At 32.1% G+C, this 139,837-nt stretch overlaps 6 protein-coding genes, 1 long non-coding RNA gene and 3 pseudogenes across 8 annotated transcripts; 5 read left to right on the top strand and 5 right to left on the bottom strand.

The window, feature by feature from the left end:
- The first annotated feature begins 15,067 nt into the window (after positions 1 to 15,067).
- On the top strand, positions 15,068 to 17,219 carry LOC116116633 (annotated as a pseudogene).
- Positions 17,220 to 17,291: 72 nt separating this feature from the next.
- LOC116116612 (TMV resistance protein N-like) lies at positions 17,292 to 23,936 on the bottom strand. The gene is made up of 7 exons (XM_031402675.1): positions 23,160 to 23,936; positions 22,365 to 22,637; positions 21,301 to 22,209; positions 21,157 to 21,186; positions 21,008 to 21,076; positions 17,588 to 17,746; positions 17,292 to 17,513 (listed from the first exon to the last, which is right to left on the bottom strand). Exons 1-7 carry the CDS (start codon positions 23,934 to 23,936, stop codon positions 17,292 to 17,294), a joined length of 2,439 nt encoding a protein of 812 aa, XP_031258535.1.
- A 12,986-nt stretch (positions 23,937 to 36,922) lies between these two features.
- Positions 36,923 to 37,642, top strand: LOC116116559. Its single transcript, XR_004125831.1, has 3 exons — positions 36,923 to 36,982; positions 37,269 to 37,319; positions 37,571 to 37,642. It is a non-coding gene; the product is annotated as an uncharacterized LOC116116559 (long non-coding RNA).
- Positions 37,643 to 46,049: 8,407 nt separating this feature from the next.
- On the top strand, positions 46,050 to 49,357 carry LOC116116613 (annotated as a pseudogene).
- A 7,423-nt stretch (positions 49,358 to 56,780) lies between these two features.
- Positions 56,781 to 59,013, bottom strand: LOC116116614 (disease resistance protein TAO1-like). The gene is made up of 3 exons (XM_031402676.1): positions 58,819 to 59,013; positions 57,474 to 58,670; positions 56,781 to 57,392 (listed from the first exon to the last, which is right to left on the bottom strand). Exons 1-3 carry the CDS (start codon positions 59,011 to 59,013, stop codon positions 56,781 to 56,783), a joined length of 2,004 nt encoding a protein of 667 aa, XP_031258536.1.
- Positions 59,014 to 59,825: 812 nt separating this feature from the next.
- On the bottom strand, positions 59,826 to 108,134 carry LOC116116557 (TMV resistance protein N-like). Its single transcript, XM_031402619.1, has 3 exons — positions 107,993 to 108,134; positions 61,684 to 62,192; positions 59,826 to 61,056 (listed from the first exon to the last, which is right to left on the bottom strand). Exons 2-3 carry the CDS (start codon positions 62,160 to 62,162, stop codon positions 59,931 to 59,933), a joined length of 1,605 nt encoding a protein of 534 aa, XP_031258479.1. The 5' UTR covers positions 62,163 to 62,192; positions 107,993 to 108,134; the 3' UTR covers positions 59,826 to 59,930.
- On the top strand, positions 98,158 to 99,640 carry LOC116116558 (zinc finger CCCH domain-containing protein 44-like). Of its 2 annotated transcripts, none has more exons than XM_031402620.1 (4): positions 98,158 to 98,565; positions 99,079 to 99,158; positions 99,216 to 99,422; positions 99,577 to 99,640. In XM_031402620.1, the coding sequence occupies exons 1-3, from the start codon at positions 98,471 to 98,473 to the stop codon at positions 99,356 to 99,358; spliced, it is 318 nt and encodes a 105-aa protein (XP_031258480.1). In that variant the 5' UTR covers positions 98,158 to 98,470; the 3' UTR covers positions 99,359 to 99,422; positions 99,577 to 99,640. The 2 variants fall into 2 exon arrangements, with proteins under 2 accessions (XP_031258480.1, XP_031258481.1); XM_031402621.1 differs by having other exon boundaries at positions 99,536 to 99,625.
- LOC116116615 (TMV resistance protein N-like) lies at positions 101,767 to 103,847 on the bottom strand. Its single transcript, XM_031402677.1, has 3 exons — positions 103,662 to 103,847; positions 102,463 to 103,515; positions 101,767 to 102,381 (listed from the first exon to the last, which is right to left on the bottom strand). The coding sequence occupies exons 1-3, from the start codon at positions 103,845 to 103,847 to the stop codon at positions 101,767 to 101,769; spliced, it is 1,854 nt and encodes a 617-aa protein (XP_031258537.1).
- A 9,631-nt stretch (positions 108,135 to 117,765) lies between the features above and the next one.
- Positions 117,766 to 119,532, top strand: LOC116116616 (annotated as a pseudogene).
- Positions 119,533 to 124,434: 4,902 nt separating this feature from the next.
- Positions 124,435 to 127,174, bottom strand: LOC116116618 (TMV resistance protein N-like). The gene is made up of 4 exons (XM_031402678.1): positions 127,096 to 127,174; positions 126,352 to 126,889; positions 124,624 to 125,722; positions 124,435 to 124,443 (listed from the first exon to the last, which is right to left on the bottom strand). The coding sequence occupies exons 2-4, from the start codon at positions 126,828 to 126,830 to the stop codon at positions 124,435 to 124,437; spliced, it is 1,587 nt and encodes a 528-aa protein (XP_031258538.1). The 5' UTR covers positions 126,831 to 126,889; positions 127,096 to 127,174.
- Positions 127,175 to 139,837: the final 12,663 nt, after the last annotated feature.

Genomic DNA, 139,837 nt, shown 5'->3' on the forward strand with positions numbered 1-139,837 from the left:
ATTAAGAATAGAAAAACAGTCTGTCGAGGCACAAAAGTATTTTAATAATCTTGGTCTTGTTATTTGTTAAAATCTCTCAATGAATATTAAAATATAAAAATATGGACACCCGTGGTTTGAGAATTCTCGTAAGAAAACATAGGTCATTATTGATTAATATAATGATGTAGATTAATCAACCAAATTTTCCAAGTATAAGTCAATCCCGTAAAGTATAAGCTAGTAGTCCATATCTTTTGTTTATAATGAATTACATATTTTAGATTTAGACTAATCATTAAAATAACAAGTAATATAGGTTTCGTTTGGTTAGTTTTTGGGAATACTATTATTAGCATTCTAAAAAAAGTTAAACAGTAAAATGTCTAAAACCTCACAATATTATCCAATATTATTCAATTTTTTTTAAACCCCCTAAATTTGTTAATTTAATTAAATACCCCTAATTTTTTTTTGAAATTGTAAAAACACCCCTAAACCCATATTATACCAGATTCCGGCCACCACTGTCGGAAGTTAGCCAGAATCTGATATAATGGCACACTACCGGCTAAATCTAGCCGATAGTGCGCCGATCTAGCCTTTTCCGGCCAGATTCACGGTGGATCTGGCCGAAAAAGGCCAGATCTAAGACAACGGCCAGATCTTTGGCCGTAACCAGACGTCAATGACGGCCGTATCTTTGGTCGTCGTTGACGAGAAAATGCAGCCAGATCTGGCCGTCAAAGGCCAAATCTAGCCGTAGATCTAGCCTTTGTCAGCCAGATCCACCTCAGATCTGGCCGATAAAGGCTATATCGGCGCATGACCGACAAGATCCAGTTGGTCATACGCCGATACGGCGACTCCGACCACCCTCTAGCGGTGGTGGCCGGCTGTGATTATTCAATGGGTGGGTTGGGGGTGTTTTTGTTAACTTTTAAAGTTTTCTTATAGGGGTGTTTAGTAAATAAATAAACATAAGAGGTATTTTTATTAATTTTCAAATCCTACATCGTAATACCTGCCCAATTCAACTTTTTTTAACTTTTTTCCAAAAAAAAAAAAAAAAATTTTAAAAAATGCAAAAAGGTGAACCAAACATAACCATAGTATCATTCAATATAATTAAATAATAGACCATGAAGGCAAAAGAGAGTACTTAAAATGAAATAGTATAGTGTTAATAATATAATCCCTTATTGCCAATATTTAATGTATACACCATGGAGGCACAAAAGCGTTTTAAGTTTTGATATACTTCATTATTTAACATCCTAAGGTGATAAAAATGATATTTCTTTTGATATAATTAACCATCTAAGTATATAGAAAAGGTGCAAAAAAATCCTATTCTNACAAAATAAAAAGCCTATTCATTGCTTTTAATTTTTGTTTTTGTTTGCTTTTGAAAAGCATTTACGCAGCATTTGTTTCCATGTTTTTGTTTTTGTTTCGAAATGATGTGAATGTGCTGGCAACCTCTCAATCTCATAATCAAATTAGCTGGTAGGTTGAATATCTTTTCATTGCTTTAATTGCTTTATGAATTATCAAGTATTTTGAATATCTTGATATTAATTTACCTTTATTGATATTATCCAGTTTGATTAGAATCTCAGATAGGGTAAAGGTTCACTCTTTTATTTTCTAAAATAAAATTAAAAATTTGTGAAGAAATAATTGGGATTACAAGAGAGGCTTAATATCATGAACTTTTACAATTTATTGATTTTATTTAACTATAAAATGGTCCCCAATAATTTAGATAATTTGAGGTATATGAAATTTAATTACCCAATACTTTTATCAAACTACTGTCAGTAATTACTATTATTATTATTTTTTTTTTTAAAAGACAAAATCTATAAATTGATAGAGATTTCATTAATTAGAGAAAAATTAATCATATGTTGTAAATTTTAATTTATACCTTAATATATAAAATTAATTTTCGAATCTTAAGTCCCTACAAGGTTCTCCTTGCTATACATAATTGCATTGCCTGAATAATTTGTGAAAATATCTTTGAAAACTAATTATGGCTGAACGGCATGCACCCACCCGTAGTTTGTCATAAAGAAATTTGGTATCCAAATAGTTTAAAAATGATAATTATCCATTTTCTGTCTAAATCAGTTAATAAAATCTGTTTAAATAAAGACAATATGGTAATTTTATATCCATTAATTTTAAATTAACCCATAAATCCCTAATTTTTTTAATCCTATTTTTTTTGTTCCATTTTTCTCTTCCCTCTCCTATCTTCTTCTTCATCTTTCCCTTCTCTTTCTTTTTCTCCGTCTTTTCCCTCCTCCCCTTCTCTTTTTTATCTTTTCTTCTCCGTCTTTTCCCTTCTCTTTCTTTCCTTTCTTCTCCAGTTCTCCGTCTATTCCCTCCTCCCCTTCTCTTTTTTCCTTTTCTTCTCCCTCTTTTCCCTTCTCTTTCTTTCCTTTCTTCTCCGTCTTTTCCCTCCTCCCCTGCTTTTTTTTCCCTTTCTTCTCCCTGTTTTCCCTTTGGTCGCTAGGCAAGTACGTAAGAGCTCAAGTCCTAGCTGCTAAGTTTGTATTAAAAGCCAAGTCTCCACATTCAGGCTTATGGGAGCAATTCATTTGTTCCTGCCACAACCCACAATAGCACCGTAAAGAAGACCCTTAAAGGTTTGCTCTGGTTTATGCCTTGGAACAATCTTCAAGCGAGGAAGCAATTGCTTCTTTTATCCCTATTGTGTACTCCAATTATTTAAAAGTTGCAAATGTCACTCTCTAATGTGCCAATGGAATTGTTCAATCTTATAATTTAATGGGTCTGGATCGTTCACAAGCGGACTATATTTTGGGTAAAATCCAAATGGACATGAGCTTCATGGTTGGGTTTTGGTCAAAGTCTTCAACTCAACCCCATCATAGAGGAGTATCAATGTATCGTTAAGAAAGATAGACTCTAGTAACCGCCAAGGTGAGTGTGGATTTGTGTGTTCAATAGAGTAAGCATTACCTCGTTGGAGTTCCAGATTCAAAATGACCCTGATGGGTACGGTTTGCACCTTTTTTTTTTCTTGGGGTTGTATGCTAGCCCTGCTGAGATCTTTAATTCACCTTACTAAAGTTTGATGCAAGTGAATTACAAGGAGAAGAAAGGAAAAAACGAGAAGGGGAGGAGGGAAAAGAGCGAGAACTGAGGAAGAAAGAAGAGAAGAGCAGGAAAAGACGGAGAAAAAGGAAAAAGAAAAGGGGGGAGGAAAAGATGAGGAAACGAAAAGAAAAGAGAAGGATGAGAGATGAAAAGAAATAAAGGAGAGAAGAGAAAATGAAGTTGATCAAAATAGGATAAAAAATTAGGATTTATGGTTAATTTAAAATACTGAACATAAATTACCATATTGTCCTTACTTAACAGATTTATTAACAGATTTGACACATAAAAGTAATTGTTTATTGTCAAATTTTGAAGTATCCCAATGGTCTTTATGATAAGATATGGTGTGATGCTATGTCGGTAAATTAACTATTGGATATATGGATGAGGGCGACGCTTGGTACATACCCAAGTTTACTGTAATGACGTTGATACCATAAGGTTGTGAACGACTAAATAGTACTTCCGTCATGATTCTGTTAGGAGTTGTTGTTATTAATAGTGAAAAGCTAAATGCCCTTCAAAGTTTAATTTTTTTTTTTATAAAGTTACAATTTCTAAAAAACCCCAGGTTTGATAACTTAATTAAACTCCCCATTATAAAAAGTTTGTTAACATGACAAAACACACCCCACCACCCCACTGGCCAGATTCCGGCCACTATCGCCGGATCCGCCGGAAACTGCATACTAACAGATCCCATCGATCTGGTGTAAAGTGCCGATGTGCCTTTTTCAGGCCAGACCGCCGACGGTCCGTCGAAGCAGCAGCCAGACTGGCTTTTCCGGCCAGATCGTGCTGATCTGGCCGGAAAAAGAGCAGATCTACTGCCAGATGTGCCGTCGACGCGCGATGGAGTTTTGCGGCGTCGACGGCCAGATCTAGCCGTAGATCTTGGCTTTTCCTTTCGTCAGATCAACGCCACGGATCGTGGACCGGAAAAGGCCAGATCTGACGCGTTAGACACAATCAGACGGGTCCTGTGTCATGACGCAACTTTCAGGCCAGATTCCGCGCGGTGGTGTCCGAATCTGGCACTTGACCGGTGGGGGGTGTTTGGTTATTTTATAAAACTTGATATATTGGGTATTTAGTGAAATTGTAACTTAGGGGGTTTTTTGAAGTTTTTTAAATTTATTAAAAACTAAATCTCAACTGTTTAAGGGTATTGAGTCTTTCACGGTTAATAAACAGTAATAAACGAAATCACTAAAGAACATGGGAAAGTAAACGAAACTACCATTGTCATTTCAAAAACCTTTTGCTACCACTTGTCGTACGATAAAGTTTTGGGATGTACTAAGTCGTTCTCCCTAAAATGGATGAAAATTTGGATAAGATTTAGGGCATAAATACAGGGAAAGGTACATAATGGAATAGGATGGTTCATGATCTTTTCATAAACTTATTGGACATTAATCATTGTATGGAGCACTATCAGTAAATTTAATATAACTAATTGTCAAATCTACAAATCTCTCAATAATGTTCAATTTCTTTTTCTCAGTCCATAGTTTATTTAGTTAAAGGAAGATAATATAATATAGTCGAGCATTCTCAAACTAAAATGCTTGGTCATGAGATGCATTAATAAATACGAACAGAGAAAGTTTCATCGATTTTTACTTTCTAGGTTTCAGTAACACCAAAAAAACTAGTTTATGACACAATTTAACGAGTTGTATTTTTTTTTAAATGCCATATTTGGGCATAAACTGATTTTTTGATATAATGTTCAACTATTAAGGAGAGATTGAACAAGTCTACCCCTTGTTTAGTCAAAGTCTCTTAGGGTAAAGCTAATAGCATTTTAATAAAACTACATGGAAAACAAACCAAAATCAACTCTAGCAATTACATGGAATTATACAGAAATGTGCAAAACATTTGCAGTTAAGCCGTGGAATCACTTCATTGGAGAATTTCTTACTCAAAAAAATTTGTTTCTTGTTGGAAATTTATGTATCACAAAAATGCAGTCAATTTTATTAAAATTATTAATTTAACAATTAAAAAATTGTATCAAATTTAATGTAGAAAAAAATTGAGACGCTTTAAACCTTAATATATTTTTTATTTTAGGTAACTGAGGTATCCAAGTTCACATTGGAGCCTACATAATCCTTAAAGTCCAGAACACACCCTATAAATCCAATGGACAAGGTAATTGTACAAATGTGTAGGTATCTTCTTGTTCTCAAACACAAGACTCTCTGGATATAACTACCCGAAGACTAATGATTATCATTCGACTATACAGGAGAGTAACCTTACTTTATAGTTTATATATTCATTCCTTGTCAAAATACAATACTATAATTTTCACTAGTGTAATGTGTCGCTAAATCCTGAAAACTTAGAAAAACTCACTAATGTGTGGATCCTAAATTTGTGTATTTCTATCTTTTTTCCTATTCTTTTAATATGCCCACAAGCACACAGGACACAAAAATAATTATAATAAAACGCAGAAAACACAAAACCAGCCACAAACCCACTTCGAATGAGAGTCAAATTTGAAGCTCCCCCTTTCACTTTGCCCTGGTTTCGAGGCTCTCCGCAAAGTTCTGTGTTGTTGAGACTAGTTTTCTTCGGGAACGGAAATTAGGCACAGGGACCTGACAACTAATTGTTTGAAACATTAAAACACTTTGATCCTTCCAAGCTGGCCCGTTGCTGAGGATTTGACCCGTTAACTGTATGTCAAGTTCAAGCATATCCATATAAGCTCAGTTGGCTAAGTTGATGGGATTTCACCAAGAATGAGTTTGGCGAGGTTTAGTGATATAAGATTCGGAAATTTTGGGAGATTTTTCAAGTGGGATTGTTCCATAAAGAATGGTTACCTGAAAGGTCGAGTGACGGCAAAGCTTTTGCAATGTTCCAAGCCCCTGAGGAAACTTTCCCTTGAGCGCCAGTTTTGAGAGTCTTAAGATTGATATTTTGATTTCTTGAGCGTTCCAGCATTCACCCCAAAAAAAAATTAACAGAAGAGACCTGCTGTGTGTTTTCAAAGTCCACGTTAAGTGATTGAATGGATCTTCCAAGGCATCTTTAAGTGATTTTATGCACGACACGCTATATCATCAGTACTACGCGCTGAAGAGGCGTGATGCAAGAAGATTCAGACGAATGTGTAGAAAAAGAAGATGAAAGCTCGTAAAATTAAAACCCTTTACATTGGAGCGAGAAGCAAATTGTATATGATATGAGTATTTATATCAAATTAGAAAACGCGTAAGTAAAAGGTCAATGAGTCACTTTCAGTAACCCTTGTAAGTACACTGCTAGATTCCATTATTCCAAGTGTAAGAAAGTCTCAATGATACATTAAGAATGAGTAGAACAAGATAACGTTCTTAATATTAATATGCACAACCTTTAAATCACAAAATAAACCTATTCATTGCTTTTAATTTTTGTTTTTGTTTGCTTTTGAAAAGCATTTACGCAGCATTTGTTTCCATGTTTTTTGTTTTTGTTTCGAAATGATGTGAATGTGCTGGCAACCTCTCAATCTCATAATTAAATATACTGGTACGGTTGTATGTCTTTTCATTGCTTTAATTGCTTATATGAATATCAATTATGTTGATATATCTTGATATAATTTACCTTTATTGATATTATCCAGTTTGATTAGAATCTCAAATAGGCAAAGGTTCTCTCTTTTATTTCTAAAATAAATTAAAAATTTGTAAAGAAATAATTGGGATTACAATTATTTGATTTATTATTTAATATAAAATGGTCCCCTATAATTTAGATAAATTGAGGTAAATCAAATTTACCCAATACTTTTTATCAAATTACTGTCAGTAATTATTTATTATTATTAAAAAAAAAAAATGATCTTTAAAAGGAAATCGATTGAGATTCGTTAATTAGTAAAATTTAATTTTAGATTAAAATTATTATAGTTTGCAATTCAAATTATTGTGATTAATCATGTGTAATTTTAATTATACTTAATTATAAATTTATTTCCCATCTTAAGTCCCTACAAGGTTCTCCTTACTATTATACGTACAATATTCTGAATAATTTGTGAAAATACTTTAGAAATTGATTATTTGGATAATGGATGAACAATTTGGATTGATTTATGGGCATAAATACTGGGAAAGGACCATATGGTAGAGATGTTCATATCTTTTATAACATATTTGTGACATTATAAATTTATGGATAATTCATAAATTTATATAACTAATGGTGCAAATCTAGCACATCTTCTTTAGTCATGTTCAATTCTTTCTAAATCCGTAGTTCATTATGTTAAAGAAGATAAATACAATAAATCAAGTCATGCTGAATAGATGTTCAGATCATTAGATTAGTGACATCATAAATACCGAAAAGAGAAAGTTTATCAAATTTTACTTTCTAGGGTTCAATAACACCAAAAAAAACTATTTATTGACACAATTTACGAGTTTGTATTTTTAAAATGCCAATATTTGTAGAATAACTTTTTTGATATAAATGTTCAACTAATTAGGACGAGATGAGCAATACCTCTGTGTTAGTCAAATTCTCTAAGTATATTAAAATCACATGGAAAACAAAACCAAAATCAACTCTACAGTTGCAGGAAATTATCCAGAAATGTGGCAAAACATTTCAGTCAAGCCAATGAATCACTTCGTTAGATGTTCTAAAAAAAAACATTTGTTTCTTGGTTGGAAAATTTTTAATCACAAAATAATGTCAATTTTTATTAAAATATTAATTTAACAATTAAGAAATGTATCATTATGTAGAAAAAGAAAATGGAGTCTCTTTAACCTTAATATTCAGATAGATGTTTGCGCAGGCCATGACGCCAGATCTAGCGTAGACTGGTCTTTCCGGCCAGATCGACACGCTCGAACACAGATCCGAAGGGTCTATGCGTTACGCAATTTTTCACAATTCCAACGATGTGTGGCTGTAAGTGGCATGTGGCTGGTATGGGGGGTTTTTGGTCATGTTACAAACTTTTATATGTGTGGGGTGTTTAGCGGTAAATAGCAAAACCTGGGGGTTTTTTGAACATTTTTAAATTTATAAAAAAACTACAACTATCAACTTTTAAGGGCATTTTATCTTTTCACTAGAACAAACAGAATCACTAACAGCACATACGGAACGGTACCTTTTTCGTGTTCAAAATCTTTTAGTACAACTTATGTTCGACAAACCTTGGGTATGCGTAAGTCGTTCGGTTTATTTAAAGAAGATAAATACAATATATCAAACATTCTAAATAGAGATGTTCAGCATCATTGATGACATCAATAATACGAAAAGAGAAGTTTCATCGAATTTTACTTTCAGTGGTTCAATAACACCAAAAAAAACTATTTATTGACACAATTTAACGAGGTTTGTATTTTTTAATGCCAATATTTGTAGAAAAACTGATTTTTGATAAATGTTCAACTAATTAAGGAAGAGATTGAGCAATTACTCTTTTTTACGTCAAAGTCTCTTAAGGTATATGCAATAGCATTTTAAAATCACATGGAAACAAACCAAAAATCACTCTAGCAATTGCAGGGAAGATTATACAGAAATGTGCAAAACATTTTCAGTCAAGCCATGGAATCACTTCATTGAGAATTTCTTACCAAAAACATTTGTTTTCTTGGTTGGAAAATTTATATATCACCAAATACTATATCAATTTTATTAAAATTATTAATTTAACAATTAAAAATTGTATCAAAATTTATGTAGAAAAAGAAAATGAGTCTCTTTCACTTATATATATATATATATAATTATTGAGGTATCCAGGTTCACATTGGAGCCTATGAATCTCAAAGTCACGGAACACCCTATAAATCCAATAGACCGAGATAATTGCACAAAGGTGTACTGTATTCTCTCTTGCTCTCGAATGCAGACCCTTTGAATAAGTAACCCGAATGACTAAAGAGTTTACATTCGATTACAAGGGAGAGTAACCTTACTTCATATATTCATTCCTTGTCAAAATACAATACTATAATGTTCACTACTTAAATTTGTCGCTAATCTCTGAAACTTAGAAAAACTCAATAATGTGTGATCCTAAATTTGTGTATTTCTATCTTTTTCCTATTCTTTAGATATGCCCAAAGCACACACAGGACCAAAACTATTATAAATGAAACTGCAGAAAACACAAAACCAGCCACAAGTCCACTTTCGAAATGAGAGTCAATTTGGAAGCTTCCCCTTTCCCTTCGCTGGTTCAGAGGCTCTCCGCAAAGTCCTTTGTTGTTGGCCATAGCTTCTTCGGGGACTGGAAATTAGGCACAGGACCTGACAACATATTGTTGAAACATAAACACCGATCCTTCAAGCTGACCAAGTTCTGAGGGATGTGACCCGTTAACTGATTATGGTCAAGTTCAAGCATAGTCAGATAATACAGTTGGCTAAAGTTGATGGATTTCACCAGAGAATGAGTTGTTGGCGAGGTTAGTGATATAAGGTTTGGAAGATTTGGGAGTTTCAAGTGGGATTGTCCATAAAGATGGTTCCCTGAAAGGTCGAGAAACTGCAAGCTTTTGCAATGTTTCCAAACCCTGAGGAAACTTCCCTTGAGCGCCATGTTAGAGAGACTAAGATTGAGTATTTTGATTCTTGATCGTGCCAGCATTCAACCCCAACAAAATTACAGAAGGAACTGCTGTGAGGTGTTCAAAAGGTCATGTTAAGTGATTGAATGGATCTTCCAAGGAATCTTTAATGGATTTTAGGCACTGGAATCATCGCTATTCATCAGTAACTACTGCTGAAGAGAGGCGTGATGCAAGAAAGATTCAGACGAATGTGTAGAAAAAAAGAATATGAAAGCTCGTAAATAAAAGCCATTACATTGGAGCGAGGAGCAAAGTGTATATGATATGAAGTATTATATCAAATTAAAAACGCGTGAAGTAAACAGGTCAATGAGTCAACTTTCTAAATCAACCCTTGTAAATTACACTGCTAGTGCAGAGAAAGTCTCATGATCAGTAAGAATGAGTAGAACAATAAAACATTCATTATATTAGATGTAAGTTTTTACTAATTATTTTATACAATTTATGTGTCAGAAAGAATAAATTAATGAATGCTTGCAAAAAGTTAATTTATTTAAATAATATTCATAAATACAGATAATGACGTGTAGTAGAAGAGTATTACCGCATTATTTTGTATGTATTAGTTTATATATTAGTTTGGCATAAGCACCATACATTAAAGAGAGAAACAGTCTGTCGAGGCACAAAGTTGTTTTAATAATCTTGTCTTGTATTGTTAACATCTCTCAATGAATATTAAAATATAAAAATATGGACACCGTGGTTTGAGAATTCTCGTACGAAAAACATAGGTCATTATTGATATATATATGGTAGATTAATCAACCAAATTTTCCAAGTATAAGTCAATCCGTAAAGTATAAGCTAGTAGTCCATATCTTTGTTTATAATGAATTACAATTTTAGATTTAGACTAATCATTAAAATAACAAGTAATATAGGTTTCGTTTGGTTAGTTTTTGGGATATATTATTAGCATTCTCAAAAAAGGTTAAACAGTAAAATGTCTCAAAACTCACAAATATTATCATTATTCAACTTTTTTTAAACCTCCCTAAATTTGTTATTAATTAATACTCTCCTACATTTTTTTTAAATACAAAAACACCCCTAAACCCACTATATCACAGATTCCGGCCACCTGTCGGAAGTTAGCCAAATTGATATAATGGCACAGCTACTGGCTAATTGGCCGATAGTGGCCGATCTAGCCTTTTCCGGCCAGATTCACGGTGATTGGCCGGAAAATGCAGATCTAAGACAACGGCAATCTTTGGCCGTAACCAACGTCAATGATGGTCGTATCTTTGGTCGTCGTTGACGAGCAATGCAGCCAGATCTGGCCGTCAAAGCAATCTAGCCATAGATCTAGCCTTGTCGGCCAGATCCCTCAGATCTGGCCGATAAAGCCATATCGGCCTGGATACGACAAGATCCAGTCGTCATACGCCGATACAGCAACTCACGACCACCTCTAGCGGTGGTGGTCGGTTGGATTATTCAATGGGTAGGTTGGGGTGTTTTTGTAACTTTCAAGTTTTCTTTGGGGGTGTTTAGTAAATAAACAAAATAAGGGGTATTTTATTATTTTCAAATCCTATCGTAATACCTGCCCAATTCAACTTTTTTTAACCTTTTAAAAAAAAATTCTAAAAAATGCAAAAAGGTGAACCAACAGAACATAGTATCATTCAATATAATTAAATAATAGACCATGAAGCAAAAGAATAGTACTTAAAAGGAATAGAATAGTGTTAATAATATAATCCTTATTGCCAATATTTAATGTATACACCATGGAGGCACAAAAGCGTTTTAAGTTTTGATATAACTCATTATTAACAGCCTAAGTGATAAAAAATATTTCTTTGATAATTAACCATCTAAGTATAGAAAAGGTGCAAAAAAATCTATTCTCTTGTCGTTGGGTGTCAAACCTTTAGTTCATTGAGATTAACTATACTTTAGGGGGTCTTGTGTTTGAGTCGCATGAGAGAGATTACCACATTTGTAACCTATCTGTATTCATTGGCGGCGCGAATTCTATGCATACCCAAGGTTGTCGACACGATAGTTGGTGCCAAAACAAAAATAAAAAGGTTTTGAAACGACAAACAGGTACCTTCCGTTATGTGCTGTTAGTGATTTCTGTTTGTTCATAGTGAAAAGACTAAAATGCCCTTAAAAGTTTGATACTTTAGTTTTTTATAAATTTAAAAATTTCTAAAAAACCCCCTAGGTTTTCTAATTTAACTAAACACCCCCATATATAAAAAGTTTGTTAAATGACAAAAACACCCCCACACCCGCAGTGCCAGATTCCGGCCACCACCATCGGAATCTGGCCGAAAAATTGCGTTACGACACAGACCCGTTAGATCTGTGTCGTAACGTGTCGATCTAGCCTTTTCCGGCCAGATCCGCCACAGGTCTGGCCGTCGAGGCAGCAGATGGAGTTTTGTGGCCTCGACGGCCAGATCTGGCATTTTCTGGCTAGATCCGTGCTGATCTGGCTGAAAAAGGCCAAATCTACGGCTAAATCTAGCCGTCGTGGCCGCAAAACTCCATCTACGGCGTCAACGGCCAGATCTGGCCTTTTCTGACCAGATCAACCACGGATCTGGCTGGAAAAGGCCAGATCGACGCGTTACGACACAGATCCGATGGGGTCTATGTCGTAACGCAATTTACTGCCAGATTCTGGTAGTGGTGGCCGGAATCTGGCACTGCAGGTGTGGGGGTATTTTTATCATTTAACAAAATTTTTATATGTAGGGGTGTTTAGTTAAATTAGCAAACCTAGGGAGTTTTTTAGAAATTTATAAAAAACTAAAATACCAAGCTTTTAAGGGCATTTTAATCTTTTCACTATGAACAAATAGAAATCACTAACAGTACATGACGGAAGGTAACTGTTTGTTGTTTCAAAACCTTTTGGGTACTAGCTTGTCATTTTAGTAAACCTTGGGTATGCGTAAGTCATTTGGCCTTCATTGGGCTTGTAGGGTGTTCTATAGCCTTGGCCAAATTCATTCTACCCACTTCAATTGCAAGCACCATTTACGCCCTCTAACTCATCCTTACCTTACCTTCATTCATTTTATCTCTTCTTACTAACCCTTACACTATAAATAGTGCTTAATTACATCTTCAAAATTGGGATATAAATTCAACCAAAGTTAAAGAGGTAACATTTGTAGGGCGATAAGGAAGAAAAGCAAAGAGGGGGTTTTCATGCATTCCTTAAAGCATGGCACTGTTCAACTGTTTGTTTTATACTCGGTATGGACTACCTATTGTCCCTACCACGTGTAAAATAGACAGTTTAGGGATCTTATGCAGCGAAAGAAAGCGTATATATATAAAAGTAATAGGAGGATTGCTTTTCATAAAGTGATTAAAACGACATATTTTGATATATATTGCTTTAAAACTGGGATCTCAATACGACTAAGATATAAAAGCTTGGTGGATTCGGATAAATGGATGAGCTATAAGCCTGTATGTGGTAACCACGCTATAGTTTTATGATTATGCTATTCTTCATGTTCCTTCAAATATCAATGGCAGTTTTATCAGCTCTCGGAGGCATGAAGGAACCATTATATATTGATCGGTTGATTTACTAGGTGCACTTTTTAATTAATAGGTCATACTGGTCCTGAAATCATAGCTTGACTTACTATTGTTGCAGCCAATATGAGTACCATATACGTATATTAATAGGATATACTGATAAAAGAATGCTAAAAAAATTATGAATGAGAAGAATTTTATTTCAAACAAGTTCTTATATTTTAAATAAATCCTAGGTTGTACGTAGCATACATTTTATGAACAATGCCGATGTAACATGAACACATTTTTATGAACTATATATATATATATATAAGAAAATTTCTTTTAAGATCAGCAATCTATAAATTTTCTCTCAACTTTCTTTTGTACCAAACAACATATTTTTACTCTCTAGAAAACCTTTGAGGATCCCATATCATACCATGAAGAGTGCTAAAGAGGACGAATTTCCAAGGCTTTCAAATCTCTATTCCACCTTGCTTCTTCATTTAGCAGGGTGTATACTAATATCAACGTGTAAATTGAAAAAAAGAGGATATTAACAATAATGTTTTGCTTACAATTGAGTCATACAACCAGACAAAAATTATGTAAAATTTATATAAAATGACTACTCTATCATTTATTTTTTGCTTGATTGTACATCTTAGTTGTAAACATAAAATTGCTCGGATATTAAATAATCGTCCATCATCCGACCCACAAGCCTGCTTTGTTGGTATCCGACCCATAAGCCTGTTCATTTGCGTCAACTTGCCCAAAAATTTTCCATTACCTTTAGCAGCTCCAGCTTGGCCCAAAAATTCTCCATTCATGTGAGGCCCATCCCCCAGGTGTTGATCTAGTCCACAACCCAACTCCTGAATCCGGGTCGTTCCTGCCACGAATCCAACTCGATCCCCCTCGACCCGAGTCCATCAATCCAGCCCCTTTTCTCATTTCCAAATTTTCCGCCCAAACCAATTCCGCCACCGGCCCTCCCTGTTCTTGTCCCGCCGCCGGCTTAGCTATTACAACCCCTGTGGCTCGATTGCTTTGCGCCATTGGACTCCTTGAGCGATCCTGGCTATCTTCATCTTCGCTCACGGAGTTTGAGTGATTGTCCTTACTCCTCCATTGCTGTCTCGTTGAGATGCCTCTGCACGCGCCTCCCTTCTCCAAATTAGTCGACTCAGCAACAATGCGTGGCTGTCTCCTAATTACCTCAAGAGTTTTAGCACTGGTATTCTTCCCATTCCCGTCCAGCCTCTCGACTGGATTTCCCTCCAAAGGAGTTTCTTCCATTCCCTTCTCAGCCACACTCATGGGGGCTTCTCCCCCATCTTCACTTCCTAACAACCCAGCATATCGGAGGACGCCGGTAGATGGATTTACGATGTCTTCTAATTCCTGCATACGCCGGAGTAAATCCTTTGTGCTACCATTTTTCTTCTTCTATTTCATAGAGTGACGATTCCCAGTGAACCTACGCCGTCACCAAAACAAACCCTTACACAAACACACTTAAAGCCGCCTGAGGCGGCGACGGCTAAGGCTGAAATTGAGAGTTATTTTTTGAAATTTCCATCATTTTGAGTTTTGACGAACACTTAGTCTAAATTGACTGGAAGAGGATATTTAAAAATCGTCAGTGATGATCTCATATCAATCAAACCCACTCTTTACAGGCAAATCATTCACTTGATTATATTATTTTAAATAGAATTCAAATCGAAAACGATGAAAGAAAACAACTATCAGGCAACCATATATAAATACAACTCATGCAGCAAAAGAAATTATGCTTAAAGAAACCATAAAATCAACCAAAAATGGCGAGTGGTGGTGAAGTTATAAGCAATAAGCAAGTCATATTCAAGCAGTTCGTTGAAGGGTTTCCACGAGAATCAGACATGGCGGTGAAAAACTAGTTCTATATCATTGAAAGTAGAAGAAGGTTCAAATGCAGTTGTTGTTAAGAATCTTTTACTTGTCTTGGATCCTCGCATGAGATTCCGCATGAACATAGTAAAGATCCTGGTTTCGTTTCTTTCCAACCAAGTTCTGTAAGCATTTTATTTAAAACAAATACTCCATATATATATATATTCTGCAAGCTTTCTGATGCATTTAAGTGGAATGCATGCAGCCACTGGAGGGTTTGGTGTAGCTAAGTTGTGATTCAGGGCATCCAGAGTTTAAGAAAGGGGACTTGGTTGGGGAACTGTTGGATGGGAAGATACAGCGTCATTAAGAACCTGAAAGCATCTTCAAAATCCATCACACGGTTCCCTTATCATTATACTGGAATTCTTGGTGAGCTCTTCTGTTTCCTCTCTAGATGATTTCAAGGTTATAAGTACCTTCATGTATTTCAATAAATAATTGATTATGTTTAGATATTAATATTCCCAAATTGTAGAATATTTTTTTGGTCCAGGAGATTTAGATTTTTTTTTTTTTTTTTTTTTCGGATAAAAACTAGTAATTGCCTTCCCTGTGATTGACACAAGACTCTTAGGTATAGTTAATCTTAGTGGCTAAAAGGTTTGTCATCCGATCGCAAAGGGAGAGGAGATCTAGGAATAACTAACTTGATTTGATTTTTAAAACTAGGATTCAACATGAGAGATTGACTTTTTTTTTTTTTTTTTTTTTTTTTTGGTGATGTTTAGTGAATATAAACTCTTGTATTCTCTGTGTTTTTATTTGTTTATAGGTATGCCTGGCCTTGCTTGGGCTGGCTTCTATGAAGTTGTGCTCCAAAGAAAGGAGAATATGTGTACATTTCAGCGGCATCAGGTGCAGTTGGTCAGCTTGTGGGCAATTTGCAAAATTAATGGGTTGCTATGTGTTGAAGTGCTGGAAGAGAAAGAAAAGTGAGCCAAATATCACAGACACAATACTTTCTTTTCGATATATGTTTCTGGAGTGTGTTTTGCCCTTTTGACAAGTCAATAATAAAACTTAAGTTCTGGTCATGCTTGTCTTCTCATTGAAATCTGTCAGGGTTTTCGAAATGATGAGGTTTGTTAGGTAGAGAGTTGGTAAGTTTGATTCTCAAATATTTCTTCTGGAACATGTCATCAGGTTGAAATTCTGAAGACAAGTTGGGATTTGATGATGCTTTCAATTACAAGGAGGAGCATGACTGGAGCGGCTTTGAGAAGGTAAGTTTCATTGCATATATAAAGTTTCAGGACCAGGGAAATGGAAGCAGGGGCATGCCCCCCATCAAACTCAAAATCATTTATTTTCTTTTCCAGGTGCTTTCCTAAAGGAATTGACATTTACTTCGACAACGTAGGAGGAAGAATGCTAGATGCAGTGCTTCTAAACATGAGAGTTCAAGGTCGAATTGCGGTGTGTGGAATGATCTCACAGTACAATCTTGGCCAGTCTGAAGGTGTATGCAATTTGATGAACATTGTTTATCAGCGGATTCATATGGTAGGATTTATCGTCTTCGATTACTTTCCTCAATATTCGAAGTTTCTAGAGGTTGTGTTGTCTTTGATCCGAGAAGGGAAGATTGTTTATCTTGAAGACATTGCTGAAGGTCTTGAAAATGCTCCTGCTGCTCTTGTAGGCCTATTTAATGGACGCAATATTGGAAAACAAGTAGTTGTAGTTGCTCGGGAGTAATTCAGGCCTTTTTGTGCATTTTGTTTCCACTCTTTGTATTAAATATCCTGTTTCTAATTAATAAGAGGCGTATGTGTTTGTTGACCCAATTATTGCAACTAAAACATGTTCATTATATCCTACAGCTTCTGTTAAGCGGCGTTAAATCCCTTTATTGGAACTTACGAAGCTCACAACTTCAACAGTTTTAGATTAAAGCTACAGGGTTTCTGGGTTTCTTTCAACTGAAGCTCAGCAAGTCTGAAAATGTGATCAACAGTTAAAAGGCAGTCACTTTGTGTTTCTTTTTAAATCAATGGTGTTTCTTTGCTAAGTCTGTAAGAGTCACACTTAGTATAAAAGGAGTTCAAGAATTCTTTGTGAACTAAGCTGAAGTAAATAAAGTTCAGTTCTGGAAAATTCAATCTTCTCTCAAGGTTTTCTGTTTGTTTCTCTGGAAAGTATTATAGCATTCTGGTTTTTCTTCTCATTCGATCCTAGGATTCTCACACTTACGCATATATCACTAATATCTACAGTAGCAATTTTATTTCGCATCATAGCCTCAGAAGTATCAACAAGGCCATATCTCTCTCCGATAGCACCAGGTGTTTTGTACACTTGAAGCATTGTTGGCCTTTGATCTGGAAAGGGCTGAATACACTGACATGCAACTTCAAGGAACTGAAAAATCTGGCTGTCGAATGATCGACCAATTAGAGGTTTACCAATGGCATCTTCTTGGGGCAAAGAAGAGCATTTTGAAAGATAATTTTCAATTTCTTCACCCTCAAAGGCCAATCTATGTTGATTGATTCGCCTTCATCTGGATGTAGCCAGTCATAGAGGTTTCCATTTGATAAATACTCGTATACAAGTAACCTTTCCTGTGAGTCTATGCAGAAGCCAAGGAGTTATATTGTCTCAATTTAATTAATCAAAGTCGTCGCTTCAAACAAAAACTGCTCTGAAATATTTGGAGAGTTATGAAACTTCTTGACTGCAAGAAACAGACTGTTGGAGAGTGTTAGCTTGTACGTTGTTGTGTCTTAAAAATAAGGGCTGACATATGACAACCAATCAAAATTTAGTGAACTTCATCTTTATCATTGCTACTTATTTTTTATTGTATTTTATTTGACTTTGTATTTAGTTCTCCAGGTATTTCCTTTATTCTAGGAGTCAGTTTAGATTTTAATTGAAGTTTATACGTTCAACTCTTGTACTCTATAGACAGTAAAACCTTTCTATAAACATAACAGTGGGATGGACTAATTTTATTACTATGAGGATGTTATAACTCAATAGAGGTATAGTCACAAAAATTATTAGTTTGATTTCTTATTTTATAATTCATGTTTTAGTATTACAATATTAGGATTTCAATTCATATTTTAGTAGTATTAGGATTTCAATTCAGCGCTTCAATTGTCTACTTTTGAGATGGATAGAAGATCGTGTCTTAGAACTAGCAAAAATAAGTGTCATTGATGGAACTATAAATGCAGTTGATACATGGTCAATTAATGTGAAGTTATAGACAATTGTCAATGGTTTTAAGCACTGCAAAATTAGGACCTCTGATGTTGATGAATTGCAAGTTACAAATGAAGTGGATGAGGAGAATAAAAGAATCATTGCAGAATTGAGTGATCAGATTCGACAACTTCATTGCACTAATCGAATGAATATTCATGTCTTCCTTAATCATTCAAATGAGCAACAAATCATGTATGTTTTAACTAAAGAAGAAATCATTGTTGCAATTTAATAAGAAAAGAAAGGAAATAATCTTGAAGATGATAGTATAAAAATATAAAAAGTTTCGGGCTATGAAGCTTTAAACATACTTAAGAAGCTAAAAATATTTTGGCTTCAACAAGTAGGTGTCTATGTTAACGAGTTATTACGTACTTATAAATTAAAAGATGTAGTAACAACTCTAAAGTATAAATCATTATTTCAAACAACTTTAAATAAATATTTTATTTCATCTTAAACTTTTAATGAACATAAAATATATATTTTTGTAATATATATATATAATTATTACTATATGAAGGCGACTTTCCTTAAAGTGAAAATTAAAAAAATTATAACTTATTACAATGTAGAGTTTATTTTTATTTATCACTATCACAAATTGTAAGTTTTAATTTGTTTCTTACTCACCCATCTGTAGTATTTGGAAATTCATGAGAGTTGCTAAGAAATTATCCGCTTTAGATTTTTGTCCTTAGGATTTTGCTTTTGGGATTCAACCCTAAACATGTTTTTGATAGTTTAAAGACTCATAATAGTATTTAACTAACATTTTACTCTTCTATAGAATTGTTATGAAATATCACACCTAATATCTACTTAATTTGGTTTAGACTGTTATAAATGTGTGCATATATTTCATATGTTTTGATCGTATTTATTAGTACGGTGTTTCACCCTAATTTTTATCTTTATCTTTTTTCTTTTTAAAATAAGTAAATAAATCAAAACTTGAAGTACCAATCTTGCAAATGTAATATTGGAAAATTGGGCTGCCGTGATAGTTTGACCCTTTCATTGGGCCTTAAACGTGGGCTTGTAATTAGCTTTGTTGATAGGCAGGACCTATCATTGGATAAGTTTCTAATTTTCTTTACAAAATGTTTTTAAATTGCAGTAACTTTTAAAATAATAGATCCATAAAGAGAGATTTGGTTTAAAGCTGTAATATAATGATTTTCCACCCGTGCCAGGCTTTACGTGAAAAATTCTAAAATAGCCTCCTTTTTTTTTTTTTTTTTTAAAGAATTTCACAATGAGAACCTTAGGGATTGTTTCTTATTTACTTTTAATTTTATTGTTATTACGTTCATAAATAAAAATAAGTAAATAGCAGTCAACAAGATTTTTATTCATAGTAATTAGTAATTTGTTATAGGAGACACTACACATGCATTTTTATTAAAAAATATTTAAAAAAACTAGTTAACTTTAACCATTCATTTGAAATTATAGGAATACTCTTGTAGTAATTTTCTTGCAATCTTAATTTTTTTTTAAATTTGCATATTTATATCAATATTAGTGATATTATATAGAATAATTATAGCGATACTTGATGGAGACTATAGTAATGTAAAAAAATAATTAATTATGATTTTATTAAGCTGAATAATAAACAGAAAGGTTAGGATACATAACTTAAAATTTAAATTAATTTTTTGACACTCATTGTGAACGTCATCGTTAAGAAACTGGCGGTGACAAGATAGGTCAAACTGATAGCGATGTATAGATGTGCAAAAAAAATTAAGTAAAAATTAAGTTACAACATTTGACCCAATAAAATTATTTTCCTACCAGAAATTTTTTTTTTAAATTCAATATAATATTATAATTTGAAATATAAAATTAAATTAAATATACAAAAATCAATTGAAATATTTAATAATATTATTTTAAATCCAGAAATTATTAAGAAAATATAAATAATATCCATATATTTAATTATTAATTATTAATTTGTTTTAAAGATAAAAAGAGAAAAAAAAATTGTCCCCACTTGGAATAAGGAGTCCCACGCCTCTCCATGGCAAATAATCCATATAGGTTATAGCAAAGCCCAATGCAAAAAACAGAAAGCAACACAACCCATAAAAAAAATTATTACACAGTCAACTTATGACTTCAATCTTTTAGGTTGGAGTTATCATCGCTGAAAATAATCCTCATCTTCGTCTTCTACCCATCAAGTCAACATCCGCCGTTGATCAGAAATCAATCATGCAACGTTTTAATTCTTTCTAATATACTGGATGTATCCACACTTCTTCACCCTGATCCTGGATCTTGTCAAATGAAGTCACAAACTTGATCCAACTCAACTCTGACTTGACATGCAATAAGCTAAAAACTATGACTTCAGCACAAAATAAACAGCCAAAGATGGTCTGAACAAGCCTTGCCCAAAGTCTTTCAAAATAATCCCAGTTCTTAAAACTAGATATGGTCAATCTGGCAATCTCATCCGTAAACAAGGATAGGCTGTGCTCGGACATAAAAAACACAGCAGACAGCTACCCACCATCTTGTTATCACAAGAATCTGAGGCCTTTCTATTTTAATTGAAGAAGTCTCACTCTGTGTTGGAACCACTCGGAATTTACCTCAGGAATAACCATCAAATTGATTAATCGCGAGGAGGATATCATCTCTGTTTGTGGCTTTGACATTGCCTGCACTCAGAAAAAGAAAGAAAAGTTGTACAATAATGTTTAACTCAAAAGATGAGAGAGAGAAAGAGAAAGACACTGACCTTAAGGAATTCTCTGGGCATTGAAGATGCCTGATTGTTGCAGCAGATCAATTTCAAGCAGTTTAGACATGAAAATTCTAACAACGTGGAATTACATAACATTAATGCATTGATGTTGGTTTAGATGCAACACAATCAGCTTACGTTAATAGATATTAGGTTGGATGGAAGTTCTGGTAGAGATCGAAGTCTCTTACAACCGTTCAAGCGAAGAAGTTCAAGCTTAGAAAGATGATTGATGCTTTCAGGTAGTGAAACAAAATTGTTTTTGCTTAGTTCTAATTCCCCTAATGAAGGAAAGCTATCGAAAAAGTCATTAAGAATATCCCTTTCCTCCATATTGCAGTCAGCGAGATATAATCTTGTTAAAGATGTACACAAACCTGACAAAGTGGGCAATCTAAAAGTCTTGAGGAAGAGTGAAGACCATGAGTTTGATGGCGGTCTTTTGCATCCATCAAAATCTAACTCTGCAAGATTCTTCATAAGAAAAATGGACTCCATTGGTCGTCTTATCGCAGTTCCTCCTACATGAAGTGTCGATAGCTTTTCAACTTGCCCCAAAGTCTCTGGCAAGTTATCAAGTTTGGAGCATCCAGAAAGTTCAAGTTTTTGAAGAGATTTCAAACCATTTATATTGACTGGAAGACTCACAAGATTTTTGCAGCCTGCCAAACATAAATATTCAAGTCCACTCAAAAGTTCAATTGACATTGGCAGTACTTTAACAGCAGTTGAATCTAACCAAATGTGACGTAGACAATCCATACTTCCTACAATCTCTGGAAACTTCTCCAATTTGAAGCACAAACCTAGAGAAAGTTCTTTTAGAGATTCCATATGAATCTGGTTTGGTAGAGTTGTAAGACTTACACAAAATGTCATATCCAAATGAGTAATCTTTTTGTGAACCAACAAAGACGGGTGAATCTCACGCAACATTTTACATCTTTTAAGAATCACATTTTTGAGATTTGGGGCAAATGTGAAATCTGGTGTTTTGATGAGGCACTTACACTTTTCAAAACTGATGGATTCCAAATTGTTGAAAGGCTATTAAAAGAAAAAGAAAAAAAAAAAGTTAGACAAAGATGTGGGATGTCATAATTTTCCATATTTATTAAACAATAAAAAGCATAAAATATTTCATATATAGTTATTTTACTCATAAAAATTAAAATAGGATAGTGTAATTGAATTAATCTTACAGTTATTCCCTGTGACAATTGTTCAATGTGGCTCTGATCCATTTTCAGCTCAATAATTCTGTCCAAACGCAAATTTGTTGGTAAGGATTTTAAAGGATATCCTTCCCAATCAAGTAAACTCAAGTTGTTGGGAAGGTAATCAAGGCCTTCTGGAAGTTGAACATTGCGGATCTTGAGTAATCTTAGATTGATCATTTTCGAAAATGCTTTAGCACAACAATGAATCTTTTCTTCAGAAAAATTGAGTATTATGCCTTCAACAACTTCAGTTCCCTTGAAATAAAAGAAAAAACAAAAACAATAGAGAGAGAGAAAGCAAGTTAAGAATTAATAACACATGAATTTATCTATATAGATATGAGTGCAGTCTACTTAAACAAACAAGAGACAACAATTTATAAGTTTGCTATTAACATTTTAATATAATCTAATAGAAGTATTTTTATTTTACATACTTAGAAATTTGTTAAACATATGTTTCCGTCATTGTTATATTTTAAAATTGTTAAAATAATATAGGTTTTTTATATTTTTTTAATTTAAATATATATCTCCGTCATTTTCAGAAAAATCTAATATAAGTATTTTTATTTTACATATTTAGAAATTTGTTCTCATTAAATGATACTAAAAGCTTTCATGAATTTTTAAGATATATATTTAATTGATTTTTTTCCTTATTCTTTTTCAAAATAATATAAGAAATAATTATCAATTTTATATAGATATTTAACTAGTTAAAGCAAATGATGATTGAAAAGGTGCACATGATTATAATAAAATTGAATTGCTTACCGTGTTCTCTGTCAATACACGACGAATGTCTGCTTCCATCCACAATCTACTGCGTTTTCCAGGCTCTCCGGGGCACTCTCTCTTGACAATTTGTTGACTCATTTGTTGTAACAAATCGTGCATCCACAATGTATTGTTATGTGAAATAATTATGAGCGATTTTTCGATTAGAACATCTATTCCAACAATTGGAGAAAAATCACAACTTTTAAGAATTCTTGTCACATAATCTCTATTCTCTCCTTTAAAGAAACACGCTATATCAAGAAATATTTTTTTCTCTGATTCTTTTAGTTCATCAAAGCTTATTTGAAGTACTTTCAGTATATCTTCGTCACATTCTCTTTTTAGTCTTTGCAATGCATCTTCCCATTTATGAACTTCTCTTCCACACAAAAAGGAGCCCAAAACTTCAAGAGCTAATGGAAGACCACTAGCATACTGTACAACACGTTTGGATAGCTTCTTAAAACTTTCTGAAGGTTGATGTTTCTTAAAGGCTTTTGAAATGAATAATTGGAGGGCTTCATCATCATTTAATTTCTCAACCTCATAAACTTCATTTACTCCATGGGATAGCAACAATCGTTTGTTTCTTGATGTTATTATGATCCAACTGCCCATGCCAAACCAATCATGCTTGCCAGCTAATTTTCGTAATTGCTCTGGATTGTTCACGTCATCTATAACAATAAGAACCTTCTTATGCTCCAACCTGCTGCTTATCATGTCTATTCCACCAAAGTCATCGTATACGTTGATGTCATCTTTTTGCATACGTAGAATTTGAGAACCTTAGGGATTGTTTCTTATTTACTTTTAATTTTATTGTTATTACATTCATAAATAAAAATAAGTAAATAGCAGTTAACAAGATTTTTATTCATACTAATTTGTATACTGATACANACAAAGGACTATTCTCTCTCAGTCTTTGAATTTCCACTTTATGACAAGTCTTTGAATTACCTTTTTACTTTTCCGGTTTTCCCTATGCGAGCATGTCATGTGCCTGCTTTCATGCTTTTTTTTTTTTTTTTTTTTTTAATTTGATAATTAAATGTTACTTTTATTCTCAACCCAATAAGTAATGGGAATGCTTTTTGTACTCACATAATCACACTAGAAGACATGTACTGTTCTCTGTCCCTCCCTTGTCCCCATCAAAAACCAAAACCAAGACCAAGACTATCTCACGTCTTTTATAGACTTTTAAGCTCTATCACATCCTTTATTCCTATTTAAGCTATATAGATATCTACATAATAATATTTTATTAGATGATATACAAATAACGTGTTATAGAGTAATTTATTCGAAAATTTTCCACGTAGATTCCATTAGAGGGTATGAAAATGAAGTACAGTACACAGGAGGAGGCAATAACTACTTATGACAAAGCCCACATGAGAGAGAGAGAGAGAGAGAGAGAGAGAATAGTTTAAATTGTTTATAAATAAAAATCTTGAATTATAGATGAAAGATATTATTTGTATTTTTGAATTATTCTTATTAGTTCATTTACAACACTTTTAGTTTATTCTTTTTAAAAAAATTATTAAATATATCAATAAAATCATTTTGGATTTACCAATTTATACGTATCTCAATTAATCTTTCGAAGTCCTAAAATTGACAATCAGGTAAATGATCCATAATGATCATTCTTATTAACACCTACACCATACTTAGGTTAATGAATTGTGACAATAGGATGACAGTGATAAATTAAAAATTGGATTTATGATAATTATATACTTTTTAATGGGTCCTAGATAGATATATAGATAATCAAGATCCTAAGATGCTTTTTATCCCACTTAAACATATTACATATCTTTTATTATAATGTGGGGAAATTAAAAAATTGGTATCATCTATTTGGAATTAAGGTGCTGCTAAAACCCTATTGCTTGACTTTGACAAACACGTGTTTCACACAGTAAGATTTTTTTTCTGCAAAATTTCATTACAATTATTAATGCTTTTCTTTTGTGATTTTTACTTTCACTCACTATCAAAATTCTTGTTGTTTCTTTGCAAATACGTGTTGTTCTAATCCAACAGCAACAAGAAAGAAGGTGTTGACCTAGTTAGTAAATACGGGTACGGTAAAAAAAGGGTACGGGAATTTTACGGGTATAATACGACAAATGGTGAAAAATACGTTTGTAAAAATTCGTTCATAAAATTCGGATACGGAAAAAATACGATTCGGATATATACGGGTTTAATACGACACATTGTCAATAATACGTTTTGAAAAATACGGCAATAGTAATCTTGGTTTTAGCACTTTTTAAAACATCCCAATTTAAATAATCCATTGTGGTCGACCCTACAATTTATTTTCCTTTTTATTTAAAGTATATTTGAACAATAACTAAGACTAGTATTTTTATCCGTAATTTTATAGCTACGCAACCAAAATTTGGATTCCAATTAGTATAGTTGTTTTATTTTCTGAATTTTATGTTCTGAATTTAATTGGATAGTGCATTCAAAGGTCAAATAATAATAGTGTTATGAAATCTAAAAACATGACAGAGTGCACATGGGTTTACAATTTGCAGTTGGCGTTGGTTGCAAGTTGATGGTTTGTTGTTTTTTTCTTCTTCTTTAAGTATCTGCCAATTCCAAATCCAAGCCCGACAATATTATTTTTATGAATTCATGCTTTTCTTTTGCAGTTTTGCCATTACCTTTTGCTTTCATAGATGATCTTTAGTCTTTTCATTTTGACCCATACAACACAAAACAACAGAAAATGAAATATTATGTTAAAGCTTGGAGAAGAGAGTTAAAAAGAGAAGAGAACAAGAGATCAAGACTCAAAGAGTCAAGAGATGAAGAAAAAAGAGTTGAATTGTTGAAGATTTGAAGAAGAGATGAAGACTGTGGAAGAGAGAACCGAGGAAGAGGAAGGAGATTTTCTTTAATTTTAGTCAAACCCAACCAAAACGACGTCGTTTTGCCTTAACATTTAATTATTTTTTTGTCTGCAAAAATTTGGCAAAAATTCGCGTATAATTCGCGAATTATACGGATAGGGTATATAATTCGCGAATTATACGGCAGCCCTAATAAAATACGTGAATTCGTATTTTATACGGGAATTATACGGCTAGCCGTATAATTCGTGTATAAAACGCGAATTTACTAACTAGGGGTGTTGACCCATGTCATATATGACTGTTGAAATCCACAACGAACACACGTGAATAAATAAAACAAAAATGTAAATAGCATATTTTGATTTAAAGAATTATATCCATCATTCAAATAAAGATTTTATATTAAGTATCAGAACTCTACAACAATTACAAATTTATAATAACGAAAGTTCACTCTCGTATTTTTTTTTTTTTATCATACCAACAACCTTACTAGAGGTTTGGTGGAAATTTCATTACAATTATTAATTTTTACTTTATCAGAATTTTCCCTTTTTCTTTCTTGACTTTTGACAAGCACGGTATTAGAAATCGCGTCCACAGCTATGCCAAATTCTGGTCATTTCTTCACAAATACGTGCGCTGCTCTAATCTAAAAGCAACACGAAAGAAGGTGTCAGACAAAGACTTGTCGTTTAACAAACAATCTGACGCCATACAACAGCGTCATTTTGGATTCACAAAATTTCTTCAATTTTTCTCTCTTCATAATTTTCACACTCTTAAAAAAAGTAATAATAATAAATAAACTACCACCAACCTCCCAAGAAAGTTTTGAGGAAATCCACAACCAACACATGTAATAAAATAAAATAAAAAAGTAAATAACACATTTTGATTTATCTTGGTTCATTTTGATTAAAGAATTATATTCATCATTCAAATAAAGATTTTGTATTAAGTTTCAAAACTCTACAGCAATTACAAATTTATAATAACGGTAACTCACTCCCTATTTTTTTAACTAGATTTCTCATTGTTAATAAATCAATAACAAATCAAATCACTGATTAAACTTATCAAATATGGGAGCGGGATCACCGAATGCATCTGGGTATAGGACTTTAAATCCATACAAAGTATAAACCATATCTAACCGTTTAACAAACAATTTGACATCATAATCAAAGATTTTTCACTCCTTAATTCTCACACTCTTCAAATAAAACTATACAGGAAAGAGTGGAGTGAACACCACCGAACTTCACACACATCGCTCTGAGTCTTTGATTTTCCAAGAAGTTCGAGAAAATTACACAACAACTATTCAGTCTCTGACTTATGACAAATTTTTGAATTACATTTTTACTTTTTCCTGCATGTGATTCACCCAACTCTATATACAGCAGACCCATGTGCATGCTTTCATCATTCATGCTTTTTTTTTTTTTTTTTTTTAATTTGATAATTAAATGCTATATTGTTAACCTTTTATTCTCAACCCAATAAAGACATGCACGATTCTTCAGCCCTCCCTTGTCCCCACCCCATCAAAGACCAAGACTATCTCACGTCTTTCATAGCCTTTGAGTTGACGCCGAGTCTTTCTGGTTTTCTTTTTGTAATTTCTTAAAGAAGTTTTTTGCAAGTTCTGAGTCATTTCTTCAAGGAATATGCCAAATTTCCTTTAAGTTTCTCCTGTACGAAATGTTGATTCAATAATTCAATCACACTACTTATTAATAACTGGGCCTTATTATTGAATATGCCAAGAGAAGGATACGTGTCTCTTGCTCTATTATTAATAACTGGACCTCATTATCAATTAAAATATTTATTAAGGTATTAAAATTTAATATGCATACACAAAATAAACTAAGGTTAGGAAAAAAAAAATAATAAAGAAACAAAATTTTGATTAGAGAAACGGGCTCACAAACACATTTAGAAGAGTTAATTATATAACAAATATAGCCAGTAGCGGATCCAGGAATTTCTTTTAGGGTGGGCCAAAATAAAAATTTATTATACATTACTATTTTTGTCAATTAATATTTTTGTTAGGGTGGACCAAAATATATAAATTATACATATTAATATTTAAAAAAAAATTGAGGGTGGGCCATGGCTCATCCAAAAAGTGGCTGGATCCGCCCTGAATATAGGGTTTCAACAAAACAAAATAAAGATTAAAGACTTCAAAATTTTTCATTATAAGTTTATTCCTTAAAGTTTTTTTTTGTACAAAAAGATGATTCCTTCAAGTTTCTTTGTACACATCCTCAATCTTATCATAAATTTCTTATTTCAAATAATTTCGCTAGTTATATAGGTGATTATTGATTATTACAAAAATATTGATAAATCATTTGGAAATAATATTTATTAAATTTATATATTATTATGGGCCTATTTAACATGCACTCGGTCTTCGTGGACATTTTCTCAAATAATTCTAAATTCATCACTCTTAATGGGTTTCATTCTTTTACCTACCCCATTCCATTGGGCTTTCTGGCCCAATAAAAATTTTATAATTATTATTAACAACACTTAAGATAAATTGGATATGGAATTGGTAATTCTTATGAATGTGCCAATAAAAATTCCTATGTTTATGTCAATTTTATGTATAATTCCAACAAGAAATTGTTTTGATTTAACAGTAAAGTAAGTTTATATATGAGTTTTGGGTTGATTTTATATGCCACAAATTATTTGATTGAAATAAAATAATGAATTTTACGTTAAGTTTATGCATGTAATTGCATTAGTTTAACCACCAATGGCTGATTTGATTGTAAAAGAGCAAACGAGGATCCAACATAGTCCCCCAAATTCGAATTCCCTTGATGGAGGAGGATCTAATATGGTCTCCTGAGTTCGAGTCCACATGGATTCTAATAGGAGTTGTCACTGGAGCTTTTACTTAGTCGATAGTTTCAGGGTTTTGAAAGATTAGTTGAAGTACACACAAATTGACCCAAACACTCTTGGCCATTTTTTTTTTAAAAAAAAAAAGGGTGAAGTTATGCTTGAAGTTATATGACTTAACAATCACATTTTACATTGAATTGCTTTATATATTAAGATTGACACTTGAGAGTTAATCTAAATAATAATATTCTAAAAAAAATATATACATAATTGATTGTGATTATCATCGTCATTGTTTCATTTTTGATAAATTTCTTTTCAATAGGAATCCTGGAGGTAATTAAAGAACAACAATTTATCCCTCTCTGACAAATAAAAAGGATGCCTTGAAAAGATGAATATTAGGAAATGGACCACAAAAATACTAGAAAAAAAGGGAAAATATTTCAGATGGTTATTTTCATTGGAGTTTCAATATGATTAGGTAAAATTAAATGTTGATAATGTCATTTCTTACCTTTATTGTAATTTAAATTTTAAATTTAATATTTTAATCGTATGTTTTATAAAACAAATTAATACCAAAAAAAAAAAAAAAAATTGAATGAAAAGAGCAAAACTGTGAGCGGGTTATCCGAGATTTTGTGTTAATTGCTACCTATCACATTTGGGACCATATAACTTTCATAATATTATTATCTTTTCATTGATATAAATCAAGCCATTAAGAATAGTCAATATAAAATTCCAATATTTATTAATTTTATATTATAATTATCCATTATATTAAGTTATCATTATAAACGCTCGCTTTTTCCCTTTGTATTATTTGTAAAAGTACCTTTTTACCCTTTTTATTATATTTTAAAAAGGCAAAAATTAGAGACAAATTTAAGCTTAAGAAAAACAAAGCATTTACAATTTTTTAATTAAAATTACTACAATTTTAAATTAAAAAAAAAGATGAATAATGTACATTCAAATATTTATATTTCGGAAATTTATATTGCAATTAATTGAATTTGAATATTTTTTCATCGATATTTCGTTAATTATGCAAGATCAAGTCATTAGCTATAGGGGTTAAATGTAATTTCTTAAAATGTCAAGGCATAAAGTTATGTATCTATAATTCAATTCGATTACTAAATTTGATAGTGACAACATATCCTTAATAATTTAGTCCTTGATTGTAAGTTGGAAAAGCGTAATACACTATCTCAATGTAATTTTCTTTTTTCGAGGCTGATTTTTACTTTTTATTTTTTCTATAGAGAATAATTTCTAGAAGATTTTTCATCTAATTCATGCTTTGAGCCAGACGCCATTTAATGCTTACTCAAGACTCAATGTCATATGTCCAATCATTTTGATTCTTTTTCATATTTAGAAAAGCAAACGACATATTCTCACGCAAGGTTTGACAAAACTTTAAATTGATACCCCAAATTTCATTTATCCATTTCCACCCTTAAAATAACATTGTTAGCAATTTTTAGGGTAGAGAGGGTGTAATTACTATAATGCCCTCACCTCTAAATTAATAAATTATATTTTAACCCCTAACTTACTAAAATTATAAAATTAACCATCTTATTTTTAAATTACTTCAATTACACCCTCAGTGACTGCGCACTCTCTCAGTTTTTGCTGGATTTGAGCTGTTTCTAATGGCGTTGAACCCCCTGGTCACCTCCGTCACCTTTCCCATCTTTCTAGTCCAAAACCCTCTGGTTCCTAACTCATTGGCCCCTCTGATCGTTGGCGTAGTAAGGCTTATGGTTTCATTGGATTCCAGTGACAAAAATCCAATTGGACATCACCATTGCAACTAGCGTCTCCAACTCTAAAACTCACATATCCCCAACAACCGTTTAGTCGTCATTCGCCAATGGAGACTGATAAAAACCAGTCGCATGTGACGACTGTTGTGGTTGGCGATCGACGAGTGATGAGGGGTTGTGAGGGGTAAGATTTTGTGGAGGGGAAGATGGGGATTCAAATGGTGGTGACAAGGGTGATTTTGGGTGGAAGAATCGTCAGAAAATGGTGAAAAACATTGGGGGTGATGTTGGCTAACATGCATGGAGCACTGTTAGGGGCAATGATCTGCTAATGTGCGCCTCCTCCTGCAAAATGATCAATTTACCCCTGAACCATTATATCCAACGATTTTTCGTCACTTTAAGGGTGAGAATTAAAATAAATAGAACTTGGGATACCAACTTAAAATTTTGTTAAACCTTGGTTGGGAATATGTCGTTTACTCTATTTATAATTATTCTCCTTTTTGGAATAATTCTTTAAAACCCTCTGAGGTTTGGCCGGATTGACATCATGGTATATTCTAGGCTTCGTTTGGTTCAAAATTGGGAATACTACTCTTAGTATTCTCAAAAAAGTTAAACAATAAAATACCCAAAAACTCTCATTTTTGGGAATACTACTTTCAATATTATTCAATTTTTTTTAAACCCTCTAAATTTTTTAATTTAATTAAATACCTCTAAATATTTTTTTAAAATTACAAAAACACCCTAACAATCCACATTTATCAGATTCCGGCCACCACTGTCGAAAAATGGCCGGAATCTGGTAGGATGGCACACTATCGGCTGAATCTGGCCGGTAGTGCGCCGATCTAGGCTTTTTCGGCCAGATCCACGGTAGATCTGGCCGGAAAAAGCCAGATCTAAGGCCAAAGATCTGGCCGTTGGCCGTAACAGTCGGTCACGATGGCCAACAAACGGTCGCCGTTGACCATCAACGGCAACCGTTTGTTGGCTATCGTTGAGAGCAAATACGGCCAGATCTGGTCGTTGACGGCCAGATCTGGTCGGAAAAGGCCATAGCGGCGCATGACCGGCAAGATCCAGCTGGTCATGCGCTAATAAGACGACTCTGGCCGCCTCCGATGGTGGTGGCCGACTAAGGGTATTTGAGGGTGGGTTAAGGGTGTTTTTGTTAACTTTTAATGTTTTATTATAAGGGGTATATTGTAAAAAAACAAACATAGGAGGTACTTTATAATTTATAAATCCTACCTCGTAATACCCGCTAAATTCAACTTTTTTTTAACTTTTTTCAAAAAACATTTCCCAAAACCCCCAAATTTTGAACCAAACGAAAGCCTTAGACTCACAACTTTTTCCTCTTCCTCTTCTTCTTCTTCTTCTTCTTCTTCTTCTTCTTCTGCACTCCCAATTTCTTCTTCTTCTTCTTTAGTCCCATTTTCTTCAAAACTACTCTCACAACTTCTTTTATAATAATAAATTTATAGGTGTGTGATTTTATTTTTCTAATATGATTTACTATGGATTATGGGTCTATGACTATGGTGTTGAAATGAATTTATGATTTTACTATTAAATGTTGTGAGATGATGACGAGTTTATGATTTTGTTGCTTGAATGGAGTAGATCGTGAATGTGTTTTTGTCCAGTCAGAGGGTGCTTTGGATGTGGGCTAATGTTTGCTGTGGGCAGGTTGAGTGTGTGGGTTTTGGCTTCTGTTTTTCGATAGGTTGGCAATGGGGCGTTTTGCTCTTGTCCTTTCTGGCAGGTCTAGTTTTAAGTTTTGGATTTAAAGGGATAGGGTGTTTTTGCTTTTACAATCATTATCAATATCAGTTAATAGATTTCATTAATAGATATTAATAGAAAGTAGGTAATTGTTATTTTGAAACTTTTCGAGTAATGAATTGTCATTTTGAAACTTTTTGCGTGGTGAATTGTCTTTAAAGTAAACTTTGGGGGAAGGAGTTGTCCGGCCTTATTCGTATCATCATATTTTACACGATGGCTAGTGTTGTCATGCTCATGGGAAGGTGCAATCCATAACAAGGTGTGCAATCACTATAATTAAAATTCTTAAACCAAAATATTATAAAACCAACACAAAAAGATTTGAATAAAACATTAAAACAATAATCAACATATGAAATAACGGTACTTTTCATTTGAATCATTAAATTATGCTCTAATCTAACTTTTTTTTTTTTTTTTAAATTTCAAGGCTCTATAAAAGCTTATATTACTTCCATAGATTACCTTACTTTAATATTACAAAAGGTTTTATTTATTTTCGAAAAAAGGTAAAGGATTAAATTTTCATTAAATTTTCTTCTTATTTTCGAGACAGATTTTATTTAATTTTTTTGGGTTTTTCCAGAGAATAATTTCCAGAAAAATATACCCCGAGCAACCGTCATTAAGTGCTCATAAAACTATTTCTATTCTCTGTTTCAACTTGCCTCAAAGGCTCCATTTTTGGCCTGTAGTTCTCGGTTTCTTCAGCCGCAAGGTGGTCATTTGCTCTGTTTCAAATGGGTTTGTGTTCTTGTTTTTGATTTTGTTCTAGTTTTGGACTGAGAATCATGGCATTTGCATTTGAAAAATGACGACTTTATTTATTTTTGAGTTTTTTTTTTCAAATCAAAAACCATTTGATTATTTATCAAAAACCCATTTGATAATCACATGCAAAACTGAAGCTTGTTTATAAAAGTTCAAAGTTTACCTTTTTTTGGTGTTTTTTTTAAGGGATTTTTGGTGTTGTTTTAGTGAGATTTTCTCCATTAATTCGTTCAAAGTTCTAGTTGTTTTTTTTTAGTCAAATGAAGCTAGATTATGTCAAAAGAAGCTAATGATCAAAGTTCCTAAAAGTCCATACTTTTTACTTTTTCTTTGTTGAGGTGGGGATTTTTTTTTGCGCACTGGTTATCGTGAATATCAGAAAATTGAAGATTTTCTCATTGATTTTGCCGGGTTTAGGATAGTTCTTGCAACAATCCTTGGGTTGGTCTTGAAATTGCATTTTGGGACTAAAGTTGAGAGCTTTTGAGAGCTGGGAAGAAGAAAGAAATTAAAGAAGGAAGAAATGCCGAGGATTGGTGCTTCATCTGCAAGGATGGCGGCTCTCTCAGGATCTGTGACTACAGGTAAGTTTCAGAAACTTTCTATAAGATTTATATCAGATTTTCAGAACAAAAATTGTCCAGTTTTGGTTGGTCTTTTGGACGAATGCCTTGAAATTTTTTTTTTTTTTATTTGTTAGGAATGAAGGGATGGTTCTGTCTTTTCAGTGTGTGCCTTTGGTCACCTGTGTCATGAATGAGGTTGCTGATGCTGGTTCTGAGATTTGTTTTGTTTTTATTGTATTATTTTCTCTTCGGCCACTATTTCTATTTTAAGTATATTCCATCTACCTGGCATCTGCTGCATTTACTTTTCAATTTGTGACGTATACAAAATGTGTTTTATGGTGTTAATTTCACAAAAAAGATAGCTTTATCCTGTCAATTTTGAGGTACATTATTTCTGTTTTGTTTTATGTTGTTTCGAATAGGTGATATTCTGTCTTTTATAAATCAGGAAAATTGAAATATGAGAACGTGTTTAGTTTGAAGATGATATATCAAGCAAAGATATGTATTATTCTGATTTATGCTGTCAAAATACTTATTATAAGTTTGATAAGTCTAAAATGACTTTTATTTGAAGGTTTGAATATTCAATTTTTTTTCCTTATTGACAAGAAAGAAATTGCTTTAGAAACTTCTAAAACATAATCTGCCCTTCAGAAAGTAAGTTTGGTCATTACAAGGCACATGGATATCTTATGCTAATTTAATGATGTCATCGCTATATCCTTTACTTTCATGCCTGATAGAGGATGCTCTCTATCCCAGTAACTTGTCATAGCCATTGCCTGCAGGGACTGTCTTAAGTCATCATTCAGACTGTTTAGGCCAGGATGATTCTCGTGGAAAGTAAGATCAGTGGACTTGCGGTAATAACATAGTTTTGCGTATGTGCATTGTGTGGACTGCCAATTCTTCTGCCATACTTTCTATTTCCACTATTCATGTTTCTGCTTCATGTTTCTGCACAATGCCTGATGTTTATAGACACATCGCTTAATGTTCCTAGCAACATGTACATTACAGTCTTGCATGGTTTGGAAGAAAAATACTATTGGCTAGGAGAAGAATTCCTTCCCTTTCATCCATATGAATTTGAATATGTAGTGTACTATTAACATCAACAGTTTGGTGCTTACTCTCGTGAAACAGACTATGGACAACAGACAAGTTTACTTTTTGATAGAATTTTCTCTTTCTTCATGTTTTTACCTTTCTTTCTTGCATCAGTTTGTAGTATGTCTCTGTGCTAGCTTTTGAAATGATAATTCTTATTTCAGGTTGGCATTTTTGCTATGAATGCAAGAAAGCTCCGAAGTTTTATTGCTTGGCTGCCCGTCTGCTGTATGTGGACCTGCCTCTGTGATTCGGGTTTGCAGTAGTTTGAGGGAGTAAAGGATTCTGCGATAATTGCTTAGAGCTTGTGGTGCTATAGAAGAAAAGAAAGAGTTAACCCAAGGGGTATGAGCTTGTGATGTTGCTTCAGACCAAGCTTTCTAGGTTTATGTGATCTTTAATATTTAGGTTTGGGTTAATTTAGTTTACTCTTATTAATAATTTGTGAGAAGAGACCAGTCATGGCTTGGCCCTATAGAATTTAACCAATCTATTATTGTGTTTTCCGTGTGTTTTTTTTTTCAACAGGAAAAATAGATTTCTATGCTGAAGACACAATAGAGTTCTATTTTAATGGGTATTGGCAGATAGTAAAGGAAAAAGAAGGCTTTACTTCAGAACATGTTATTTCCGATATAATCTATTGAAGAAGGGGAAAAATCATAGGTCTCCTGATTCGTATGAATATGACGAAGGGAGAGAAGATATTGAAGAATTTGTAGATGAAAGTCAACTCGTTGTATCGTGATTATGATGATTTAGGTGACACAGCAGACGACAAGAAAATTGGGAAGAGGAATAGATCAAAAGAAGCAATCTGCACCGAAAAGAAAGGCAAGTTCAAAGAAAAGGAGTTCAAAGAAAAGGGAGTTCATTGGGTGGGACAAAAACCCTACTAGACTTTCTTGATTCCATTGGTAAAGATACAACCTGTGAACTCTCGCTGTATGATATTACAACTATATTACCGAATACTGCAAGAAAAACCGGCTTTTTCACCCGGAAAGAAGAAAATTATGATTTGTGATGCAAGGCTGCAGCCTCTCTTGGGAAGGAAGTCAGTGAATAGAAACAGTATATATAACCGACTGACGCCGACCTTGCTGAGAACATAGATCATTCGGAGGATGGATCTAAAAGTAGTTTTGGAAACTGTTGATGAATGTGACTCAGTGGTGGAAAAAAGAATGGAAAAGTTAAGCTCATTTAAAAAATCTGATCACAAGGAAGTAGCTGCAGAAGTCCAGAAAAGCTGTTTTGCTTCTGTAGTCCCTAAGAATATCAAGCTTGTCTACTAAGGAGGAGTTTAGTGGAGGATCTAGCAAAGCAACCAGAAACTTTCGATGCTAAAGTAATTGGAATTTTGTGAGAGTGAAATCGGACCCAAATGATTATTTGCAGAAAAATTCTCATAGCTTGTTCAAGTTATAGGTAATGTCTCGGCAAAACTATAATAGTTCAACTAATTTATCCCACTATTGGATTCCTTCATAATCAGTTTATTTGAATTCTTTTACCCCAGAATGCTACTTTATATTGTACTAGTGCTTTTGGCTTAGTTGATTGACATTCTGCACATTATCATCTTAATATATTACAGACATTAAGAGACCTTCAAGCTTGAAATCAGAATTCTTCTTCAACTTTCCGATGGGTGAAAGAGTTACCCATTTCCATTTCCAAGTTGTCAGACGATGACTTCCATGAGGTAAAGACAAACGTTAGTTTGTATTCCTTTCCAGAAAGATTTGATACGTACAATCAAAAGAGTTTAACGCATATAAGACAAACTATGGAACACAATTAAAGTTCAGTCTTTTTAACTGATAAAACAGCTAGTTTGTCATCTGTACCCCAAAAGGAAAACAAAGATTGAATAAAAAAGAGAAGTTCTTTGAATCCATACGAAACTGTCGAATCATAATAATATTATAGTTATTAAGTGTTATTATTGCGGATGAGTTGAGGATTTGCGGCAGAGAGTGATAAACGGCCTTTTGAAAAGGCCAACTGTTGTAAGTTTTTTCATACCATCGGCAATTTGTTTTCCAATCTTAAACTTCATATGCCTCATTTCTGGCAGCACACCAATGTGCATTGATAAAATATTTGTAGTGTATCATGAGATTTAGTTCTGGTAACTTTTCTTGGAGCTATGTCCTTCATGTCTCTTAGGGCTATCGCATTTTGTTTTTTAGAACTTACATTCAAGTGCAACGTTGTCTCATAATAAGGTGGTGAGTAAATCAACATAAAAGTAAGCATTTAAACAGCCTCTTGACCGGAATGTGTTGACTGCAGGTGGAACTTGAACATAAGGCGAGAAGCTTGCATGAGGATATAACTAAACATGTGTGTTAACTTTTAGTCAACTTTCTTAATATAGTCACTGTTTTTTTTTTTTTTTTTTTTTTGGGTAACTTTTGATGCCCCATTGGAGTGTTGATATGCTTTCTAAATTCTGTTGATGATGATACATTTCATTGTACTTTTAAATGCTCCTCAATATCTTTTATTTTCTGGATTATGGGAACTTCTATCTTTTCCTTCACTTGCTTTTGATATATTTTTTTTCCCACTTGGCATTTTCCGTGAAAACATAGTGGATTGCAAGGGAGCTGGTTTCATTACAAAACCGCATTGATAGAGCAAATGAGAAGGGATGGAGGAGAGAATATCCTTTGATGGTGTTATTTCTTATTCCATTGCGTAGTTTTCATCCTCATATATAATTATGCATCATATCCAAACTACCTTTAGATTACTGATCCTTAACATGCATCTTTTGTATACACTTGCCGAGTACATGGATAGTCTGCTGCTGCTTCAGACACCATCAGAGCAAGCACGGTTACAAAATGAGGCTCCTCAAGTAATTCCAGACGAAGTAGAACCTGAACCCGCTTGTGAGGAATCTACAGAAAAAGCTGAACAAGAACATAATGATGATTCACCAGAATCATTTCCTGAAAGAGCTTCGAAGGATACTAGTTGTAGTCTTACAGGCAATGGAAAGTGTCAAGCTTAGGGGATTGTCCTGAGGGTGGTGTTTTGTTGTTGATTTGTAGCTAGATTCCTTCTCTTGGGTCGTATCTCCCATGTTGGTTTAGATAGGTTCCAAGAGAATTGTGTAGCATCAAGCTTAGGCATTTGTTTATGTTTTGCACCCTACGCGAGGGATGTCCCGATGTAGGTGGGCCGCCTTTTTTTGTAGGCCTTTGTAAATCCTTCTTTTCAATACAATTTGCTTTAGAAAAAAAAGGAAAAAGTTTCGCTACACGAATGATTTAGCGGATACTACAGGTTTGCAGGGCTCCTCTTTGTTATAGACTTTTTGTGGGGCTTCCATATTGTGAAAAACATTATAACAGGAATAATTCGTTTGACAAGAGTTTCTAGTCCAAGAGTAAAGCCATGAATGAAAGATTTTTAAATACTGTAGCCGTGAAAATCATTATAAAAAACAATTTTGTGATATTTCTAGTTGAAACGACTTGATCTTATATGTGAAATGAGAAAGATCTCTAAATATCGTAGCCGCGAAAATTAGCATCTCTTGTATTATGTAAAACACAAAGGCACTGTATTTCATAACGATGGAAGGCTCTACTTTTTTGTCCAATATAAAGATCAAATAGTGTGGGATTCTTACCCTGTTATTTGAACAACAAATTTTGTTTTCCTATGTTTTGGTGTTAGACCTTGCCACTACCAACACTTGCTATGTAACAAAAAGAGGATTTAATGTAATATGAGCCATAAGAACAATTCAAATGTCTAAAATATTCATGTCCTCTACTTGATTATGACAGGGTCAAGTGACGCAACTAAAAGGAGTCGAGAAACAAATGCAAAATTCGGTCCTTAAGATCATGGTCTGAGGGACTGATCCATGGATATGTATTGACCCTGTAACTTTACCACACCAATTACATAGCATTTCCCTGCAATCAAAACACTAATTGAAGATACTGGTTGTGGAAAGCAATTTCTAGAGCCATTTTAGCAGTAACAGATAACTTGCAGCAAATCTGGTTTCAAACTTTCAATACTCTGTACTTGCCAAACCATCGATCTTTGTAAAAGCAGAAACAGATTCCTTAAAACTGTACTTTAAGAAACTCCCATTGTTGCTATCATAATGATAGATTTATAATGACCCATTTTTAACTTGGACGGGTTTCTTGTTTCTCAAAGATTGTAGGGATTGACCAGATGTTTTACTTTTGATTTGGGTCTTAAGTGACAAAGATTCTAGAAAACAATGGTTTTCGAATTCGGATATTAACAGCTATTCAGCGAGATTCTGAACTAAAAATATAGAAGCCTCTTGAAAAAGCATGACCATTTGAGATAAAGTTTGTAAACTTAATGCAATCAACAATGGTTCATTTACTTAGAGTTACTAAAACCAATAATTATAACGTGACCCTGATAGCAGTAAACAATACTAAAACATTCAGTTGCTTCGGCATGTTTCTTCCTCAATGCTTAAGCTTTCTCTAATTCTTACTCCCGAATTCAATGCCTTCGCGCTCACCGCTTTCTGTGAAATAAACTCAAGGATTTATCAAACACATATTATGGATTTCAAACAAGAAACAGAAAAGGTTATACAATCAATATAACTCCACTTCTTGTCGAAAACACGATCAAGCTTTATTTGAGTTCTGTACATTGGCCGAAAGAATTTCCAATAGGATGGTCAATATGACATTTCTGAAACTCCTTCATGAATTTGATATCATGAAGACCAGAATAAGTAAACTCTAGTATAAATTATATTCTAGTGTGATTTGCGAGATATTACGTTCAAGTGCTGTTTTTAACCCATTTTGCGGCGTCTAAGTCATGCATTTCCGGAGTACTTTATATAAAAAGCTACGTTTAAGTAAAAACACCTTAAATGTTCAAAACAACCTAGGAAGCGGGACCTTTGGTCTCTATTGCCACACCAAATCTACACAACGAAGAACTCAAATGATTGAAAGTACTTCCAAAGGACCTAAAGCCCCATTTGATTTCAAAGAAGCAAACAATACGAATTGCCAAAACAACTCCAGAAAGAATTTTTGACATGCACAGTTATATGCAAAACCTATGAACAACTAAAACGCAGAAGGCACTTTTTTATTAAGATTAAAAGAGGGGAAATTGCTTACAAAAGAACTCCCAAATCTATTTCAAAGATAATGTATACAAACACGCAGTTTAGAGCAAAACGGGTTGAATATAAAAACACCAGAACAATTTTCTACCAGAGCGCTTGCCTAACACCAACCAAAAAATTACTAAAAAAAGACAGACAAAACCAAAAAAAAAAAAACAAAAACAAGAACACTTTTGAAAATGAGGAAAGCACTTGCAGGAGGCCACCTTTAGCCAATCTTTCAGCTAACTGGGTGATTTTCAGAAAACATCCAACAATCAAAAGACTCCAAAACCACAAAAAATAAAAATAAAGGCAAATAAAACTCACTGTCACCGCACAATGGGGTGTATATGCAAACGGCAAAGGCGGATGCATATTCTTCTTTTTCTTTAATTTATCTGAAAAAAATTACAAAGAATAAAAAAATCAATACAATAAAGCAACAGCAAATCAACAGAGAAAGAGGGGCGAAACTCACCATTTTGGTCTATTAATGGCGGGTAATTTGCGGTTTCTTCTCTGTCTTACCGGTGGTGAGATAAAGAGACAAACTAAGTAGAGTGTGAAATTGAGGTAAGAGTTGTGAAGTGATGAATGAAACGCCGCGTTTCGTCTGGGATCTGAAAGAGAGTTTCAGAAAGCTCTAAAGCTGATGGACTGCTTCCATTTTAGTTTGGTGTCATTAAAATTATCGATTTATAGGAGAGAATAGATGGATTTTTGTGAGAAAATGAAGAACGTTGGGGTTTCTTAAAATATCCATAGTTTAGGATTTTCACGGGCTAATTATAACATCACCGCTGAGATTTTTGTTATTACAAGAAACCCCTTTAGTTTGAAAATTTTGGCTCATCTCCTCTATAAAGTTTTCTCTAATTATTGCCAACCAGCCCTTTGCTAGGGGAGGTTAGAGTTATTGAGCAAAATTTAAGGGACATTTAGGATACTCATCGAGGAGGAGCTTACTGGTTTAGGGGTGGTCAGATATCAACCTTTTTCCTTTAAAAAAAAAAAAAAAAGTCAACTTTAATTATTTTGCCAGAAATTTAAATATATTTTCTAAGCTATTTTTGGAAAATTTACTTTTGAAATGGTTACTTTTATTGAAAACTTAAAATATAAATTTTTAAGGATCTCCAACTAATTACTTCTCGGTAGCTTGATGGCTTACTTAGGACTTTTAAGTATATTACTCAAGAGATGTTGAGTTTGAATATTCATAACTACTAATAAAGGGCTACTGGAGACTTATTTGACCCTTAACTTTAGGGTCTTAGGAGATTAGTTGAGGTACGTGCAAATTAACCCAAACACTAAAAAAAAAAAAAAAAATCTTGAAAAAAGCATAATGAGTATTAAAAATGCACGTATCATATCATTTATACATGAACATAACTCGTGCACGAAAAACAACTTTTGCTCGTGAGTAAATCAAACTTCAAGAGAGGTTGATGAAAAATTTACCCTACATACTGATGAGACCTCCCATTAGTAAAATCTATCAATATAAAGGGCATAAAAGGCATAAGAGCAGTAAAAGGTTCATGCAGAAGAATTTTAAATCCACTTATTCAGTCTGCCCCAGGTGATAGGGCTGGCACATGAGGACCTAGAAAACCAAAATTGAAACATTTATATGTATAATGATAATATATTCACAAAGCTATACCAAAAGCTAACCAGAGTCTTCAAGTAACACAAACTAAAATGGAAAGTAACAAGCTGATGGAAAATTCTGTCTGCAACTTGGAGACCACTTAAGAATGTCATCATAAGAACCTGATATAACAAATTTACAATAATATTAATAGATATGACAGAAAATTAGAAAGCGGACGTANAGTAACACAAACTAAAATGGAAAGTAACAAGCTGATGGAAAATTCTGTCTGCAACTTGGAGACCACTTAAGAATGTCATCATAAGAACCTGATATAACAAATTTACAATAATATTAATAGATATGACAGAAAATTAGAAAGTGGACGTACTTGTTCTACAAAGTGCGCAAGTCGGGTTAGTGCACTCAAAAATCTTTGAGTGAAAGCATTAATTGCTTTTGAGTGGACAGTTGTAGTCATTCCCGCAAAAAAGTTGCTTCTCAAGTATGGTAATGCCCACTGCATGCGTAAAGCAAACAAGTTTGCTATGTGCCTGTTTGTATGGAGGCCAAATGAATTGACCATGTCCCTCCATCCCAATTCAAAATCCTCAATTGACTCCAGATTATAGAGCCTAAAAAACTCAGCCTTCCACTCATTATAATGTTCCCCCAGGACAGCATTAAATCAGGACGGAAACTTCACCACAATCATCCATACGCAGAGTGCATGCTTAGTTGCAGGCATTTCCATGGCTATGGCTTCTTTAAGACACATATTCTGGTCAGTTAGTATTGTCTGTGGTGCCTTCCCATTTAAAACTCAATAATGAAGCCAACATATTTTTGAGAATCTGCCTCATTAACTATCCCTTGCCTGTCAGCGATCCTATTCATCAAAGCGTTCAGTTTAAAAATATATATTTCATTCCTTCCCTTTTCGGGCTTTCAGCACTGCCACAAAAAGTAAAGGGCAATTAGTTTGTTTTACCGAAACTGGAATGTGTCCAACATGCAATACAATGTGATAGACTTTGGTATAAGTTGTATCATTTTCAATCTATTACCTTCAGTGCCCATGACAAAGATCTCAGGTTTTCCTCGCGTAAGAGCGTGCAGCCAAAGAAGCAAGGCACACCATAATGGTTCACTCCAACCCATATCCCAAGTGACATGTCCAATGCAGTCAAGCGATGTGTTGCATAAAAAACCACAGCATCACCAAAGATCTCGTAAGCCTGGATTGATGATGCATATGACCAAGCAATGTTCTCTAGCCTGTTGTTAGAATCAACTGTGCACTCAAATTTGAAGTTAGGGTCTTTTTCTTTAATGTTTCTACACATTTTAATAAATCTACACTTTCATCTTCCGGATCTAATTTCCTAAAGGACTGAAGTAAGTTCCTCACATCCTTCTCAGTAAATGACAAATATCCTGGCTCCACACATTCTAAAGTTCCATGAGCCTCACCATTTGCTGCACTGAAATTGATGTTTTAGCAAACATAAGTATTCAGCTCTTGTCTGCATCTGATATGGTTCGAAATGCAGGAAGAAAACGAACTTGATTTGGCTCTAAGAGTTCATGATTATAGTGGTTCGCAAAACCTGTGACACGCCATTCTGGTGCTCCNCAAACCACCCATCAAAATTGAAACTTTGCAAACAAGTCCTCTCTGTCAAACCATATAACCACTATCACAAGACACATACATACACCAAAATTCCACCATATTCACAACACATTCTGCAAAATTAAACCCTACTCGTTTCCAGAAACACAAAAAACACAACTGGGTTTTAAGTTTCACTACAAAAATCATACAATAAAAATTGCCATTTTTTTTTCAGTTTCATTTCATTAGGGTACAAAATAGTAATATGTAAAGCTTAGAAATTGAAAAAATAAAAATAAAAATAAAATTCTGAAAGTGGAAGGTACCAACAAATCAGTGATGCATTTGATTGAAAGTTGAAACTGGGAGGTGATGAGAGCCGTTTTATATATCCTGCGCATATTTCTTATCCTACACTTTCTCGCTCCCCAAACATCGCTCTTGATGACTCAGAGAATGACGTCGTAGAAGGATTAAAAACCAACAAAAATTCATTTTTCTCAAACTTTCCTGCCATAAGTTTTTGTTTTTATTGCAAAAAATATATATTAAATTCCTGTCCCTTTTCTTATAGTTAATAGTTGATTTGTCTTAATAATATATTTTTTGCCTTAAATTAATTTTATCATTTTCTTTTTAAGGAAATATATGTATATATACATTTTGAAGAAATAAATAAGAAATAATATTTATGGTTCCACCTTTAAATTATATGATTCCTAATGTATAAAAAAATAATATTACAAAACTACTTTTTGTAAACAAACTTAAAACATTTTCTTTGAACAAATAGAGAACTCAAATAGATGATTTTATTTTTAATATCGATTTTTCCTCTCAAGTTGAGATAGATCATTCAGATAAATGAAAGTAATTAAACAAATGAGTTTATATAGATACTAATTAACTCCATCGACAATTACTTGGTTTATGGTTGATGACAAGACATTAGGCTACCCGGAATTCTTGTGTTCGAATCTCATTCATCTATTACATTTGTGACTTATCTAACTCATTGAACACCGGGCTGGAAACGATGAAAATCTATAAAAAAAATCAATGCAGCTAATTTCTCAAGAGAAAACTACAAAACCTTAACAAAAGTCTCCTTAGTAGATCATTTTTCTTTTTTATTTATAAATTCTCCTTGTTTTGAATATGGAAATTAATATATTTATTACATGTAGTAGTGAGCCTAAATCGATCACATTTTTTTTTTTTTCATATTTTTAAACTAATTATCAAAAATATTAAGAAAAAGAAACTCATTCTTTTTAACCAAAAACATAGAAAAAATTAGGCTAATATGAAATGTTAGACTTAGATTTTTATTCTGTTTATCTCTTGATTACGATGTTTTTTTTTTTTTTTTGGTTCTTAATTCTTTCCTTGTGTCTTTTGATTTTTGAGATATGTCTATCTAAGGTTATTAATTTCTAATATCTCACTTGACTTTTATATATATATAAATAGATGACATTATACCATTTACATCGTTAAATTAAAATGTTTAATGTTAAGGTTCTATTTTTATTCTTTATAACATTGTGTCCTTATGTATTTTCTGCTTAGTTTAATTAGCTTTTCAATTTCATAAATAATTGATATATTTTCTTATGTATCTAATTATAATATAGTAATTGGTGGATGGAGGTCAAAAAGCGTTGCAATTGTGTTTGCAACGGATTTGTGCAAATTGACTCTAAAATTGCACCAGGCCATTATTTATTCAGTTTCTAAAATATGATGGACCTACTTATGTGTCAAAATCAAGATCTTTAGGGAAATAAATTAATTAATTAACTAAAATGTATTATAACTTTATTATTCCAAAAATAATTAAAGGTTTCTTCTCTTTTTTTTTTTTTTTTCCTTCTTTTTTGAAGGCAAAAATTATTATTTTCTCTGTCAAATAGGTGATGTACAGAGTTATTGACTGTAAATTCTCATCAAGCTTCGAAATATGTTATCTAAAAATTCATCCAATATTCTCAAACAGAATACGAAAAAGAATAAAATATTGTTCACATTGTTAATAACTCAACACCGATAAGAATTAAGAAGTACATAAATTGATTTAAAATGTTAAAATTGTCGGAATACGATGAGTAAACTCGAGGAAGTTGAATAACTCTAGCATAATTTCAGTGATTCCCTTGAGTGGGTCTTTTAGATATTTTATAATGGTATTATGATATTTTTACATCACATTTATTACATAAAATATCAAATAAAAATTACATGAGAGGTCTTGCTTACAAATCCATTTAAAAGTTGGTTATTTTTAATTTAACCTTTAAAGAAGGGCAAATAAGTAAATATATAATAATAATAATTATTTATTTATTTTTTTAACAAATAAGAGAGGTTTGTGGAGTCATTTATGATATAGCCATACTGGTACAATACCACATTAAATCATTTCATTTAATATATGGTAAAATATCTATACAAAAATGTTTAACTATAAGCAAATAAGCATTAATAATTTATTAATAAGATTCCTAAATAATAAATGCTATAATAAATATGAACATATCTCTTTCCAAAACATTTATAAAAATTAAATTATTATATTATACATTTTCATCATTTATATAACGCTTTAGAGAAATAAAATATCATTTATTGTCGGCATGCGGTTTTATTTTAGCAATATATGATTTCGTCAGGGATAGAACCACCGCAGCCTTTAGACAAGAGGCTAAGATTATGGTGGAGGTTTACTTCGTGAAGTTCCAACTACTAGGAGGTGCCGGAGTTATAAAAAGGTTTTTATGCACTGGTTCTCCCACTAGCTAACCGCCGCTCCAACCGGTTTTGTAAATTCCCAAACTCATTTCAATTTTCATTTTAGAGATTCAGTCGACATCTATCTACCTCCACTGTCGAACTTCAGTCTTCGGCATCTTCAGATCTTCAATCTTCACTGCTTGCTTGTGTGCCAAATTCGTCCGCCGCCAGCCGCCCTGCAGTCGCCGTCCCCGCCGAAGTGTCCTTATCATTTCATCTTCACTTCATCAGTTCATCTCAGATCTCACTTGTAAGTTGTAGTGATACTTCGGTTCATCAGTTCATATTTATACTGCGATAGTATAAAAGTGAGTTTAGGAGAGTAATGGTGATTGGTGTGATTTGCACATTTGATGAGAACCACCCCAAATCATCTTTTTTATTTTCGTAGAAAGATGCCTAGTCTTCGGCATCTTCAGATCTTCAATCTTCACTGCTTGCTTGTGTGCCAAATTCGTCCGCCGCCAGCCGCCCTGCATATCCTACCATCTTGTTATCATAAGAATCTGGAGGCCTTTCTATTTTAATTGAAGAAGTCTCACTCTGATGTTCTCTGGAATTTCACTTCCAGGAATAACCTCCCAAATTCATCAATTCGTTGACCATCCGCCCCAGGTCTGTCTATTGGCTTTGACATTGCCTGCACTAAGAAAAAGAAAGAAAAGTTATACAATAATGTTTAACTCAAAAGATGAAGAGAGAGAAAGAGAAAGACACTGACCTTAAGGAATTCTCTGGGCATTGAAGATGCCAGATTGTTGCAGCAGATCAATTTCAAGCAGTTAACACAGAAAAATCGTTAAAACTTGGAATGCATAACCTTAATGCATTTGATGAGTTCAACACAAACCATTTACGTTAATATATTCAATATTGGATGGATGTTCCGGTAGAGTATCGAAGTCTCTTACAACGTCCAAGTCAAGCCGGTAAGCTTAGAAGATGTTGATGCTTCCAAGTACTGAAAACAAATGTTTTTGCTTAGTTCTAACCACCGTTATGAAGAAAGCTATCGAAAAAGTCATTAGGAATCGCTTCTCTCCATATCGCAGCCACCTAGTTTCATGTTAAAGATTGCAAAAACCTGCACAAGTGGGCAATCTGAAAGTCTTGAGGAAGAGTGAAGACGGTAAGTTTGTTGCAGTTTGCCAAACTAAAATCTTAAGTCCACTCAAGTTCAATTGATATTGGCAGTACTTTAATAGCACTTTTGTGTAAAGAAAGGTCACGATGACAATCAATACTTCTTGATAATCTGTGGAAATTCTTCAATTTGCCAGCAACAAGAATAGATCAAGTTCACGTAGAGATTCCATATGAATCTGGGTTGGCAGAGTTGTACAGTATGTTGTATCCAAATCAGTAATCTTTTTGTGAACCAACAAGATGGGTGAATCACGCAACATGACAACTTTCAAGAATCATCTTTTTGAGATTTCGGGCAAATGTGAAATTGGTGTTTTGATTAGGTACTCACCACTCTGTAAAACTGATGGATTCAATTGTTGAAAGGCTGTTAAAGGAAAAAAGTTAGACAAAAAAGGTTTTTTTAATTTTCCATAATTTATTAAACAATAAAAGCATAAAATTTCATATAGTTATTTTACTCATAAATATTAAAATAAGAAAGTGTAATGAATTAATCTTACTTATGTATTGCATGCCTTCCATTATATAATTTGGTATTTGCATATTATGAATATTTTAGCACATAGTTTTTATTCAACATTAAAAGACAGAAACTTAGTTAAATGTCTTTAAACTAGTACAGGATATTTGTTTTAGAAGCAATGAGAACGATGAATGATTTTAAATGATTGTTTTGTGTATAGGCATGCCGGTAGGAACTGCTGGGCTGTTCTAGAATTTAGCTTGTAGGAAGGAGAAAATGTATACATTTCAGCAGCATCAGGCGTGGTGGGTCAACTGATTGGGCAATTTGCCAAGTTAATGGGCTGCTACGTTGTTGAAGTGAGGACAGAAGTAACGAAGGTTTAAGCCAATCGGTCTAGGAAATTCCCATTCTTCTAATATACTGTCCAAAGTCAGCCATGGAGCCGGATTTTTTTTTCAAGGGCGTAGTCCTAAAGACAAAATTGGAATATTAAAAATATGTTAAAAATATGAAAAAAATGACTATAAAAATTAAAATTTGAGGAATCAATTAAGATTTTTATTTGAATAGACGAAGAATTAGTCAAAAGAGAAAAAAATAACTTTGAAATTGTAAATACAGTGACTCTTTTATTATGTACTCTTATTCAATAGCAAGAGAGAAAAGAAACAAAGGTTAAAATATATTGGAGGTTGAAGAAAAAAAATCAAAACATAGAGGAAAGGGTTTAAGACAGAGAATTAACTACCTAACAGAAGAAAGGGACTTTTTTTTTTTGGTTAAAATACAAAATAAAGTGGATTCATGTTCCCGAGGACAGTGGGGCATTAGCCCACTCAGCCCTTGTGGCTCGTTTGTGCCCAGAGTTATCTGGTTGTTGTAGTTAAACATTCAATACTTTGCAATAATTCGGCTTAACTAATTCTTGTGCAACAATTGTACAATACTTAGGTTGAAATTTGAAGAACAAGTTCGGATTCGATGTGCTTTCAACTACAAAGAGGAGCAGAACTTGGATGCAGCTTTGAAAAGGTAAGTGTTCATTTCATATACCTCAGTTTATCAGAAATATGGAAACTCAGAAAGTTCATTTTTTTTTCTTCCAGGTGCTTTTCTGAGGGCGTTGACATTTACTTCGAAAACGTAGGAGGAAAATGTAGATGCGTGCTTCTAAAATGAGATTGCATGGTTGAATTACAGCGTGGCGGATGATCTCACAGTACAATCTAGCCAGACTGAAGTGTACACAATATGTGAACATTGTTTTTAAGCGGATTCAAATGAAAGGATTTTCCGCCACCGATTACTTTCCCGAATATGCAAAGTTTTTGGAGGTTGTGCTGCCTTTGATCCCCGAGAAGGAAGATTGTTTATCTTGAAGACATTGTTGAAGGTCTTGAAATGCTCCTGCTGCTCTTGTTGGTCTATTACTGGACGCAATGTTGGAAAGCAAGGGTTGGTGTTTCCAGGGAGTAATGTCATTCAAGCCTTCTTCAATTGTATTATCGTTTTTCCACTCTTTAATTGTAATAGATCTATCTCCGATTCTTCACTAAATTCTTCTCAATTTAGGGATCAAAAAATATCCATGGTTGGGATTGTACTAATTTAAATACGATTTTGTATAGAAGATCACATACCATTTACATTATTGTAATCATGTACTACAGTTGTTAGAATCTATTTAGCCAAGATATAGTTTTTTGTTATTAGTATTGCTATTTGTTATTATTGTGGTTATTAGAATCTATTTATTAGCTAAGTATAGTTGTAGTTTCTTTCTTACTATAACATGGTAGTATAATCTATAGTCTATAGTTTGTTAGTTTTAATTTGTTTCTTACTCACCCACTTGTAGTATTGGAAATTCATGAGAGTTGCTAAGATTTATCCCCTTTAGATTTATGTCCTCAGGATTTTGCTTTAGGGATTCAACATATACACGTTTTGACAGTTTAAGACTCATAATAGTATTAACTAACATTTTACTCTCTTACATCCAAGTATTATAAAATACACACCTGATATGTACTTAATTTGGTCTAGATGTTATGAATGTGTGCATATAATCTCATATGTTTTGGTGTATTATGACAGAGGTGTTTATCCTAATTTATATCTTTTCTTTTTCTTTTTAACATAAACAAATAAATCAAACTTGAAGTATCACTCTGCAAATGGAATATAGGAAAAATGCGTTGGTCTGGTGTGTTGCCCTTTGTTGGGCCTTAAACATGGGCTTGTAATCAACTTTGTCGATAGGCTGAACCTAGTAGTTTATTGGGTAAGTTTCTAATTTTCTATTACAAAATGTTTTGAAATTACAGTAAGTTTTAGAATCAATAGACCAATGAAGAGAGATTTCATTAAAGCTATAAAATAATGGTGTTTTCCACCGGTGTCGGCTCCAGGAAATTTGGCTTTAGGTGAAAAATTCTAAAATAGGGCTTTTTTTTTTTTTTTTCTTGTTATAAGAAATATAATTGTTAGTTAATTTTTTTAAATAAAAAATTCATTTAAGTCTACATCTCTTATCAGTTTATAAAATTTATTGGAAACGTCTTTTTTTTTTTTTTTTTTTTTTAATTAACTAATTTTTCTATCCAACTTCTCATTTTCTTAATTTTTCATATATATAAAAGAATTTGATCCATTAAAATGATAATGATTAGTTAAATTTTGATTGATGTAATAAAAGACAATGAATACGTATTTTTTTTAATTTTTTTGAGTAGTTTGTTTAGGGTTTAAGAAGAAGATGAATTGTCCATTCTGTCCTTTATTTTCTTTCTTTGGGCCGAAGGTTTATGGCCATGAAAAAAAATCCCAAGCCCAATAGTTCATTGGAGTTATTGGGCTACTTGAATTCTGGTCTTAGGTTTTTGAATATCAAAATTGAGATGAAATAAGACAACCAAATAAAAATGATACGCTAACATTCCTTTTTATTTATTTAATAAGAATATTTACATTAGAAAACTTTTAAATCTAGTTTAACATTCATTTTTAAATTATATAATACTCTGTAACATTTTCTTCATCTTTTTTTTTTAAATATTTGCATTATTTATATTAGTAATTATGATATTTATATAGCAATTAATTTTAAGAAACTTGAATGGGAGATATATTCATTAAAAAAAATTAATTATAATTATGATTTTATGCTTTAAATAAACAGTAAAGTTTAGGCTACCGTGACTTAAAGTTTTAATTTAATTTTTTGACACTTTTTGTGAATCGTTCATCATTTTTAATCTAACCATGACAAAATAGAACAATAATGATAAACGGTTTATAAGGCATATCAAAAAATTAAGTAAAAAATTTAAGTTACAGTATCTTGACCTAATAAATAATTATTTTTATACTATGTACAAAAATATTTATTATCATTTGATATAATATTATAATTTTAAATATAAAATTAAGTTAAATATACAAAAATCAAGTGAAAATATTTAATAATATTTTTTTTAATCTAGAAATTATTTAAGAAAATATAAAATAATATCCATAAATTTTAATTATTAATTATTAATTTGTTTAATAGTATAACAAGAGAAAATACCCCTAAAAATTTAATATATTTTTAAAATGCCCAAAAAATTTAATTAGTCTCTAAAGTTTTGAAATATTGTAAAAACTGTTAGTGTATGCTCTAGGAACTAATCGTGTCGTCGGTTCCAAGGCATTATGTTTTGTATATATATGTTAATGTATATATTTTGTATATACATTTTATCTGATCAATAGAAGAAAGTGTTCTTATTTCGCATGTGGTTTATTGCTTCATTTATATATATATATTACATGTGAAATGTCCAGATGATACAAATCTTTAGAAGATCAAAATCATCAAAATATTCCCTACATAAGTAATATTAATTGGGCAATAATATTACAGAGTAGGCATGCTAAATGCCTCCGTAGAATATCATGTGATGGTATTAGTGTGAGTGATTATAAAAGTTATATCACTAGGGCATTAGCATGGATACGCAGTTAGTAAACTGTTTATCGAATATGGTCATTTATGATGAATCACATGGACATTTAATATGTAGTCAATGATTTATCATAAGATCGTACTAGTGTATTATTAATCCTTAGACCTGAGATATCACGGTTAGATTCTGCATAAACGCATATGGTTCATGTGGTGTATAAACACGAGGCTAATCATGTCATGTGTTAATAAGCCGACTTGGCCATGTGTTGTTTATGTGTGAGGACAAGTGATAGTCAAGATGAAATCTGTTGACTTGGTATAGATTGATATCAAGTTCCTAGACAAATGTCAAGATACATTGGAAAAGGGAAATCTTCGGCCGGGGTATATAAAATGTTACATGAAATGTTGTTTCATGGTGACACGTTCCATATTTATTGAATTAAAATTAAGATAAGGATTTTGACATACCATAAATCCATTCTTAATTGGGATTAGACAACGGAAGGATTTGATTATACAACGTGAATGATTGTAAAAGATTCGTTGGAGTATATCTTCATTGTGACTTAGGGGTTATGGAGCATTGCTAGATGCCTATCATAATCAGTGGGAGTTTTGTTCATAAAGAGTTATGACAAAACATATCAAAATAGACTACGATATTGGGCCCACGGCTAAGCCACAGTGAACCTAAGAGGTCACACATAAAAACTAAGGAGAATGGAGAAATAGCCAAAGAGAGTTGATTATCCAAAGTTGGCTAGAACCTACCAAGGTTAATAAAGTTATTTATATTAATCATTTTCTTTATATTAAATTGGATTTTATAAGGGGTTGTAATTGTAAACATATGAACAATTTAAGGGTTAAATTGTTATATAAACAATTTAAGAGTTAAATTGTTAATTGTGATTAAATGTTAATTCAATGTTATAATTTAAAGAAGTTTAACAACTTCATAACAATTATGGAATTGTTTAAGGAAGTCCAAAACAATTATTGAATTGTTTACAAGGATTCCTATATAAAGAAAATGATATATGAATTTTTGTAGAGAGAAAAAAAAATCTCTAAGAACCCTAAATTTTCCTCTTGGTCAAATTTCTTCTTCCCTTGGTGTGGATACTCTTTTGCTTAATTTCTCTTGAAATTAAGAGTCTCCAAGGTTGCTAAGGACTTAAGGTAACATGTTCTACCTTACTTATTTCAATTTGATTGAATTTTTTTTTTAAACTATTACTATACTTGTTATAACATGATATGCTTGATTCTCCATGCATCTATCTTTCAAAAACAGCCCTGGTTACATTAACCCCTACAGTTTAAAATATAACAAGAATCCCCTGAAACCTAAATCAGACCAGAGAGGCTGCCAGTTCCCGATCTGACCGGCCGATCCAATTCGGTTGTTAGAATATTGGTTTTTTGGTATTAATATTGCGGTTGTTAGAATCTATTTATTAGCTAAGCTATAGTTTGTAGTTTGTTTCTTACTTACACAGTGGTAGTATAATTAATCTATAGTTTGTAAGTTTTAATTTGTTTCTTACATTATTTGGAAATTCATAAGAGTTGCTAAGATATTATCCGCTTTAGATTTTTGTCCTTAAGATTTTGCTTTTGGGATTCAACCCTAAAAATGTTTTTAACAATTTAGGGTATGTTTGTTTTATTATTTTGGATAGGATTTTGGAAATAATATTGGGTAGTTGAAAAAGGGAGTATTACGAGGTAAAATTTAAAAACTAACCAAAAAACCCCCTAGGTTTGCTAATTTAACTAAACACCCCAATATGTAAAAATTTTATAAAATGACAAAAACACCCCCACCCACCCATAGTGCCAGATTCCGGCCATCACTGTTGGAATCTGGCCAGAAAATGGCGTTACAACGCAGACTGGTCAAATCTGACAGGTAGGACGTCGATATGGCCTTTTTCGGCCAGATCCACCACGGATCTGGCCGGAAAATGGCGTTACAACGCAAACTGGTCAGATCTGGCAGGTAGGTGTCAATATGGCCTTTTCTGACTAAATCTACAGCTAGATCTGGCCGTTGACGGCCGCAAAAGTCTAGATCTGACCGTCAGCGACGGTCAAAGATATGGTCGTCGTTGTCGATCAACGATAGCCATTTTTTTGGTTGTCGCTGACAGCCAAATCGATGAATTACCAACCACTTCCGGTCGTTTGTAGACTGTTGTGACATATTCCGGCTACCACCGATGGTGGTTGCTAGAATCTGACAAGTATGGGTGGGTGGGGGTGTTTTTGTTAATTTTTAAACTTTTTTAAGGTATTTAATGAAATTAATAAACTTAAGGGGTCTAAAAGTAATTAAAAATATATTTATATTTTTCAAATTACAAAACAAACAAGTATTTTGGGAACAAGATTGAGAATATGGGTAGAAATAATAAAAAAACGCACCCTTAAAGACTCATAATAGTATTTAACTAACATTTTACTGTTCTATCAAAATGTTATAAAATATCACACCTAATATCTACTTAATTTGGCCTAGACTGTTATAAATGTGTGCCTATATCTCATATGTTTTGGTTGTATTTATTAGTAAGGTGTTTCACCCTAATTTTTATCTTTATCTTTTTTCTTTTTAAAATAAGCAAATAAATCAAAACTTGAAGCATCAATCTTGCAAATGTAAATAAAATTGTGTTAAAAATCACATACCATTTATTATTATTGTAATCATCTACTGCAGTTGTTAGATTCTATTTAGCTAAGACATAGTTTTTTGTTATTAATATTGCCATTTGTTATTATAGCTAAGCTATAGTTTGTAGTTTGTAAGTTTTAATTTGTTTCTTCCTCACCCATTTGTAGTATTTGGAAATTCATAAAAGTTGTTTTTGGGATTTTTGCCCTCAGGATTTTGCTTTCGGGATTCAACCTGAAATACGTTTTGACAGTTTAAAAACTCATATAATATTTAACTAACATTTTATTCTTCTATTAAAGTGCTATGAAATATTACACTTGGTATTTACTTAATTTGGTCTAGACTGTTATAACTGTATTCTTGCATATATTTAGTTTAAAATACTTGCATATAATCTCATATGTTTTGGTTGTATTTATTACTAGTTTTTAATTAATTAATTTATTTATTTATTTTGTAAATAAGCAAATAAATCAAAACTTGAAGTATCAATCTTGCAAATGTAATGTAGGAAAAATGGGCTGACATGGTAGTGTTGCCTTTTCATTGGGCCTTAAATAGGCCGGCCCCATTATTGAATAAGTTTCTAATTTTCTATTACAAAATATTTTCAAATCGTAGTAAGTTTTAGAATCAATAGACCAATAAAGAGAGATTTGGTTTAAAAAGCTGTAAAAATAATGATTTTCCTCCGGTGCCGACTCCAGGAAATTTAGGGCTTTAGGTAAAAAATTCTAAAATAGGCTTTTTTTCATGTGTTATACGAAATATAATTTTACTTAATTTTTATAAATAAAAACTTTCATTTAAGTCTACATCTCTTTATCAGTTTATAAATTTATTGGAAACTCTTTTTTTTTTCTTTTTAATTAACTAATTTTTCTATCCAATTTCTCATTTTCTTAATTTTTCATATATATAAAAGAATTTGATTCAACCCTAAACACATTTTCATAGTTTAAAAACTCATAATAGTATTTAACTAACATTTTACTCTTCTATTGAAATGTTATGAAATATCACACCTAATATCTACTTAATTTGGTCTAGACTGTTATAAATGTGTGCATATATCTTATATCTTTTGGTTGTATTTATTAGTAAGGTGTTTCACCCTAATTTTTATCTTTTTCTTTTTAAAAAAATAAAAAAAAGCAAATAAATCACAACTTGAAGTATCAATCTTGCAAATGTAATATTGGAAAAATCGGCTGCCCTGATAGTGTTGCCCTTTCATTGGGCCTTAAACGTGGGCTTGTAATTAGTTTTGTTGATAGGCTGGACCCATCATTGGATAAGTTTCTAATTTTCTATTACAAAATATTTTTAAACTGCAGTAACTTTTAAAATAATAGATCCATGAAGAGAGAGTTGGTTTAAAGCTGTAATATAATGATTTTCCACCAGTGTTGGGCTTTACGTGAAAAATTCTGAAATAGCCTCCTCTTTTTTTTTTTTTTTTTTTTTTTTTTTTTTTTTTTTTACCAAAGAATTTCACAATGACAACCTTGGGGATTGTTTCTTATTTACTTTTAATTTTATTGTTATCACGTTCATAAACAAAAGTAAGTAAATAGCAGTTAACAAGATTTTTATTCATACTAATCTGTATACTGATACACTAACATTCATTTTTATTTATTTAATAAAAATATTTAAAAACTTTAAAAACTAGTTTAACTTTAACATTCATTTTGAAATTATAGAATACTCTGTAGCATTTTCTTCATCCTAATTTTTTTTTAATATTTGCATTATTTATATCAATATTTATGATATTTATATAGTAATTAATTATAAGATACTTGAATGGAAGATATATTAATTAAAAAAACTAATTATAATTATGATTTTATACTTTAAATAAACAGTAAAGGTTAGGATACTGTGACTTAAGATTTTAATTTAATTTTTTGACACTTTTTGTGAATCATCTATGGTTTATAAACTAGCAGTGACAAGATATATCAATAATGATGGACGATTTATAAGGTGTGTCAAAAAATTAAGTAAAAAATTTAAGTTACAATATCCTGACCCAATAAATAATTATTTTCCTACCATGATTTTTTTTTTTTTAATCATTCAATATAATATTATAATTTGAAATATAAAATTAAATTAAATATACAAAAATCAATTGAAGATATTTAATAATATTATTTTTAAATCCAGAAATTATTTAAGAAAATATATAATAATATCCACAAATTTTAACTATTAATTTGTTCAATAGTATAAAAAGAGAAGAAAAAAAAAAAAAAAAATTGTCCCCACTTGGAATAAGGAGTCCCACATCTCTCCATGGCAAAGAATCCAGCATACGTTATAGCTTTTGTTAAAGCAAAGCCCCATGTAAAAAACAGAAAGCTCACTACAGCCCATAACAAAAAATTATTACCACACGTACGGTAGTTCATTATTAGCTGAAAAATATATCTCATCTTTGAGAAAATCTTCATCCAACTCATATGAATTCCAAAAACTAGAGCTACTGGATTTCTTGGCCTTCAACTCTTTTAATTCTTTCTCATATATCGGATGTATCCCACACTTCTTCACCTTTGATCTTGGACATGAAAGCTTGCCAGAACATTGATGATAGAGTTTTTTCCCCGAAAAATAGAACAGCCCAAGATGGTCTGACAGAGCCTTGCTCGAATTCTCTTTAAAACGAACCCTACGTTCTCCACCCTTGCCCGAATTCTCTTTAAAACGAATCCTACGTTCTCCACCTCGAAGGATAGGGGTCATTGTGTAGTAAATCCCATGTGTGCCCATGTAATAACCTTCACTATGGGTAGGCTGATGCTCATAGACATCCAAAACACAGCAGACAACATATCCCACTATCTTGTTATCATAAGAATCTGGAGGCATTTTTATTTTAATTGAAGAAGTCTCACTCTGATGTTGGAACCACTCTGGAATTTCACTTCCGGGAATAACCATCCCAAATTCATTAATCTTCTGATAACACCAACTACTTTCTTTGGGCTTTGCCATTGCCTGCACTCAGAAAAAGAAAGAAAAGTTGTATAATAATGTTTAACTCAAAAGATGAAGACAAAGAAAGAGAAAGACACTAACCTTAAGGAATTCTCTGGGCATTGAAGATGCCAGATTGTTGCAGCAGATCAATTTCAAGCAGTTTACAGATGAAAACATTGACAACTTGGAATTGCATAACCTTAATGCATTTGATGTTGTTTCCAGTGCAACACAACCATCTACGTCAATAATTTGTATGCTGGATGGCAGTTCTGGTAGAGATCGAAGTCTCTTACAACCATCCAAGAAAAGACCGCAAAGCTTAGAAAGATGATTGATGCTTCCAGGTAGTGAAACAAAATTGTTTTTGCTTAGTTCTAACATCCATAATAAAGGAAAGCTATCGAAAAAGTCATTAGGAATCGCGCCTTCCTCTATGTTGCAATCAGCGAGAACCAAGTGTCTTAAAGATCCGTAAAAACCTGACGGCAATCTAAAAGTCTTGGGGAAGAGTGAAGGCAATGTCAATTGAACTTTTGAGTGAACTTTGCATCCACGAAAATATAACTCTTTAAGATTCTTCAAAAGAAAAATGGACGGCATTGGTCGTCTTATCGCAGTTCCCGTTACATCAAGTCTCTCTAGCTTTTCAACTCGCCCCAAAGTCTCTGGCAAGTTATCAAGTTTGGAGCATCCAGAAAGGTAGAGATTTTTAAGAGATTCCAAACCATTTATAGTGACCGGCAAGTTATCAAGTTTGGAGCATCTAGAAAGGTCAAAATATTCAAGAGATTTCAAGCCATTTATAGTGACTGGCAAGTTATCAAGTTTGGAGCATCCAGGAAGACTAAATAATTGAAGAGATTTCAAACCATTTATAGTGACCGGAAGACTCGCAAGATTTTTGCAGTCTTCCAAATCAAATTCTTCAAGTCCACTCAAAAGTTCAATTGACATTGGCAGTACTTTAATAGCTGTTCTGTTTAAAGAAAGGAAACGTAGACAATCCATACCTCCTACAATCTCTGGAAACTTCTCCAATTTGTAGCAACAATATAGATCGAGTCTTTTTAGAGATTCCATATGAATTTGGTTTGGCAGAGTTGTAAGACTAGTACAATCCATCATATTCAATTTAGTAATCTTTTTGTGTACCAACAAAGATGGGTGAATCTCACGCAACATTTCACAATGACAAAGATCCACATCCTTGAGATTTGGGGCAAATGTGAAATCTGGTGTTTTGATTAGGTACTCACACATTTTAAAACTGATGGATTGCAAATTGTTGAAAGCCTGTTAAAAGAAAAAAAAAAGTTTGACAAAGATGTGGGCTGCCTTAATTTTCCATATTTATTAAACAATAAAAAGCATAAAATATTCCATATATAGTTATTTTACTCACAAAAAGTAAAATAGGAAAGTGTAATTGAATTAATCTTACAGTTATTCCTTGTGGCAATTGCTCAATGCGGCTCTGATCCATTTTCAGCTCAATAATTTTGTCCAATCGCAAATGTGGTGGTAAGGATTTTAAAGGATATCCTTCCCAATCAAGTAAACGCAAGTTGTTGGAAAGGTAATTAAGGCCTTCTGGAAGTTGAACATTACGGATCTTGAGCAATCTTAGATTGATCATTTTCAAAAATGCTTCAACACAACAATGGATCTTTTCTTTAGAAAAGTTGAGTATTATGCCTTCAACTACTTCAGTTCCCTTGAAATAAAATTAAAAAAAAAAAAACAAAAACAAAAACAAGAGAGGGAGAAAGCAAGTTAAGAATTAATTACACATGAATTTATCTATATAGATATGAGTGCAGTCTACTTGAAAAAACAAGAGGCAATAATTTATAAGTTTGCTATTAACATTTTAATATAATCTAATAGAAGTATTTTTGTTTTACATACTTAGAAATTTGTTAAACATATGCTTCCGTCATTGTTATATTTTAAAATTGTTAAAATAATATAGGTTTTTTATATTTTTTTTAATTTAAATATATGTCCCCGTCATTTTCACAAAAATCTAATATAAGTATTTTTATTTTACATATTTAGAAATTTGTTCTCATAAAATGATACTAAAAGCTTTCATGAATTTTTAAGATATATATTTAATTGATTTTTTTCCTTATTCTTTTTCAAAATAATTATCAATTTTTTTTTTTAAATTATAGATCGTACTATTCTAATTAAATGTACAAATGTTTTGTTTCATGATATTTGTTACAGTAAAGAAGCCTATCATTAATTCTTTGTTAGTATGCTCATGTATATCATAGATATCTAAACTAAGGAGAAACAAAATTAACTACAAACAAAAAGATAATTTTGGAAATAAAAGTGTTTTTGAGGAACAAGAGACTTTAATATGCTCAATTGGACTACAAATTGGTCAACAAATACAGAAAATAATAAAAAAAAAAGAAACAAAAATTAAATATGCATGTGTAATCTGGAGAGGCTAGCTACTGTGCTAACAATGCACTAGCTCACTCCTTATATAGATATTTAACTAGTTAAAGCAAATGATGATTGAAAAGGTGCACATGATTATAACAAATTTGAATTGCTTACCGTGTTCTTTGTCAATACATGATGAATGTCTGCTTCCATCCACAATCTACTGCGTTTTCCAGGCTCTCCGGGGCACTCTCTCTTGACAATTTGTTGACCCATTTGTTGTAACAAATCGTGCATCCACAATGTATCGTCATATATAATATTTATGAGCGATTTCTCAATTAGAACATCTATTCCAACAATTGGAGAAAAATCACAACTTTTAAGAATTCTTGTCACATAATCTCTATTCTCTCCTTTAAAGAAACATGCTATATCAAGAAATATTTTTTTCTCTGATTCTTCCAACCCATCAAAGCCTATTTGAAGTACCTCCAGTATTTCTTTCTTACAATCTCTTTTTAGTCTTTGCAATGCATCTTTCCATACATGAACTTCTCTTCCACAAAAAAAGGAGCCCAAAACTTTAAGAGCTAATGGAAGACCACTAGCATATTGTACAACACATTCGGATAGCTCCCTAAAACTTTCTGAAGGTTGATGTTTCTTAAAGGCTTTTGAAATGAATAATTGGAGGGCATCATCATCATTTAATTCCTCAGCCTCATAAACATCATCTACTCCATGGGATTTCAACAATCTTTTGTCTCTTGATGTTATTATGATCCTACTACCCATGCCAAACCAATCATGCTTGCCAGCTAATTTTTCTAATTGCTCTATATTGTTCACATCATCTATAACAATAAGAACCTTCTTACGCTCCAACCTGCTGTTTATCATGTTAATTCCACCAAAGTCATCGTATACGTTGATGTTATCTTTTTGCATATGTAGAATTTGGGAAAGAAGCGTCTTTTGCAAAGAAAGTAGACCCTCTTTTTCGGATTTTTCTCTAACACCATCCAAAAAACTACTACCTTCAAATTTATCAAAAAACGAGTTATAAACGACTTTAGCAATTGTTGTCTTCCCTATTCCTCCCATTCCACAAATCCCAATCATACGAACATCATTTGACTCAAGACTTACAAATTTAATTAGTTTCTCCAAACGTGAATCTATGCCTACTAGGCCCTCGACACTTGCGTATTTTGAAAAACATAATTTGCTTGATATTTCCTTCACAATTTTTTGAATAAATTGTGACTCATACCTGAAGAGTGGAAAAGATCAAGAAAAAATTGTGGTTACAATTTATAACACTAGCTAGTCATGAATATACTAATGAATATATAATGCGTATCATAAAAATTATCTACGTACCCCTATAGGTTTATACACATGAAACTTTCATTTTTGCTTTTTGTTTAGATTTACTTTTTGCATTCAGTCACTATTGTAGTTATATTTCTATACTTTTTGTATTATATACTATATGTCTTAGTTACAATAACAAGGAAAATTGAATAAAAGTATTCATGCTTGTCTAAGAAAAACCAATTTATTAATTACTGGCCTCCGTCATTTTCTATCACGACTCGGTGAAATATGAAAAAGCTTATTTTATTAATTATCTTTTACATTAATTAATTTAGTATTAAATACTGTCTTTACAAATTAAGAATTTGTTAATTAAATATTTCATTGTATGAAACTATGAATACCTTTAAATTTCTGATAAAGATAAAACTTGGTTTGAATAAGAAATTCAATGATTAATTTGAAGTATCAACACTAATGACTGACGCATTTAAACAATCAAGTCATAAATATCATTTTCATAATTCATTTTGATAACTAAGCTTTCCACTATAAAGAAGAAGAAATAATTGTCACATACCCATCCTTCAAGTCAAATCCAGAGTGATCGGCCACCTTTGTCAAAGCATCTCTCCAAGTTTGCACCTTTCCAATATCCTCTCTAAAAGTTTCTTTATGTTTGACAAAGGCTTTTCCATATTCTCCTGTTTGTTTTCTAACCATGGAAGGATCCACGTTATAGAAAACTGGAAAAAAATTTATATTCTTGCAATGAACAATTTGAACAAGTTCATCTAAACACCATGTGGAAGATGCATAGTTTCTCGAGAGAACAACAACCGCAGATCTTGATTCTTCAATTGCATGAAGGAGCTCTGGTGAAATCGGTTTTCCTCTCGGAAGTTCTTTGTCATCCTTAAAAGCATGCAGTCCTTTCTGTTTGAAAGCATAGTACAAATGATCTATGAAGTTCTTCCTTGTGTCTTCACCTCTAAAGCTTAGAAAGACATCATATTTCCAACGATAAGAAGAAGATGTTGATGAAGAGGTTGTTTGCATGATGAGTTTACAATACGTCCTCTATAGAACCTGAAAAATTAATTGGAAAGGTAATTAACTTCTTGCAGACCATCTATACGTATTTTCAATTTCCAGAAGAGAATAAAAATAAAAAAATGAAAAAGAAACAAAACAACAACAAATTTTCGTTGAATTAACCCAATCATAAAACAGAACAACACAAAAATCACATTTTTATCTATGCTGTAAACTTAAACTACAAAAAGAACAAAAGAAGACAACTACCTCCAAAAGCAGAAACAGTTGCAAATGTTAGCCCTCTCTTAAACAGCCTCAGCAATGAACAAATTCAAATCTCGCGATTCAACAACCTAACTCGTGAGTCGAAATCGCTTCAAAGCCTCCAAAGTCGAAAAAACTCCGTGACAACAACTCTAAACCTTGTTGCACAACATTTTTAACCAACCCAAAAATCCAAACTCGCCAACCTTAAGTCCAACCCGTCACTGTAACTCACCGTCAACACTCAAAAATCATCAAAAATATGTATTTTCAATTTCCAGAAAATAATAAAAAGAAAAAAAAATAAAAAATAAGCCACTAATTTAAATCTTGTAAATCTAAACAAACATGATCAGCTAGCTTGTTTAAAATAAATATTTAATGTTTCACTCTTAAGCAAACTACAAAAAAGTTGAAAAATTAAGAAATCAAAGATTGTTGAGAAATTAAACTTACAGTGCTATGAGGGTGTCACTGCAGTTGTATTGAGAAAGTGTTTTTGAGTGAACAGTTTCAATTGGGTAATTGTTTCAAAGAAAGAAATGCTTCTGTCAAAATTTCTTCGATTTTTCTCTCTTCTTAATTTTCACGCTCTCTTAAAAAATATATATAGAGGAAAGAGTAGAGCAAATACCACTCAACTTTCAAGAAGTTTTGAGGAAATTACACAAAGGACTATTCTCTCTGAGTCTTTGAATTTCCACTTTATGACAAGTCTTTGAATTTCCTTTTTACTTTTCCCTATGCGAGCATGTCATGTGCCTGCTTTCATGTTTTTTTTTTTTTTTTTTAATTTGTTAATTAAATATTACTTTTATTCTCAACCCAATAAGTAATGTGAATGCTTTTTGTACTCACATAATCACACTAAAAGACATGTACTGTTCTCTGGTCCCCCCTTGTCCCCATCAAAAACCAAGACCAAGACTATCTCACGTCTTTTATAGACTTTTAACCTCTATCACATCATTTATTCCTATTTAAGCTATATAGATATCTACATAATAATATTTTATTAGATGATATACAAATAACGTGTTATAGAGTAATTTATTCGAAAATTTTCCACGTAGATTCCATTAGAGGGTATGAAAATGAAGCGCACAGGTGGAGGCAATAACTACTTATTATGACAAAGCCCACATGAGAGAGAGAGAGAGAGAGAGAGAGAGAGAATAGTTTAAATTGTTTATAAATAAAAATCTTGAATTATAGATGAAAGATATTTGTATTTTTGAATTATTCTTATTAGTTCATTTACAACACTTTTAGTTTGTTCTTTTTAAAAAAATTATTAAATATATCAATAAGGTATATATTATAGTAATTATATTAATTATATATTTATTTTTGTTATTTTCTTACTTTTTCATTACATGTGTCTTTCGTTCTACTAATGCTTTTCTATTTTGATTTTTACTTTCACACAAAATTTCTTCCATTTTTCTCTTCTCTTAATTCTCACAATCAGAAAACTTTAGAGGAAAGAGTAGAGTAAATACTAAATACCACCACACATCATCTATTTTCTCTCTCTATCTCTCTTTGAATTAATTTTTCACTTTTCCCTAAGCGAGCATTTCAATACATGAGATGATGTGAATTATGATTTAGTGCTCTGCACAATATGTACATGTTTTCATGTTTTTTTTTTTAATCAATTTATACGTATTTCAATAAATTTTTTGAAGTCTTAAAATTGATAATCAGGTAAATGACCCATAATGATCATTTTTATTAACAACTACATCATACCTAGGTTAATGAATTGTGACAATAGGATGAAGTGATAAATTAAAAATTAGATTTATGATAATTATATACTTTTTAATGGGTCCTAGATAGATATATAGATAGTCAAGATCCTAAGATGCTTTTTATCCCACTTAAACATATTACATATATTTTATTATAATGTGGGGAAATTAAAAAATTGGTATCATCTATTTGGAATTAAGGTGGTGCTAAAACCCTATTGCTTGACTTTGACAAAAACGTGTTTCACACAGTAAGATTTTTTTGCTGCAAAATTTCATTACAATTATTAATGCTTTTCTTTTGTGATTTTTACTTTCGCTCACTATCAAAATTCTTGTTATTTCTTTGCAAATACGTGTTGTTCTAATCCAACAGCAATAAGAAAGAAGGTGTTGACCCATGTCATATATGACTGTTGAAATCCACAACCAACAGGCGTAATAAAATAAAACAAAAAAGTAAATAACACATTTTGATTTATCTTGATTCGTTTTGATTAAAGAATTATATTCATCATTCAAATAAAGATTTTGTAAAGTATCAGAACTCTACAATAATTATAAATCTATAATAACGACAGTTCACTCTCCCTATTTTTTTAACTAGGTTTCTCATTGTTAGTAAATCAATACAAGTGAAATTACTAATTAAATTTATCAAATGTGGGAGCAGGATCACCGAATGTATCTGGGTATAGAACTTTAAACACATACAAAGTGTAAACTATATCTAATAAACTCATCGTTTAACAAATAATTTGACATCATAAAACACGATCCCTTAATTCCTTAATTCTCACGCTCTTCAAAGAAAACTATACAGAAAAGAGTAGAGTGAATACCACCAAACTTTACACACAACCCTCTGAGTCTTTTGATTTTCCAAGAAGTTCGAGAAAATTAGACAACAACTATTCAGTCTCTGACTTATGACAAGTTTTTGAATTACCTTTTTACCATGTGATTCACTCAACTCTATATACAACAGACCCATGTGCATGCTTTCCTCATTCACGCTTTTATTTTATTTTTTATTTGATAATTAAATGTTATATTGTTCACTATGTTTGGCTTACTATTTTTATCCAGATTTTGGATCCTATTCTCTAAATAACGTTTGGCTTATTATTCCAAGAATATTATCCTATTTTTTTAATTACTTTTAGACCCCATAAGGTTATTAATTTCATCAAATACACCATAAAAAAAAAAGTTTAAAAATTATCAAAAACACCCCCGCAACCCATACTCGCCAGATTTCGGCTACCACCGTTTAAAAATTATCAAAAACACCCCCGCAACCCATACTCGCCAGATTCCGGCAACCACCATCGATGGTAGCCGAAATCTATACAACGGCCAACCTGCCGACCATAAATGGCCGGAAGTTCACGGATCTGGCCTTTTCCGGCCAGATCCACCACGGATTTGGCCGGAAAAGGCCAGATCTGGCCGTGAACGACGGCCAAAGATATGGCCGTCGTTTTCGGTCAACGATAGCCAAGATTTGGCCGTCGTTGACCTCAACGACGGCAGATGGCAATCGTTTTGGCCTTTTTTGGCCATCGACGGTCACGGCAGGCCATAGATCTGGCCTTTTCCGGCCATATCTGTGGTGGATATGGCCGGAAAAGACCATAACGACTTGTTACGACACAGATCCGACTGGTCTGTGTCGTAACGCGATTTTTCGGTCAGATTCCGACGGTGGTGGCCAGAATCTGGCAGTGCAGGTGGTGGGGGTATTTTTGTCAATATACATGTTGGGGGTATTTATGAAATTAGCAAACTTAGGGGGTTTTTCTATAAATTTTTAAATTTTACCTCGTAATACTCCTATATTCAATTATCTAATACTATCTCTAAAATCCTACCCAAAATAATAAACCAAACGCATATGTTACTTTTTTGACTTTGACAAACACAGTACGATTTTTTACAGTTATTAATTTCTACTTTATCATACCAATAACCTTACTAGAAGTTTGGTGGAAATTTCATTACAATTATTAATTTTTACTTTATCAGAATTTACCCTTTTTATTTCTTGACTTTTGACAAACACCGTATTAGAAATCGCGTCCACAGCTATGCCAAATTCTGGTCATTTCTTCACAAATACGTGTCGTTGCTCTAATCTAAAAGCAACACGAAAGAAGGTATCAGACCCATGTCAGACAAATACTTATCGTTTAACAAACAATCTGACGCCATACAACAGCGTCATTTTGGATTCACAAAATTTCTTCAATTTTTCTCTCTTCATAATTTTCACTCTTAAAAAAAGTAATAATAATAAATAAACTACCACCAAACTCCCAAGAAAGTTTTGAGGAAATTACACATCAATTATTTTCTCTCCGAGTCCTTGAATTTCCACACTTTATGACGAGTCTTTGGATTACCTTTTTACTTTTTCAGCATGTCATGTGCATGCTTTCATGCTTCCCTTTTTTTTTTTTTTTTTTAGGGAAAACAACTTACTGATACCTAAAGTTTATCAAAACAATAAGTTAGTACTCAAAAGATTTTGAAACGACAAATAGATATCTTCCGTCATGTTCTATTAGTGATTTTTGTTTGATAATAGTAAAATGACTAAAATGCTCTTGAAAGTTTGATATGTTAGTTTTTTATAAATTTAAAATTTTTTTCTAAAAAACCCCCTAGGTTTACTAATTTAACTAAATACCCCAATATATAAAATAACAAAAATACCCCCGCCACCTGCAGTGCCAGATTCTGGCCACCATCGCCGGAATTTGACCGAAAAATTGTGTTACGACACAGACTTGTCGGATCTGTATCATAATGCGTCGATCTGGCCGGAAAAGGCCAGATCTGGCCGTCGATGTTGCAGATAAAGTTTTGCGACCTCGACGGCCAGATCTAGCCGTGTTCATATATTAGGTAACAAAAAGGTGAAGTTATATGACTTAACAATCACATTTTATATTGAATTGCTTCATACATTAAGCTTGACACTTTGAGAGTCAATCTCATTTGTACACAATTGATTGTGATTATCATCATCATTTTTTTCATTTTTGATGAATTTCTTTTCAATAGGAGTACTGGAGGTAATTAAAGAACAACAATTTATCCCTCTCTGACAAATAAAAAGGATGCCTTGAAAAGATGAATATTAGGAAATGGACCACAAAGAATTCGTATGTTTAACCTCTACTGTTTGGTTTGTTATTTTAGAGATAGTATTGGATGTTGAGTATGGTGACTTTACAAGGTAAATTTAAAATTAACAAAAAAACTCCTAGGTTTGCTAATTTAACTAGACCAACCATAATATAAAAAATTTATAAAATGACAAAAACACCCCCATCCGCCTACAGTGCTAGATTCCGGTCACCACCACTGTCAGAATCTGGTCAGAATCTGGCATTATGATGCAGACCGATGGATCTGGCCTGTCATGCATCGATCTAGCCTTTTAGATCTGGCCGTCAGCGACGATCATTTCTTTGGCCATCGCTGACGGCCAGATCAACGAATTACCGACTAATTCGATGTGTGTACGCGTTGTGATAGATTTGACTACCACGATAGTGGTTGCGAGAATCTAGCAACTATAGGTGAGTGAGGAGGTGTTTTGTTAATTTTTAAATTTTTCTTAAATTAATAAACTTAAGGGGTCTAAAAATAATTAAATAAAATATATAATATTTTCTAAATAATAAAACAAACATTATTTGAGAATAAGATTAGGAATAGGGCTTGAAATAAAACCAAACGAAAGAGTCTGTGTTTGGTCAACGCAACGGAAAGATTACAGAAATCTATCTTTGTTTTGTACATTCTCTTGCTTGGTTTCAAAGTAATAAAAAATTACTATAATTCATTCCCAGTGATTACTGTCAGTAAAACAGGAGTAATAATATTACCTCTCATCTCAGGTGTAGTATTAAATATTATTGAGATAATCTTATTTTATAAATATTTTTTCTTTAATTAAATATTATTTCTTATACAATTATCTTAAATATCTATCAATAATATTACCTAAACTCTCTATAATTAAATTTAGCAATACCTCAAATAAAAAGTTTAAAACTTAATAAAATACCCTCAACCATCCAGTCACTACTGACAATCGCTTGATCGGAGCACGATCGACAGAATTGACGATCGTGCACTGATATAGCTTTTTTAGACCATATCGAAGGTCGAAAATAGCCAAATAATTGTGATTGATCGAAAACAGCCATAAAGATTTGACCATATCTTTTTGAATAGATCCGACTGAAAACAGTCAGATCAGTCATGGATTGGCTGATTTGATCTGGCCAAAAAACAACTAAAACGATGCACGATCAGTAGATCCGTCGATGTTTGTCATTTCAACAACTGCAGCGGTGATCGACGATGATATTGGATGGTTGGGGGTATTTGTTAAAATTTAAATTTTTGTATAGGGTGTTTTAGCTAATTCTCAATTATAGAGGTTAAAAAATTTATTAAATAATTATAATAATATTAAAAATATAAGACAATTTAATAAAAGTCTTTATCAATTATTTTTATTATTTCTAATTAATATCTTAATTATTTATTTCCCTAATCTAATCAAATATATTCTATTATAATCTTTTAAAATTATCTATAAGATAATTTTATTTTTATTTTTCTGTTAATACAATATTTTCAATGAACATGTTGAATAATTGATGAGAGTAAATTGCTTAAGATGCTCTTACAGATATCCTCACCTCTACTTTTTTGCATTCATTGTAGGGAAGACAATAAATAATGGATGTGACCAAAGTTGAAGACAGCTAGATGCTATGTAATTGTTGGGGTTGTGGCAGAGAGGGAGTACATAATTGTATGTAAAGACCGAGAAAAACATTTAAAGCTTTACAAAGACTAGCCAACAACTTTTGTGCTGAAAAGTTAATACTAGGGCTCTCAAAGTTTTTCAACGTAACTGCTGTTTAGTTAATTTTCTGATTATCTTTATTTAATAATAATATTTTATTAGATGATATACAAATAACGTGTTATAGAGTAATTTATTCGAAAATTTTCCACGTAGATTCCATTAGAGGGTATGAAAATGAAGGCACAGGTGGAGGCAAATAACTATTAGACAAAGCCCACATGAGAGAGAGAGAGAGAGAGAGAATAGTTTAAATTGTTTATAATAAAAAATCTTAATTATAGATGAAAGATATTATTTGTATTTTGAATTATTCTTAGTTCATTTACAACACTTTTAGTTTGTTCTTTTAAAAAAATTATTAAATATATCAATAAAATCGTTAAACTTACTAATTTATACGTATCTCAATTAATTTTTCGAAGTCTAAAATTGACAATTAGATAAATGACCATAATGATCATTCTATTAACACCTACACCATACCTAGGTTAATGAATTGTGACAATAGGATGACAGTGATAAATTAAAAATTGGATTTATGATAATTAATACTTTTTAATGGGTCCTAGATAGATATATAGATAATCAAGATCCTAAGATGCTTTTTATCCACTTAAACAATTACATATCTTTTTATAATGTGGGGAAATTAAAAATGGTATCATCTATTGGAATTAAAGTGCTGCTAAAACCCTATTGCTTGACTTTGACAAAAACGTGTTCACACAGTAAGATTTTTTCTGCAAAATTTCATTACAATTATAATGCTTTTCTTTTGTGATTTTTACTTTCACACGCTATCAAAATCTTGTGTTTTCTTGCAAATACGTGTTGTTCTAATCAAACAGCAACAAGAAAGAAGGTGTTGACCATGTCATATATGACTATTGAAATCCACATCCAACACACGTAATAAAAAAAAAAAAAAGTAATAACACATTTTGATTTATCTTGGTTATTTTGATTAAAGAATTATATTCATCATTCAAATAAAGTTTTTGTATTAAGTTAAGAACTCTACAGTAATTAAAAATCTATAATAACGGTAACTCACTCTCTATTTTTAACTAGATTTCTCATGTTAATAAATCAATAACAATCAAATCATTGATTAAACTTATCAAATATGGGAGCGGGATCACCGAAGATCTGGTATAGGACTTTAATCCATACAAAGTATAAACCATATCTAACCGTTTAAAACAATTTGACATCATAAATACGATCGTTTTGGATCAAGTTTTTCACTCCTAATTCTCACCCTCTTCAAATAAAACTATACAGGAAAGAGTAGAGTGAACACCACCGAACTTCACACACACCCTCTGAGTCTTTTGATTTTCCAGGAGTTCGAGAAAATTAGACAACAACTATTCAGTCTCTGACTTAGACAAGTTTTTGAATTACCTTTTTACATGTGATTCACTCAATCTATATACAACAGCCCATGTGCATGCTTTCATCATTCACGCTTTTATTTATTTTTTATTTGATAATTAAATGTTATATTGTTACTTTTTTGACTTTGACAAACACAGTACTATTTTTTACAGTTATAATTTCTACTTTATCATACCAACAACATTACTAGAAGTTTGGTGGAAATTTCATACAATTATTAATTTTTACTTATCAGAATTACCCTTTTCTTTTTGACTTTGAAAACACCGCATTAGAAATCGCGTCCACAGCTATGCAAATTTGGTCATTTCTTCACAATACGTGTCGCTGTTCTAATCTAAAAGCAACACGAAAGAAGATGTCAGACCCATGTCAGACAAAGACTTACGTTTAACAAACAATCTGACGTAGAGATGGCAATGGGCCCGACATTTCGGGTATCCGGCCCGGCCCGACCCGAAAGGGGCGGGCTTTACCCGAGGTTGGCGGGCTTGGACTGGGCCTGGGCTTGATTTTAGGCCCAACTCGGGTACGGGCCGGGCATGGGTATATCTTTAGGCCCGGCCCCCCGTCGAAAATTTTAGTATTGATTTTAAATTTACCCTTAATATATATTAATTACAAATTATCCTATATATATATATATATATATATATATATATAATCCATTTTTCTCAAACCCTAACCTCAATTTTCATCCCATATTAAAGGTTTAACTGTTAAAATTGCCTTTAAATGAGTTAGATGGGTTTAGTTCAACTTATTAAAGTGGATTTCACCATAACATATTATGCACAGCTGAAAAGTTAGTATAATCAACTATTATAGAGTTTTAATTGCTCACATTGCTTAAATTATTTGTGAAAAATAACTTCAATTAATATTTAAAAACCATTATAAAATTAAAAATATAAAAAAAATTTGAAATTTATTAATATTTAAAAATAACATTATAAAAAAGGCGGGCTTGGGCCGGGCCTGCGGTTATAAAAAAACCGTCGGGCGGGCTTAGGCTTTGCTATCTATACCCGTAGCGGGCTCGGGCCGGCTTGGGCCTATGTCATGAGGTGGGCTTGGGCCTGGGCCAAGGGGTACCCGGCCAGGCCCGGCCCATTGCCATCACTATTACCTTTTTACTTTTCCCTATGCGAGCATGTCATGTGCCTGCTTTCATGCTTTTTTTTTTTTTTTTTTTTTTTTAATTTGATAATTAAATGTTACTTTTATTCTCAACCCAATTAGTAATGTGAATGCTTTTTGTACTCACATAATCACACTAGAAGACATGTACTGTTCTCTGGTCCTCCCCTGTCCCCATCAAAAACCAAGACCAAGACTATCTCACGGGTCACGTCTTTTATAGACTTTTATCTGGCGCCAAGTTTTTGTGATTTTTTTTTTATAATTTCTTGAAGGGAGTAAATTGTAATCTTGAAGAGGTGTAACGTTGAGGTATGACAATGAGCCATTAAAATATACATTGTTATTCTATTATTGTATATTTTGATACTTATAACTTAATAACAAAAATATTTTTGTTAAAGATTTTTTCATAAAATCACATAACTTAACATAATTACCCTTATAAAAATAAAAAGAACAAAAATAACCAAGTTTAACACCATTTAATATAATCTAAGTATGTTTTAATTAGATTTTTATTAATAACTTAAATTGTTTATGAATAAAAATCTTGAATTATAGATGATAGTTTAAATTATTTATAAATAAAAATCTTGAATTATAGATGATAGATATTATTTATATTTTTGAATTATTCTTATTAGTTCATTTACAACACTTTTAGTTTGTTCTTTTTTAAGAAGTTATTAAATATATCAATAAGGTACATATTATAGGCTCCGTTTGGTTCACATTTTTTCGTTTTTAGGAAAAGTTTTTTGAAAAAAGTTAAAAAAAAGTTTAATTGGGTAGGTATTACGATGTAGGATTTACAAATTAAAATGCCCCTTATGTTTGTTTATTTACAAAACACCCATATAATAAAACATTAAAATTTAACAAAAACACCCCCAACCCACCTTCAAATACGGACAGCCGGCCACCACCACCTGAGGGTGGCCGGAGTCGCTGTATCGGCACATGACCGGCTGGATCTTGCCGGTCGTGCATCAATATGGCCTTTTCCGACTAGATCCACTGTGGATCTGGCTGACAAAGGCCAGATGTAGCCATTGACAGTCAGATCTGACCATATTTGCTCGTCAACGACAATCATCGTTTGTTGGCCGTCGTTATCGACTGGTTACGGCCAAAGATCTGGCCATCAACGGCCAGATCTTTGGCCTTAGATATGGCCGGAAAAGGCTAGATCGGTGCACTACCGACCAGATTCAGCCGGTAATGCGCCATCCTATTAGATTCCAACCATCTTCCGCAGTGGTGGCCAAATCTGGTAAATGTGGATTGCTGGGGTGTTTTTGTAATTTTTTAAAAAAATATTTAGAGGGTTTTTAAAAAGTTAAATAATATTGAATAATATTGTGAGTTTTTACAATTTTACTGTTCAACTTTATTGGAAATACTAAAAAATAGTATTTCCAAACTTGAACCAAATGGAGCCATAGTATTTATTTTTGTTATTAGTATAAAAAGTAATTAAGCTAATTAATTAGGTAATAAGTGAGTTGAATTTATGTATAAAAGTAATCAATAAATCTATCCTTACAAAGAAGTTTACAAAGTAGTTTACAAAGTGAAGGAAAAAACAAAAGAAAAACGGAAAAAGAGAAAGAGAGAGAGAGAGAAATGATGAAGATGAAGGGTGGAGATTAACTTTGTATGCCTCCTTTGTAGGCTTCTTTGTAAGAATAGCAACTCCCAAAAGTAATTACAAATTTTGCTTAAATGTTAACGTTGGTAAAGACCTCTATTTTTTGTTTTACATTTTATTTTCTTGCTTTTTCATTACGTATGTCTTTCGTTCTAGTAAGGCTTTTCAATTTTGATTTTTACTTCCACACAAAATTTCTTTGATTTTTCTCTCTGCTTAATTCACACACTCTTTGAAGAAAACTTTAGAGGAAAAAGTGGAGTAAATACCACCAACACCAAGCTTCCAAGCTGTTTCGAGGTAATACACAATTACACATCACCTATTCTCTCTCTCTCTCTCTCTCTCTCTCTCTCTCTCTCTCTCTGAATCACCTTTTTACTTTTCCTAAGCGAGCATGTGAATTGTGATTCTGTCAGCTCTATACAACATGCCCATGTGTATCAGTGCACGCTTTCCTGCCTTTTTTTTTTTTTTTTTTTTTTTTTTTTTTTTTTTTTTTTTTTTAATTTGATAATTAAAAACTATATTCTCAACCCAATAAAATATATATATTTTTTTATAATAAAATGTTTAGACCAGTTTACACATATCCTAATTAATCCTTCAAGATCCTAAAATTGACGACTAAATAAGCCTCTCAATATAGAAATTTAAATTTAAAAACTCATAAAACTTTCTTTTACTCTTTTATCATCAAATCACCCAATAATGGTTAATCTAATAAAATATCATCAGTTTTCTTGAAAAAGTTTTTCCATATTCAGTTTTAATTAGGTAATTATTTCAAAGAAAGAAATGCACATGTCAAAATGCCAGAGAATTTCGTCTGTTTAACCTCTATCTGTTTGGTTTGTTATTTTAGAGATAGTATTGGATAGTTGAGTATGGTGACTTTACAAGGTAAAATTTAATAATTAACAAAAAAACTCCTAGGTTTGCTAATTTAACTAGACACCCTAATATATAAAAATTTTATAAAATGACAAAAACACCCCCATCCGCCTACAGTGCTAGATTCCGGTCACCACCACTGTCAGAATCTGGTCAGAATCTGGCATTATGATGCAGACCGATCGGATCTGGCCTGTCATGCATCGATCTAGCCTTTTAGATCTGGCCGTCAGCGACGATCATTTCTTTGGCCATCGCTGACGGCCAGATCAACGAATTACCGACTAATTTCGATCGTGTGTACGCCGTTGTGATAGATTTTGACTACCACCGATAGTGGTTGCCGAAATCTAGCAACTATAGGTGAGTGGAGGTGTTTTTGTTAATTTTTAAATTTTTTTCTTAAATTAATAAACTTAAGGGGTCTAAAAATAATTAAATAAAATATAATAATATTTTCTAAATAATAAAACAAACAATTATTTTGAGAATAAGATTAGGAATAGGGCTTGAAATAATAAACCAAACGAAAGAGTCTGTGTTTGGTCAACGCAACGGAAAGATTACAGAAATCTATCTTTGTTTTCGTACATTCTCTTGCTTGGTTTCAAAGTAATAAAAAATTACTATAATCTTTCATTCCCAGTGATTACTGTCAGTAAAACAGGAGTAATAATATTACCATCTCATCTCAGGTGTAGTATTAAAATATTATTGAGATAATCTTAATTTTATAAATATTTTTTCTTTAATTAAATATTATTTCTTATACAATTATCCTTAAATATCTATCAAATAATAATTACCTAAACTCTCTATAATTAAATTTAGCAATACCTCAATTATAAAAAAGTTTAAAACTTAATAAAATACCCTCAACCATCCAAGATCACTACTGACAATCGCTTGATCGGAGCACGATCGACAGAATCTGACTGATCGTGCACTGATATAGCTTTTTTAGACCATATCGAAGGTCGAAAATAGCCAAATAATTGTGATCTGATCGAAAACAGCCATAATAGATTTGACCATATCTTTTTGAATAGATCCGACTGAAAACAGTCAGATCGTCATGGATTTGGCTGATTTGATCTGGCCAAAAACAACTAAAACGATGCACGATCAGTCAGATCCCGTCGATCGTTTGTCATTTCAACAACTGCAGCCGGTGATCGACGATGATATTGGATGGTTGGGGGTATTTTGTTAAAATTTAAATTTTTGTTATTAGGGTGTTTTAGCTAAATTCTCAATTATAGAGGTTAAAAAAATTTATTTAAATAATTATAATAATATTAAAAATATAAGACAATTTAATAAAAGTCTTTATCAATAATATTTTATTATTTCTAATTAAATATCTTAATTATTTATTTTCCCTAATCTAATCAAATATATTATTCTTATAATCTTTTAAAATTATCTATAAGATAATTTTTATTTTTATTTTTCTGTTAATACAATATTTTCAATGAACATGTTGAATAATTGATGAGAGTAAATTGCTTAAGATGCTCTTACAGATATCCTCACCTCTCACTTCTTTTCGCATTCATTGTAGGGAAGACAATAAATAATGGATGTGACCAAAGTTGAAGACAGCTAGATGCTATGTAATTGTTTGTGGTTGTGGCAGAGAGGGAGTACAATAATTGTATGTAAAGACCGAGAAAAACATTTAAAGCTTTACAAAGACTAGCCAACAACTTTTGTGCTGAAAAGTTAATACTAGGGCTCTCAAAGTTTTTCAACGTAACTGCTGTTTAGTTAATTTTTCTGATTATCTTTATTCCTACATAATAATATTTTATTAGATGATATACAAATAACGTGTTATAGAGTAATTTATTCGAAAATTTTCCACGTAGATTCCATTAGAGGGTATGAAAATGAAGTACAGTACACAGGTGGAGGCAATAACTACTTATGACAAAGCCCACATGAGAGAGAGAGAGAGAGAGAGAATAGTTTAAATTGTTTATAAATAAAAATCTTTAATTATAGATGAAAGATATTATTTGTATTTTTGAATTATTCTTATTAGTTCATTTACAACACTTTTAGTTTGTTCTTTTTAAAAAAATTATTAAATATATCAATAAAATCGTTTTAAACTTACTAATTTATACGTATCTCAATTAATTTTTCGAAGTCCTAAAATTGACAATTAGATAAATGACCCATAATGATCATTCTTATTAACACCTACACCATACCTAGGTTAATGAATTGTGACAATAGGATGACAGTGATAAATTAAAAATTGGATTTATGATAATTATATACTTTTTAATGGGTCCTAGATAGATATATAGATAATCAAGATCCTAAGATGCTTTTTATCCCACTTAAACATATTACATATCTTTTATTATAATGTGGGGAAATTAAAAAATTGGTATCATCTATTTGGAATTAAAGTGCTGCTAAAACCCTATTGCTTGACTTTGACAAAAACGTGTTTCACACAGTAAGATTTTTTTCTGCAAAATTTCATTACAATTATTAATGCTTTTCTTTTGTGATTTTTACTTTCACACGCTATCAAAATTCTTGTTGTTTCTTTGCAAATACGTGTTGTTCTAATCAAACAGCAACAAGAAAGAAGGTGTTGACCCATGTCATATATGACTATTGAAATCCACATCCAACACACGTAATAAAATAAAATAAAAAAGTAAATAACACATTTTGATTTATCTTGGTTTATTTTGATTAAAGAATTATATTCATCATTCAAATAAAGTTTTTGTATTAAGTTTAAGAACTCTACAGTAATTACAAATCTATAATAACGGTAACTCACTCTCTATTTTTTTAACTAGATTTCTCATTGTTAATAAATCAATAACAAATCAAATCATTGATTAAACTTATCAAATATGGGAGCGGGATCACCGAATGCATCTGGGTATAGGACTTTAAATCCATACAAAGTATAAACCATATCTAACCGTTTAACAAACAATTTGACATCATAAAATACGATCGTTTTGGATTCAAAGATTTTTCACTCCTTAATTCTCACACTCTTCAAATAAAACTATACAGGAAAGAGTAGAGTGAACACCACCGAACTTCACACACATCCCTCTGAGTCTTTTGATTTTCCAGGAAGTTCGAGAAAATTAGACAACAACTATTCAGTCTCTGACTTATGACAAGTTTTTGAATTACCTTTTTACCATGTGATTCACTCAACTCTATATACAACAGACCCATGTGCATGCTTTCATCATTCACGCTTTTATTTTATTTTTTTATTTGATAATTAAATGTTATATTGTTACTTTTTTGACTTTGACAAACACAGTACTATTTTTTACAGTTATTAATTTCTACTTTATCATACCAACAACATTACTAGAAGTTTGGTGGAAATTTCATTACAATTATTAATTTTTACTTTATCAGAATTTACCCTTTTTCTTTCTTGACTTTTGACAAACACCGCATTAGAAATCGCGTCCACAGCTATGCCAAATTCTGGTCATTTCTTCACAAATACGTGTCGCTGTTCTAATCTAAAAGCAACACGAAAGAAGATGTCAGACCCATGTCAGACAAAGACTTATCGTTTAACAAACAATCTGACGCTAGAGATGGCAATGGGCCCGACATTTTCGGGTATCCGGCCCGGCCCGACCCGAAAGGGGCGGGCTTTACCCGAGGTTGGCGGGCTTGGACTTGGGCCTGGGCTTGATTTTAAGGCCCAACCTCGGGTACGGGCCGGGCATGGGTATATCTTTAGGCCCGGCCCGGCCCGTCCCGAAAATTTTAGTATTAATTTTACTAATTTACCCTTATACTATATATTTAATTACAATATTATCCTATATATATATATATATATATATATATATATATATCCATTTTTCTCAAACCCTAACCTCAATTTTCATCCCATATTAAAGGTTTAACATGTTAAAATTGCCTTTAAATGAGTTAGATGGGTTTAGTTCAACTTATTAAAGTGGATTTCACCATAACATATTATGCACAGCTGAAAAGTTAGTATAATCAACTATTATAGAGTTTTAATTGCTCACTTATTGCTTAAATTATTTGCGGAAATAGCTTCAATTAATATTTAAAAACCATTTCTAAAATTAAAAATATAAAAAAATTTGAAATTTATTAATATTTAAAAATAAACATTATTAAAAAAGGCGGGCTTGGGCCGGGCCTGCGGTTATAAAAAACCCGTCGGGCCGGGCTTAGGCTTTGCCTATCATACCCGTAGCGGGCTCGGGCCGGGCTTGGGCCTATGTCATGAGGTCGGGCTTGGGCCTGGGCCAAGGGGTACCCGGCCAGGCCCGGCCCATTGCCATCACTATCTGACGCCATACAACAGCGTCATTTTGGATTCACAAAATTTCTTCAATTTTTATCTCTTCATAATTTTCACACTCTTAAAAAAAGTAATAATAATAAATAAACTACCACCAAACTCCCAAGAAAGTTTTTAGGAAATTACACATCAATTATTTTCTCTCCGAGTCCTTGAATTTCCACTTTATGACGAGTCTTTGGATTACCTTTTTACTTTTTCAGCATGTCATGTGCATGCTTTCATTTTTTTTTTTTCTTTTTTTTTTTTTTTAGGGAAAACGACTTACTGATATCTAAAATTTATCGAAACGATAAGTTAGTATTCAAAAGGTTTTGAAACGACAAATAGATATCTTCCGTCATGTTCTATTAGTGATTTTTGTTTGATAATAGTGAAATGACTAAAATGCCCTTGAAAGTTTGATATGTTAGTTTTTTATAAATTTAAATTTTTTTCTAAAAAACCTCATAGGTTTACTAATTTAACTAAATACCCCAATATATAAAATTTTTATAAAATAACAAAAATACCCCCGCCACCCGCAGTGCCAGATTCTGGCCACCATCGCCGGAATCTGGCCGAAAAATTGTGTTAAGACACAGACTTGTCGGATCTGTATCGTAATGCGTCGATCTGGCCGGAAAAGGCCAGATCTATGGCCAGATCTGGCCGTCGACGTTGCAGATAAAGTTTGCGACCTCGACGGCCAGATCTAGCCGTGTTCATATATTAGGTAACAAAAAGGTGAAGTTATATGACTTAACAATCATATTTTACATTGAATTGCTTCATATATTAAGCTTGACACTTTGAGAGTCAATCTCATTTGTACACAATTGATTGTGATTATCATCATCATTTTTTCATTTTTGATGAATTTCTTTTCAATAGGAGTACTGGAGGTAATTAAAGAACAACAATTTATCCCTCTCTGACAAATAAAAAGGATGCCTTGAAAAGATGAATATTAGGAAATGGACCACAAAAATACTAGAAAAAAAGGAAAATATTTCAAATGGTTATTTTCATTGGAGTTTCAATATGATTAGGTAAAATTAAATGTTGATTATGTCATTTCTTACCTTTATTGTAATTTAAATTTTAAATTTAATATTTTAATCGTATGTTTTATAAAACAAATTAATACCAAAAAAAAAAAAAATTAGAATGAAAGGAGCAAGACTATGAGCGGGTTATCCAGAGATTTTGTGTTAATTGCTGCCTATCACATTTGGGACTATATAACTTTCATAATATTAATATCTTTTTCATTGATATAAATCAAGCCATTAAGAACAGTCAATTATAAAATTCCAATATTTATTAATTTTATATATAATTATCCATTATAATTAAGTTATCATTATAAACGCTCCCTTTTTACCCTTGTATTATTTGCAAAAGTACCTTTTTACCGTTTTTATTATATTTAAAAAAGGTAAAAATTAGAGACAAATTTAAGCTTAAGAAAAACAAAGCATCTACAATTTTTTAATTAAAATTACTACAATTTTAAATTTAAAAAAAAAGATGAATAATGTATATTCAAATATTTATATTCGGAAATTTATATTGCAATTACTTGAATATTTTTTCATCGATATTTCGTTAATTATGCAAGATCAAGTCATTAGCTATAGGGGGTAAATGTAATTTCTTAAAATGTCAAGGCATAAAGTTATATATCTATAATTCGATTCGAATACTAAATTGGATAGCGCCATTGCGCCAATATAGCCTTAATAATTTAGTCCTTGATTGTGATTTGGAAAAGCGTAATATCTCAACGTAATTTTCCCTTTGCGAGGCTGATTTTTATTTTTTATTTTTGCTATAGAGAATAATTTCAAGAAGATTTTAATTCATGCTTTGAGCCACACGCCATTTAATGCTTACTCAAGGCTGAATGTCATACGTCCAATCATTTTGATTCTTTTTCATATTTACAAGAGTAAACGACACACTCGCACCAAGGTTTGTCGAAATCCTACTGATACCCCAAGTTTATTTATTCCAATTTGTACCCTTATAATACCACTGTTAATAATTTTTAGGATAAGTGGTTGACGATATTTTGTTAAAATTTAAATTTTGGTTATTATGGTGTTTTAGCTAAATTCTCAAATATAGGAGATTAAAAAAATTTATTCAACTAAGAATAATAATAATATTAAAAATAAAAAATAATTTAGTAAAAGTCTCTCTCAATAATATTTTATCTCTTCTAGCTAAATATCTTAATTATTTATACTCACTAATCTAATTAAATATATTAATATAATATTTACTTAATCTTTTAAAATTATCTACCTTCAAGGTAATTTTTATTTTTAATTTTCTATTAATACAATATTTTCAAAACCAAACGTAGTCCAAGTGAATTAACTTTTGCAGACTAAGTATTCGATAAACTATCGCACATTGATTTTTTACAACAACTATATGGCCTATTTTTCTTGTTAGAAAACAAAAAAGAAAGCAAAAGACATGGTGGTGACCAAACAAAATATTGAAACGATACAATGAACATGTTGAATAATTGATGAGAGCAAGTTGCTTAAGGTATCCTCATTTCTCCCTTCTTTTCACAACAAATAATGGATGTGACCAAAGTTGAAGACAGCTAGATGGTATTTAATTGTTTCTGGTTGGTTGTGGCAGAGAGAGGTAGTACAATAATTGTATGTAAAGACCGAGAAAAACATTTAAAGCTATGCTGAAAAGTTAATACCGAGGAAATTTTCCACGTAGATTCCATTATTATTGCTTTCAAGGTTTTTTTTTTTTTTTTTTTTTTTTTTTTTTAATTTGATAATTATTGTTGCTTTTATTCTCAACCAAAAGGGCTTCCATTCCACTGGTGAATTCCTCTTGCATACAGCCATTCTAACAAAGTATAATATTATGAAAGTTATTCTGCATATTATATGAAGAACATTCTGCATAAAACACACAATTTATATGTTTAAAATTAAACTAATAATAAGTAAATTAATTGTGACAATAGGATGACAGTGATAAATTAAAAATTAGATTTATGATAATTATATACTTTTTAATGGGTCCTAGATAGATATATAGATAATCAAGATTCTAAGATGTTTTTTATCCCACTTAAACGTATCTTTTATTATAATGTGATGGCAATTGGGAAATTAAAAAATTGTTATCTACTCATACTATATTGTTAATGGAATTTGAGATCATCTATTTGGAACTAAGGTGCTACCAAAACCCTATTGCTTGACTTTGACAAACGTGTGTTTCACACAGTAAGATATTTTCTGCAAAATTTCATTAGAATTATTAATGCTTTTCCTTCGTGATTTTTACTTACAGACACTATCAAAATTCTTGTTGTTTCTTTGCAAATATGTGTTGATCTAATCCAACAGCAATAAGAAAGAAGGTGTCGGACTTATGTCATTTGATTTACCTTGATTCGTTCTGATTAAAGAATTACATCCAATATTCAAATAGAGATTTTATATTAAGTTTAAGAGCTCTACAGCAATTACAAATATATAATAACAGCAGCTCATTCTCTCTATTTTCTTAACCTAGGTTTCTCACTATTATATTATATATATAATAGAAAAACTCTATCCCTTTTAGGCTTATTCGAATCTAACCCGTCATAAGCCCAAATATTAGTAAATCAATAACAAGTCTCATCATTAATTAAACTTGCCAAATGAGAGCAGGACCCCCAAATGCATCTGCGTATGAGACTTCAAACCCATACAAAGTATAAATCATATCCAACAACATACTCGTCGTTTAACAAACAACCTGACATCATAAAATAAAGTCGTTTTGGATTCGCAGATTTTTTACTCCTAAATTCTCACACTCTTCAAAGAAAACTATACAGGAAAGAGTGGAGTAAATACCACCAAACTTTCAATAAGTTTCAAGGAAATTACACCTTTCTCTGAGTCTTTGATTTTCCAAGAAGTTTCAAGACATGTGATTCACTCAAGTCTATATACAGCAGATCCATGTGCACGCTTTCATCATTCATGCTTTTATTTTATTTTTTTATTTGATAATTAAATGCTATATTGTTAACCTTTTATTCTCAACCCCCAATAAAGACATGCACGATTCTTCAGCCCTCCCTTGTCCCCACCCCATCAAAGACCAAGACTATCTCACCTCTTTCATAGCCTTCGAGTTGACGCCGAGTCTTTCTGGTTTTCTTTTTGTAATTTCTTAAAGAAGTTTTGTGCAAGTTCTGAGTCATTTCTTCAAGGAATATGCCAAATTTCCTTTAAGTTTTTTCGTATACGAAACGTTGATTCAATAGTTGAATCACACTACTTATTAATAACTGTCCTTATTATTGAATATGCCAAGAGAAAGATACGTGTCTCTTGCTCTATTATTAATGACTGGGCCTCATTATCAATCAAAATATTTATTAAGGTATTAAAATTTAACATGCATACACAAAATAAACTAGGGTTAGAAAAAAAATAAATAAATAAAGAAACAAAATTTTGATTAGAGAAACGGGCTCACAAACACATTTAGAAGAATTAATTATATAATAAATATAGGCAGTAGCGGATCTAGGAATTTCTTTTAGGGTNTCAAAGAAAACTACACAGAAAAGAGTGGAGTAAATACCACCAAACTTTCAATAAGTTTCGAGAAAATTACACACATCTCTTTGAGTCTTTGATTTTCCAAGAAGTTTCTGAGAAAATTACACAACAACTAATCAGTCAGTACGTGTGATTCACTCAACTCTGTACAACAGACCCATGTGCATGCTTTCATCCCAATAAAGACATGCACGGTTCTGCATCCCTCCCTTGTCCCCATCAAAGACCAAGACTATCTCACCTCTTTCATAGCCTTTTAGTTGACGCCGAGTCTTTCTGGTTTTCCTTCTGTAATTTCTTAAAGAAGTTTTGTGCAAGTTCTGAGTCATTTCTTTAAGGAATATGCCAAATTTCCTTTAAGTTTCTCCGTATACGAAACGTTGATTCAATAATTCAATCACACTACTTATTAATAACTGGCCTATTATTGAATTTGCCAAGAGAAGGACATGTGTCTCTTGCTCTATTATTAATAACTGGTCTTATTATCAATTAAAATATTTATTAATGTATTAAAATTTAACATGCATACACAAAATAAACTAGGGTTAGAAATAAAAATTATATAACACATTTAGAAGAATTAATTATATAACAAATATAGGGTTTCAACAAAACAAAATAAAGATAAAAGACTTCAAAAAATTTTATTAGAAGTTTATTCCTTAAAGTTTCTTTTTGTACAAAAACATGATTCCTTCAAGTTTCTTTATACATATCCTTAATCTTATCATAAATTTCTTATTTCAAATAATTTTACTATTTATATAGGTGATTATTACAAAAATATTGATAAATCATTTGTAAATAATATTTAGTAAGTTAATAATTCGTCTATCAATTGATTAAAGTTTTATCAATATTATATTATATTATTGTGATAATATTAATATTATCAGTATGATGATTTTTATAAAATCTATGATAAAATAACACTATATCACTATTATGTAAAATTTTATCACATAAAATATTGTATCAAAAATCTGATAATCTAAATAAATGTATATTTATATATTATTATGGGCCTATTTAACATGCACTCGGTCTTCTTGGACATTTTCTCAAATAATTCTAAATTCACCACTCTTAATGGGTTTCATTCTTTAACCTACCCCATTCCATTGGGCTTTCTGGCCCAATAAAAACTTTATAATTATTATTAACAACAATTAAGATAAATGGATATAGAATTGGTAATTCTTATGAATGTGCCAATAAAAATTCCTATGTTTATGTCAATTTTATGCATAATTCCAACAAGAAATTATTTGATTGAAATAAAATAATGAATTTTATTTTAAGTTATGCATGTTAGTTTAACCACCAAATGATCTGATGGTAAAAGAGTAAATGGTGATTTAACATAATTCCTCAAATTTGAATTCCCTTGATGGAGGAGGATTTAATATGGTGTCCTGAGTTCAAGTCTACACGGCTCCTTGTAGGAGTTGTTACTAGAGCTCTTATCTAGTCGGTAGTTTCGGCCTTCAGGGTCTCGGAGAATTAATTGAAGTGTACACAAACTGACCCAAACACCCTTTGTCATCAAATTAAAAAAAAAAAAAAAAAAAAAAATGGGGCTGAAGTTATGCTTGAAATTATATGACTCTACTATCACATTTTACATTGAATTGCTTCATATATTAAGATTGACACTTGAGAGTTAATCTAAATAATAATATTCTAATTTAAATATATACATAATTGATTGTGATTATCATCATCATTGTTTCATTTTTGATAAATTTCTTTTCAATAGGAATACTGGATGTAATTAAAGAACAACAATTTATCCCCTTGACAAATAAAATGCACTCCGATTAATTTTTTATTCTTATGTCAAGAGTGTAAAGGGATACAAATGGACCAAAAATACTGGAAAGAAGGGAAAATATTCAAATAGTTATTTTCATTGGAGTTTCAATATGATTAGGTAAAATAAAAGTTGATTATGTCATTTCTTACTTTATTTAATTTTAAATTATTTCAATATTTTAATAGTATGTTTTATAAATCTATAATACAAAAAAAAAAAAAAAAAAAAGTTAGAATCAAAGGAATTGTGGTTGGATGACAAGACTATGTTTTTGAGAGGATTACCCAGAGATTTTGTATCGAGATCTGTAATAGCTACCTAGCACATTGTGACTATATAACTTCACAATATCTATCTCTTTTTCATTGATATGAATCAAGCCTAAGAATAATCAATTATAAAATCCAATATTATTAATTTATATTATAATATCCATTATAATTAAGTTATCCAGCATATTATATATTATAAATGCTCCCTTTTTACCTTTGTATTATTGAAAAGTACCTTTTTACCCTTTATTATATTTTAAAAAGGCAAAAATTAGAGACAAATTTAAGCTTAAGAAAAACAAAGCATCTACAATTTTTAATTAAAATTACTACAATTTTAAATTAAAAAAAAAAAAAGATGAATAATATACATTCAAATTTTATATTCGGAATTTATATTGCAATTACTTGAATATCTTTCATCGATATTTCGTTAATTATGCAAGATCAAGTCATTTTCTTCAAAAAATACTCTCACAACTTCTTTTTAATAATAAATTTACGGGTGTGTGATTTATTTTCTAATATGATTTATAGGGGTGAGCATGGCTAGTGATAGAATCAGAATCAGAATCAGAAACGGAACTAAACCTACCCAGAACTGACACTGTGGGGTGGTTCTAGTTTCATTTTTTTGGAAACGACATTGTGCGGTTCCGATTCCGGTTCTTACTTGTGAGGAACCGGAACCTACAGCGAATACCCTATTTGAAACTTGGGCTGAAATAAAATATCTATGAATAATGGGGGGTCTCCGTAATTTACATATAAAAAAATTAAATGGAAAAAATTAAATTTTTACAATAACCTAATTAAATAAATATACAATATACTTATTACATTAAACTGCACCATATTAATATTAAAGTTTTGATTAATTAAGTATATAATTGGAATTAAAACCAATTAAAAGTATTTAATGTATTAAATGAATTATTTTTCAATAGAAAGTATATTTTGATGAATATAATATAATATTAGTTATTTACTTCAATTATCAAATTCTAAGTACAATATGTAATAAATTAGTATAATTATTATATATAAATAAATTGATAAACATTAAGGCTTCGTTTGGTTCAAAATTTGGGGGTTTGGGAAAAGTTTTTTGAAAAAAAGTTAAAAAAAAGTGAATGGGCGGGTTATACGATGTAGAATTTAAATTAATAAAATCCCCTTTATGTTTATGTTTTTACAAAATACCCCCTATAATAAAACATTAAAAGTTAACAAAAATACCTAACACTACCTCAAAACACCCCAGCCGGCGACCACCACGAGGTGGCCGGAGTCGCCTTATGGGCGCATGACTGGTTAGATCTGCCGGTCATGCGTCGCTATGACCTTTCCGGCCAGATCCACCATGGATCCGGCCAGAAAAGGCTAGATCGGCGCACTACGGCCAGATTCAGCCGGTAGTGCGCCACTACAGATTCCGGCCATTTCCGGGTAGTGGTGGCCGGAATCTGGTAAATGGGATGTTGGGGTGTTTTTGTAATTTAAAAAAAAATTATTAAGGGGATTTAATTAAATTAACAAATTTAGAGGGTTTAAAAAAAATTAAATAATATTGAAAATAGTATTCCCAAAAATGAGAGATTTTGGGTATTTTACTGTTTAACTTTTTTGGGAATACCAAAAGTAGTATTCCCAATCTTGAACCAAACGGAGCCTAATACATTACTAGTTAAATGATTACTTAATCAATTATAATATTACATTATAGTTAAATAATTATTTAATCAATTATAACATTCCATTATAAACATTAGTACAATACTTAATCAAACGATTAAAAAATTAATTAATTATAATATCATATTAAAGATTTATATTATGATTATTTAAGTCATTATAATATGATCACATAATTAATTGTAATATTACATAATGAAATGATTATTTAATTAATTATGACATTATATTATAAACATTAGTAATTTACTACATTAGCACAATACCTAATTTAATGATTAGAAATTTAATTAATTATAGTATTACCTTATAAATTTGTAGTATGATTAACTAATTAATTATAATATTCTATTATTAACATTAGGACAATACTTAATTAAATAATTAGAAATTTAAGTAATTAAAACATTACATTATAAATTAATAATTACTTAATTAATTATAATATTTTATTATAAACATTAGTACAATACTTAATTAAATGATTATAAATTTAATTAATTGTTTGTATTTTGGTTTTAATTGAGAATTTTTTTGTGAATTGTGATGAATCGATTGAATTAAGTGTTGCCTAGAGATTAGAGGATTTATGAGTCACACTGGACACAAATGAATGAGTAATCAAAATTTGTTAGGGGTGTATTTGTAAACTTTTAAGGTATTTTTGTCATGTTTTAAACTAATTGGGGGTTATTGAATTTTTTATAGAGTACTTGGGAAAGGAACCGGAACCTACATTTTAGGTTCCAGTTCTTTGAATTTAAGAACTTACACTGTGTAGTTTCGTTTCCTTTTTTTTGGGAACCTGCACTGTACGATTTCGGTTCTGATTCCCTTGAAAAATGCAGGGTACTCGGAACCGCTCACCTCTAATGATTTGCTTTGGATTATGGGTCTATGACTATGATGTTGAGATGAATTTATGATTTTACTATTAAATGTTGTGAGATGATGACGAGTTTATGATTTTGTTGCATGAATGAAGTAGACTGTGAATATGTGTATGTCCAGTGGGGAGGTGCTTTGGATGTGGGCTAATGTTTGTTGTTGGCAGGTTGTGTATGGGTTTTGGCTTCTGTTTTTCGATCTGTTGAGGTTGGCAGTGGGGTGTTTTGCTCTTGTCCCGAGCGAAATATTTCAAATAGTTATTTCATCAGAGTTTCAATATGATTAGGTAAATAAATGTTGATTTTGTCATTTCTTACTTATTGTAATTTAAATTTAATATTTTAATAGTATGTTTTATAAAAATAATTATAATAATTAAAAAAAAAAGAATCAAGGAATGTGTTGGATGACAAGACTATAGTCTTTAAGTAGGTTATCCAAATATTTTGTGTTCAGTATCGTAATGGCTCCTTATCACATTGTGGACTATATAACTTTCACAATATCCATTTCTTTTTCATGATATAATCAAGCAATTAAGAATAGTCAATTATAAAATTCCAATATTTATTAATTTATATATAATTATCCATTATAATTAAGTTATCCAGCTATACTAATTATAACACTCCCTTTTTACCCTTGATTATTTGCAAAAGTACTTTTTACCCTTTTTATTATTTTAAAAAAGGCAAAATTAGAGACAAATTTAAGCTTAATAAAAAAAAGCATCTACAATTTTTTAATTAAAATTACTACAATTTTAAATTACAAAAAAAAAAAAAATGAATAAGTACATTCAAATTTTTATATTCGGAATTTTATATTGCAATTACTTGAATATCTTTTCATCGATATTTGTTAATTATGCAAGATCAAGTCATTAGCTATAGGGGGTAAATGTATTTCTTAAAATGTCAAGGCATAAAGTTATGTCTATATTCATTCGAATACTAAATTGGATAGCGCCAATATAGCCTTAATAATTTAGTCCTTGATTGTGATTTGGAAAAGCGTAATATCTCAATGTAATTTTCCTTTGCAGACTGATTTTTTTTTTTTTTTTTTGATTTTTTCTATAGAGAATAATTTCAAAGATTTCCATCTAATTCATGCTTTGAGCCAGACGCCATTTAATGCTTACTCAAGACTCAATGTCATATGTCCAATCATTTTGATTCTTTTTCATATTTCAAGAGTAAACGACACATTCGCACCCAAGGTTTGTCGAAATCCTATTGATACCCAAGTTCATTTATTCCAATTCCTATAATAACACTGTTAGTAAATTTTAGGATAGAGATGATGTAATTACCATAATGCCCTTAACCCTAAATTAATAAATTATGTTTTAGCCCTTAAATTACTAAATTATAAAATTAACTATCTTATTTTCAAATTACTTCCATTACACCCTCGGTGACTGCGCACCCTCTCGGTTTTTGCCGGATCTGGGCTTTTTCAATGGCGTTGAACCCCCGGTCACCTTCGTCAACTTTCCTATCGTTCGTCATCCAAACCCCTTTGGTTCCTGACTTATTGGCCCCTCCGATCACTGGCTAGTAAGGCTTATGGTTCGCTGGATTCCAGTGAAAAAAATCCAATTGGACATCACCATTGCAACTAGCGCTCCAACTCTCTAAAACTCACATATCCCCAACACCGTTTAGTCGCCATTCGCCAATGGAGACTGATAAAACCAGTCGCATGCGACGCTGTCGTGGTTGGCGATCGTGAGTGATAGCGTTTAGTTGCATTCGCCAATGGAGACTGATAAAAACCATCGCATGCGCAGCTGTCGTGGTTGGCGATCGATGAATGATGAGGGGTTGTGAGGGGTAGATTTTATAGAGGGAGGTGAGGTTCAAATGTGGTGACGGGTGATTTTGGGTGGAAGAATAGTCAGAAAATGGTGAAAAACATTGGGGGCGATGTTGACTAACATGCATGGAGCACTGTTAGGGCGGCTATCTACTAATTGCGCCTCCTCCTGCAAAATGATCAATTTACCCCTGAACCGTTAATCCATGATTTTCGTCACTTTAAGGGTGAGATTAGAATAAATAGAACTTGGGGTACCAACCTGATTTTTGTTAAACCTTGGTTGGGAAATGTCGTTTACTCTATTTTAATTATTCCACTTTTTGGAATAATTCTTTAAAACCATATGAGGTTTGGCCGCGTTGACTGGTATACTTACACCCACACTTTTTCCTTTCTTCTTCTTCTGCACTCCCAATTTCTCTTCTTCTTCTTCAGTCCCATTTTCTTCAAAACTACTCTCACAACTTCTTTTCTAATAAAATTTATATGTGTTGTTTTATTTTTCTAATATGATTTACCTACCACATGAGAAAGAGAGAATAGTTTAAATTGTTTATAAATAAAAATCTTGAATTATAGATGAAAGATATTATTTGTATTTTTGAATTATTCTTCTTAGTTCATTTACAACACTTTTAGTTTGTTCTTTTTAAAAAAATTATTAAATATATCAATAAGGTCGTTTTGGATTCACCGATTGTTCGCTCCTTAATTCTCACAGTCTTCAAAGAAAACTATACAGGAAAGAGTGGAGTAAATACCACCAAAGGTTCAATAAGTTTCCAGGAAATTACACCTCTCTCTGAGTCTTTGATTTTCCAAGAAGTTTTAGAGAAAATTACACAACAACTATTCAGTCTTTGAATTATCTTTTTCTTTTTCCTAAGCGAGCATGTCAGTACATGTGATTCACTCTATATAATTAAATGCTATTATGCAGACCCATGTGCATGCCTTTATTTTTATTTTTTTATTTGATAATTAAATGCTATAATTAAACTCTGTACAACAGACCCATGTGCATGCTTTCATCTCACCTCTTTCATAGCCTTTTAGTTGACGCCGAGTCTTTCTGGTTTTCTTTCTTTAAGAAGTTCTGAGTAATTTCTTCAAAGAATATTCCAAATTTCCTTTAAGTTTCTTCGTATACGAAACGCTGATTCAATAATTCAATCACACTACTTATTAATAATTGGGCCTATTATTGAATATGCCAAGAGAAGGACACGTGTCTCTTACTCTATTATTAATAACTGGCCCTTATTATCAATTAAAATATTTATTAAGGTATTAAAATTTAACATGCATACACAAAATAAACTAGGGTTAGAACAAAAAAAATTGATTAGAGAAACGGGTTCACAAACACATTTAGAAGAATTAATTATATAACAAATATGGAGCTCATTTGTTTTATTATTTTTGATATGATTTTAGGAATAATATTGGGTAGTTGAATAGAGGAATATTACGAGATAAAATTTAAAAATGTATAAAAAAACCTCATAGGTTTGTTAATTTAACTAAACACTCCAATATATAAAATTTTTGTAAATTGACAAAAATACCCCCACCACCAGTAGTGCCAGATTCCGGCCACCACTGCCAGAATCTGGTTGGAAAATTGTGTTACACCACAGACCGGTCGGATCTGACAAGTAGGGCATTGATATGGCATTTTCCGGCCAGATCCACGTTGACAGCTGAAAAACTCTACCTTTGATGGCCAAAGATATGGCCGTCATTGTTTGTCAATGATGGCCAAGATTTGGCCGTCGTTGACCGTCAGTGACAGCCAAGATGGCCATTTCTTTGGCCATCGCTAACAGCCAGATCAGTGAATTACCGATCATTTCCAATGGTGGTGTAAACTGTTGCGACAGATTCTGGCTCCTACCAGTGGTGGTTGCCAGAATCTGGCAAGTAAGGGTGGGTGGGGGTGTTTTGGTTCATTTTTAAACTTTTTTCTAGAGGTATTTGATGAAATTAATAAACTTAAGGGTATTATAGGTAATTAAAAAAATAGATTAATATTTTTCAAATAATGTGTCAAACAATATTTGGAAAATAGGATTGGGAATATGGGTAGAAATAATAAAACAAACGGAGTCATAGGGTTTCAACAAAACAAAATAAAGATTAAAGACTTCAAAATTTTTCATTAGAAGTTTATTCCTTGAAGTCTCTTTTTGTACAAAAAGATGATTCCTTCAAGTTTCTTTGTACACATCCTCAATCTTATCATAAATTTCTTATTTCAAATAATTTCATTATTTATATAGGTGATTATTGATTATTACAAAAATATTGATAAATCATTTGGAAATAATATTTATTTAGTTAATAATTTGTTTGTCAATTGATTAAAGTTTTATCAATATTATATTATTGTGATAATGATAATATTATAAGTATGATGATTTTTATAAAATCTATGATAAAATAACACTTTATCACTATTATGTAAAATTTAATCACATAAAATATTGTATCATAAATCTGATAATCTAAATAAATAAATAAATGTATATTTATATATTATTATGGGCCTATTTAACATGCGCTCGGTCTTCTTGGACATTTTCTCAAATAATTCTAAATTCACCACTCTTATGGGTTTCATACTTTAACCTACCCTATTCCATTGGGCTTTCTGGCCTAATAAAATTTTTATAATTATTATTAATAACAATTAAGATAAATGGATATGGAATTGGTAATTTTTATGAATGTGCCAATAAAAATTCCTATGTTTATGTCAATTTTATGTATAATTCCAACAAGAAATTGTTTTTATTTAACAGTAAACTAAGTTTATATATGAGTTTTGGGTTGATTTTATATATCACAAATTATTTGATTGAAATAAAATAATGAATTTTACGTTAAGTTATGCATGTAATTGTGTTAGTTTAACCACCACTGGATGACCTAATGGTAAAAAGTAAATGAAGATACCTTGAAATAATGAATATTAGGAAATGGACCACAAAAATACAGGAAAGAAGCGAAAATATTTCAAATAGTTATTTTCATCAGAGTTTCAATATGATTAGGTAAAATAAAATGTTGATTTTGTCATTTCTTACATTTATTGTAATTTAAATTTAATATTTTAATAGTATGTTTTATAAAAATAATTAATAATAATTAAAAAAAAAAAGAATCAAAGGAATTGTGGTTGGATGACAAGACTATAGTCGTTTAAGTAGGTTATCCAAATATTTTGTGTTCTAGTATCCGTAATGGCTCCTTATCACATTTGTGACTATATAACTTTCACAATATCCATTTCTTTTTCATTGATATGAATCAAGCAATTAAGAATAGTCAATTATAAAATTCCAATATTTATTAATTTTATATATAATTATCCATTATAATTAAGTTATCCAGCATATTACATAATTATAAACACTCCCTTTTTACCCTTGTATTATTTGCAAAAGTAGCTTTTTACCCTTTTTATTATATTTAAAAAAGGCAAAAATTAGAGACAAATTTAAGCTTAATAAAAAAAAAGCATCTACAATTTTTTAATTAAAATTACTACAATTTTAAATTACAAAAAAAAAAAAAAATGAATAATGTACATTCAAATTTTTATATTCGGAATTTTATATTGCAATTACTTGAATATCTTTTCATCGATATTTTGTTAATTATGCAAGATCAAGTCATTAGCTATAGGGGGTAAATGTAATTTCTTAAAATGTCAAGGCATAAAGTTATGTATCTATAATTCGATTCGAATACTAAATTGGATAGCGCCAATATAGCCTTAATAATTTAGTCCTTGATTGTGATTTGGAAAAGCGTAATATCTCAATGTAATTTTCCCTTTGCGAGACTGATTTTTTTTTTTTTTTTTTTTGATTTTTTTCTATAGAGAATAATTTCAAGAAGATTTTCCATCTAATTCATGCTTTGAGCCAGACGCCATTTAATGCTTACTCAAGACTCAATGTCATATGTCCAATCATTTTGATTCTTTTTCATATTTACAAGAGTAAACGACACATTCGCACCCAAGGTTTGTCGAAATCCTATTGATACCCAAGTTTCATTTATTCCAATTCCTATAATAACACTGTTAGTAAATTTTAGGATAGAGATGATGTAATTACCATAATGCCCTTAACCCTAAATTAATAAATTATGTTTTAGCCCTTAAATTACTAAAATTATAAAATTAACTATCTTATTTTCAAATTACTTCCATTACACCCTCGGTGACTGCGCACCCTCTCGGTTTTTGCCGGATCTGGGCTATTTCTAATGGCGTTGAACCCCCTGGTCACCTTCGTCAACTTTCCTATCGTTCGTCATCCAAACCCCTTTGGTTCCTGACTTATTGGCCCCTCCGATCACTGGCATAGTAAGGCTTATGGTTTCGCTGGATTCCAGTGACAAAAATCCAATTGGACATCACCATTGCAACTAGCGTCTCCAACTCTCTAAAACTCACATATCCCCAACAACCGTTTAGTCGCCATTCGCCAATGGAGACTGATAAAAACCAGTCGCATGCGACGGCTGTCGTGGTTGGCGATCGATGAGTGATGAGCGTTTAGTTGCATTCGCCAATGGAGACTGATAAAAACCAGTCGCATGCGACAGCTGTCGTGGTTGGCGATCGATGAATGATGAGGGGTTGTGAGGGGTAAGATTTTATAGAGGGGAGGATGGAGGTTCAAATGGTGGTGACAGGGGTGATTTTGGGTGGAAGAATAGTCAGAAAATGGTGAAAAACATTGGGGGCGATGTTGACTAACATGCATGGAGCACTGTTAGGGGCGGCTATCTACTAATGTGCGCCTCCTCCTGCAAAATGATCAATTTACCCCTGAACCGTTATATCCAATGATTTTCGTCACTTTAAGGGTGAGAATTAGAATAAATAGAACTTGGGGTACCAACCTGGAATTTTGTTAAACCTTGGTTGGGAATATGTCGTTTACTCTATTTATAATTATTCCACTTTTTGGAATAATTCTTTAAAACCATATGAGGTTTGGCCGCGTTGACATGGTATACTTACACCCACAACTTTTTCCTCTTCTTCTTCTTCTGCACTCCCAATTTCTTCTTCTTCTTCTTCAGTCCCATTTTCTTCAAAACTACTCTCACAACTTCTTTTCTAATAATAAATTTATAGGTGTGTGATTTTATTTTTCTAATATGATTTACTATGGATTATGGGTCTATGATTATGTTTTTGAAATGAATTTATGATTTTACTATTAAATGTTTTGAGATGAAGACGAGTTTATGATTTTGTTGCTTGAATGGAGTAGATCGTGAATGTGTTTTTGTCCAGTCGGAGGGTGCTTTGGATGTGGGCCAATGTTTGCTGTGGGCAGGTTGGGTGTGTGGGTTTTGGCTTCTGTTTTTCGATTTATCGAGGTTGGCAATGGGGCATTTTGCTCTTGTCCTTTTCTAGTAGGTCTAGTTTTAAGTTTTGGATTTAAAGGGATCAACAATGCTACAGACACCGATGTTTTTACACCGAAATTTTGTACCGGTTTATGTATATACTGACTCAGACCAATCAACGTATTTTACGTTATTAAATTTTTTCTAATGAACGGCTGTCCATAACATATGGACAGGAGTCCATTTACTACGAATGAGACGTCCTCATTTAAAGGATGCCCGTCCCATTGGTAAATGAAATAAAAAATTTTAAAATTTTAAAAAAATTTGGAATGAACGCCCGTCCACAATGAATGGACGCCCGTCCATTGTTAAGGACGGTCGTCCGTATGTAATGGACGCCCGTCCATAAAGGATGGACGGCCGTCCTTTATTTTTGGATGGGCGTCCCTTCTCTAATTAAAAAGCTTCAAGTTGACTCCTTAGTTTATCAACAGAGGCTTTTTTTCTTCAAGCTGATATTTAGCCTCTGAAACTCACACGACGTCCAGCTTATCTACTCGACCCATTCCTGCTCATCACGTCCAGCTCTAAGCATGCCACGTTCTCTGCATGCGCAGACTCTTCACTTCTTTTAAATCCTCATAATCTCTCCATGATCAGATCACTTCGAAGGAAAGCTGAAGTTGCAGAGTGAGTTGAAAATGCCAAGCCTTACAATTGGAGATACCTGTCCCAACCTTGATGTCGAAACCACCCAAGGAAAGATGAAGATCCATGACTACGTTGGCAATGGCTGGGTCCTTCTCTTCTCTCACCCCGGTTGGTTAATATTGGTTTCATTTGGTGGTTTTAATATTGTTTTTACCTTCTTCTCTCACCCCATAAAAATTGTTGAGAAGATAATAAACATCCCACACAGTAGCATCAAAAGGCAAATACAGGATTAATAAACCAGTTACAACAACTGGCTGTCAAAGGATCAACCAAAAAACAAAAATCCCAACAACCCAAACAACAGCCATTTCCATACATTTCTTTTCCGCTTGATTTCTAAACCCACCATCATATCGACCAGGCAAGAGAATACAAGTTCTAAAATGGAGGTTAACAGGCAAAGGTGTAACCAGAACAGCCATATTCCTGCTCGTCACATCCAGCACTAACCAGAACAGCCGTATTCCTGCTCGTCACGTCCAGCACTAAGCATGCCACGTTCTCTGCATGCGTAGACTCTTCACTTCTTTTAAATCCTCGTAATCTCTCCACCATCAGATCACTTCCAATTCCGATTCCAGTAAATCCTAGTGGAATTCCGATTCCGGTATTTTATCTATTCACCCTTAGATCACTGAAACTCGCTTTCAAGATCTCTCTCGGCTAAATCAAAGCAAACCTTTATTGCAAAGATGACTCTGACTCCGACTTCGTTCCTGCCTTCAGACTGGTATGACTCTGACTACCGAATCTTGGCCACCATGCCCACTTCTCTCCAATGCCTCCTTCCTTTCCTGAAAGTGCTTAAGAAGGAGTTGGCAGTTAAGAACCAAGGCAGTGAAATCGAGACAATCGGAAGAGAGTTTAGTTAGGAGTCCGAGTTCCATCCTATAAGTTGGATGAAGGGACCAAAGGTAGTTCTCTTTGCCCTTAGTCTAGTCTTGGTTCAGTGAATAGGGAAATACAGACTGAAGCAGAGAGAGAACAAAATATTGGTCTGATGGTGAAGTACCCAGCAGAAGGTAAAGCTAGGAAAGACCACCACAAAAGCTTAAAAAGGGAGAAACTTCTCCAATAGAGGATTCTTGATGAGTTCTCTGCAGATTTGTCCCTGGAGGATGATCTGATGGAGGAAGACTTGAAGGTTGGTGGGTCAAGCAGTCAGACCTAGGTTAAAGAAAATGAGCCAAAGTTTCAAGTTCAGTTAGGTAACTTACCTAAGAAGGTGGATTGCTTTGGATGCTTCCTGTTTAAAGTAAGGACTATGCTCCATGGAAGGCCATGAAGAAGAAGAAGAAGTGGGGTACGTCCAAATTGTTTTGTTTAAAAAAAAAACAATGGATGCCCGTCCAAACTTTATGGACGGCCATCCATATTAACTGGACGGACGTCCTTTTTTTTTTTTTTAAACAAAACAATTTTTTATGGACGGTCATCCGAAATCGTTGGACGACCGTTCATTTATATCAGTATTCAATCATCCAACGTGGCGGCCTTCACGTGTTTCGGTGCAATTTTTCGGTAGATATAACATTTTTCTAAAGGGATAGGGTGTTTTTGCCTTTACAATCATTTAACAGATTTCATTAATAGATATTAATAGAAAGTAGGTAATTGTCATTTTGAAACTTTTCGGGTAATGAATTGTCCTTTTGAACTGTTTGGGTGGTGAATTGTCTTTAAAGCAAACTTTGGAAAGAGTTGTCCGGCCTTATTTGTATCATCATATTTTACACGATGGCTGGTGTTGTCATGCTCTTGGGAAGGTGCAATACAAATTAAGTGGCAATCACTATAATTAAAATTTTTAATCTATGATTTTCTTAAACCAAAATATTTAAAACCAACACAAAAAGATTTGATAAACATTAAAACAATAATCAACATATGAATAACGGTACTTTTCATTTGAATCATTAAATTATGCTCTATCTAACTTTTTTTTTTTTTTAAATTTCAAGGCTCTATAAAAGGTTATATTATCCGTAGATTACCTTACTTTAATTATAAAAGGTTTTATTTATTTTCGAAAAAGGTAAAGGATTAAATTTTCATTAAATTTTCTTCTTATTTTCGAGACAGATTTTATTTCTTTTTTTTGGGGTTTTTCCAGAGAATATTTCCAGAAAAATATCCCCGAGAAACCGTCATTAAGTGCTCATAAAACTATTTCTATTCTCTGTTTCAACTTGCCTCAAAGGCTCCATTTTTGGCCTGTAGTTCTCGGTTTCTTCAGCCGCAGTGGTCATTTGCTCTGTTTCGAATGGGTTTGTGTTCTTGTTTTTGATTTTGTTCTAGTTTTGGACTGAGAATCATGGCATTTGCATTTGAAAAATGACGACTTTATTTATTTTGAGTTTTTTTAAATCAAAATCCATTTGATTATTTATCAAAAACCCATTTGATAATCACATGCAAAACTGAAGCTTGTTTATAAAAGTTCAAAGTTTCCCTTTTTTTGGGTTTTTTTTTTAAGGGATTTTGGTGTTGTTTTAGTGAGATTTTTCTCCATTAATTCGTTCAAAGTTCTAGTTGTTTTTTTTTTAGTCAAATGAAGCTTAGATTATGAGTCAAAAGGCTAATGATCAAAGTTCCTAAAAGTCCATAACTTTTACTTTTTTCTTTGTTGAGGTGGGGATTATTTTTTACGCACTGGTTATCGTGAATATCAGAAATTGCAAGATTTTCTCATTGATTTTGCCGGTTTAGGAGAAGTTCTTTCAATCAATCCCTTGGGTTGGTCTTGAAATTGCATTTTGGGATTAAAGTTGAGAGCTTTTGGAAGATGGGAAGAAGAAATAAATTAAAGAAGGAAGAAATAGCCGAGGATTGGTGCTTCATCTGCAAGGATGGCGGCTCTCTCAGGATTTGTGACTACAGGTAAGCTTCAGAAACATTCTATAAGCATTTATATCAGATTTTCAGAGCAAAAATTGTCAGGTTTTGGTTGGTCCTTTGGAAGAATTTCTGGTGCCCTTCTTATTAGGAATGAAGGGATAGATCTGTCTTTTCACTGTGTGCCTTAATTCACCCATGTGATGAAATCAGGTTGCTGATGCTGGTTCTAAGATTGGTTTTGCTTTTATTGTATTATTTTATCTCTTCGGAGCACTATTTTTTTTTCTTTTTATTATATTTCCCATCTACTTTTTGATAAGCCTAAAATGACTTTTATTTGAAGGTTTGAATATTCAATTTTTTTTCTCCCTTATTGACAAGAAAGAAATTGCTTTAGAAACTTCTAAAACATTAATCTGCCCTTCAGAAATATTACAACGCACATGGATATCTGATGCTAATTTTAATGTTGTCTCGTCGCTATATCCTCTTACTTTCATGCCTTGATAGAGGATGTTGTCTATCCCATTAACTTGTCACAGCCATTGCTTGCAGGGACTGTCTTAAGTCTTATCATCCGGACTGTTTAGGCCAGGATGATTCTCTACTGGAAAGTAAAGATCAGTGGGCTTGTGGTAAGTTACTGTTATCATTTGTAATGATTTCTATGTTCATTCTAATATAGTCACCAGACCATTCGCCTTTCCAAGTGAAGCACTTTGCTAATGGAGCTCCAAAAGAATCAGACATGGTCGTGAAAACATGTTCCATATCATTGAAAGTAGAACCAGGTTCAAATGCTGTTGTTATCAAGAATCTTTACCTTGTCTTGTGATCCTATCATGGGGAATCGCATGAAGAATTTGGGAATTCCTGGTTTAATTTACACAATTGAATCAGTATGCATTCCTCAAATACCTTTAGCGCTGATATCATATTAAGTAATTAAAGGTTCCGAAAACTTAAAACCTATTAGATAAAGGGTTTTATTTTGTTTTGTTTCTTATGAAAGTTTTCTTGTTTATGTTGATGCATGCATGGTGAAAAATGTAGCCATTGGAAGGGTTTGGAGTGGCCAAAGTTGTGGCTTCAGGGCATCCAGAATTTAAGCAAGTGGTTGTTGTTTGCAAGGAGTAATGTCATTCAAGCCTTGTTTCAATTGAATTATCATTTTTCCACTCTTCAATTGTATTATCTGTCTATTCAGAATATTTTCTCCCAATTTCTTCTCACATTTATCCAATTAAAAAATATCGAGGATTGGAATTTGTGTCTTAATTTAAATAAAATTTTAAGCTAAAAGATCACATACCATTTATTATCATAGCAGTTGTCTACTACAATTGTTAGAATCTATCTGGCTAAGCTATCTGCCTTCTTTTGATTGTATATTTTTTTTTTCCACTGTTTTTTTGTATTTTATTTGACTTTGCATTTAGTTCTCCAGGTATTTCCTTTATTCTAGGAGTCAGTTTAGATTTTAATTGAAGTTTATACATTCAACTCCTGTACTCTATATGTATTCAATTACATCAATGAAATACTCTAATATATAATCAATTACATCATTAAATTAAGTGGTGGGAAAATATTCTCTCAACTTCTACTCTTATTATTGCAATTTGTATTATCTATCTATTTAGATAAGCTGTTTGTTATTAATATTGCAGTTGTTAGAATCCTAAGATATAGGCTCCGTTTGATTCACAATTTTTTGCAATGTTCTAAAAAGGTCAAGGGCCCAGTTCATAGTTTGACCTGCTCAACCGGTCGATCTGATGGCGTCAGCTATACAAATTTTTTTTAGAATTACAAATTAGTCCCTTAATTTGTATTATACACAAAATACCCCTAAACTATAGTTTGTAGTTTGTTTCTTACTTACAAAGTGGTAGTATAATTAATCTATAGTTTGTAGGTTTTAATTTGTTTCTTACTCACCCATCTGTAGTATTTGGAAATTCATCTGTAGTATTTAGATTTTTGTCCTTAGGGTTTTACTTCTAGGATTCCACCCTAAGCACGTTTTGACAGTTTAAAGACTCATAATAGTATTTAACTAACATTTTACTCTTCTATCGAAGTGTTATGAAATATCACACCTAATATCTATTTAATTTGGTCTAGACTATTATAAATATATGCATATATCTCATATGTTTTGGTCGTATTTATTTATTGGTAAGGTGTTTTAAAATAATAGATCCATGAACAGAAATTTGGTTTAAAGCTGTAATATGATGATTTTCCGTCATTGTCGGGCTTTACTTTCTGTGAAAAATTTTGAAATAGCCTCCTCTTTTTTTTTTTTTTTTTTTTTTTTTAAAGAATTTCACAATGAGAACCTTAGGGATTGTTTTTTATTTACATTTAATTTTATTGTTATTACATTCCTAAATAAAAATAAGTAAATAGCAGTTAACAAGATTTTTATTCATACTAATTTGTATACTGATACACTAACATTCATTTTTATTTATTTAATAAGATATTTATATTAAAAAAAATTTAAAAACTAGTTTAACATTCATTTTGAAATTATAGAATACTCTGTAGCATTTTCTTCATCTTAATTTTTTCTTTTAATATTTGCATTATTTATATCAATATTTATGATATTTATATAGTAATTAATTAGAAGATACTTGAATGGAAGATATATTAATTAAAAAAACTAATTATAATTATGATTTTATACTTTAAATAAACAGTAAAGATTAGTATACCGTAACTTAAAATTTTAATTTTATTTTTTGACACTCTTTGTGAAACGTTCATATGTTATAAACTAGCGGTGACAAGATAGATCAATAATGATAGACGATTTATAAGGTGTGTCAAAAAAATAAGTAAAAAATTTAAGTTACAATATCCTGACCCAATAAATAATTATAATCGTACCATGAAATTTTTTTTTTAATCATTCAATATAATATTATAATTTGAAATATAAAATTAAATTAAATATACAAAAATCAATTGAAAATATTTAATAATATTATTTTTAAATCCAGAAATTATTTAAGAAAATATAAATAATATCCATAAATTTTAATTATTAATTTGTTTAATAGTATATAAAGAGAAAGAAACAAAAATTGTCCCCACTTGGAATAAGGAGTCCCACGCCTCTCCATGGCAAATAATCCAGTATATGTTATAGCAAAGCCCAATGCAAAAAACAGAAAGCCCACAACAGCCCATAAAAAAAAAATTATTACCACACGTCAACTTATGAGCTCTTCAATCTTCATCATGAGCTGAAAAATATATATCATCTGCGTCTTCTGCCCCATCACAGTCAACATCCGCCGTTGATCCAAGAAAATCTTCATCCAACTCATATGAATTCCAAAAACTAGAGCTACTGCATTTCTTGGCCCTTGGCTTCAACTCTTCAATTTCTTTCTCATATATTGGATGTATCCCACACTTCTTCACCTTTAATCCTGGACCACGTAATTTAAATGAAAGCTCAACAAAATCTTGATTGAGTGCACTAGCACAAAAATAGAACAGCCAAAGATGGTCTAACACAGCCTTGCCCAAATTGTTTTCAAACTGAATCCAAGGTTCATTTAATGGATCGATATTTGTCAGTTCGCAGCCAATCCCATGGCTGCCAATGTAATAACCTTTACTAGGGGTAAGCTGATGCTCATGGACATAAAAAACACAACAGACAGCATATCCCACCATCTTGTTATCACAAGAATCTGGAGGCCTTTCTATTTTAATTGAAGAAGTCTCACTCTGATGTTGGAACCACTCTGGAATTTCACTTCCAGGAATAACCATCTGAAATTCATTAATCCACTGACAATGCCACCAAGGTCTGTTTGTTGGCTTTGACATTGCCTGCACTTAGAAAAAGAAAGAAAAGTTGTACAATAATGTTTAACTCAAAAGATGAAGAGAGAGAAAGAGAAAGACACTGACCTTAAGGAATTCTCTGGGCATTGAAGATGCCTGATTGTTGTAGCAAATCAATTTCAAGCAGTTTACACATGAAAATGTTGACAACGTGGAATTGCATAACCTTAATGTATTTGATGTTGTTTCCAGTGCTACACAACCATCTACTTTAATATGTCTTATCTTGGATGGAAGTTCTGGTAGAGATTGAAGTCTCTTACAACCGTCCAAGTAAAGATAGCGAAGCTTAGAAAGACTATTGATGCTTCCAGGTAGTGAAACAAAATTGTTTTTGCGTAGTCCTAGAAACCGTAATGAAGGAAAGCTATAGAAAAAGTCATTTGGAATCGCTCCTTCCTCCATATTGCAGTCACTCATAACCAATCTGTACAAAGATCTGCCAAAACCTGACAAAGTGGGCAATCTAAAAGTCTTGAGGAAGAGTGAAGACAAAGATGTTGCTAGTGGCCTTTTGCATCCACGAAATTTTAAACATACAAGATTCTTCATAAGAAAAATGGACGCCATTGGTCGTCTTATCGCAGTTCCGCCTACATCAAGTGTCGATAGCTTTTCAACTTGCCCCAAAGTCTCTGGCAAGTTATCAAGTTTGGAGCATCCAGAAAGGTCAAAATTTGTAAGAGATTTCAAACCATTTATAGTGACCGGAAGACTCACAAGATTTTTGCAGTAATTCAACTCAAAATATTTAAGCCCACGCAAAAGTTCAATTGACATTGGCAGTCCCTTAATAGCAGTATTGTTTAAACAAATGCTATATAGACAATCCATACTTCCTACAATCTCTGGAAACTTCTCCAATTTATAGCAAAAAGATAGAACAAGTCTTTCTAGAGATTCCATATGCATCTGGTTTGGAAGAGTTGTAAGACTTGTACAAAATGTCATATACAAATAAGTAATCTTTTTGTGAACTAACAAAGACGGGTGAATTTCACCCAACATTTTACATCCTTCAAGAATCACCTCTTTGAGATTTGGGGCAAATGTGAAATCTGGTGTTTTGATTAGGTACTTACAATCTCCAAAACTGATGGATTCCAAATTGTTGAAAGACTGTTAAAAGAGGAAAAAAAAAAAAAAAAGTTAGACAAAGATGTGGGATGTCATAATTTTCCATATTTATTATCAAGTTTGGAGCATCCAGAAAGTGTAAATGTTTGAAGAGATTCCAAACCATTTATAGTGACTAGAAGACTCACAAGATTTTTGCAGTGTTTCAAAGTAAAATCTTCAAGCCCACTCAAAAGTTCAATTGACATTGGCAGTGCTTTAATAGCAGTTCCGTATAAACAAATGCCACGTAGACAATCCATACTTCCTGCAATCTCTGGAAACTTCTCCAATTTGCAGCAACCAGATAGAAGAAGTTTTTCTAGAGATTCCATATGAATCTGGTTTGGTAGAGTTGTAAGACTTGTACAACCACACATATTCAAATAAGTAATCTTTTTGTGAACCAACAAAGACGGGTGAATCTCACGCAATATTTTACATCCTTCAAGAATCACCTTTTTGAGATTTGGGGCAAATGTGAAGTCTGGTGTTTTGGTTAGGTCTTACACTTACCAAACCTGATGGCTGCCAAATTGTTGAAAGGCTATTAAAAGAAAAAAAAAAAAAAGTTAGACAAAGATGTGGGATGTCTAATTTTCCATATTTATTAAACAATAAAAAAACAGAAAATATTTCATATATAGTTATTTAATTCATAAAACCTTAAATAGGAAAGTGTATTGAACTAATCTTACAGTTATCCCCGCTGCAATTGTTTGAAGTGGCTGGAGTCATTCAGCTCAATACTTTTGTCCAATGCAAATTGGGTGGTAAGGATTTAAAGGAGATCCCTTTCCAATCAAGTAAACGCAAGTTATGGGAAGGTAATCACGGCCTTCTGGAAGTTGAACATTGCGTATCTTGAGTAATCTAGATTGATCATTTTCGCTCCTGTTTAGCACAACCACTGTGCATCTTTTCTTCGAACCCTTGAGTATTATGGCCTTCCCCCAACTTCGGTTCCCTTGCAATAAAAGCCGAAACCCCCACACCCGCGGGCGGAGAGCCCGCCCGTTCGCCTTCACCCCCTGCATTCTCTCTTCGCTTGCGTTGCAGTCTACTTGCACAACCCAGTAGCCCACCCTTTCTCCGTTTGCTATTACCCTTTTACTCTAATCTACAGAAGTATGTTCTTTTACCTCCTTCGGCCCTTTGTTACCCCCTCTGTTTCCGTCTGTTCTATTTAACCTTGTTGAACTATCTCGGTTTTTTATATTTTTTTCCATTTTCACTGTCTCCGTCATTTTCCCCCCATCTCCTATAAATTGTGTAAGTTTGTGATTTTCCATCGATATAGAAATGTTTCCTAACCTGCTACTCCCAGCTTTCCGGCGGCAGACGGCGCCTTTTTTCCGATACCATCTTTCTTGGCTTTCCTTCTTTTTGAGGACACAGAGCCATATGACGCCCTACTTTCTCCCAGATTTTTTTTCCCTCTGCCCGCTACAGGGCGCGAGCGTCTTCTCCTGCACTGTCACAGCCCCGCAACCGGCCTCGTTGTTGTTTCCTCTCTGGGAAAGGCGAGAGAGATGTTCCCGTCACGCCGCTATCTTACTTCTTTGTTAGCTGCTCCTGTCTTCATCGTCTCGCCCACTCCGCGGCGAGCGCGGACACGCACTCCCTAACATTACATCACCCCCCCCCTCCTTAATGTGTGAGTGAAGACGCAACGATCGCACCGCAGCGTGGGTCGGCAGCTTCTGACCCGAGCCCCTCGCTCCCTGGACAGTACCCGGAGCGACAACGGATAGAAGTCCGAAGGGCAGACAACCCTACCGCGCGACCCCCACACCCCAACAAAAGGCAAAGCGACAGACAGACACCTTCCCTGCACTAGCTCCTCCTATAGAGAAGAGAGGTCTTGAATAAGTTAAAGCCAACCCCAATGTGTGCGACGCACCGAACACCACTACCGCACACGGGTCTGCAGCTTCTCAGAGCCCCGACCGAGCGACGGCCCCGAAGCACGAGGTAGGGAGCGGGCCGGACGGAGCATAGGGGTAGACACACGGACCTGTTCCACGCGCCGCCGCTTGTTCTCTGAGAGCCCGGTGGAGGTCCGCGAATCGAGCAGGCGGAGTGAGAGTCGGAGACCAGAAGGTAGAAGACTAGTTTAAGAGAGAGCTGAGAGACCACAATCTACTGCCATTTTAGTCGGCAGAGCATCGGGGAGTCAACTCTCCTTGACAATTGTTGACCCATTTGTGGAACAATAAGTGCATCCATAATAAGAGCATCTAAAATATATTGAGGATTTATCGTTAGAACATCTATTCCAACAATTGGAGAAAAATCACAACTTTCAAGAATTCTTGTCAAATAATCTCTATTCTCTCAAAAGAAAACATGCTATACAAGAAATATTTTTTTCTCTGATTCTTCCAACCATCAAAAAGCCATTTGAAGTACCTCCAGTATTCTTTCTATCAATCTCTTTTAGTCTTGCAATGACATCTTTCCAACATGAACTTCTTCCACAAAAAAGAGCCCAAAACTTTAAGAGCTAATGGAGACCACTAGCATAATGTACAAACACATTTCGGATAGCTCCTAAAACTTTCTGAAGGTTGATGTTTCTGAAAGGCTTTTGAAATGAATAATTGGAGGGCTTCATCATATTAATTTCTCAGCCTATAACACATCATCTACCATGGATTTCAACAATCCTTGTTCTTGATGTATTATGATCTACTATGCCCATGCCAATACACAGCGCTAGCTTAATTTTCTAATTGCTCTAGATTGTTTACTCATCTATAAAAATAAGAAACCTTTACACGACAACACCCTACTTATCATGTTTGTTCTATCAAAGACATTGTACTGTTGATGTCATCTTTTCCCATATCCAGAATTGTGAAAAGAAGCATTTTGTAAAGAAACTAGACCTTTTTCAGAAATTCTGTAACATTAGCCAAAAAACTACTACCTTCAAATTTATCGAAAACAAATCATAGGCAACCTAGCAATTGATGTCTTGCCATCCCTCCATTCACAAATCCCAACTCTATACGAACATCATGTGACTCAAGACTTATAATCTCTCTAGTTCCTCCAATCGTGAACCTATGCCCTAGGTTCTCAACACTTGCGTATTTTGAAAAGCATAAGTTGCTGATATTCCTCACATTTTTGAATAAATTGTGACTTTACCTGAAGAGTGGGAAAAGATCAAGAAAAAATTGTGGTTACAATTTATAACTAAACTAGTCATGAATATACTAAGAATATAATGCGTATCATAGAAATATCTATGTACAATATAGGTTTATACACATGAAACTTTCTTTTTTTTTTTTACTTTTTTGAGGTCGTGCAATGTCCTATAGATGATTTTCTATACTTTTGTATTATATACTAATGTCTTAGTTACAATAACAAGGAAAATGAATAAAGAGTATCATGCTTGTCTAAGAAAAACCAAGTTATTAATTACTGGCCTCCGTCATTTTCTATCATGACTCGGTGAAATATGAAAAAGCTTGTTTTATTAATTATCTTTTACATTAATTAACTTAGTATCAAATACTATCTATATAAATAAGAATTGGTAATTAAATATTTCATGTACGAATTCTTTTAAATTTTAATAAAGATAAACTTGGTTTGAACACAAAATTCAATGTTAATTTGTAGTATCAACACTCACGACTGGTGCATCTAAACAATAAGTCATGAACATCATTTTCATAATTCATTTTGATAACAAAGCTTTCACTTAAGAAAGAAGAAATAATTGTCACATACTCACCTTTAAGTCAAATCCAGCAGATTGGCCACGTTTGTCAAAGCATTTCTCCAAGTCGCAACCTTCTAATATCCTCTCTATAAGCTCTCAGTCTGACAAAAGCGTCTTGAAATTGTCTGTTTGATGTCTAACCACGGAAGGATCCGTGATAGAAAATGGGGAAATTTTTTATTCTTGCAATGAACAATTTGAACAAGTCATCTAAACACCATGAGAAAGAAGCATAGTTTATCGAGAAAACAACAACGCAGATCTGATTCTTCAATTGCATGAAGGAGCTCTGGTGCAATGGATTTTCCTCTTCAAGTTCTTTGTCATCCCTAAAAAAAAACAGTCCTTTTGGACGAAAGCAGTATACAAATGATCTATGAGTTCTTCCTTGTGTCTTCACCTCTAAAGCTTAGAAAGACATCATATTTCCCAGGACAAGAAGAAGTGTTGATGAAGAGGTTGTTTGCATGATGAGTTTACAAGTTTGTTGATATTGTAAATGCAAGCAATTACGTCCTCTATAGAAACTAAAAAATTAATGGAAAGGCACTTAACTTCTTGCAGACCATCTATATGTATTTTCAATTTCCAAGAAAATAAAAAAGAAAAGAAAAAGAAAACAAAACAACAACAAATTTTCTGTGCATTAACCCAATCATAAACAGAACAACAACACAAAAATCACATTTTATCCATGCTGTAACATAAACTACAAAAAGAACAAAAAGAGACAATTACCTCCAGAAGCAGAAACAGTCGCAAATGTTAGCCCTCTCTTAAACAGCTCAGCAATGAACAAAGTCCAATCTCGCGACTCAACAGCCTAACTCGTGAGTCGAAATCGCTTCAAAGCCTCCAAAGTCGGAAAAACTCCGTGACAACAACTTAAACCTGTTGCACAACATTTTTAACCAACCAAAAATCCAAACTCGCCAACCTTAAGTCCAACCCGTCACTGTAACTCACCGTCAACACTCAAAAATCATCAAAAATTGTATTTTCAATTTCCAGAAATAATATAAAAGAAAAAAAGAAAAAAGAAGACATAATTTAAATCTTGTAAATCTAAAAAAACATGATCAGCTAGCTTGTTAAAAAAATATTTAATGTTTCACTCTTAAGCAAACTACAAAAAAAGTTGAAAAATTAAGAAATCAAAGATGTTGAGAAATTGAACTTAGAGTGCTATGAGGGTGTCACTGCAGTTGTATGAGAAAGTGTTTTTGGAGTGATCAGTTTCAATTGGGTAATTGTTTCAAAGAAAGAAATGTCTGTCAAAATTTCTTCGATTTCTCTCTTCTTAATTTTCACGCTCTTTTAAAAAATATATAGAGAGGAAGGTAGAGGCTAGAGCGATACCACTCACTTTCAAGAAGTTTTGAGGAAATTACACAAAGGACTATTCTCTCCAGTCTTTGAATTTACTTTATGACAAGTCTTTGAATTACCTTTACTTCCCTATGCGCGAGCATGACATGTGCCGCTTTCTGATTTGTTTTTTTTTTTTTTTTTTTTAATTTGATAATTAAATGTTACTTTTATTCTCAACCCAATAAGTAATGGGAATGCTTTTTGTACTCACATAATCACACTAGAAGACATGTACTGTTCTCTGGTCCTCCCTTGTCCCCATCAAAAACCAAGACCAAGACTATCTCACGTCTTTTATAGACTTTTAACCTCAATCACATCCTTTATTCCTATTTAAGCTATATAGATATCTATATAATAATATTTTATTAGATGATATACAAATAACGTGTTATAGAGTAATTTATTCGAAAATTTTCCACGTAGATTCCATTAGAGGGTATGAAAATGAAGCGCACAGGTGGAGGCAATAACTACTTATTATGACAAAGCCCACATGAGAGAGAGAGAGAGAGAGAGAATAGTTTAAATTGTTTATAAATAAAAATCTTGAATTATAGATGAAAGATATTATTTGTATTTTTGAATTATTCTTATTAGTTCATTTACAACACTTTTAGTTTGTTTTTTTTTTTAAATTATTAAATATATCAATAAAGTCGTTTTAGATTTACCAATTTGTACGTATCTCAATTAATCTTTCAAAGTCTTAAAATTGATAATCAAGTAAACGTCCCATACCATACATAGCTTAATGAATTGTGACAATAGGATGACAGTGATAAATTAAAAATTAGATTTATGATAATTGTATACTTTTTAATGGGTCCTAGATAGATATATAGATAATCAAGATCCTAAGATGCTTTTTATCCCACTTAGATGCTTTTTATCCCACTTAAACATATTACATATCTTTTATTATAATGTGGGGAAATTAAAAAATTGGTATCATCTATTTGGAATTAAAGTGCTGCTAAAACCCTATTGCTTGACTTTGACAAAAACGTGTTTCACACAGTAAGATTTTTTTCTGCAAAATTTCATTACAATTATTAATGCTTTTCTTTTGTGATTTTTACTTTCACACGCTATCAAAATTCTTGTTGTTTCTTTGCAAATACGTGTTGTTCTAATCCAACAGCAACAAGAAAGAAGGTGTTGACCCATGTCATATATGACTGTTGAAATCCACAACCAACACATGTAATAAAATAAAATAAAAAAGTAAATAAAACATTTTGATTTATCTTGGTTCATTTTGATTAAAGAATTATATTCATCATTCAAATAAAGATTTTGTATTAAGTTTCAGAACTCTACAGCAATTACAAATCTATAATAACGGTAACTCACTCTCTATTTTTTTAACTAGATTTCTCATTGTTAATAAATTAATAACAAATCAAATCACTGATTAAACTTATCAAATATGGGAGCGGGATCACCGAATGCATTTGGGTATAAGACTTTAAATCCATACAAAGTATAAACCATATCTAACCGTTTAGCAAACAATTTGACATCATAAAATACGATCGTTTTGGATTCAAAGATTTTTCACTCCTTAATTCTCACACTCTTCAAATAAAACTATACAGGAAAGAGTGGAGTGAACACCACCGAACTTCACACACATCCCTCTGAGTCTTTTGATTTTCCAAGAAGTTCCAGAAAATTAGACAACAACTATTCAGTCTCTGACTTATGACAAATTTTTGAATTACATTTTTACTTTTTCCTGCATGTGATTCACCCAACTCTATATACAGCAGACCCATGTGCATGCTTTCATCATTCATGCTTTTTTTTTTTTAATTTGATAATTAAATGCTATATTGTTACTTTTTTGCCTTTGACAAACACAGTACGATTTTTTACTGTTATTAATTTCTACTTTATCATACCAACAACCTTACTAGAGGTTTGCTGGAAATTTCATTACAATTATTAATTTTTACTTTATCAGAATTTTCCCTTTTTCTTTCTTGACTTTTGACAAACACAGTATTAGAAATCGCGTCCACAGCTATGCCAAATTCTGGTCATTTCTTCACAAATACGTGTCGCTGCTCTAATCTAAAAACAACACGAAAGAACGTGTCAGACAAAGAGTTATCGTTTAACAAACAATCTGACGCCATACAACAGCGTCATTTTGGATTCACAAAATTTCTTCAATTTTTCTCTCTTCATAATTTTCACACTCTTAAAAAAAGTAATAATAATAAATAAACTACCACCAAACTCCCAAGAAAGATTTGAGGAAATTACACATCAATTATTTTCTCTCCGAGTCCTTGAATTTCCACTTTATGATGAGTCTTTGGATTACCTTTTTTACTTTTTCAGCATGTCATGTGCATGCTTTCATGCTTTTTTTTTTTTTTTTTTTTTTTTTTTTTAAAGGGAAAATGACTTACTAATACCTAAAATTTATCGAAACGATAAGTTAGTACTCAAAAGGTTTTTAAATGACAAATAGATATCTTCTGTCATGTTCTATTAGTGATTTTTTGAAATGACAGTAAATTGAAATGACAAATAAATCTCGTCTCCTCTCTCTTCTCAAGTAAACTTGCCCAATGGTGCCTCCTCTGCCATAACTGGCATAGGTTCCACCCAACTTTCAGCGCACATGCATGTTAAAAACATACTCTATGCTTCCTCTTTCCATGTCAATTTACTGTCAGTTAGTCAACTCACTGCTACCTTAAATTGTTCTATTCACTTCTTTCCTACTTTTTGTGTATTACAGGACCTAACTTCGAAGAAGATGATTGGTTTGGGGAAGCAACTTAATGGCTTGTACTACTTCGTGCCATCAATAAAGTGTGCATCACCTACCACATCTATCACTTATCATGTAGATTCCACTCCAAAAATTCCATGGCCCCAGTGGTTAGGACATCCCTCCAAGGCACTTTCACAGTTTTTGAGTCATGTTATTCCTTCATTTGTATTTAATTCTCAACATTTGTGTGAAACTTGCCATTTGGCTAAGCAAACACGACTACCTTTTTCTTCTAGTATGATTCAAACTTTACATTCTTTTGATCTTCTTCATTGTGATATTTGGGGACCCTTTCATACTGCAACTCATACAAGGGCACATTATTTTTTAACCATTGTCGATGACTATACCAGATTCACATGGATATTTCTCATGCAATTCAAATCGGAAACACAAGGGTTTCTAAAAACCTTCATCTCTTTTGTTAATACTTAGTTCAATTGCCAAGTTAAATGTATTCGTAGTGATAATGGCTCAGAATTCATATCCATGAAACAATATTTTCCCAATCTTGGCATATCATTTCAAAGCTCTTGTCCATCTACACCTCAACAAAACGGTGTAGTTGAATGAAAGCATCAACATCTCTTAAAAGTTGGCAGAGCCTTAAGAATTGATGCTAATCTTCCATTATAATTTTGGGGAGAAAGTTTACTTACTGCCACCTACCTTATCAATCGACTTCCTACCCCTGTGCTGCAACACAAATCTCCCTATGAAATGTTGTATAACAAGCCACCCATTTACTCTCACTTGAGAGTGTTTGGATGTCTTTGTTATGCAACAAATCTGTACCCCACTCACAAATTTGACTCTCGCGCCAGAAAATGCATCTTTGTTGGCTATCCCATTGGACAAAAAGCTTACCACTTATATGATCTCCAAACCCACCAATTTTTCTCAAGTCGAGATGTCATTTGTCATAAGGAAATTTTTCCTTTTCATACCATAACATTCTCACCTGCTATCACTATTTCTCAACCTGAAATAATCGAATATTCTACTGAGTCAACTCCTTTTACAAATCCTTCTACAGCCTCATTACCCGAGACCACTTCCACAGAAAATTTCTCTTCTGCTATCTCATCTCTCATTCCCAGCCCCTCCTCCTCCTCCCACTTCCTCATTACCTGAAACCGCTTCCACAGAAAATTTCTCTTCTCCTATCTCATCCCCAACCCCTCTTCCTCGTTGAAGTGAATGCATCAGAAAACCATATATTCTTCTTCAAGTTTTTCATTGTGGACAGGTGAGTACAATGCCATCAAATGCAACCTCCAACTAGAAATCTTCAACCAAGTCAGGTACTCGGTACTCTTTAAGTAACTACATTTCATATGATTCCTTATCTTCTAATCATAAACACTTTGTCAATGCCATCTCAAGTGTTCTCGAACCAACCTCATATGCGCAGGTTGTATTGGATCCGAAATGGCAAGAGGCCATGCAACGTGAACTTGATGCACTTACTACTTAAAAGACATGGTCTTTGGTTCCTTTCCCTACTGGTCATCGTCCCATTGGTAACAAATGGGTATATCGTATAAAATACAATTCCAATGGCACGATTGAACGCTACAAAGCACGGTTAGTTGCAAAAGGATTTTCTCAATAAGAAGGCTTTGATTACACTGAAACATTTGCACCTGTTGCCAAGTTAACAATTGTTCGATGTCTTCTTGCTGTTGCTGCGGCCAAACAATGGCCATTACACCAAATGGATGTGACCAATGCCTTCCTCCATGGTGATTTGGAGGAAGAGGTATATATGATTCCACCACCGGGTCTTTGTTGACAAGGGGAGAAGCTTGTATGTCGACTGCATAAGTCCCTCTATGGACTTAAGCAAGCCCCTCACAATTGGTTTGCAAAATTCTCTCATGCTATCAAAAAGGCTGGTTTTGTTCAATCACATTCATATTATTCTTTGTTTGTGAAAACTAAAGGTCTATCTAAAACTATGGTGCTCATCTATGTAGATGACATAGTGATAACAGGCAATGATGCTACTGCTATACAGAATCTCAAAGAATTTTTGCATCAACAATTTCACATCAAAGATCTCGGTTCTTTAAAGTTTTTTCTTGGCTAAGAAGTTGCAAGGTCCAAAGAAGGCATTGTAATCTCTTAACGAAAATATACCTTAGAGATTATAGATGATGTTGGTTACTTAGGTGCTCAACTTTTGAATTTTCCAATGGAAGTAAATCTAAAGCTCACAGATGATCAAGGTGATTTGCTACATGATCTAGAACGCTATAGGAGATTAGTTGGACAATTAATCTACCTCACAATCACAAGACTAGACATCACATACTCAGTCAATATCCTAAGCCAATTTGTGCATGCACCAAGAAAGCCTCACTGGGATGCAGCTCTTTGCATTATTAAATACCTTAAAGGAAGTCCAGGTTTGGCTTGCTGTTTTCATCAAGCAATTTTTTCAACTTGAAGGCTTATTGTGATGCAAATTGGGCAAACTGTCCTATGACTTGAAGATCAACTACAGGTTATTATGTGTACTTGGGAAATTCACTGATTTCATGGAAGGCCAAGAAGCAGAAAACAATCTCTAGATCATCCTCGGAAGCTGAGTACATGTCCATGGCAGCAGCAACTTGTGAATTGACTTGGCTCAAATTTTTGCTTAATGACATGCAGATTTTCATAGGACCAGCAAATTTACTATGTGATAATCAAGCTGCTCTTCATATAGCAGTAAATCCAGTATATCATGAGCGCACCAAACACATAGAACTCGATTGTCATGTTGTAAGAGAAAAGATACAAGAAGGTCAAATTGTTACAAAATTTGTTCCATCTCATTTGCAGTTGGCAGATGTTTTCACAAAAGCTCTTGGAGGAAACGTGTTTAAGGACTTAAGAAGCAAGTTGAACATGCTGGATAGAGCTGGGCAAGGGACCGATCCCTTGCGGGCCCAGGCCTGGGCCCGTTTGGGACTGGTCCCAAATGGGACCAGTCACTCATGGGCCTGGGACTTGGGACCGGTCCCAGGCCCATGAGAAAAACCAGGACCCGGACTAGGCCTTAGGCCTGGTCGGGACTGGTCCCATGGGCCCAGGACTGGTCCTAGGATCGGTCCCATGGGCCTTGGACAATTTCATTTTCTCCCTCAATTTTTTAATATTTTGGGGGCAAAACGAGATTTTATAGGGGGTTTTTAGTATTTTTTAGGGGTAAAATTTATAAATTTTATAAATTTTTTAGACCTGGAAGATTTTTTTTTTTAATAAATTTTGTAAAATTTTATTTTAGCCCTCGTAATTTATATCTATTTAAAATTAACAGGGGGTTTTATGTAATTTGGTAGGGGACTACATTGAAAAAAATACAAATTTTTTTGGGCCCAGGCCTTGGAGGAGAGCCCAGGCCCTCCTCCTTAGGCCTGGTCCCGTTTTGGGACCAGACCTCCTAGGTCCGGTCCTCTCAAGGACCGGTCCTAGGACCGGGTTTTAGAGCTGGGCTTTTGGGCCCGGTCCCAAATGCCTAACTCTAATGCTGGATATACATGTTCCAACTTGGAGGGGAGTGTTAAGATTTATTGAGATTGGATTAACGTTAATTTTGGAGATAATCTCTACTGCACAGATTTAGGAATTTGTAATCCCTTCTTTCAAGGTAATTAGTCGAGATTTTATTTTCTTTCCTTGCTTATCATATCATGATTTGATCTGTATATATGTACATATTATAGCCTTTTGGCAAAGAAACAAAATACAGAAAAATACAGCCTTCTCAATTCTCCTTTTATCACACATGACATGTGAAGGCTATACACATTGGCATGGAGAATATACATAAAAAAAAAAATGTTCGGATATTATGATTATTTGTTCTCAAATTATATGACAAGTCATTTAGAATTGACTTAAAGTAAGAGTCAACTTTTAAGTTTATTGATAAATATTCGAAGTTTACAAATCCCTCAGATAAGGTAATTATAAACTTGATAGTCTATATATATTTATATGATACTATATTCTATTTTTAAATCTCCCTTCAATTTGAATTTTAAGAAAATAATTAAAAAAAAAAGTCGTAAAGCCATTATTTTTATCCTAAATAGTATTAATATTAACTATATGCATAGTGAATAAAGTTTATTCTACATTTGTCAATGAATTAAAACTTAATTTGTGTGAAATATACATTAAGGTGCAATCATTATAATTATAATTTTTAATCTATTTTCTTAAATCAAAATATTATAAAACCAACACAAAAAGATTTGAAAACAATAATCAACGTATGAGCTAAAGTTCCTTTTCATTTGAATCATTAAATTATGCTCTAATCTTTCTTTTTTTTTTTTTTTTTTTTTTTTTTTTTTTTAATTTCAAAGCTCTATAAAAGGTAATATTACTTCCATAGATTACCTTATTTTGATATTGTAGACCTTATTTAATGACTTTTTTTTTTCGTAGATAGATGTCTGGATTCACGTACGTGTACATTGACTAATCTTGAGGAGAGACAATTATTGGATAATATTACTAATACAATTTTGTTTAACAAAATTAATCAAAATTTGTTTTTTAATCAAAATTTTGTTTTTATAAACAACTATAATTTTTTTTTTCTTTAAAGCTTATTCCATTAATAAACAAGTTTTCATGTAATTTTTTTTTAATCCACACTTATGCATATGAGAATTTTCTTTAATTCCAATATTATCTATTTCCAAGTAAATCAATTTGCCAATTGCCAACACGCCTTACCATCTCGGTCAATTGAGTCCAATAAGGTCCAATCGTTGTTAAAAAAAAAAAAAAAAAAAAAAAAAAAAAAAAAAAAAGAGAAAAAGTAAAGACTTTAAATTTTCTTTCTATTTTCGAGACAGATTTTATTTTATTTTATTTTATTTTTTGGGTTTTTTTCTGGAGATTAATTTCCAGAAAAATATACCCCGAGCCAAACGTCATTAAATGCTCATAAAACTATTTCCATTCTTTGTTTCAAGTTCAACTTTTTCTCTGCAACTAATGGGTTGCCTCAAAAACTCCATTTTTGGCCTGTAGTTCTCGATTGCTTCAGCCGCAAGGTGTGTCATTTGCTCTGTTTCATATAGGTTTGTGTTTATGTTTTTGATTTTATTCTAGTTTTGGACTGAAAATCATGGCATTTGCATTTGAAAAATGACGACTTTATTTATTTTTGAGTTTTTTCATCTGGATTTTTGATTATTTATCAAAAACCCATCTGATAATCACATGCAAACTTAAGCTTGTTTATAGAAGTTCAAAGCTTTACCCTTTTTTTTATTTTTTTTTTAATGGGACTTTTGGTGTTGTTTCAGTGAGAATTTTCTCCTTTAATGAGTTCAAAGTTCTTTTTTTTGAAAGTCAAATGAAGCTTAGATTATGAAATCAAAGAAGCTAATGATCAAAGTTCCTAAAAGTCCATAACTTTTACTTTTTTCTTTATTGAGATGGGGTTTTGTTTACGCACTGGTTATCATGAATTTCAAGAAATTGCAAGATTTTCTCATTGATTTTTCTTTATTTTGCCGGGTTTAGGAGAAGTTCTTGCAATCAATCCCTTGGGTTGGTCTTGAAATTGCATTTTGGGATTAAAGTTGAGAGCTTTTTGAAGATGGGAAGACGAAAAAAATTAAAGAAGGAAGAAATAGCCCAGGATTGGTGCTTCATCTGCAAGGATGGCGGCTTTCTCAGGATTTTTGACTAGAGGTAAGTTTCAGAAACATTCTATAAGCATTTATATCAGATTTTGAGAACAAAAATTGTCAGGTTTTGGTTGGTCCTTTGGAAGAATGTCTGGTGTTCTTTTGTTAGGAATGGAGGGATAGTTTTGTCTTTTCACTGTGTGCCTTAGTTCACCTATGTGATGAAATGAGGTTGCTGATGCTGGTTCTAAGATTGGTTTTGTTTTTATTGTATTATTTTATCTCTTCGGACCACTATTTTTTTTTTTTAATTATATTTCCCATCTACTTTTTGATAAGCGTAAAATGACTTTTATTTGAAGGTTTGAATATTCAATTTTTTTTTTCCTTATTGACAAGAAAGAAATTGCTTTAGAAACTTCTAAAACATTAATCTGCCCTTCAGAAACATTACAATGTACATGGATATCTTATGCTAATTTTAATGATGTCTCGTAGCTATATCCTGTTATTTCCATGCCTTGATAGAGGATGTTGTCTATCCCGTTAACTTGTCATAGCCATTGCCTGCAGGGACTGTCTTAAGTCTTATCATCCGGACTGTCTAGGCGAGGATGATTCTCTACTGGAAAGTAAAGATCAGTGGGCTTGTGGTAAGTTCTTGTTTGTTGATGCATGCATGATGAAAAATGTGGCCATTGGAAGGGTTTGGAGTGGCCAAAGTTGTGGCTTCGGGGCATCCAGAATTTAAGAAAGGGGACTTGGTTTGGGGTGCTGTTGGATGGGAAGAGTACAGTTTTTCTGGAATTCTTGGTGAGTTTTTCTGGTATTTGCATGCCTTCCATATGTATAATTTGGTATTTGCTTTTATGAATATTCTTAGCTGTGTACATCTTGAATTTAACTTTTTAATGTCAACACAAAGTATATTTACTTTAAACAGACAAAACTATAGTTAAATTCTTTAAACTAGTACAGAATTTTGAGTGAACTTACTCATGACGTCGTAATAAAGAATGACTCTTTGTTTAAAATGTTTTGTTTTGTGTATAGGCATGCCTGGTATTACTGCTTGGACTGGTTTCTATGAATTAGCTGCTCCTAAGAAAGGAGAAAATGTATACATTTCAGCAGCATCAGGCGCTGTTGGTCAACTTGTTGGGCAATTTGCCAAGTTAATGGGCTGCTACGTTGTTGGAAGTACAGGAAGTAACCAAAGGTTAGCCAATCGGTCCAGGAAATTCCTCATTCTTTAATATACTTGTCCAAAGTCAGCCATGGAGTCTGTATTTTTGTTTCAGTGGGGTAGTCTTAAAAGAAAAAATTGTAATATTAAAAAATATTGTTTAAAAATATGAAAAATTGACTACAAAAATTAAAAATTAGAGGCATCAATTAATATTTTTATTTTGAATAGACGAAGAATTTAGTCAAAAAGAGAAAAAAAAATAACTTTGAGATTTTTTTACTTACATACTCTATATTCAATAGCAAGAGAGAAAAGAAATCAAAGGTTAAAATATATTGGAGGTTGAATTAAAAAAAAAAAAACATAGACAGAGACTTAATTACCATAACAGAAGAAAGGGATATTTTTTTGGTTGCAAATACAAATAGAAGTGGATTCATTGATTCTCCAAGGTCAGTGGGGGCATGAGCCCCACTCAGCCTTTAGTGGCTTCGTTCCTTCCCAGAGTTTTCTGGTTTGTTGCAGTTACTAATGCTTGTGACATCACTTTTACATACTGAAGGTTGAAATTTTGAAGAACAAATTCGGATTCGATGAGCTTTCAACTACAAAGAGGAGCAAGACTTGGATACAGCTTTGAAAATGTAAGTTAATTTCATATATATTATATATACACTCAGTTTCAGGACCAAGAATATGGAAACTCAGAAAGTTTCATTTAATTTTTTTTTTTTTTTTTTTTTTTTTCCCAGGTGCTTTTCTGAGGGCATTGACATTTACTTCTTCGAAAACGTAGGAGGAAAAATGCTAGATGTGGTGCTTCTAAATATGAGACTCCATGGTCGAATTACGGCGTGCGGAATGATCTCACAGTACAATCTTAGCCAGCCTGAAGATGTACACAATATGATGAACATTGTTTTTAAGCGGATTCAAATGGAGGGATTTTTCGCCACTGATTACTATCCTGAATATGCAAAGTTTTTGGAGGTTGTGCTGCCTTTGATCCGAGAAGGGAAGATTGTTTATCTTGAAGACATTGCTGAAGGTCTTGAAAATGCTATTGCTGCTCTTGTTGGTCTATTTACTGGACTCAATGTTGGGAAGCAAGTGGCTGTTGTTCGTTAATTGAAGTTTATACGTTCAACTCTTGTACTCTATATATATTCAGAATATTTTCTCCCAATTTCTTCTCGCATTTATCCAATTAAAAAATATCTAGGATTGGAATTTGTGTCTTAATATAAATAAAATTTTAAGTTAAAAGATCACATACCATTAACAGACGAACTTCATCTTTGTCACTGCTACTTATTTTTTATTGTATTTTATTTGACGTTGTATTTAGTTCTCCAGGTATTTCCTTTATTCTAGGAGTCAGTTTAGATATTAATTGAAGTTTATACGTTCAACTCTTGTACTCTATATATATTCAATTATATCATCAAATTAAGCGGTGGAAAAATATTCTCTTACCTCCTACTCTTAATTTTTATTATTAGCAAAAATATCCTTAAAAATTTAATATATTTTAAAAATATCCAAAAAATAACAATTAGTCCCTAAAGTTTTGAAATATTGTAAAAACAGCCTGGTTAATTACATTAACCCCTGCAGTTTTAAAATATAACAAGAACCACTTGAAACCTAAAATGGACTAGAGAGGTTGTCGGTTCCTGGTCCGATCTGCCAATCCAATCCGACTTTCAAAACATTGGTTTTTTTTTATTAATATTGCGGTTGTTAGAATCTATTTATTAGCTAAGCTATAGTTTGTAGTTTGCTTCTTACTTACACAGTGGTAATATAATTAATCTATAGTTTGTAAGTTTTAATTTGTTTTTTATTCACCCATTTGTAGTATTTGGAAATTCATGAGAGTTGCTAAGATATTATCCGCTTTAGATTTTTGTCCTTAAGATTTTGCTTTGGGGATTCAATCCTAAACACGTTTTGAAAATTTAAAGACTCATAATAGGATTTAAAACTAACATTTTACTCTTCTATCGAAGTGTTATGAAATATCACACATAATATCTACTTAATTTGGTCTAGACTGTTATAAATATGTGCATATATTTTATATCTTTTGGTTGTATTTATTAGTAAGGTGTTTCACCCTAATTTTTATCTTTGTCTTTTTTCTTTTTAAAATAAGCAAATAAATCAAAACTTGAAGTATCAATCTTGCAAATATAATATTGGAAAAATGGGTTGCACTAATAGTGTTGCCCTTTTATTGGGCCTTAAATGTGGACTTATAATCAATTTTGTCGATAGACGAGACCCATCATTGAATAAATTTCTAATTTTCTATTACAAAATGTTTTTAAATTGTAGTAACTTTTAACATAATAGATCCATGAAAAGAGATTTGGTTTAAAGCTATAATATAATGATTTCCCACCAGTGTCGGGCTTTACGTTAAAAATTCTAAAATAGCCTCCTTTTTTTTTTTAAAGAATTTCACAATGAGAACCTTATGATTGTTTCTTATTTACTTTTAATTTTATTATTATTACATTCATAAACAAAAATAAGTAAATAGCAGTTAACAAGATTTTTATTCATACTAATTTGTATACTGATACACTAACATTCATTCTTATTTATTTAATAAAAATATTTATATTAAAAAAATATTTAAAAATTAGTTTAACACTCATTTTTAAATTATAGAATACTCTTTATCATTTTCTTCATCTTAATTTTTTTTAATATTTGCATTATTTATATCAATAATTATGATATTTATATAGTAATTAATTATAAGATACTTGAATGGAAGATATATTAATTAAAAAAACTAATTATAATTATGATTTTATACTTTAAATAAACAGTAAAAGTTAGGATACTGTGACTTAAGATTTCAATTTAATTTTTTGACACTCTTTGTGAATCATCCATCTTTTATAAACTTAACAAGATATATCAATAATGATAGACGATTTATAAGGTGTGTCGAAAAATTAATTAAAAAATTTAAGTTACAATATCGTGACCCAATAAATAATTATTTTCCTACCATGAATTTTTTTTTTAATCATTCTATATAATATTATAATTTGAAATATAAAATTAAATTAAATAAACAAAAATCAATTGAAAATATTTAATAATATTATTTTTAAATCCTGAAATTATTAAGAAAATATAAAATAATATCCATAAATTTTAATTATTAATGATTAATTATTAATTTGTTCAATAGTATAAAAAGAGAAAAAAAAAAAATTGGTCCCCGCTTGGAATAAGGACTCCCACGTCTCCCCGTGGCAAATAATCCAGTATACGTTATAGGTTATGTTAGAGCAAAGCCCAATGTAAAAAACAGAAAGCTCACAACAACCCATAAGAAAAAATTATTACGGTAGTTCATCATCAGCTGAAAAATATATCTCATCTTCGAGAAAATCTTCATCCAACTCATATGAATTCCAAAAACTAGAGCTACTAGATTTCTTAGCCCTTGGCTTCAACTCTTTTAATTCTTTCTCATCTATTGGATGTATCCCACACTTCTTCACCTTTGATCCTGGACCACCTGCTGCAAATGAAAGCTCAACAAAATCTTGATAGACTTCTTTAGCCGACAAATAGAACAGCCAAAGATGGTCTGACACAGGCACACAGCCTTGCCCGAATTCTCTTCAAAACAAATCCTACGTTCTCCACCTCGAAGGATATTGGTCACTGTGCAGTAAATCCCATGTGTGCTCATGTAAGAACCTTCACTAAGGGTAGGCTGATGCTCATAGACCTCAAAAACACAGCAGACAGCATATCCCACCATCTTGTTATCACAAGAATCTAGAGGCTTTTCTATTTTAATTGAAGAAGTCTCACCCTGATGTTGGAACCACTCTGGAATTTCACTTCCAGGAATAACCATCTCAAATTCACTAATCGAACAAGGAGGCCTCCAACGTCTTACTGTTGGCATTGACATTGCCTGCACTCAGAAAAAGAAAGAAAAGTTATACAATAATGTTTAACTCAAAAGATGAAGAGAGAGAAAGAGAAATACACTGACCTTAAGGAATTCTCTTGGCATTGAAGATGCCGGATTGTTGCAACAGATCAATTTCAAGCAGTTTACACATGAAAGTATTGACAACGTGGAATTGCATAACCTTAATGCATTTGATGTTGTTTCCAGTGCTACACAACCATCTACCTTAATATATCCTATCTTAGATGGAAGTTCTGGTAGAGATCGAAGCCTCTTACAACCGTCCAAGTAAAGATAGTGAAGCTTAGAAAGACGATGGATGCTTCCAGGTAGAGAAACAAAATTGTTTTTGCTCAGTTCTAACTGACATAATGAAGGAAAGCTATTGAAAAAGTCTTTAGGAATCGCTCCTTCCTCCATATTGCAGTCAGTGAGAATCAATGTTTTTAAAGATCTACAAAAACCTGACAAAGTGGGGAATCTAAAAGTCTTGAGGAAGAATGAAGGCAATGTCAATTGAACTTTTGAGTGAACTTTGCATCCACGAAAATGTAACCCTTTAAGATTCTTCATAGGAAAAATGGACGCCATTGATCGTCTTATCGTAGTTCTCGTTAAATCAAGTGTTTGTAACTTTTCAACTTGCCCCAAAGTCTCTGGCAAGTTATCAAGTTTGGAGCATCCAGAAAGGTTAATATATCGAATAGATTTCAAACCATTTATAGTGACCGGAAGACTCACAAGATTTTTGCAGTCTGCCAAACTAAGAAGTTCAAGTCCACTCAGAAGTTCAATTGACATTGGCAGTACTTTAATAGCAGTTTTGCTTAAATAAAGGTCACATAGACAATTCATACTTCCTACAATCTCTGGAAATTTCTCTAATTTGTAGCAAAAAAATAGATGAAGTTCTTCTAGAGATTCCATATGAATTTGGTTTGGTAGAGTTGTAAGACTTGTACAAAATGCCATATCCAAATAAGTAATCTTTTTGTGAACCAACAAAGACGGGTGAATCTCACGCAACATTTTACATCCTCCAAGAATCACCTTTTTGAGATTTGGAGCTAATGTGAAATCTGGTGTTTTGATTAGGTACTCACACTTTTCAAAACTGATGGATACCAAATTGTTAAAAGAATGTTAAAAGAAAAAAAAAAAAAAAAAAAAAAGTTAGACAAAGATGTGGGTTGTCTTAATTTTCTATATTTATTAAACAATAAAAAACATAAAATATTCCATGTATAGTTATTTTACTCATAAAAATTAAAATAGGAAAGTGTAATTGAATCAATCTTACAATTATTCCCTGCTGCAATTGTTGAATGCGGCTCTGATCCATTTTCAGCTCAATAATTTTGTCCAATTGCAAAGTTGGTGGTAAGGATTTTAAAGGACATCCTTCCCAATCAAGTAAACGCAAGTTGTTGGAAAGGAAATCAAGACCTTCTAAAAGTTGAACATTGCGGATCCTGAGTAATCTTAGATTGATCATTTTCGAAAATGCTTTAGCACAACAATGAATATTTTCTTTAGAAAAGTTGAGTATTATGCCTTCAACAACTTCAGTTCCCTTGAAATAAAAGAAAAAACAAAAACAAGAGAGAGAAAAAACAAGTTAAGAATTAATAACACATGAATTTATCTATATAGATATATAGATATGAGTGCAGTCTACTTGAACAAACAAGAGGCAACAATTTATAAGTTCGCTATTAACATTTTAATATAATCTAAGAGAATTATTTTTATTTTACATATGTAGAAATTTGTTAAATATATGTTTCCATCATTTTTATATTTTAAAATTGTTAAAATATTATAGGTCTTTTATATTTTTTTAATTTAAATATATGTTTCCATCATTTTCACAAAAATCTAATAGAAGTACTTTTATTTTACATATTTAGAAATTTGTTCTCATAAAATGATACTAAAACCATTCATGAATTTTTAAAATATATATTGAATTGATTTTTTTCCTCATTCTTTTTAAAAATAATATAAGAAATAATTATCAATTTACATCGTATTATTCTAATTAAATGTACAAATGTTTTGTTTAATGATATATTTGTTATAGTAAAGAAGCCTATCGTTAATTCTTTGTTAGTATGCTCATGTATATCGTAGATACATAAACTAAGGAGAAAGAAAATTAACTACAAACAAAAAGATAATTTTGGAAATAAAAGTGTTTTTGAGGAACAAGAATTTTTAATATGCTCAATTGGACTACAAATTGGTCAACAAATACACAAAACAAAACAAAAATTAAACATGCATGTGTAATCTGGAGAGGCTAGCTATTGTGCTAACAATCTACTAGCTCACTCCTCATATAGATATTTAACTAGTTAAAGCAAATGATAATTGAAAAGGTGCACATGATTATAACAAAATTGAATTGCTTACCGTGTTTTCTGTCAATACATGACAAATGTCTGCTTCCATCCACAGTCTACTGCGTTTGCCAGGCTCTCCGGGGCACTCTCTCTTGACAATTTGTTGACCCATTTGTTGTAACAAATCATGCATCCACAATCTATAGCCATCTAAAATAATTATGAGCGATTTATCGATTAGAACATCTATTCCAACATATGGAGAAAAATCACAACTTTCAAGAATTTTTGTCATATAATATCTATTCTCTCCTTTAAAGAAACATGCTATATCAAGAAATATTTTTTTCTCTGATTCTTCTAGCCCATCAAAGCTTATTTGAAGTACATCTAGTATTTCTTTCTTACAATCTCTTTTTAGTCTTTGCAATGCATCATTCCATATATGAACTGCTCTTCCACACAAAAAGGAGCCCAAAACTTCAAGAGCTAATGGAAGACCACTAGCATACTTTACAACACATTTGGATAGCTCCCTAAAACTTTCTGAAGGTTGATGTTCCTTAAAGGCTTTTGAAATGAATAATTGGAGGGCTTCATCATCATTTAATTTCTCAACCTCATAAACTCCATCTACTCCGTGGGATATCAACAATCTTTTGTTTCTTGATGTTATTATGATCCTACTGCCCATGCCGAACCAATCATGCTTGTCAACTAATTTTTTTAATTGCTTTTCATCGTTCACATCATCTATAACAATAAAAACCTTCTTACTGGACAACCTACTTCTTATCATGCTTATTCCATCAAAGACATTGTATATGTTGATGTCATCTTTTCCCATCAGAATTTGCGAAAGAAGCATCTTTTGTAAAGAAACTAGACCTTCTTTTTCGGAAATTTCTATAACATTAGCCAAAAAACTACTACCTTCAAATTCACTAGAAAACAAGTCATAGGCAACTCTAGCAATTGTTGTCTTGCCTATTCCTCCCATTCCACAAATCCCAATCATACGAACATCATGTGACTCAAGACTTATAAATTTCTTTAGTTTCTCCAGCTGTGAATCTATGCCTACTAGGTTTTCGACACTTGTGTATTTTGGAAAACATAATTTGCATGATATCTCCTTCACAATTTTTTGAATAAATTGTGACTCATACCTGAAGAGTGGAAAAAATTAAGAAAAAATTGTGGTTACAACTTACAACACTAGTGAGTCATGAATATACTAATGAATAAATAGTGTCTATCATAGAAATTATCTACGTACACCTATAGGTTTATACACATGAAACTTTCATTTTTCCTTTTTTTTTTTTAGGTTTGCTTTTAGCATTCAGTCACTATTGTAGTTATATTATCTCTATACTTTTCGTATCATATACGATATGTCTTAGTTACAATAACAAGGAAAATTGAATAAAAGTTTTCATGCTTATCCAAGGTATTAATTACTGTCATACATCATTTTCTATCATTACTTGGTGAAATACGAAAAAGCTTATTTTATTAATTATCTTTTCCATTAATTTATTATTGAATGCTATCTATATAATATAAGCATTTGTTAATTAAATATTTCATTGTACGAACACTTTTAAACTTCTGATAAAAATAAAACTTGGTTTGAATAATAAATTCAATGCTTTAATTTGTAGTATCGCCACTCTTGACTGGCGCATTTAAACAATCAAGTTATGAATATCATTTTCATAATTCATCAAGTCATGCTTATCATTTTGATAACTAAGCTTTTCACTATAAAGAAAAAGAAATAATTGTCACATACCCATCGTTCAAGTCAAATCTTGAGTGATTGGCCACCTTTGTCAAAGCATTTCTCCAATTTCGCACCTTGCCAATATCCTCTCTAAAAGTTTCCTCATATTTGACAAAGGCTTCTTGAAATTCTCCTGTTTGTTTTCTAACCATCGAAGGATCCACGTTATAAAAAACTGGAAAGAATTTTATATTCTTGCAATGAACAATTTGAACAAGTTCATCTAAACACCATGTGGAAGAAGCATAATTTCTTGAGAAAACAACAACCGCAGATCTTGATTCTTCGATTGCACGAAGAAGCTCTGGTGAAATGAGTTTTCCTCTCTCAACTTCTTTGTCATCCCTAAAAACACGCAATCCTTTCTGATTCAAAGCAGTATACAAATGATCTATGAAGTTCTTCCTTGTGTCTTCACCTCTAAAGCTTAGAAAGACATCATATTTCCAACGACGAGAAGAAGATGTTGATGAAGAGGCCATTTGCATGATGAGTTTGCAAGTTTGTTGGTATTGTATATGCAAGCAATTTCGTCCTCTCTTAGAACCTAAAAAATTTACTGGAAAGGTAATAAACTTCTTACAGACCATCTATATGTATTTTAAATTTCCAGAAAAAAAATTAAAAAATAAATAAAACAACAACAGATTTTCTTGTATTAACCCAATCATAAAACATAACAACAACACAAAAATCACATTTTTATCCATGCTGTAAACTTAAACTACAAAAAGAACAAAAGAAGACAACTACCTCCAGAAGCGGAAACAGTCGCAAATGTTAGTCCTCTCTTAAACAGCCTCAGCGATGAACAAAGTCCAATCTCGCGACTCAACGGCCTAACTCGTGAGTCGAAATCCACTCGTGAGTCGAAATCGCTTCAAAGCCTCCAAAGTCGAAAAAACTCCGTGACAATAACTCTAAACCTTGTTGCACAACATTTTTAACAAACCCAAAACTCCAAACTCGCCTATCCTAAGTCCAACCTGTCACTGTAACTCATCGTCAACACTCAAAAATCATCAAAAATATGTATTTTCAATTTCCAGAAAAGACTAAAAATAAAAAAGAAGCCACTAATTTATATCTTGTAAATCTAAACAAACATGTTCAGCTAACTTGTTTAAAATAAATATTTAATTTTTTGCTCTTAAGCAAACTACAGAAAAGTTGAAAAATTAAGAAATCAAAGATTGCTCAGAAATTAAACTTACAGCACTATGAGGGTGTTACTGCAGTTGTATTGAGAAAGTTTTTATGAGTGTTCAGTTTCGATGGATAACGTTTCAAAGAAAGAAATGCTTCTGTCAAAATTTCTTCGATTTTTTCTCTCTTCTTAATTTTCACGCTCTTTAGAAAAATATATAAAGAGGAAAGAGTAGAGTAAATACCACTCAACTTTCAAGAAGTTTCCAGGAAATGACAAGTCTTTTTTTACTTTTCCCTAGGCGAGCATGTCATGTGCCTGCTTTCATGCCATTTTTTTTTTGTTTTAATTTGATAAGTAAATGTTACTTACATTCTCAACCCAATAAAATATCGCATCAATTTGTAATGTGAATGCTTTTTGTATTCACATTAGAAGACGTGTACTGTTCTTTCTGTCCCCATCCAAAGCAAGACCAAGACTAACTCACGTCTTTTATAGACTTTTATCTGGAGCCGAGTTTTTGTGATTTTTTTTTTTTTTTTTGTAATTTCTTAAAGGGAGTAAATTGTAATCTTGAAGAGATGTAACGTTGAGGTATGACAATGAGGCGTTAAAATTTACGTTGTTATAACTCTGTTAAATTATCAAATTATTCTATTATTGTATATTTTGATACTTATAACTTAATGAATAAAGGATTTTTGTTTAAAGAACAAATTTTCTCATAAAATCACATGACTTAACATAATTACCATTATAAAAATAATAAGGACAAAAATAATAAAGTCTAACACTATTTAGTATGATCTAAGTATGTTTTAATTAAATTTTTATTAATAATTTAAATTGTTTATACATAAAAATCTTGAATTATAGATGATAGACACTATTTATATTTTTGAATTATTCTTATTAGTTCATTTACAACACTTTTAGTTTGTTCTTTTTAAAAAAATAATTAAATATATCAATAAGGTATATATTATAGTAATTATATTAATTACATATTTATTTTTGTTATTTTCTTACTTTTTTATTTCATATGTCTTTCGTTCTACTAATGCTTTTCCATTTTGATTTTTACTTTCACACAAAATTTCTTTCATTTTTCTCTCTTCTTAATTCTCACACTCAGAAAACTTTAGAGGAGAGTAAATGCCACCACACATCATCTATTTTCTTTCTCTATCTCTCTTTGAATTAATTTTTTACTTTTTCCCAAGCGAGCATGCCAATACATGTGATGATGTGAATTGTCATTTAGTGCTCTACGCAACATACATACCCACGTTGCATGCTTCCATGTTTTTTTTCTTTTTAATTTGATATCTAAGGCCGAACGACCTACGCCTATCCAATATTTATCGTAAAGACAAATTAATACTCAAAAGGTTTAGAAATGATAAATAGATATTTTCGGTTAGGATTTCGGTTTCTTAAAGGACAATAAAGTAATTTCAAGTAAAGAGCTTGACACGTGTCCCTAACAGTTGACTTTGTCAGTAAAAAAAAAAAAGAGAAAACAAAAGTCTTTTGGCTTTTTGTTTGTTGCCTCTTCCGATCTTCGTTCTTTGTCTCTGAATGAGTTCGACCAAATCAACGGGAAACCATCGATGACTACCAATGAAATGGAAACCGACGACAGTGGAGGACGAGTTAAAACCGGCGATAGTGGCGAAGTGAGTTTCACTAAACGGCACGAACCCTAAACGGAGATGATAGACGACGTTTGAGGGAGAGGATCGTTGGGTAGCGACAATGGTGGAAGACGGCTGAACGAACGTCGGCGTTATTAACGGTACTTTGACTATGGGAAAACCGTCTATGGCGAGTGAAGGAAAAAAATAGAGAAAAGGCGTTGTTGGTGTACGTCATATGGAATATCCGGAGAGAGGAGGAGGGAAGGTTGGTGACGGCAAATAGCGGTGGACAAACGATCGACGACGAGTGAGGAAAATAATCGTAGGATATTGGCGACAATGGACTAGGGCTGAAGGAACAACAACTAGAGTTGATGACGTAGGGTTGTTTACGGGTTGACGGTAGATAAATCGTCGACTACAACCGAACAACGAAAACCGAAGGTTAACGGTAGGTAATTTCATCTCATTTGATTTTGATTCAATTAATCCTCTGTTGCCTCTAATTCAACCTGGAACGACTGGTCTGTTTGTTCTCTCTCTCTGTGGGGTTGGGAGGTTTGGGGGTGTTGTCCACATTTTTATTTCTGTTTTTCCTTTGTTTTTATGGATGAACTGATCTATGTTTTTTTGCTTTCTGGTTGTTGAGATTGTGGGCTGCCTGGGGCAATTTTTTTTTGTTTTCTGGACTGCCGAGTTTTGTTTTGCTATGTTTCTGTGTGGGGAGCGATGGTTGTTCATGGTTTGGTTGTGGTTGTGGGCATATAGAGAATTTTGGTTTTTGGTTTTTTTCTTTCCAGGCCTTGGAGGAGAGTAGTCATGTTGATTATTCTCCTTGGTTGGGCTGGTTTTCTGCACGAGGATGTTGCTGCTGGTTTTAGTTGTTGTCGAAGTGCTTAAACTTTGTTTTTTTTTTTTTTTTGGTGGCTGGTTTGATGTGGTGGTGTAAGTCTGTATGTTTGGTGAAGTTGCTGCTCCAGTGTGGTTGTTCTCTTCTTGCTGGCTTTGTTTGTGTGTTGTCCTTTTTGAGGCGGTCTGTTGTGGTGGTGTGTTGATCCTGCTGGTGTGGGTTTTTAGCCCTTTTTTGCTGCTGCTGTGAGTTCTCCAGGTGCAGAGTTTTTGCTGGAGCATGATTGCTCTTTCTTTTGTTGGCGTTTTGTGCTTGAGTTTGTGGTCCTGCTTGAAGACTTTGTATTTTTTGTTAGTTGTTTTTATTCTCTTTGGTTTTGCTGCGTTGGAGGCCTTGTGCCTTTGTAAAGATTTTTCTCCTCCTTAGTTGCTTTCGTTTTTGAATTATTGATCTTTAGTTGTTGAAGTCTTTAAATTGATTGATCTTTAATTGCTGCTTAATCTAATCATATTGTACCTTCATGATGCAGAGGCGTGTGAGTTTATGGGTTGACCCCCCGGTTAACAACGTCATGTACCGATCTCATTATATAATGCTTTGCTGTAGTATTAAAAGAATACAAGGTCTAGTGCTAAATTTTGATGTTAAAATTATACTGTGTCAGCTAATATATGTAGAGGAATAGGTTGTATAGTGTAAAAAGCTTATTGGATTAATGGTATGCTGTAGTTATGAAAAATGCTTTCAATAATTTATTTAGTCTAGGTACAATTGGCTATGAAGCCTAAGATAGTATGAGTTGTGAATTGGCCATTGTGATTATAGTCTTTGCCCTGTGATTCTCCATATTTGTTTGGGTAGGCAGTAGTTGTGTATAGTAAATTTGTTTTGTGTTTTTATTTGTTTTTGTTCGTAAATCTTAATTTTATCTGATGTAGCTATATTTCTAATTTCTGATCATCTTTTTGTTTGTTTATTGAAAACCATGGTGTATCTTTTTGTCGGTATGCACTTTTCCGAAAATCAGAATGGCGAAGCCCATGAAGGAAATTGTCAAAATGTAACTCAACAAATACAATTGAAGATTTATGCAGTGTTTAGGAGTTGGTAACATTAGCATCTTGGAAATTGCTTTTGCTTTTTCTTGTAAATCTTCCAAATTTTGTTTTACGAATTCATAGATTTTGTTTATTTGTAACTTAGGAAGAATTTCATTACAAATTTGGTTATTTTGTATGTATGAATGAAATCATGAAGAATCTCATTACACATTGCTTCAGCCACAAATAAGCAATTTTATTCTGGTGCTTTATTTGAGTACTTTATTAGTTTAACTTCGAAATTTTGTTACCAAAACAGGGACAAATTGGTCATTTGATTGTCTTTTTTTTTTTTTTTTAACAAACTCATAGGGAGAAACTGGTCATTTCATTAACATATAATAACTTGATGGCATAATCGTAATTCACCATAATTGTATGGGTGTTTACGTAATTGAATGAGTTGACTGGTCATAAATTAATTTAAAAAAAATAACAAACATCTAAGGGCATTCCAGTTTTTTCAGCATTTTTGTCATTTAGCAAACAGAAATCCTAACAGAATTTGATGGAAAATGCCTATTTGTCATTTCTAAACCTTTTAGATACCCATTTGTTATTATGGCAAACTTTGGGTAGGTACAAGTCATTCCCCCGATAACTAAATGTTATATTGTCGCTTTTATTCTCAACCCAATAATTTTTTTTTTTTTTTTTGTGGTGATTGAATGTCCGACCAATTTGCATGTATCTTAATTAATCTTTCGAAATCTTAAAATTGATAATCAGGTAAGTCCCTTAATGGTCATTCATATTAACACTTATAAAAACTCGAATTCCGGAGTTCATAAAACATTTTTTACTCTTTCCTAAGTGATCGGTTTCAATTGGGTAATTGTTTCAAAGAAATAAATGCTTTTGTCAAAAGGCCAGAGGATTTGGTCTATTTAACCTCTATCACATCCTTTATTCCTATTTAAGCTATGTATATCTATATAATAATATTTTATTAATAACGTGTTATTTGAAAATTTTCCACTAGAGAAACGGGCTTACAATCACATTTAGAAGAATTAATTATATAACAAAACAAAATAAAGATTAAAGACTTCAAAATTTTTCATTAGAAGTTTATTCCTTGAAGTTTCTTTTTGTACAAAAAAATGATTCTTTCAAGTTTCTTTGTGCACATCCTCAATGTTATCATAAATTTCTTATTTCAAATAATTTCACTATTTATATAGCCGATTACTGATTATTACAAAAAATATTAATAAATTATTTGGAAATAATATTTATTAAGTTAATAATTCGTTTATCAATTGATTAAAGTTTTATCAATATTATATTATTGTGATAATGACAATATTATCAGTATGATGATTTTTACAAAATCTATGATAAAATAACACTTTATCACTATTATGTAAAATTTTATCATATAAAATATTGTATCAAAAATCTGATAATCTAAATAAATAAATAAATGTATATTTATATATTATTATGGGCCTATTTAACATGCACTCTGTCTTCTTAGACATTTTCTCAAATAATTCTAAATTCACCACTTTTAATGGGTTTCATTCTTTAACCTACCCCATTTTATTGGGCTTTCTGGCCCAATAAAAATTTTATAATTATTATTAACAACAATTGAATGTAAACGGATATGGAATTTTATAATTCTTATGAATGTGCCAATAAAAATTCCTATGTTTATGTCAATTTTATGTATAATTCCAACAAGAAATTGTTTTGATTTAACAGTAAAGTAAGTTTATATATGAGCTTTGGGTTGATTTTATATGCCACAAATTATTTGATTGAAATAAAATAATGAATTTTACGTTAAGTTTATGCATGTAATTGTGTTAGTTTAACCACCAATGGATAATTTGATTATAAAAGAGCAAACGAGGATCCAACATGGTCCCCCAAATTCGAATTCCCTTGATGGAGGAGGATCTAATATGGTCTCCTGAGTTCGAGTCCATATGGATTCTAATAGGAGTTATTACTGGAGCTCTTACTTAGTCGGTAGTTTCAGGGTCTTAAGAGATTAGTTGAGGTGCATACAAATTGACCCAAACACCCTTGGTCATTTAAAAAAAAAAAAAAAAAAAAAAGGTGAAGTTATATGACTTAACAATCACATTTTACATTGAATTGCTTCATACATTAAGCTTGACACCGAGCTTGACACTTGAGAGTCAATCTCATTTGTACACAATTGATTGTGATTATCATCATCATTTTTTCATTTTTGATAAATTGCTTTTTCCAATTGGAGTACTGGAGGTAATTAAAGAACAACAATTTATCCCTCTCTGACAAATAAAGGATGCCTGAAAAGATGAATATTAGGAAATGGACCACAAAAACACTAGAAAAAGGAAAATATTTCAAATGGTTTTTTCATTGGTTTCAATATGATTAGGTAAAATTAAATTTTGATTATGTCATTTCTTACCTTTATTGTAATTTAAATTTTAAATTTAATATTTTAATCGTATGTTTTATAAAACAATTAATACCAAAAAAAAAAAAAAAAAAGATTAAATTAAAGAGCAAGACTATGAGCGGGTTATCTAGAGATTTTGTGTTAATTGCTACCTATCACATCTAGGACTATATAACTTTCATAATATTAATATCTTTTTCATTGATATAAATCAAGCCATTAAGAATAGTCAACTATAAAATTCCAATATTTATTAATTTTATATATAATTATCCATTATAATTAAGTTATCATTATAAACGCTCCCTTTTTACCCTTGTATTATTTGCAAAAGTACCTTTTTACCCTTTTTATTATATTTAAAAAAGGCAAAAATTAGAGACAAATTTAAGCTTAAGAAAAACAAAGCATCTACAATTTTTTAATTAAAATTACTACAATTTTAAATTTAAAAAAAAAAAGATGAATAATGTACATTCAAATATTTATATTCGGAAATTTATATTGCAATTACTTGAATATTTTTTCATCGATATTTCGTTAACTATGCAAGATCAAGTCATTAGCTATAGGGGGTAAATGTAATTTCTTAAAATGTCAAGGCATAAAGTTATGTATCTATAATTCGATTCGAATACTAAATTGGATAGCGCCAATATAGCCTTAATAATTTAGTCCTTGATTGTGATTTGGAAAAGCGTAGGCTTCGTTTGGTTGCATTTTGGGAATACTACTTTTAGTATTCCCAAAAAAGTTAAACAGTAAAATACCCAAAAACTCACAATATTATTCAATATTATTCATTTTTTTAAACTCCCTAAATTTGTTAATTTAATTAAATACCCCTAAATATTTTTTAAAAAATTGTAAAAATACCCCAACAATCCATATTTACCAAATTCCGGCCACCACTACCGGCAAATCACCGGAATCTGGTAAGATGGCGCACTACTGGCTGAATCTGGCCGGTAGTGCGCCGATCTAGCCTTTTCAGGCTAGATCCACTGTGGATCTGGGTTGAAAAGGCTAGATCTAAGGCCAAAGATCTGGCCGTTGACGGCCAGATCTAAGGCTGTAACCAGTCAGTAACGACGGCTAACAAACGGTTATCGTTGACCATCAACGACAACCGTTTGTTGGCCGTCGTTGAAAAGCAAATACGGTCAGATTTGGCTGTCAATGGCCAGATCTAGCCGTAGATCTGGTTGGAAAAGGCTATATCGACGCACGACTGGCAAGATCTAGCTGGTCATGTGCCGATACGGCAACTCCGGCCACCCTCCGGCGGTGGTGGCTGGTAGTCCATTTTTGAGGATGAGTTGAGGGTGTTTTTGTTAACTTTTAATGTTTTATTATAAGGGGTATTTTGTAAAAAAAAAACATAGGGGGTATTTTAAATTTATAAATCCCATCGTAATACTCGCCCAATTCAACTTTTTTTTAAAAAAAACTTTTTTCAAAAATACAAAATTGTGAACCAAACGAAACTGTAATATCTCAATGTAATTTTTATTTTGCGAGGCTGATTCTTATTTTTTATTTTTTCTATAGAGAATAATTTCAAGAAGATTTTTCATCTAATTCATGCTTTGAGCCAGACGCCATTTAATGCTTACTCAAGACTCAATGTCATATGTCCAATCATTTTGATTCTTTTCATATTTATAAGAGTAAACGACACATTCACACCCAAGGTTTGTCGAACTCCTATTGATACCCCAAGTTTCATTTATTCTAATTCCCACCCTTATAATAACACTGTCAGTAATTTTTAGGATAGAGAGGATGTAATTATCATAATGCCCTTAACCTTAAATTAATAAATTATGTTTTAGCCCCTAAATTACTAAAATTATAAAATTAACTATCTTATTTTTAAATTACTTCCATTACACCCTCGGTGACTGTGCACCCTCTCGGTTTTTGTCAGATCTGGGCTGTTTCTAATGGCGTTGAACCCCCTGGTCACCTCCGTCACCTTTCCCATCGTTCGTCGTCCAAACCCTTCTGGTTCCTGACTCATTGGCCCCTCCGATCACTGTCATAGTAAGGCTTATGGTTTCGTTGGATTCCAGTGACAAAAATCCAATTGGACATCACCATTGCAACTAGCGTCTCCAACTCTCTAAAACTCACATATCCCCAATAGCCGTTTAGTCACCATTCACCAATGGAGACTAATAAAAACCAGTCTCATGCAACGACTATCATGGTTGGCGATAGACAAGTAATGAGGGGTTGTGAGGGGTAAGATTTTGTAGAGGGGAGGATGGGGGTTCAAATGGTTGTGACAAGCGTGATTTTGGGTGGAAGAATCGTCAGAAAATGGTGAAAAACATTGGGGGCGATGTTGGCTAACATGCATGGAGCACTGTTAGGGGCGTTGATCTGCTAATGTGCGTCTCCTCCTGCAAAATGATCAATTTACCCTTGAACCGTTATATCCAACGATTTTTTGTCACTTTAAGGGTGAGAATTGGAATAAATATAACTTGGGGTACCAACTTAGAATTTTTTTAAACCTCGGTTGGGAATATGTCGTTTACTCTATTTATAATTATTCTCCTTTTAGGAATAATTCTTTAAAACCCTCCGAGGTTTGGCCGGATTGACATGGTATATTCTACACTCACAACTTTTTCCTCTTCTTCTTCTGCACTCCCAATTTCTTCTTCTTCTTCAGTCCCATTTTCTTCAAAACTACTCTCACAACTTCTTTTCTAATAATAAATTTATAGGTGTGTGATTTTATTTTTCTAATATGATTTACTATGGATTATGGGTCTTTGATTATGTTTTTGTAATGAATTTATGATTTTACTATTAAATGTTGTGAGATGATGACGAGTTTATGATTTTGTTGCTTGAATGGAGTAGATCGTGAATGTGTTTTTGTCCAGTCGGAGGGTGCTTTGGATGTGGGCCAATGTTTGCTGTGAGCAGGTTGGGTGTGTGGGTTTTGGCTTCTGTTTTTCGATTTATCGAGGTTTGATTGGTGGATTTGTTAAAGATAAAAACAATATGAGATGTCATTATTAGATAATAAGAATCATTTTACTTTTCATTTTGAATTATGGTTCGACAACTGTAGATGTGAGCATGGGTAACAGGTAGAACTGGAACCGAAACTTGAGATAGGAACTGATGGCGGGTACCCGGGATGGAACTTGCTTGGAATTGATGGTGGATACTCAGGATGGAACCTGCTTGGAACTGAGAGTGGGTACCCGGGATAGAACCTGGACTAAAAAAATATGAGTAAAGAATGGATGGTCTATCATAATTTTACGTATAAAATTTTAAAATGAGATTAAGACACTGGTGGGTGACGTGTGTGGACTATGGAGGCCCCCACTTGGTTGGTGTAGATTACATTAAATAATATATATATTAAAGTTTGGATTAATTACATGTGTAATTAGAATTATGATCAAATTAAAAGTGTTTTAATGTTATTAAAAGAATTATTTTTGAATAAAATAGTATATTTGGTTGAATAAGATTTAGTTATTTACTTCAATTATTAAGTTTTAACTTTTAAGTATATTTATAGTAAATTAGTAATTAATTAATTATATATGATAAAGTGATAAACATTACTTCATTAGTACATTACTTATTACTTAATTAAATGATTAGAAATTTAATTAATTATAATATTACATATATTATTAATTGTTTAAATATAATGAATAATAATTATCCAATATAATAAATAATAATTACCCAAGATAATATATTACTGTTTAAATTTCATTAACAATTGTAACATGACTCCTATAATACAATCTTGGCTACGTCCTTCAAAAGTGAAATATAATTATGCTTCAATTTATAATTATATTAGTCAAAATCAATCAACTCTCAGACTTTACAAAAGAAAAGAAAAAAAAATTATTTACTCCAAATTTTACGCCAGAAATTAAAGGAAATGGTTCAACTTGGTAGTTTCCAAAATTTGGTTAAAACAATTTCAAAGGTACGCCTTAGACATCCCTCCAATATTTCTGAACAATAATTTTACGAAGTTCTTTGCTATACTCCTAAGTCGATTGTAGACATACAACATATTTTTTAGGGATGTTATCAATTAAGATATAAAGTTTTTAAACTTTTTTAATGAAAAGACAAAAGTTACATATTATTCAATTAAGAGACACTTAACAGTTATTTATTGTTAACTTTAACAAAAAAATGATAAATGACTTAAATACCCTAGATTTTTTTTGTTTATTTGTTTTTATTTTTTTGAAGTTAATTTATAAGACTAAGAAAAGATAAGAACCATGTTTTAAGGAACATTAACATACTAAAAAAATTAAAAACTAAAGAAAAAATAAATATGAAATAATTTTTGGCTGTTAAATGACCATAATGTCCCTTGTTTATTTGATTAGCAATTAAATGGTGAAAGTTGTTCTTCGAATTCTTACATCCACACAATTACATTGACTCAAAAGTCAGTTACACACAACTCATCATGAGTTTCTATCACATTTTCATTTATTGTTTCCTAAATATCTTGTATATGAAATGACAACAATGTCCCTTGACAATTTGACTGACATTGAAATGGTAAAGGTGTTCTACAGAAATCCTCAATTCACACCATTAAAGTCATGATTATATTTGCTGCAACGTGTTTGATGCACGGTGAATTTGAGAGGTATCTTCAATCCACCCAAAATAATTGGATTTTTATTTTTCATCTTTTTTTTAAAAGAGAGATTTACTTTCTTCAACTTATATAATCATTTTATTAATTCTAATATCTAATAATGTCAAACTTTTTATTCACAGGATATATGTAACTATAAAATTATGTTACATATTATTTATGACATTAAGAAACAATAAATTTTTTTGTTATTACAATATAACCCTAGACTATACCAAGTCATACACGATTTAACAATCTAGTAACTGCTTGCTTTCATGCTTTATTTTATTTTATTTGATAATTAAATGCTGTGTATTGTTACTTGTTTATTTGTTTTTATTTTTTTGAAGTTAATTTAGAAGACTAAGAAAAGATTAGAACCATGTTTTAAGGAACATTTACATACTAAAAAAATAAAAAACTAAAGAAAAAATAAATAGGAAATAATTTTGGCTGTTAAATGACCATAATATCCCTTGTCTATTTGATTAGCAATTAAATGGTGAAAGTTGTTCTCCAAATTCTTACATCCATACAATTACATTGACTTAGAAGTCAATTACACACAGCTCATCATGAGACATTTCTATCACATTTTCATTAATTGTTTCATAAATATCTTGTACATGAAATGACAGCAATGTCCCTTGACTTGATTGACATTGAAATGGCAAAGGTGCTCTACAAAAATCCTCAATCCATACCATTAAAGTCATGATTATATTTGCTGCAACATGTTTGATACACGGTGAATTTGAGAGGTATCTTTAATCCACCCAAAATAATTGGAGTTTTATTTTTCATTTAAAAAAAAAAAAAAAAAGAGATTTACTTTCTTAACTTATATAATCAATTTATTAATTCTAATATCTAATAATGTCAAACTTTTTATTTACAAGGCATATGTAACTATAAAATTATGTTACATATTATTTATAACATTAAGAAATAATAAAAAATTTTGTTATTACAGTATAACCCTAGACTATACCAAGTCATACTAGATTTAATAGTCTAGTGCTTTGAGATAGATCAAATATTAATTATTTGTATATGTAACATTAATTTTATTATCATTTTATTTTCAAAAAGTATGCTTAAATATACAAAATCCTATGCCATATAACTTATATTTTACTTAATTATCTTTAAATCATGATCATCAAGAATTTGGGCTGGCAACGTCATGTTAATTAATTCATGGGAGTGGCAGACATGATGAGTAAGTAATTCCACTTGCAATTTAAAAAAAAAAATTAATAATAAAAAAATTGGTCTTTACAATATCACTTTAAATTATTTCAATCAACTAGTTAACTTTTCTAATAGAAGAAAAAAATAAAAATAAATAGAAGATTAAAGATCAACTAGTCGTGGTTAAATTTACTGCAACATGTTTGATGTAGGATAAATTTTGAGAAAGTATCTTCAATCCATCCAAAATAATTAAGTTCAATGTTTTGGAGAAAAAAATAAAAAATATCTCGATAAATCAATAATTTATTAATTTATAAGATTAAATAATATATCCAGTAATTGTATTTAAAATTTTAATATCAGTAAGGTTAGATATGATTTTATTTCTTGGGGTGGTGATTGGGCAAATATTAACCAAGGGGTTTCAAGAATATTCACTAATACTTACGATAAAATGCATACTCTGAATTGACTTTGTTTGTTATCAAACAGGA

Source organism: Pistacia vera, unplaced genomic scaffold (genome assembly GCF_008641045.1).
Source record: "Pistacia vera cultivar Batoury unplaced genomic scaffold, PisVer_v2 Contig78, whole genome shotgun sequence".
In the NCBI taxonomy this organism is placed as follows: domain Eukaryota; kingdom Viridiplantae; phylum Streptophyta; class Magnoliopsida; order Sapindales; family Anacardiaceae; genus Pistacia; species Pistacia vera.

Bases quoted from the DNA above. Each gene is read 5' to 3' on its own strand.
- LOC116116612 (XM_031402675.1), bottom strand. From the start codon at position 23,936: ATGCAAAAAGATGACATCAACGTATACGATGACTTTGGTGGAATAGAC. The intron at 21,077-21,156 runs GTCAGTGTCTTT...TTCTGAGTGCAG, and splicing joins TGCCCAGAGAATTCCTTAAG to GCAATGTCAAAGCCACAAAC. The intron at 17,514-17,587 runs GTAAACCTCTAA...CAGTGTATTCAG, and splicing joins GCCCCAAGAAGATGCCATTG to CCCTTTCCAGATCAAAGGCC.
- LOC116116614 (XM_031402676.1), bottom strand. From the start codon at position 59,013: ATGATCAATCTAAGATTGCTCAAGATCCGTAATGTTCAACTTCCAGAA. The intron at 58,671-58,818 runs GTAAGATTAATT...TTCTTTTAACAG, and splicing joins AATTGCCACAAGGAATAACT to GCTTTCAACAATTTGCAATC. The intron at 57,393-57,473 runs GTTAGTGTCTTT...TTCTGAGTGCAG, and splicing joins TGCCCAGAGAATTCCTTAAG to GCAATGGCAAAGCCCAAAGA.
- LOC116116557 (XM_031402619.1), bottom strand. From the start codon at position 62,162: ATGCAAACAACCTCTTCATCAACATCTTCTTCTTATCGTTGGAAATAT. The intron at 61,057-61,683 runs GTATGTGACAAT...TCCACTCTTCAG, and splicing joins GGATTTGACTTGAAGGATGG to GTATGAGTCACAATTTATTC.
- LOC116116558 (XM_031402620.1), top strand. From the start codon at position 98,471: ATGGGAAGAAGAAATAAATTAAAGAAGGAAGAAATAGCCGAGGATTGG. The intron at 98,566-99,078 runs GTAAGCTTCAGA...CATTGCTTGCAG, and splicing joins CTCAGGATTTGTGACTACAG to GGACTGTCTTAAGTCTTATC. The intron at 99,159-99,215 runs GTAAGTTACTGT...TATAGTCACCAG, and splicing joins TAAAGATCAGTGGGCTTGTG to ACCATTCGCCTTTCCAAGTG.
- LOC116116615 (XM_031402677.1), bottom strand. From the start codon at position 103,847: ATGGAATCTCTAGAAAAACTTCTTCTATCTGGTTGCTGCAAATTGGAG. The intron at 103,516-103,661 runs GTGAGTCTTCTA...CTCTTTTAACAG, and splicing joins TGAAACACTGCAAAAATCTT to TCTTTCAACAATTTGGAATC. The intron at 102,382-102,462 runs GTCAGTGTCTTT...TTCTAAGTGCAG, and splicing joins TGCCCAGAGAATTCCTTAAG to GCAATGTCAAAGCCAACAAA.
- LOC116116618 (XM_031402678.1), bottom strand. From the start codon at position 126,830: ATGCAAATGGCCTCTTCATCAACATCTTCTTCTCGTCGTTGGAAATAT. The intron at 125,723-126,351 runs GTATGTGACAAT...TCCACTCTTCAG, and splicing joins AGATTTGACTTGAACGATGG to GTATGAGTCACAATTTATTC.